Below are 142,581 nucleotides of genomic sequence, written 5' to 3'. Positions count from 1 at the left end.
ATTTCTGCAAAACCTTCTAAACTACTGAAGCAGACTTAAAAGCATCTCTAAGAGATTCTGGGCTGAAGATCCGGAAGGTGCTGTCAAAGGTACAAATAACTGAAAAGGTCAAGTCGACAGATGCTACCTGCACACATGTGATCAGAGACCTGCAGCCATGTAAACACTGCACACGTGGAATTAGTTACGAGCCAACAGGATGGCAAGTGGGAACAGTGACTTAAGCCGTGCTGGCAGCTTATTTTTGCTATCTTTGTCGTATTTCATGGGCTTTAAATATTGACAGTTCTGCTCCTTTCCCCAGCTTAAGCTCATGGACCCGTAAATTGCTGGCTTGGGGAGGGGGGATCCCAGAACTTATCCCATTCAGAGAACAGCTCTTTCTACATGGGACCAAGGACTGGCCCCTGGACCTCTCCACGGTAACAAGCACAGACGACCTGAGCAAGGCTGAAGGGGAAGAGCCTTGATCTTACCAGACATGGGAGGCAGAGCCCACCGCTGCTCACTCATACACACATTTAAGCGAATTTATTGTGATTCCATTTCCAGTTATCCAGCAACAAACATTAAGCCTGAAAATTCATAAAACCAGACACACTATTCTCTTAACACCCTTTTATTTATCTAGCACACCTGTCTGAAGCACCGTACCTACCACAACACCTGTGACTTCACAGTCCCAGGGATCTCAGACCACACCCAAATAAATGGCTGAACGGCTCTCATTTTACGCATGCACAAAACTGAACTCAAAGCCTTATTTCAGACATTATCAGAATAGCTATTTATGGAAATAAAAACTGAAAGGGATGAGGCCGACATCATAAACTCAATTCCAACTCCGTAATTCAATCCAAACAGCACTTAATGCCAAGACGTCTTTAAAAACACAAGGTAAAACACACAACGACTGAAATACTGCAGTGTGGGAAGGGCTAGTATACTTCTAATTTCTCATTTTGAATCCACACGGGTACTGACAGGCGGTAACACAAAATTATCAAAAGTCTCACTCAATGGTTACAACTACTTCGCTGCACCAAAAGCAACTTCCAAAAGTGGACTAAAATGTTTTATATGCCAAAAGCAGCCCACGTGCTGAGTGCAGCAGTACACACCTGTAATCCTAGCACCTAGACAGGAAAGTGATCTCTGTGAGTAAGAGCCAGCCTGGTCTCAACAGTGAATCCCAGCACAGCCTGGAACCACACAGGAGACCCTGTCTCACAAACAAACAAATAGAAAACACAACTCACTTACCTAGTTTTTTCAGAAAACCAGTCTCAAAAATTCAGATGCATTTTCCTAACTTCACTCACTGCAACTACAGACCTGAGCAAGACCTTCCAGAATAGCAGAACACAGGGACAGTGGGTAAACACAGGTGTCCAGGCCAAGGTGACTCTGCCACTTCCTGACCTTGGCACCGCACTCTCTTGGGGGGCGGCGTAAGAGAACACAGGGTTTGGCAGCAAGTTACCCTGTCGTCTCCTGATCAATCTGGTCAGCCAAATCACCTTCAGAAGCCTTTTCCTCCAGAAACCCTTGCCTGGTAAGGTTGAATCCTTCCTTGGCTTCGGCATGAATCTTATATTCTGGTTACTGGAGGCGGGGTCATATTTCTCTCCAGGAGATTTCGCCCGCTTCAGGACAGCCACAGCATCTGTGTATAGCAGGCAACCAACTCTCCTCTCCTCCCCTGCTTCCAAAGCCTGTAAACAGTAATTTCCTCCCGGATCAGCAAAACCTTTACCTGAAGACAGTCCTACGTGAGCAGTGTGTGAAAATACTGCTCACACCTGGAGGCACAAGGTAGAAAGTAGGGGTACAGGTTTGGGTTTTGTTGTTTGTTTTTTAGGCTTTTTTTTTTTTTTAAGTTTGGTTCTGTTTAAATAAAATCCTTCTACCTCAAACCTGTTTTCATCTTCTCACTGAAACTCACTGAAGCCCACGGTGCTCTTCACAAAAATTCAAGGCCAGGCTTTCTGCATATGTCAAATCTAACCCAGTCATAACTTGCCCATCTGTTGATTTGACTGTAATGCTGGCATTCTCAAACAGCAATGCGCTTGCTTAACTGACCCAGCATTCACTTATGTAAAACAAACTCATTTAACGTTGGGGGTGATGTGGGGGGGTATGCAAATCCTCCTGGCTTTTGAGTAGTCTTCACTGTCCAGCTGTCAGAAGGCACTCAGCTAAGGCTGGTTCCCAACCCTAAAACAGGACGCCTCTGGTATCTGAGGGAGCAGAACTTTATTCTAGAGAAAACGGCCAGACTAAGACTAATGCTTTCTCGTTTCCTATAAAATGTGTTCCTCTTGTTCTCAATGTTTCACCTTTTGGAATTAAAATCTAGCAATTAAAAAAAAAAACCTGCAGTTTTTTTGGTTTTGGTTGTTTTTTTGTTTTTGAGAAAGAACTTAAAGTTGGGTGAACAGGGAGGAGGAGGGGAGGATGGGAGGGGCCTGGAAGGGCTTGGGGGGGGGGGAGAATATGGCCAGAATATAGTTAAACTTAAAAAAAAAAAAGATTTTAATAATAAAAAGAAACTGCAGAGGACACTTTATTTGCACAATCATGGTTTCCATTCTTTGACTTATTTTTAAGCAAACTCCAAAAATAAACGCTGGGACTTCCAGTATTGTACTGAATGCGGCTTTTCTGAGTCTAATTTGTTTCATTCCTTAACAGCAAGGCCTTTCTTTCAAAGGAGCGCAAAAACTACAGTCAACGTGCTTCTTCTCAGTCTAAGCACACGGCAACAAACGAGGAACCTAATCCTGCGGCCGAGCAGAGTGAGGTCATTCCACAAACCTTCCACGGCACTTCTGTTGGGATCAGGATATCCCAGATGAAAGTACTTGCATGAACTCATGCGATAAAGGGCACAGTGTTTCATATCTTAAACTAATGTCTCTCCCCAAATAAGACAGGAGCAGCTAACTCAGATGCAATGCCTCTTGGCCACGGGGGAGAGAGTATAATAAACTTAATCGTTTTATATATCCTGGGGCATAAAAGAAAAACGTGTGTGTGTGGGGGGGGGGAGGATAGAGAGCAGAGAGAGAGAACCTGACATGCAAACAGCAAGGCTAAAAAGAACAGCAGATCTTGACTTGAAGGGAGACCTGACCGGCCTAAGCCACCACCTTGCAAGCTCTCCCTCGCCGATCACCACCTTAAAACCACAGGACTTCGTTCGTCCCGCTCCCTGGCAGTCGTGGTGCAAATGGCACCAGGGCCATTTCCATAAGTGGCTTCTAGCAAAGCGCATCCCGAGTCCCGGGGGCCGGCGGCGGCGGCAGCAGCGCCCTTGTGCACCGGCCGCCGCTGCAGCCCCACCTCGCACCTCTGCAAGCTTGGGGGTCCGAAGAGCCGCGCGACCCCGTACCGTAGAGAAGCGCGGTGACCGGCAGGCCAGCGGCTGGGTGCAGACAGCTCGCCGTCGCCGTGCACCGTGCACCGGCAACCCTGAGCATCGGCAGCGGCGCGCGCGGGGCTGGCGGCCCCGGTGACTGACAGGCGCTGGGGGCGCGGCCCCGCCTGCAGCCCGGGGGACGCCGCGCACAGCCGCGCTTCTCCGCTCGGCCGGGGACAGCAGGGCCGGGCGCCCCGGGCAGAGCCGCCCGAGCCGTTCGCGCCTCCCCACCGCGAGCGCAGCCCGCCCCGCGCTCACCTGCCCCGGGCGCCGCCGCTCAGCCTCCTCAGCCGCCGCAGCCCGCGGCGCGCGTCTACCGCGCCGAGCCCCGCCCCGCGCCGAGCCCCGCCCCGCGAGGCGGGGCCAAGGCGGCCGCTCCGGGATCTCGCGAGGCTTCCCTCCTGGGCGTTCCAGGGGTCGGGCCTGACGTCATACGCACCGGGCGGAAGGAGTCTTCTGGCGTCAACGCCAGGCCCGCCCCGCTCACCCTCGCTGGCGGAAGTTGTGGCTGGTGCAGCGGCAGCCGCGGTCCGGCCGGGCCCGCCACTTAGCCCCGGGACGGGCCGGCCTGGTGTGAGCGGACGTTCTCACCGCCACCCGCGCTCCTCAGGCTAAAGTGAGGACGGACGGCGAGGCCGACTTCCGGCCTCCAGCTCCCGACCCCAAGGCTTAGGCGGGAGCACGGGAGGCCTGCGGCGTCGGGCAAATGTTGCTGATTCCGCCGTGAAAATGCTAGAACAACATAAAACGTGAGGCTGGGAAATCGCCGCCATGGTCTCCCTTCCCTCCTCGTCAGAGACCCGCGCACAGCCTGGAAGTGAGCACAGATGCGAACTCCGTGTCCCGCACACCCGTGATTGAATTATCGTGTGCATTTTGCATAGTAAGAGATAACAGTAACCATACGTTTCAGCAACCTCGTCTGGTCCGCCACCTTCTTTAAATCAACAACGTTCAGTTGGGGAAAAAAAAAACATACTCTAAAGCCAGGTACAGAGGCTCATGCGTGATCCCACCGCTTGGGAGCCTGGGGCAGGAGCTGCAGCAAGTTTGAGACCAGGCTGGACTACACAGTGAGTTCGAGCCCAGCTGGGGCTACGGATTGAGACCCACTCTTAGGAACAAAAGCAGGCTACAGCTTGCCTTTCACACCTCCAGACTCTTGCACTTGGGGCTATGGTGAAATAAGAGTTACTGGAACACAGTACGGCTCTGATAGCTGGCAGCACAACCCATACTGTCAGGCTCAAAACTATCCAACACCAGCTCTCAGTGATCCAACGCCATCTTCTGGCCTCCGTGGGCAACTGCACCCACATGCGCGTACCCACACACAAGACACACATAATTAAAAATAAATCTTTTTTTAATCCTTTTAAATAATAGTCCATTTGTAGGACTTCTAAATTCTCTATCATCTATCTTTCTGTCTCTATCTTAGTTAATAACCCCAGGTAAGAGATAGTATGTTATGGCCATTGTTAACCTTATTTTCTGGTGGTTTAATATGGATTGTAGCAATATTCTGCTGACCTGGAACCACAGTGAAAGCAATTAACCCTAACCCCCTGATGGCCCACACCTGGCCTAGCCCCCAGAGAGCTAGCACCTAGCCTAACCCACCTTTTGTTGAGCAGATACCTTTTGTCCCCCTATGTGAACCCTGTTTGGGAGTTTTCCAAGGATGCAAAAGTCTATGCAAAACTAGGTTTGGGGGACCTGGAAAGCTGTGGTGCCTGATGAACTGAGAGAGTTTACGCTTGGCATTGTATTTTTGGAAGTTCTGAGCATATGGTAATCAACTGGCTAAAGTGTAAATATAGAGAAAAATAAAAATGTCCTGGGCATAGGGAAATCACTTCAGTCCATTAAGGCTGGGGATGCCTGTAGCCCTGAAAGGCTAAGTTCATTCTTAAAATTGTCTCTCAGTCTTCTTTCGAGGGACCCACGTGAACCCACACCCAACATCCTCTACAATGGATTTTATGTCCTTCTTCTACTTTTTCCCTCGTCTCCAAGTCTATACTAAATTAATATGGAATGTGTAAAGTAGCTGATTCTCATAAGTGAATATGACTCAGCCTCAGGCTATTCGAAATGTTAAAATTAGCTCTTTAGAGATGAGTCAGCCCTTTTAAAAGTGTGTACACTAAGAAAGTTAATGAGGAACTCTCCTTCAGTGGTGGCTGGAGTTTCTTCCCTTTTCCTAGAGCCACGCTGATTGTTGGCTCTAAGCATGACTTGACCCCTTTGCCCACAAGTTTACTGCTTATCTGGCTGATCAAACTCTTGGGACTGTAGAAAGAAGGGAAATGGAGAATGTCCCGAGGGCCTGGCAAGATGGCTCAGCAAGTAAATGTTTCGGATACCCAGCCTGCTAACCTGAGTCTGATCCCACACATAGGAAGGAGAATGTCTCTGACTTACACCCCAGGTGTAGCCCAGATGCCACCTGGCCCTCGAGACAAAGTCCAATTGCAGAAGTGTCTGCAGCATCTTTGCTTAGTGGAGGCGGAGGGCAGGACAGACCATGAGCCTCAGTCCTAAGCTGGCGGTGCAGTTAGGAAGTCTGAGGGACCTTTGGGACCGGGGCCCCAGGTGGGGACATGAGTCTTTGAGTTTATAACCACCTGTGCTTCTTGTCCAAGCTGTCCACCAAGATCACCCTTCTGCCCATGCATTCTGTTAAGCCTTTCCCACCTTCTCGGACTACACTTCCTCACACCATGACCCCATGAACCTTTCTCCCTCCGACAGATCCTCTACCACAGCAGTAAAAGCCACTAGCAAACACAGGCACTGTTCTGCTTTCTAAGCCATAAGGCACCCGTCCATATGGGGTAATTTAGAAGGTCCTCATTCTGGAAGAAGGATTGTTATGGAGGGCGGGGTTCATTTCAGTATTAGAAGTTGGAACCCTCGACTCACTCCTGTATGATCCAGAAGACCCCTTCCTGCCTCTCCCTCCAACCCCCACCACTCAGAGTCTCCAGCAAAAAAAAAAAAAAAAGACGACAGAATGCACAGTTCCACGTTCTTGGTGTCTACGGCAACTTCCTCGCCTGTTGCCACCAGCAGCCAAGTCCCCAGCTAAAGAAGGCGCTCAGTTGTTGACGGATTTGGCACAAACCCAGCTTGTGGACTGACACATCATTGCCCCTGTGCCTACAACATGTAAAGTCCCCCTGCTTTATTCAGCAGTGTGAATTCTCTGTCTTCAACCCCTGGGACTGGAGAACCTGCCCAGGTGTTGCTTGACTCAAATAAACCTGTTGTTAAACTTTTGTTGTTTTTTTTGTTTGTTTGTTTGTTTGTTTTGTTTTTTGTCAATTCGGCTTGATCTGGCTTGCTGTGTAGATGGAGAAACCAATAAGGAAGGGCAAGTATTTGCATGTGAGCATTAAAGAAAATGTGAGGGTGAGTGGTTTTTGCTTTTTGACGGAAGGATTCTGGATGCAGAAATGGACTCATTTTCTCTGCCAGTTAAAGGGCAGGAAAAATCTGAAGCTCAGCAGGCAGCCACAGAGGAATCTCAAGACAGAAGGGGCAGCTGAAGAAAGGTGTTCATAGAGGGTGCGGAAACAGACACGTGCAGCAGGCAGAGAGAGAGAAAGAGACCCTCTGCATGGCAGGGATGGGCCGGGGAGGGGCAGGGAGAGCTCAGAAAGCTGAAGTCCCAGTCTCTTCTCGGGGGCTGGGGGCTTTAAGCTTCTGAAGCATTTCATTTCCTTCCCTATTTTAGGGTCGGCCTGTGTTAAAGACAGATGGTTGATTGGCCTACAACTGTTGTGTGACATCCTGCTCCGGCCTTGAACTTGTTGATGGATTGAGGGGGCCTGCTGGCGGCAAGTCAGGAGGGCGAGGGAGAAGTGGGCCATTTTGAGAATTCACCACCTCCATTACCTAGACTCGGCCCCTTCTTCCTACTGTCTGCCTACCAGGAAGTCTGTCCAACTTCTAGCCTTTCAATCCCATCTTGAAAAATGAAACTTCAAATAAAATTATTATTTGATTTTAAACTACGCTGGGAGTGTTGATACATCAGCTTTAATCCCAACACTTGGGAGGCAGGCGGATCTCTGTGAGTTCAAGATCATCCTGGTCTACACAGACAGTTCTAGGACAAACCACACACACACACACACACACACACACGCGCGCGCGCGCACGCGCGCGCGCACGCACGCACTCAGGCACACAGAAACAAATCTAGACGTTGTCACAAGCTAGGGACAGACCCTAGAGTGGAACAGAGAGGAAGCCTGAATAGAGATTCATCTTAATTGATCAATTGCTGGTTGTCATCCTCACGTTTTGATGGTTTTTGCTTCTTTGCACAATCGTCTATTTAGGACTAAGCAATAAAGACCCAAGAGAGGCCCATGAAGTAGAAATGACCTCACGTCACAGGCATGAGTCTAAGTCCCTCTATCAGTGCCGGGGCTAAGGCTGGGAAAAGGCTGTAAGGGAAATCACAAAACCTGTGGTTTCTTTAATTATAAAGCCTTCTAGAAGGTTCCGGGGCAGGCAAGATCATTTCTTGGACAGGTGGTTACAGTGTCAATTATTGCTTTTTGCTGAGTGTTTTCCTAAAACTAGACATGGAGAATTTCATAAATGCTTTTGTCCCAAGCTGTTTCTCACCATCGTCTTTCCCATCATGGCTTCAGCTCTCAGTTGTTCCAAACCTGATTGAATTAATCAAACCTTTTCCACAATGTGGTCTGCAAATGAAGGTTAGGGAGCTGAGATGGATGAGGCTGGCTTGCCAGGGGAGGAGAGGGCTCCCACAAGGAGATAGGCGAGCTCAAACAGGCACACTCCCAATCTGGCCAAGAACCCAGCCCTTAAGGTCCCCCCACCCCCACCCCATCTTAGGACTCCTGTGTATTTGCTCACACATTTACACAGGATAGGCAAGAGACGGCTTCACCCTTGGCACAGGCCTGGACTATTTATTACCAGACTTAAAATAACCCATGCTCTTTCTGGGACTGCCATGGACTCACACCCCAGGGACCACATATTTTTGTTCTAGACCTTCTGGCCACACAGTGAACTCGAATCCCAAAGGATGTCTCAGAACCAAGATAGATTTGGGACTTGGGTGGGGCGGTTTGCACAGGCAGGAAATGGCTCACAGAGGGGCAGGGTCAACTGCTTTTGGGGGGGAGTGGTTGCCCCCGGAGACCTGGCATCACCCCACAGGGCCCAGGCTGCCTGGCTTTGCTAGGGCAGCCTCCTGGTTGGGGTGGAAAGAACGTGTGTCCCGGTTCGGACTGGCCCCACTGCAAGAAGGTTTCTGATCCACGGACAGTCTGCCTCGGGTGGGGTGGAATGGGAACTGTCGTCCCTAAGAGGAAGAATCTTCAGGCTCTCAGGTTTTACCTTATAGAGAAAGGGACCTGCCTGCACCACTCGCCATGAGCGTCTGCATGGGAAAGCTGCTGAGCCACTCGGTCTGTAGCTGGTAAAGCCTTCTTTACCAACTGTAAAGGATGAGGGCGTGACTCAGTGATAAAGCTGGATTCATCAGCGCTCCACCCGTCCCAGATAAAAGCCCTCTGTGGTGGTTACCTTTAGGGTGTCAATCTGACAGGGTCTAGAAACAGCTAGGAGTTGTCTTGGTTAAATAAGGGCAGATTCAACCTAAGGATAGACATCAACACTCCCTCGAGCTAGGGTCCTGGGCTGAAGAGAAAGGAGGAGACGACCACAGAATTTATCCCTCTCCTTCCTTTGGAAGCAGTGTGACCAACCATTCCTAATGCACTAGAACTTCCCAGCCATGATGGGCTGTGCCCTAAAACCATGCGCCAAAATTAACCTTCCCGTCACTGCGTTTGTCGGATTATCTTATCATAGCAACAGGAAAAATATGACTATATCCTCCGAAGCAGCCCCTTACTGGCAAGTCATGCTCTGACGACCCCACCGGGATAGCAGCTGCTTCGGCCAGGCTACGCTGTAAGTGTATCTGCCACAAACAAGGAAGGACTAAGATGGGATCCGATGTTGCATACAGAGCTTGCCCACTTTCAGAGGGTTACTCCGCGGTCGTCGCGGCAGGAACCACACTAGCATGGTGGCTGAGCAGTAGCTGACAGATGTCCACCCTGGTCCACAGGCAGCGGGCAGAAAGTGCAGCCCTCGGGAAGGTCCACCGCTGACAAGGCCACGCCTGCTAACCCTTCCAAACAGCGATACGCTGGGAGCTAGCGGAAGTTCTATCCAAAGACATACTCATCCAAACCATCACGTCCTTGGTTATCCTATATTTTTCAGGGACGCCAGGTAGCATACTGCACGCACGGGCAGGCTGATAACTGGAAGTGTTTGTTGTTTTTTTGGCACGCATATTTAATGGAGAGCCCAGCATTTTTGTTTGTTGAGCAAGCAGCTATAACCCCTTCATCTAACCAGATATGATGCCACGGCTAACAACACGGACGTTCTCGAAGTTGAGCAGGGGGGTGAGCGTTCTCTGCTGTCTTTAGGGTTTTTAGATGCCTTGATTCGTTTTGCTTTCGTTTTGTTTTGCTGTTGATTTTGTTTTTATTTACCGTTATTTAGTGTTTTGTTTTTTAATTAGTCTTATTTATGCATATGTGTATGTCTGGTGTGTATGGCATTGTGGGTAAATATCCCCTGGAAGGCCAATAGAAGGCATAGGATGCCATGGAGCTGGAATTACGGGTGACTGTGAGCTGCCTTAAGCGGAAGCTAGGAACCAAATTCTGGTCCCTAGTAGAGTAGGGAGCAGCTTTAACGGCTGAACCACCTCTCCAGACCCTTTTATTGTTGAGTTTCCTATTGTGGTTGTGTTTTGTTTTTGAGACAGGGTTTTGCTGACCTACTCAGACTGGCTTCAGTGTTTATCTCTTTGTATACCACGTTAAAAATGTATTTATTCAGAGCTGGGCAGTGGTGGTACTTGCCTTGAATCCCAGCACTTGGGGAGCAGAGGCAGGCTGCCCTCGGTGAGTGGGAGGCAGCCTGTTCTACAGAGAGAGTTCCAGTACAGCCAGGCCTGTTACACAGAGAAACCCTGTCTTGAAGAGGAGAAACAAAGAAAAAGGAAAAGAACAAGTATATCTATTTCATTTTTTAGTGATTAAAAAGAAAATGTGCATGTGTGTGTGCCTGCTTGTCTGTGTGTCCACTGAGAGAGTCAGAAGGCATCAGGTCCAGATCCCCTGGAGCTGGAGTTACAGGCGGCGATGAGCCACCATGTGGGGTCTTCTGGCAGAATGCTGCAAGGGTTCTTGCCTGCTGAGCCTTCTCTGCAGCCCCTTCTCTGCTTTGTAATATAGGGCTCTTCCCTTTCCCCGATTAGCAAGTCTCTTCTCCTTCCAGGTGGCCTTGTTTATAATGTCACACACTTTCATTTTAACAGCACAACGGGGAGCACTGTGTATCTGAAGTTTCCCTTGAGGGAAACCTTTAGCTCAAAGCAGGTGACGATGACAGCTGGGTCGTAACTACACTTTGCAGGTAACTCTAAATCTCTGGTCTCATCCCCTGGTTTTGGTCTCACCCCCTTGTAGCACTTAGCACTGTGGTTCTATAGTTAATTTTAATTTAATTTTAAGGAAACAAACAAGGAGCTCAAATGGTGATGTCACTGTATGAAAGGGAGGAAACAGGGCGGGGGAAGATGAAGGAAAGCCAGATACTTCATCATCCATTGTAAGGGAGTCAATATATCGCATTTAACACCAACAAATCACCAATCGTTGAACATGAGGTATTAAAAAAAAATTTTTTTAAATACTATGATTCATGCGTCCCACTGAAAATGGAAAGGAGAGACTGCTCACAAGGCGTGGGAATTTCCTTCTTGGAATAATAAGCAGAGTGATTTAGCAAGAAAGTAAAATAATTAGTCACTATGAACAACAGAGTGGGTTGTAATCGCCAATAAAGTAGGTAATGGCTGCACCTGTGGCTCAGACTCTTCACGTCCAGGGCTAGAAGTCCTCTTATTAAGATGTAGGTACCGAAGTGAAGCTGAAATCGATGCTTTTTTTTTTTTCACATGAAAAAGAATCCTTTTTAATTGGAAAAGTGGGAAATTTAAGGTCCCAGTGTCAGCAGCGGAGGGAAGTAGGGTGACCCCACCGTGGCCTGTGGTAACTTGAGGATTTTCAGAGATCTCGCTCGGTGACACCAGGAGTTTTGCTTATCCACGGAGGAGATTTTCCAGATGAGCCGGTGTGAAGCAGGGCTACAGGTGGTTAGGAAGAAGGTGTGTGTGCCCGGGCGTGTGTGCACGCATGTGAGTGAAGGTGCCCACAGAGGTGGAAAGGGTTGCCGTTGATCCCTGGAGCTGGACTTACAGGGGATTGTGAGTCACCCGGCGGCAGCGTGGGTCCTGAAAACCAAGCTCAGGTCCTCTGCAGGAACAGTACAGCCCCAATGAGGAAGAGATTTACACAGATTTCACCACATGGTTAATAGCAAGGCAGAGGGAGAGGATGAGAGACAACCGAGTGTGGGTGTGTGCATTGCATGGGTCTGGCTTCTCAGGGGAGGCCTGGGAGGGGGCACTGTGATGGCTCAGTGGGTAAAATTGCTTGTCTTAGAGTCTGAAGACCCTGAAGTTCAGTCCAAAAACCTACAAGGTAGGAGAGCGCCAGCCCTGCAAGATGTCTTCTGAATTCCACAACCGCACATGTGTGCACTCCCCCATAAATAAAATACATAAATAAATAAGTACATAAATCACCTTTTGTGGGCTGGTGAGATGGCTCAGAAGGTAATGCCGGACTGTCATGGTCAGGAGGTAAAATGTCCCTCACAGGCTTGAGAGTTTGACCGCTTGGTCTCCCAATGATAGTGCTGTGCGTGGAAGCCTTGGGACCCCGCTGACACACAGCCATGCCCACACCACCGTGGGGGACTGCAGCCTCTGAAACTGTGTGCAAAAACGATTTCTCCACAGCCACAGGAGAGTCATGTGCAACCCCAGCGGCTCAAAGCACCGCAGGCCAGCGCCTGTGTTTAAAGGAACACTCTGCCTGCCTGCATGTTTCCTTCAGCCCCAGCCACAGGGGAGCCCAGCCCACCACTGCCTGAGTCCCTTACTTAAGATGTGGCTGCCAGGCTGGAGAGAAGTCCCAGAGGTTAAGAGCATGGGCTGCTCTTCCAGAGGACCTGAGTTCAATTCCCAGCACTGCTCTCAGAAATCCATATCAAACTCATTACACGGCTCTGTCCACTTTTCCCACTCAGCACTTTTCAAAATTCAAATGAAATTTGAAATGTTTACTTGTAGTTTTTCTGTGTACCGGTGTTTGTGGCTGTGTCTGCATGTGCCACCAGCAGAAGCAGGAAGCAGGCACCCGATTCCCTGGAGCGGGAGCTGGAGTGACAGGAGCTGTGAGCCACAGGCATGGGTCCGCTGCATACACTCCTACCTGCTGAGCATCCTGCCAGCTCTCTGTTTTCACCGGAGCAATCGCGCTCGTCTTTTATGTACTGCCTGTGGCTGCCTTTGCTCTGTAAGATCTAGAAAGCTGAAGACACTGTCAGGCCTTTCTGAAAAAGCCTTGCCTATCCTTCTTCACTTTTAGTGGGGACAGAAATTTCTCATGTGGGCTTACCAGTCAAAATATTCACACTGTCTTTCTTTTTAAATTAAAAAAAATCATTTTCTCATTTGTGTGAATGTGCACTGACACTACAGCTGTGCAGGCATCAATTCTCTCCTTCTACCACGAGAGATCTGGGATGGAGCTCAGCTCATCAGGGTTGCAGTGAGCACCCTTGCAGGCTGAGCTGTCTCACAGGTCCCCTTTCCTCCCTCCCTCCCTTCCTGCCTGCCTTCCTTCCTCTCTTCCTTCCTTCCTCTCTTCCTTCCTTCCTTTCTTTCTGTCTTTCTTTTCTTCCTTCCTTCCTTTCTCCTTCCTTCCTCCCTCCCTTCTTCCCTCCTCTCTCTCCCTCTCTCTCTCTCATTTTAAACATGCTCATATATAGCCCAGGCTGCTCTGCTGGCCGGACACTCTCTATGTGAGTGAGGTTGGCTCTGAACCTCTGATATTCTTGCCTCTCTAGTGCTAAGGTTATATATGCATGGGCCACCAAGCCTGCTTTACCACTTTTCTTGTTACGGACTGTCCAGGCGTTATAACTGTATTTGGGGAACTATCCATCATTAATTCATTCCCTAGTTGTCTTAGTCACTGTTTTATTGCTGTGAAGAGATGCCACGACCAAGGCAACGAATACAGGAAAGCATGTAACTGGGGACTTGCTTGCGCTTTAGAGGGTTAGTCCATCGTCATCATGGCAAGTTGACAGCTGTTCACCCTGATCCACAGGCATGCAAAGAGAGAGAGATCAGGCCTCGACTTCGGGTTGTTATTGCTCTGTGACCATGGCAACTCTCATCAAGAAAAACATTTCATTGGGCGGGCTTACCGTTTCAGAGGTTCAGTGCATTATTGTCACGGTAGGGGAATGGAGTTACGCAGGCAGACGTGGTCTGGCTACGTCTTGCCTTGGAAGTCAGCTGGTTCCCTTGGTGGCATCTTGAGAGCAAGGAACATCAAAGCCCAGTCTCACAGTGACACACTTTGTCCAACACAAGGCCACACCCACTTCAACAAAGCCACGCCCCCAACGGTGCCACTCACTCCCTGTGAGACTGTGGGGGCCAATTACATTCAAACAACCGCCCTGGTGGTGTGGGTGTTTTGAAACTTCAAAGAATACTCCCAGTGTCACGTGTCACACCTCCTCCAACAAGGCCTTGCCCCCTAAATCCTTCCCAAACAGCTCCACTAACTAGCGACTACGCATTCAAATATGTGACCCTCTGGAGCACACTTTTATTCAGCCCACCACACCTGTCTTTCGTGGTCATCCTCGGCTACATACCAAGATCAGGGCCAGCCTGGGATACATGAGGCTGTCATCACAAACAAAACCTCAATTTGGAAGGATCAGATGCGGATTCCGTGGCCCTGTGTATTCTCACGGACACACAGAGAACCCCTTGTCAGAAAGCCGTCCTTAGAAAAGGGTGACCTGAGCTTGGTATTGTCACCCCGCCCCATGGACAGCCACCGGCTCCCCCTCAAGAGTTCTTCTCTGCTCCTTCCACACTTCCGGGATACCTCATTCTCTCGGTCGATGAATGTGTCCTAATTGACCTGTATTAATATTTTTGGGGGGTTACATGCCCTTTGTAAGGAACTGTTGTCTAACCGGCCGCTTCCAGAGGGCCTCTCGGTGGGTGTTGTTCAGCGGTGACTGAATGAAGAGATTCCTAAGGACATTGGTCATGGGAAGTGTCGGACAAAGTCTCAGCAGAGAGCCCGGCTCTCTTCACACACCGCTTTCTCCACTGCTGACCTGCCTTCAATCACTGTTTAATTTGCTCATATGTGTGTGCAGAAAGGAAGCTGTCTCAAGAATTCTACACTATACAACGGGACACCGCCGCTCAAAACAAAACAATGCCCTTAAAACAAGAACATTCCTTATCAGGCGTCAAGCAGTTCCCTCAGGAAGTCAGCAATGCTATGAGCTGCACTTGTTTCCTGGTTTCCCTGTACTGTAAACCATTAGCGGGGCCATAAATCCTCCCAACCATGTAAACGACAGACGACTGCACACCTACGTGGAGTGACAATCACAGTCAGCTTCCGTGGTGGAGTCCAGCCAGAAAGGGAAAGCACTCACGCGGAGGTCTCCGCCCACTCAGGCAGAAGAGCTGTTGGTGTTAAAGAAACCAGAGACAGAATTAGGCTAAAAAGCAGAGGGCTGGGGGGTGGGGGTGGGTAGAGGCTACTGGCTCACAAAATCCAAGGAGGAAGTTGTCTGAAATGCCCCCCCCCCTGCAGTCTCCATCTGAAGGTGCTGTTGGGGAGGCTGGCTGGCAGATTAGGGCCAGAGGAAAGGAAGTGGGGGGGGGCTGGCTACGCTCCAAGACCCCAGCTGCCTCCTGATCCTCCAAGTCCCCAGCTGCCTCCTGATCCTCCAAGACCCCAGCTGCCTCCTGATCCTCCAAGATGCAACAAGCACAGCCACTCTCCTGCCGCCCAAATTTGCACCATGCCTCCCTCTCCATAAGAGACTTTCAGGAGTCCATCAGTCCAAATTAGTTCCTTTCCCCTTAATTGTTTTGTCAGGTATTTTGTCTCAACAACGAGAAAAAATGACTAGCACAGAGGTAAATAACTAAGCTGGGGGAATTGGGGTCTGTTGGGGGCACAGAACACAATGGGAACCAGACTCAATGGGAACCAGGGCCGGGCAGTCTGCCAGGCCCCTCTTCGCCCTTGGGAATCTGTTTCTCTCCGGCTGCTGCCTCGCCTTCGCTGTAAACCCACCTTCCGTTCCAGGAAGGAACTCTGACCACAGGCAACTGTTTTCTTTTCTAAAATCTTAAACTCTCTAATTTAGAAAATCCTAGGGGAAAAAACCTGGAGGTCCAGTAAGATCAAATCATAGGAAAGGTAGTCATGCACGAACTCAGTGGCTCCTGATACAGCCGTGGCAGTGAGAGGGTGAAGGGGATGGAATCCTGGGAGAGGGTGGCCGGAAGAGCATGGGTAGACATTGCACACATGTTCCCTGCATGTGTTTGGGATGTGGCTGTCTTACTTAGAAATCCCTAAGCTCCTGGGATGGCAAAAAAGACAGAGAATGCGTCTTAGAGAATAGTCTTCCTAACAGCCTCTTAGCTACAGACAAGAATAAGGCACAGAGACAATGGGCTTCTCTAAGGGACATGGGGAGAAACACTGAACATGCCACACCTGAAATCAGCCCCCTGGGTAAAGAACGCAAGGGCCTGACCTCAGCTGGCTTAACAGTTTCCCTAGATGCCAGGGCCGCTGCCAGCCACAGCAGGGCAGTTGGACACATTGTAGAAATGCACTTGAGGTTGGGGCTGTAGCTCAACTGTCAGAAAGCCTGCCCTGCTTCCGAGAGGCTGGGTGTGGTCAGGTACACCTGGAATCCCAGCAGCTGGAAAGTGGCAGCAGGAGGATCAGAAGTTCAAAGGCATCCCCAGCTACATGGTGAGTTTGAGGCTAGCCTGGGCTGTGTGTGTGTGTGTGTGTGTGTGTGTGTGCGCGTGCGTATGTATATATAATCTCCACTTCCCTCCTGGCTGCTGGCATCCATCCCTTCCCTAGCACCGTGTTGCATCACCTCTTCGCCCCAGCTGCCCCAAGGCAAGTGCTCTGAGCAAAGTCCACATAGCACAAACATCTACACCAACCCAGAGTGGGAGGAGGGACACAGTCCACCTCCTGCCCAGAGCAAGCACCGTGACAGCAGTGAAAACTTACTCTTGGTGATGCAACAGCAAAAAGGAGACCAAAGGTACAGAGGTCTACCCATTGTATGAAAGGAGAGTCCTCCTCTGGAGAAGGGGGACGACAGCGTCTCTCTCACACACACACACAGAGACACACAGAGAGAGACACACACACAGAGACACAGAGAGAGACACACACAGACAGACACACACAGAGACACACACAGTCACACACATACACACACACAGAGACACAGAGAGAGACACACATAGACAGACACACACAGAGACACACACAGTCACACACAGAGACACAGAGAGAGACACACACACACAGACACACACAGAGACATACATACACACAGAGACACATACAGTCACACACATGCACACACACAGAGACACAGAGAGACAGACACATACACAGAGAGACACACACATACAGACACACACACAGAAACATACATACACACAGAGACACACAGACACACATACAGTCACACACACACAGAGACACACAGAGAGAGACACACACACATACACACAGACACACACACAGAGACATACAGAGACACACACAGTCACACACATACACACACAGAGACACACAGAGAGAGAGAGACACACACATATAGACACACACACAGAGACATACATACACACAAACACACAGACACACAGAGAGAGACACACACAGTCACACACATACACACACACATACACACAGAGAGAGACACACACAGACATACACACATACAGAGACACACACAGTCACACACAGAGACACAGAGAGAGAGACACATACAGACACACACGCACAGAGACACACATACAGGCCCACACACATAAGACAAGACAAACTGAGAAAATTAGTCTTTTAAAGATGTATTTACATTTTAAATTATGTGTCTGTGTGTGGGTATATGAGTGTGAGCGCAGGTGCCCTAGATGGCCAGAGGGGGCATCAGATCCCCAGGAGCTACAGGTGTTTGTGAGCTGTAGACATGGGTGCTAAGAACTGGGTGTAGGCTCTTTGCAAGACCAGTACTCATTCTTAACTGCTGGACAATCTCTCCAGTCCCCTGAGTGGAAAAGAAAATTAACAATACTATGCAAGGCAAAGAATTAAAGGCTGCTACAATAAAAGATGTGCCTGGGTGACAGCGTGTGCCCACCTAGTATGCAAGTGCATGGTGCTGGGTTTAGTCTCCAGCACGGCAAAATCATACAACAAGCCAGAGAGCTTATATAAATGACAGGAAAAGTGGTCAAAAGTCACAAGTTGGTAATTGAAAAATAACACCCGGGAGAGGTTTAATCCACTAACACTCAATAAGGCGGTTAAGAAAAAACAAAGAAGTGTTTTCACTGACGGAATTGACCCATTGACCAGGCAGCCAGTGCTTTCTCTCTGTGGCTGAGTGAAATGCCACCTTTCTCTCACAAAAGCCACTTGACAAACATCAAAACATGGCACCTTTGCTCTTCTGAGCAACAGCCCCTCTGCTGGTAGGACTTGACTCCCAAGGAGACAAGGGGAAAGGGTGCTTACACTTTGTAACACCCCAGATGCCCCTCGGCAGAGCTGTCCTGGCCAAGGGTGGGTTCAGAGTCTGTAAGATATGTGCAACCTAAAAAAGGCAGTGACTTCAGGCTGAGCCAGCACACATGGCCACAGTGACTGAGAGGTCGAGTTCCCTTGGCTGTATCTCTGTTTGTCAACAAGGTTGCTGTTACTCTACCTTATTAATGGTAGTCTCTGACGCCTGGCTCATCATCATCCACACTCCCCACCACCATCCAAGGTGACAGATTATGACAAAGCAGTCTATTCCAGCCTCAGGAATTTCCCTTCCTTTTCCATTTTTTCTTCCTTTCCTCCTGCTCTTCTTTCTTCCTTCCTGTCTTAGTCAGGGTTACTGTTTCTACCATAAACACCATAACCAAAACCAACTGTGGAGGAAAAGGTGTGTTTGGCTTCGCTTGCACTTCCTAGTCCATCACTGAAGGAAGTTAGGACAGAAAGTCAAGCAGGGCAGGAACCTGGAGGCAGGAGCTGACTTCACACAGCCTGCTCAGTGGGCTGGGCCCTCCCACATCAATCACTAATTGAGAAAACGCCCTGCAGGCTTGCCTGATCTTATAGAGGCCTTTCCTCAACTGAGTCTCCCTTCTCCAATGGCTCTAGAACCAGCTAGCATGTGCCCTCTGTCTTTCTGTTCTGATATAGGATCTCATGTATTCCAGTGTCCCAAGCTGCTCTTGAACTCATTATGGAGCCAAGACTGGCCTAGTATAGTATTCCATTCTCCTGCCTCTGTCCCCCACAAGCTGGGACTGCAGGTGTGCCGCCACAGCTGGTTGATGTCCTTCAGGGAATTGAACCCAGGGCTTTCTGCACACTGGGCAAGCACTGTGATGAGTAGGCTGTGTTCCCAGCACCCGACGCTGCAGATCTTTAAAATCCCTTACTTTTAGTGAAACACAGTGGAGTGACACAGCCACACTGGGTGCAAAGCCCGTCCCCACACACAGCCACACTGGGTGCAAAGCCAGACTTCACCCACAGCCACACTATGTGCAAAGCCAGACTCCACCCACAGCCACACTGTGTGCAAAGCCAGACTCCACCCATAGCCACACTATGTGCAATGCCCATCTCCATCCACAGCCACACTGTGTGCAAAGCCAGACTCCACCCATAGCCACACTATGTGCAATGCCCATCTCCAACCACAGCCATACTGTGTGCAAAGCCCGTCCCCACCCACAGCCACACTGTGCAAAGCCAGACTTCACCCACAGCCACACTGGGTGCAAAGCCAGACTTCACCCACAGACACATGTGTGCAAAGCCTTTCCCCACCCACAGCCACACTGTGTGCAAAGCCCGTCCTCATCCATAGTCACACTGTGTGCAAAGCCCGTCCCCACAATGGTGGAGTCAGGGTGCGCACTCCACACTCTCTCATGCGCTCATCACCTCCTTTCTCCATCCACCCCTGCTGGTCTTAGACCATCAGAAAACACACCGTGAACACTTGGCCTCCACCGTGAACACTTGGCCCCCACCGTGAACACTTGGCCCCCACCGTGAACACTTGGCCCCCACCGTGAACACTTGGCCCCCACCGTGAACCCTTGGCCCCCACCGTGAACACTTGGCCCCCACCGTGAACACTTGGCCCCCACCGTGAACTCTTGGCCCCCACCGTGAACACTTGGCCCCCACCGTTCTGTTCGCTGTCTCCCAGCAGGGTCAGCAGAGTCCCCTGTGCCAGCCCCCTGCTCCCCTTGCACCTCCAAGTCAACACCTTGGCAGACAGATACACTGTCACTTGATAGTCACCAGATTCGACTCAGATCTTGTCCGGGGGTTCAGTTCCCACAAAGGCAGAGCCTGAGGCAAGAGTTTGGATCCCAAGTACTCAAGTGAACGGAGAGAGACCAGAAAATGATAAAGAGGGAGAGGGGGAGGGCGGGAGGGGCCAGAGGCACCGTCCTCAGCTGAGCTGCTTATTAGGCCTTTGAGAAGCTGAGAAGCTGGCATAGGAGCACAGGGGAGAGACTAACTTAGGGAACTCTATGGCCGCCGCCCTGTCTCCTTCTGCCCTGTCACACTCAATTCTGCCGCGTTGATCAGTTTTATTTTGAAATAACCACTGAGTCCAGAAACTTACAAAGTTAGTACGTAATGGGCCCTGTACTGTTCATCCCTTTTCTCCCAGGTCACATTTTACTGTAACTGCCCTAGCATCAAAACCAGGAAGCTGACGTTGAAACAATGTAATTGTCCTACCTCTAACATTGAAACAATGTAACTGTCCTAGCTGATGTTGAAACAATGTAACTGTCCCAAACTCTAACATTGAAACAATGTAACTGACCCACTGCCAACGTTGAAACAATATAACTGTCCTAGCTGATGTTGAAACAATGTAACTATCCTACCGTCTGACCATGCACACCCACAGGCCTGCACAGCTGTGAAGGCACACAACTGAAGCCTGTGTGGTTGCTTCTGCCTGCAGTCCCAGCACTCAGTAGCTGAGGCAGGAGGATTGCCTCAAGCTCTAGGCCAGCCTGTGTGGGAGAGATAGATGACAGACCGAGGATATTCTGTTATGACCACAATCCCCTCATATCCATAACTTTTTTTAGTTACACTTGTGGCTTTGTGTACATGAGCACATTTACACGTATGTATGTTCTGTGGTGTGCGTGTGGAGGTCAGAGGACAACGGGTAGAAGTCAGTTCTCTCCTCCCACCCCGTGAGTCCTAGGAACCGAGCTTTTGGCAGGCTTGGCAGCAACGCCTTTACCATCTAAGCAATCTTGCTAGCTCCCTTGCTTGCATATGTTTTGAAAGTTTATTTCTATCAGATCCTAAGAGAAGGGAAGTGTTGGCTCTGGCCCATCAGTGTTGAACACAGTGCTCTGCTCTTAGAAGGGACTCTACGGTCTGGAGAAAGCAAGGATGGAAGAGGAAAGTCAGATTTAGTCTGGGACCAGGATAGCTCCTCTGTGGAGCTCCTCCCTGGATTTGTAACTCCTCTGGCGATACCAGACGCAGGCTGGTGGGAGTAGGAGTGTGAGGCTGACCTCACATAGTCACAGGAACCACAACCCTGTCTGCAGCAGGAGGGACCCTTTCCATCTAGCTCCTTTTTTGGGGAAGTGTCCGATCATGCCACATGGCCAGTCATCCACCCCTCCCACCCCCCACCCCCGTCTTATACCAGGCTTAGTCTGTCTTACATCACTGGGACTTTCCTGTGTGCTCCAGGGAACTGTCCTGACCTCAGCCTTTCTGGTCCTTAGCTGACCTGTGGGTTGGTAACCATCTGAAGGACAGAGGACACTGCACACACACACATACACACACGCTCCTCACAGACACACACCTCACAGACACACACCTCACAGACACACACTTCACACACACACCTCACAGACACGCTCCTCACAGACACACACCTCACAGACACACACCTCACAGACACGCTCCTCACAGACACACACCTTACAGACACACACCTCACAGGCACACACCTCACAGACACACACTTCTCACACACACACCTCACAGACACACTCCTCACAGACACACTCCTCACAGACACACTCCTCACAGACATGCACCTCACAGACACACTCCTCACAGACACACTCCTCACAGACACACTCCTCACAGACACGCTCCTCACAGACACACTCCTCACAGACACACACTTCACACACACTCCTCACAGACACGCACCTCACAGACACACACCTCACAGACACACACCTCACAGACACACTCCTCACAGACACACACCTCACAGACACACACCTCACAGACACACTCCTCACAGACACACTCCTCACAGACACACACTTCACACACACACCTCACAGACACGCACCTCACAGACACACTCCTCACAGACACACACCTCACAGACACACACCTCACAGACACACACCTCACAGACACACTCCTCACAGACACACACCTCACAGACACACACCTCACAGGCACACACCTCACAGACACACACCTCACAGACACGCTCCTCACAGACACGCTCCTCACAGACACACTCCTCACAGACACACTCCTCACAGACACACTCCTCACAGACACACACTAGACACACACACACCTCACAGACACGCTCCTCACAGACACACTCCTCACAGACACACACCTCACAGACACACTCCTCACAGACACACTCCTCACAGACACACACTTCACAGACACACACCTCACAGACACGCTCCTCACAGACACACTCCTCACAGACACACACTTCACACACACTCCTCACAGACACGCACCTCACAGACACACACCTCACAGACACACACCTCACAGACACACACCTCACAGACACACTCCTCACAGACACACACCTCACAGACACACACCTCACAGACACACTCCTCACAGACACACTCCTCACAGACACACACTTCACACACACACCTCACAGACACGCACCTCACAGACACACTCCTCACAGACACACTCCTCACAGACACACACTTCACACACACACCTCACAGACACGCACCTCACAGACACACTCCTCACAGACACACACCTCACAGACACACACCTCACAGACACACTCCTCACAGACACACTCCTCACAGACACACACTTCACACACACACCTCACAGACACGCACCTCACAGACACACTCCTCACAGACACGCTCCTCACAGACACACTCCTCACAGACACACACCTCACAGACACACACCTCACAGACACACACCTCACAGACACACTCCTCACAGACACACTCCTCACAGACACACACTTCACACACACACCTCACAGACACGCACCTCACAGACACACTCCTCACAGACACGCTCCTCACAGACACACTCCTCACAGACACACACCTCACAGACATGCACCTCACAGACACACACCTCACAGACACACTCCTCACAGACACACACTTCACACACACACACCTCACAGACACGCTCCTCACAGACACACTCCTCACAGACACACACTTCACACACACTCCTCACAGACACGCACCTCACAGACACACTCCTCACAGACACACACCTCACAGACACACACCTCACAGACACACACCTCACAGACACACTCCTCACAGACACACTCCTCACAGACACACTCCTCACAGACACACACTTCACACACACACCTCACAGACACACACCTCACAGACACGCTCCTCACAGACACACTCCTCACAGACACACTCCTCACAGACACACTCCTCACAGACACACACTTCACAGACACACTCCTCACAGACACACTCCTCACAGACACACACCTCACAGACACACACCTCACAGACACACTCCTCACAGACACACTCCTCACAGACACACACTTCACACACACACCTCACAGACACGCACCTCACAGACACACTCCTCACAGACACACACCTCACAGACACACACCTCACAGACACACACCTCACAGACACACTCCTCACAGACACACACCTCACAGACACACACCTCACAGACACGCTCCTCACAGACACACACCTCACAGACACGCTCCTCACAGACACGCTCCTCACAGACACACTCCTCACAGACACACTCCTCACAGACACACTCCTCACAGACACACACTTCACACACACACACCTCACAGACACGCTCCTCACAGACACACTCCTCACAGACACACACCTCACAGACACACTCCTCACAGACACACTCCTCACAGACACACACTTCACAGACACACACCTCACAGACACGCTCCTCACAGACACACTCCTCACAGACACACACTTCACACACACTCCTCACAGACACGCACCTCACAGACACACACCTCACAGACACACACCTCACAGACACACTCCTCACAGACACACACCTCACAGACACACACCTCACAGACACACTCCTCACAGACACACTCCTCACAGACACACACTTCACACACACACCTCACAGACACGCACCTCACAGACACACTCCTCACAGACACACACCTCACAGACACACACCTCACAGACACACTCCTCACAGACACACTCCTCACAGACACACACTTCACACACACACCTCACAGACACACACCTCACAGACACACACTTCACACACACTCCTCACAGACACGCACCTCACAGACACACTCCTCACAGACACACACCTCACAGACACACACCTCACAGACACACACCTCACAGACACACTCCTCACAGACACACTCCTCACAGACACACACTTCACACACACACCTCACAGACACGCACCTCACAGACACGCTCCTCACAGACACGCTCCTCACAGACACACTCCTCACAGACACACACCTCACAGACATGCACCTCACAGACACACACCTCACAGACACACTCCTCACAGACACACATTTCACACACACACACCTCACAGACACGCTCCTCACAGACACACTCCTCACAGACACACACTTCACACACACTCCTCACAGACACGCACCTCACAGACACACTCCTCACAGACACACACCTCACAGACACACACCTCACAGACACACACCTCACAGACACACACCTCACAGACACACTCCTCACAGACACACTCCTCACAGACACACTCCTCACAGACACACACTTCACACACACACCTCACAGACACACACCTCACAGACACGCTCCTCACAGACACACTCCTCACAGACACACTCCTCACAGACACACTCCTCACAGACACACACTTCACAGACACACACCTCACAGCATGCTCCTCACAGACACGCTCCTCACAGACACACACTTCACAGACACGCACTGTTAACAATTGCTTTTGACAGTGGTTTGCTTCCACTGTCCACAGGGGAACTCTTGAGACAGAATGAGATAGAGGACAACAGCTTTCTCCACAGGTGTGGTGGTGCATGCCTGTAGTCTCAGCACCTGAGAAGCAGATGCAGAAGGATTGCTGCAAATTTCAGGACTACGAGAGAGAGAGAGAGAGAGAGAGAGAGAGAGAGAGAGAGGTGAAAGGAGAAAAAAAGGAAGGAAAGGGTAGTAACAGAAGAATGAAAAACAGCCAAAGACACGCACAGATCACTACACACATGTCAGGGGTGTAGACCCCACAGTGTGGTGTGTGTGTGTGTGTGTGTGTGTGTGTGTGTGTGTGTGTGTGTGTGTGAGAAATGAAGCATAATAAACTGTTGGCAGACGAAATAAAGGAGCATTTGACCAGCAGGGATCAGTGTCGTTATAAGTTGTGATCAGAGCAGAAGCAGTATTTGTGTTTCCTTACAGAGCCTGGTTAAAGTCTTAAAGAGAGGAATGTTGGCTCAGACTCTGTGCAGCATCGAATGCCAGACATCCAAGAGCAACGATCCCATCTCCAGGCTGAAACTCGCTTATCTACTGCGATTTGTAAGCTGAGTACGGCCATTGCGGGGTGACGTCAGACTGTAGTACAGTGCTTGGAAACAGTCCACACATGGATCCCTTTTCACTGGAGGAGGTGAGCAGCATGGTCAGGAGGCAATGCCTAGTGCCTTCACCCTGAAAACGTGGACACTGGCAGCGGTTTTATCCACTGGTGTCCATCGCAGCAGCTTAATGGTGAGGCTCAAGGCTTCAGAGAGCCCACACCCGGGCCTCTTGTTTAGTCATCCAGCGTTTCCTCGACATTCAGAATAGTGTCTGGCACATGCTGGGTTCTTGGGAAACTTCTGTTGCATGAACAGGCAATACTCCGACTGTGAGCAAAGAAGAAAGAACAGAAAAATGTGCGTTCGATTGCCAATGAGCCCGGGGCATTCTGGGTAACAATGGCACAACTCAGTCTCAATCACAAAGGCCATGAGTCCCATGGCAAAATGAAACAGAGAGGGGGGAAAAGCGGAAGTCAGAAGAGCAGGGACCGTGGGCCAACCGGGGAAGGAGAACAAAGGGAGGATTTGATCTCCTGATAAAAGCAACTTGACAAGAATTAAGCAGGACAGGGCGGTTCCAAGGCCAGCCTAGAGCTGCAGTGTGGTCCCATAGAACTCAGACCAAAGCCCAGATTTCCCGGGAACACACGGATAGTAATTGGGGGAAGCTGTGCCCGGTGGGTCTCTGAGGATGCCCAGGGCTTTCTGGATCACTGCCGTCGGGTCTGATTCTAAGGGTCACCATCCGGGGAAGAGCTGATACTGTGTAAAAGGTTTCCCCTCCATATAAGGACTTTCTCATAGCGGTGAGCTCAGAAGCCCCTCACTGTAGCAACTTAGGGAAGGGCTAGTGTACTCTGGCTCACAGCAGCAAGAGTGAGAGCAGCCGTAGCTGGTAGCTTCAGCGTGAACCCCAGTATCAGTCTCTGGGTCCTTCCCTTTCTGTGCTGGTTCACTGCCCACTTTCTGCATTCTATGCAGTCCATGACCCCGGTCCTCATTCAGGGTGGATTGTGTCGGGAAACACCCCCAAGGACACATCCAGAGATGTGTTTCCATGGTGATTCCGAATGCCATTAAGTTGACAGTCACGATTAGCTGTCACACATGGTAGCTTTCAACCCTCTAGGGAGACTTGTGGCTCATCTAGTTATCCCAGTGGCTTTTGTCTCTCGCTGGTATATGATGGCTTTGCTTTTTTTTCTTTTTTAAAATTAAATACATTGACTAACACTATATCTCTCGCACCAAGACCTGGCACATCATCGGGACCTCTGGGTTAGCCCAGAAGGCGCGGAGCGGGCGCTGTTCGAACCCTTCCTTCCCGCTTGCCCAGTGCCCTGCACAGCTGCGCAAAGCCTGAGTGCTCCCCTTTTCTACCGGGTGTGCAGAGCCTGTGAGGTGTGGACTGGGGAGCCTGTGAAGCCCTGTGCAGAGAGGGGTCGGCATCTGCCACAGGCCAGGGGCAGAGGCGTCCACTTTTATTCCATGCGTTTTAATACTTGAAGAAAATAAAAACCGGACTCCAGCCTCCCCGACTCTCCTCTGCCTTCATCTTGTCCTCTCTGTCTCTCCCGCACCGCGCACCGCAGCGCCGCGCCTGGCTCTTTCTGCAGTTCGTGCTCTCGCTAAGGACTGCCTCCCCGTGGACTGTCCCATCTGCCAACTGTCCTCTCTTCTGCTTAACCCTGTCATTTGACTCACAGAGACAGGGTCCCTGCTGGCCCTGACCCCAGCTAAGGCGGACAAGGCATTAGCTCTCTGTGCTCCCTCTAACCCCAAGTCCCTTTGCCTCTCTGCATTTGCCTCCCGCACTGAGATGCTCCTTTTTTAACTCCTTTTTCAAGCCTTCCGATTGTCCTTGTAAATCTACACAGCACCAGCACAAAGGCTAGGAGAGAACAGCACCAACTCCTTCATCTTTACTCACCGTCTGCCTCCACCCCCCCAGGGTGGGGACAGGCTCCTGCCAAATGCTGGTTCATTCTCCTTCCCTCTCCTGTTTCTCCTGACAGGGTGCCACAGAGATGCCCGAGAAACAGGCAAGTGTGTCTAAGGGATATGGTAACAATAACCATAACTGTGGCATATGCTAACAGATACATGTTCTCTTGCAGCTCCGAAGGTCAAAGGTCAAATCAAGGTGCAGGCAGAGCCACGCTCTCTCCAGGGCTCTATAAAGGATTCTTTCTGTGTCTTCAGATCTGCGGGACATTGTCAAAAATCCTTGGTGTTTCTTGGTTTGTGGACACATAACTTAATCTCTTCCCTCCCTCTGTCTCTCCTTCCCTCCCTCCCTCCCAGCCTCCCTAGCTGTGCTGGGATCAACCCAGAGCCTCAGCATGCTGACCAGATGCCATCCCTGTGAGTTAGATCTCCAAACTCTCCCGATTTTAATATGAATACCAGTCACTGGATTTATTAGCCACGCTTTCCCAATATGGCCTGTCTTAGCTTGCTTATATCTACCAAGACCCTACCTTAAACAATGCCATAATCATAGGTTCTGTGTAGACATGAGGTTTGGAGGGCACTATTCAACCCACAATAAATGTGCTTAATTAGAACTCTTTTTAGTAGGGGGAAAAATGCACCTTGGCCACTTAATGTCATCTTGGGGCCAGAGAGAGAGGCAAAGGGGTCACAGGCTGTAGGTTAAAAGAGTCTTGGCATTTGCTTGCACGGCTTTCATTTAGTTTCTGATGTTGCCTTCAGGAGCTGAAGCCTCCTGCCAGAGATGGAGGGAGTTGCTTACTCAGGATTTGGTGAAGCCGGATGAGATGCAGCAGCAGCAGCCCAGGGTGACACTGGCTGCACAGAAAGATTGGTCTGCAGCCTGGTCTGAAGTAGAAAGCTGGACTGCACTATGCGCTGGGAAGTGTGCTCAGAAGGTAGAGCGCTGTGTGCTTCATTCGCTGATCCAACAGCTCTTTATCTAGAACCTTCCGTGGGCCTGCTGCTGGTGTGTTAGCGCTAGGAATCAAGTGCCACTTGTTCTTGAGAAGGTCAAGGTCGATCAAGCGAGGTGAGACTCTGGGCTGCAGCTGATGTTAGTAATGAAGGAAAACCCGACCTGGAGAGTTGAGTGGTGAGTGAGTGAGTGCTGCTAATTTCAGGCTCCACACATGACTTCAGAAGCATCACCCCCAGCCCTCCTCCACCTTCTAAATTAATGTTTCAAGAACGATTTAGAACTGCAGAACGTTAGCAATCTGGTGTTTGTGACCTTTCCAAAACATTTCCTCAGGCTGGGGGGAGGGGTTCACAGGGAAATGGCCCCATGACAGTATCAGACACCATATCCTCACGGCTCCCTATTCCACCCCCAGATACCCCAACTTTGTTCCATCGTTCCTCTCCTCGGCTTCTACTTCAGACCCCACGCCACTGTACAAATCTACGAAGCTGCTGGCAAAGGTCTGAGCACTTACCTCCAGTCACGTCCAACACTTGTCTCTGTCTACTGTTACTTCCATAGATGCTCCTTTTTTAACTCCTTTTTTAAGCCTTCCGATTGTCCTTGTAAATCTACACAGCACCAGCACAAAGGCTGGGAGAGAACAGCACCAACTCCTTCATCTTTACTCACCGTCTGCCCCCCCCCCAGGGTGGGGACAGGTTCCTGCCAAATGCTGGTTCATTTTCCTTCCCAAGAAGTGTCTGAGTGATTCTCGTCATTCTGGGGAGTCTAGGGGTAAAACTCTAAGCCTTCCTATTAAGGTTTAAACAAACAAAGGACCTTCACCATTCAAAGAGTTAAGACCTTACAACTTACAAGAACTGATGTTGTCTTTAGAAACGTGGGCTTTCCCTCCAGGACGAGCTCCTTGGGGGTGGGCTTCCTTTCTTCTGGAATTCTAAGCTCTGTAGTAGAAGTTGAATTCATTCACAGACTAGTTTCATCAACCATGTGTGTTTGCTAACATTTCCCTCCAAATAAACATTAGATGGCTAAGATACAGCCACTAAGCTCTTGGACATTCGATCCCTTCTGGTATCGACACTTTGCCTTTTAAAAGTGTGCTATGAAGCTGGGGGCCATGGTGATGCATGCCTTTAATCTCAGCAGAGGCAGGTGGACCTCTGTGAGTTCAAGGCCAGCCTGGTCTACAGAGCGAGTTCCAGGACAGGCTCCAAAGCAGTACAGAGAAACCCTGTCCCCCCCCCCACTCCCAAAAAATTGTGCTATGAATGTCCTTGGGAATAAGATGCTAGGGTGTTCCAAACACACGGGGAAACAGCCCAATTATGATGATACCCCTGAGCATGAATGTGCTGGGATTCAAACTGTGTGATATCAAATTGACTAACTACCAGGGGCTGTTGGTGAAATCATAGCCTAAAATAACTAGGCAGGATTACACCAGACTAGCATAGACAGACTTCTGAGCTGGCACGCTGCATAGAAGGTGGTTCCCTTCATGTCTAAATATAGATGCTGACTCATGCAGTCTGGGGTCACCATCTGAGGGGCAAAATGATGTCATCGATGGAGGCAGAGTGACATCACTCTGCGGATATTTCTTGTCTGTCTGGTTTGGGGGACTAGACATCTTTCAGTTCCTGTTTCTCAGTCTTTCCATTAGTTTGCCTGAACACCGCTCTCCTGGGGCGGAGGCTACAGTGGCTGCTTCTCCTCAAATTTCAGACATTTTCCCTTGTCTGACATGGGAACCGGTTCCCACCCTGTTTGTCCTCCTGGAGCTGATCCCAGAGGAGCCACTGGAGTAGATTTCTGGCTTGTTTTTCTGGAACTATGGACAGTCCTGGGGCTGTTGAGCAGCTCCCTTCCCGTCTGCCTGTTCTGGTCTCACTAGTCCTTGAATTCTGAAGATCACTTTTTAGGAGGCTTTTCCTTGGTTTTCTTCTAGAAGTGTCCTTCGATGTTCTGTGTAGCTGCATTTCAGCCTTCTGTTCCACCCATAAGCCCAGCTGGGCAGCCACCTCCAGTCTCTCCGCACTGGAGGCTCCAACCAAGTGTGTGTGTGTGTGTGTGTGTGTGTGTGTGTGTGTGTGTGTGTGTGTGCGCGCGCGTGCGCGCGCGCGCGCACGCATTTGAGGAGGGGGGTCACTGTATCTTGGGCCATATTTTGTGTCAAAGCTCTCTTCCATCTCTATACATCATTAAAACTGAAGGCAAGAGGTGGTCCATGCTCTTTTCCTTCCTTCCTTCCTTCCTTCCTTCCTTCCTTCCTTCCTTCCTTTCTTTTCCCCCAAGACAGGGTTTCTCTGTAGCTTTGGAGCCTATCCTGGAACTCAATCTGTATACCAGGCTGGCCTTGAACTCACAGAGATCTGCCTGCCTCTGCCTCCTAAGTGTTGGGACTAAAGGCGTGCATCATCAACATTTGGCTCACAGAGATCCTCGTGCCTCCCAAATGCTGAGATTAAAAGCCTGCACCACCACCACCCAGCCAGATCCAAGCTTTCTTATCCCCAGTTGTCTCCCAAGGCCAGCTGCTTCCATACAGGAGCATCCAGACATCAGAGTCTGACTGCTCCATGGACAAGTGGCTCACTTGGTTAAGTTGAGTCAGTCCTTCTAAGACACAAGGGTGTCATTTAGTAAATTTCTTCTGGATTAAACAGAGCCTGGAAATATGTTATAATAGATGCCTATAAGCTTTAATTTTGTTCAGTGAAGTAAATGGTTACTTGAAAATATGCCTGGCTCAGCTCAGACCTGATGGATGGACAAGGTCTGGGCATGGCAGCCAGATGAGCTCAGCCTTTGTTCTGTCACCTGCCAGGAAGGTTGTCTTCAACAGCGGCCTCTATCAGGACTTTGCAGAGGAGAGCCCACACTCACATCAGGAAGACGAGCTCCTACCTTTCACTGGATAATGTTCTGCACCCTGCTTCTCCCCAAAGCCCCGAAGTCTGTTTTAGCCCTGGGGACCAAACCCAGGCCTCACACACACTCCTAAGCCCCAACTTTTCGTTTCAACTTTTTGTTTGTTTGTTTGCTTCTTTGGGGACAAGACCTTACATTGTAGCCCAGGCTGGCATGGAACTCACTGTGCATCTGAGGCTAGCCTTAACGTCGTGGCAACTCTTCTGCCTCAGCCTCCAACTTGCTAGGATTACAGCTATATGTTGCTGGAGCAGAGAGTGTGGATCAAGTGATATGGAGATTGGTTATGAGGGAGCTGGGCGAAAGGCTCAGTGAGCAAAGCTCCAGCGTGCTAACAGGCAAGCATAAGGACTTGAGTTCAGATCCCCCAGTGCCCATGTAAAGTAGAATGTAGCCATGGGAACCATAATTCTAGCACTCCTACAGTGAGATGAGAGACAGACAGGAGACTCCAGAGACTGCAGCCCAGCTAGTCTGGCCTGTGGAGTGGCCAAGAGGCTCAAACAAGATGCAAGGTAAGGACTGACACCCTCCTCTTACCTCCACCCACAAGCATGGCCATGCACATTTGAACTCTCTCTCTTTCTCTCTCTCTCTCTCTCTCTCTCTCTCTCTCTCTCTCTCTCTCTCTCTCTCACACACACACACACACACAGATAAGTATATTTTTTAAGAAGCAAATACAAAAAGCTCCAATGAAATCTGAAATATCAAATACAAAAGAAGAAAAAGAGGAGAAGATTTAGTTTTATTTTCATGTGTGTTCATGCTTGTGCATTGTGTGTGTGTGTGTGTGTGTGTGTGTGTGTGTGTAAGCTACACGTGTGCAGGGGCCAAAGGAGGGTATCAAACCCCCTGGAGCTGAAGTCACAGGTTTGTGGGACTTGGGTTGTGGGGACTGAATTTGACATATATGCGGGCTAAACATCCATACATACAATAAAAATAAATAAATGTTTTGCAAAATAAAAATTAATAAAACCCTGTTTCCGCTAAGGTGTCCTGTAGGCAGGCAGAGGTGTCTGCTTGCTGTATGTGTGCTAATCTGTTGTGCTTCTGTCTCCCTGGGTCTCCTGCTCCTTGGAGAGAGAGTAAAGCCGGGCACATTCACAGCTTTGTGTGTGTGTGGCTGGAGTGTGTGTTCTCACTCTCCCCGATCACCAGTACAAGGTAGCGTGGAGCCGGGCTTGTCAGGTCCCGAAACCGGAACAGGAAATAAGGACCTTCTCGGAGAGTGAGAAAGGGCAGGGCGTTTGTTCTTCGGAACAACTAATCGCTCTGCTTACACGTGACCCTAGCACCTGTCTTCTTGCTGGCGGGACTCTCCAGCAGGGGTGGGCGGGGCTCTCCAGCAGGGGTGGGCGGGCTCTCCAGCAGGGGTGGGCGGGGCTCTCCAGCAGCGGTGGGCGGGACTCTCCAGCAGCGGTGGGCGGGACTCTCCAGCAGCGGTGGGCGGGACTCTCCAGCAGGGGTGGGCGGGACTCTCCAGCAGGGGTGGGCGGGCTCTCCAGCAGCGGTGGGCGGGCTCTCCTGCAGGGGTGGGCGGGCTCTCCAGCAGCATGGGCGGGCTCTCCAGCAGGGGTGGGCGGGCTCTCCAGCAGGGGTGGGCGGGACTCTCCAGCAGGGGTGGGCGGGGCTCTCCAGCAGGGGTGGGCGGGCTCTCCAGCAGCGTGGGCGGGGCTCTCCAGCAGGGGTGGGCGGGCTCTCCAGCAGCGTGGGCGGGGCTCTCCGCAAGATCAGCAAGTGCTCTTACCTGCTGAGCCCCCTCTCCAGCCCTTTGTTCTCAGTTTCATGTGGCTTGTGAAGAACTAATTTAATGTTGGTCTCTTCTCTCTAACTGTATTACTTGCTTTTCTTGTCACTGTGACAAAGTCCCTGGCAGAAGGGACTTTGGGAGCAAAGGCTCATTTTGGTTCATGGTAGCAGGGGCTGAGAATTGCCCAAACCAGAGCTGGGTACCACCTTCAAAGCCCTCCCCAAAGCAATCTGCTTCTGCTGGCCTGGCCCCAGTCCAAGGTTCCACGGCCTCCAGAATAATGCCTCCAAATAGGGGCCACGTTTTCAAATACATACACCTTCTGGGGACATTTCAAAAACCATTTCCAAACCATATACCCCTCTTTACATTTATGTGTTTTATATGTGTGATGGATGGATATGGGGCGTAGCACACGCATGAAAGTCAGTGCTCACCTTCACGCAATGGCCCCCAGGGATTGTACTCAGGCCACCAGGTTTGGTGTCATCTCCTTTATCCCTGTAGTCATCTAGACACCACCCCCATTTATATATTTTTAAATACTTTATTTAATGTGCATTGGCATAAAGATCCCAGACCCCCTAGAACAGGAGTTACAGACACATGTGAGCTGCCAGCTAGCACGCTTCCGTTGTCCTAAAGCAGAATTCCTCGCAGGGCCATAGACTTCCTGTGATTCCATGGATGTGTTTCTCAGATTTAGGAGGAAAAGGCTTCAAACAAAGATGACCAGACAAGTTTCCAGCATGAGTGAAAATTTTGTCCCACCATAGTGGAAATTTTACAGTATCTTTTTTTCAAAGTTTTAAGACACTGGGAGGGAGGATTTTAAAAAAAGTGTTGAAAATGTGGTGAAAGAAGATTTTACTTAGAAAATCTATAAACCAAGACTCTATAGAGACCCCAGACCACAGAGATTAGAAACAAGCAGTCTCTCTCCTGGTTGTCTACCATCTCTGAGTACTGCAAATTCCAATGTGGCTTTTAAAAATCCTTCCTCCCTCCCTCCCTCCCTTCCTCTCTCTCTCCTTTCCTTACTCCCTCCCTCTCTTCCTTCCTCTTTCCTTCCCTTCCCTTCCTTTCCTTTTCTTTTTTGTTTACTCTTTTTCAAGACAGGGTTTTCCTATGTAGCCCTGGCTGTTCTGGAATTCATTCTGTAGACCAGGCTGGCCTTGAACTCACTGGGAATCAGCTGCCTCTGCCTCCTGATGCTACCATCACCCAGTGGCTTTTTAATCTTTATAATGACATTGAGATAGGTTAAGAAAAGTTGTGCTAAAAAATAAAATAAATAAAAATAAAATAAAATAAAAACAGTACTTTTGCACCGTATGAAATGGCATGATATTTTACAGCTCAAATCGGTGTTTTATTGTGGCAACAGAGAAGAAACCAACACATATGCATGGTCACACCTGCCAGAGCGAGAGCATTCCAGGTAAAGAGCTCACAAAGCCCTCCGGCTAACTTCTCACCTTGGAGCCTCTCTTCAGTTTTGCCGTATTTAAAATGATCTGGCTGGGAATTGCGTCTGGATGGCTGGTGGTGGGGGCGTTACAAATGTGTTATAAATGGGTAGCAGAGGCTGCCAGGCTGTTAGCTCCCCGAGAGTGGACGGAGAGCGATAGGAGCTGGGGCTGAGGTTCTTACTGGAGACACTGGGAATTGGGGCTAATTGGGTCCGCACTTACTCTGGGCATCTCTTCTCGGGTCTAAGCTGTCGGTGGGAGCTAGAGCTCCTGCCTAAGGTCCACAACCCTGGGCCCCGTCTAAAATAAAAAGATAGCAGGAGGCGCATAGTTAAGTCCCGCCCTTCATAATCACAACTTGAACCTACTGGGCACATAGCCAGTGTTATATGGGTTTTCTCTGTGACTGTCTGATTTCCCGGAAAACCATGAGGAAAAAAAAAAAAAAAATCAATGCTGAATCAGTATTAGTCCCGCATTCTATGTAGCATGCACGCCTTGGCAACTCGTCCTTTGTTTTATTCAGCAAACGTGGAAAAAAGCTGACAGTGAACTTCCGTCTTAGGTCTAGAAGCCTCCCTGGATCCCCGTGCATCAGCTGTTGTTAGAAATGAAACGCACAAATCCCCGGAATTAAGTGTAATCCGTGCGCTAAAGAGCGAGCTTGGGGGAGAGGGGAGGGGGTCTGGAAGCAGCACTCTTGGGGGAGGGGCGTTGCTGTGACGCATTTGGAAGGAACATGCACGCACTGCGGAGACCACGGCTGGGTCAGCTGCCTGCAGCAGTTGCAATGCCTACAAACAACTCTTACTGGACTTTGGTTTTGTTTTCTGCTGTTTTGTTTTGTTTGCATTAGGACGGACTTGTTATTCCAATAACAATGCCTTGGCCGCCGGCTAAGCATCCTAACTTAAAGACCACCCATACAACCCTTCACCTAGAGACTTCCTTACATTTTTAGCCCTGCCAGGCAGAAGAAAGCCGTAACTAGGGAAGAATCTTCCAGCTAAGCCAGGTGGTACAGCTGTCCTCCCAGATGTATTCAGGCATCTGTACCGGCCTGCCCTGGGGCGTTCTGACAGGATGCGACCTCAGCCGCAGCCACTAAGAGCACCACCTGTGCACATTCACTATGTTCCCTTTAAAAAGGGCCCCGCCCGCCTCCCATCCCTCTCTTCCTTTCTCTTTATCTGTTTCCTGCCTCCCTCTTTCCTGCCACACTCATCCCCGGAGGCTGGTCTCCCCCCCCCCACCTCTCCCTTTTTATGATCCCTTTCCCTAATTTAAAAAAAAAAAAAAAAAAAAAAAAAAAATCCCTCCGCTTGAACCCTGTCCTGTGGTGTCTTTCTCTCTCTCTCTCACGTTCGCACATTTCAAGGTCACAAGTTCAAAGCTTGACTGGACTACAGGATGAGTTCAAAGCCCAGATGATCACACAGAGAGTTCCTGTCAAAATTAGAAGACAGCCCAGAAGCAGAGTGCTTGTCTGGCACCCACAGGGCTTCACAAAGAGGAATCTGTCCCTTTAGCTCATCCTGTGACAGTCTGGCCGATTCTGATGGTGAAGGCTGTTCCCCTCTTGTAGAGTGTCATGGTCTGTGTGGGTCATTCAGGTCCTCAGGTTTATTCTTCTCACGTTCCAAAGACTCAGAACACCACCACCACCAAGCTTGAACTACAAGAGGGGAGAGTGGAGAGAAAAGAAGCTGGGATGCAGATGGATACTTTCCTCTGTCTTGTCCAGTCCCACTGAACCAGCTTCTCGCCGGCCTGCCCATCCTGACTGCTGGTACCAGCAGCTACTTATGAAATAATCACTCTGAGGCTTACTATTAATTACAAACCATTTGGCCTATTAGCTCAGGCTTATTACTAACTAGCTCTTACAACTTAAATTAACCCATTTCTATTATTTTAATATATTGCCATGTGACCATGGTGTTACCTCACACCTCGCTTCTCTGCATCTGCTGGCATCTCCTAGACTCTGCCTACTTTTCCCCTGTATCTTTGCTTGGATTTCCCACCTGGCTCTATTCTGCCTGGGTATTGGCCAAATCAGCTTTATTTATCGATCAATAAAAACAACACACATTTGCAGCATACAGAGGGACGTCCCACATCAGGACCAGGATATTTACCTGTCAAGACCCCAGGTTCAAGCCCCAACATCCAAAATTTGAAATGCAGATTTAATCAGTGTTAATTTACTTAAAAAACAATAAGCGGTATCCTATGGAAATATAGACACTCCATTTTCTATACACACACATCAATAACTTTTGAGACAGAAAGATTTTGTTAGTGATGGACTGTGGTATCCTTTTTCACTTTGGGTCAGTCATAATATACTGTCTAGTTGAAGCATGTGAAGAAAACCTGAATAACCATTTTAGGGAGAAATATATAATTTTTTGGATATATATATATATATATATATATATATATATATATATATGAATTGTTATATAGCCGTGGCTGGGCAGAAGCTTGCTATGTAGACCAGGCTAGCCTCAGATTTTTTGGCGATTCTCCTAGCTCTGCCTCCTGAGTGCTGGGATTAAAGGTGTTTGCTTGGCCAGGAGACACTTCAGTCATCCTTACCCTTCACTGAGACCTTCTTTTGAGATAGGGTCTCACTCTATTCTCAGCCTATTCTAGGCTGCATAGCACATCCTGCTTTAGCCTACCCAGTGCTGGGACAACAGGCATGCACCACCATGCCCAGAGTTGTAAACAATATTCCCATACACTGTAATTGTTAACATTACTGTCTGCATATCAGAAACATCCCCAGGTATAAGGAAAATGTCACATTCATAGGATACATATCTTCTAAAACTCTAATTTCTCACTTGAAAGCTAAAATTTCATCATTGGCAGCAGTTAATTTTCCTCGAAGGGACAGGGTTAGTTGCATTGCTTGTGTGAAGCTGCCTAACCGAAACTAACAAGCCTGTGTCAGTCACTAACACACAGTGGTACATGAAGGGACCTGTCACTCTTGACATGCAGCAGAGGTGTTTTATGGATCATGCTTCATGACTGGTCCACAGAATTCAAAGGGTGTGTGGTCGTGAGTCCAGATTGCACGAAGTTTTACTGCTTCATCAAATGGGTTCTTAAGCAAAATAAGTCTTTTCTCTTTTCTGAGAGTATATGTCTGTAAAGAATCTATGACAGGGCTGGAAAGATGGCTCAGTGGTTATGACCGCCTAATGCCCTTGCAGGGGAAGCAAGTTCACACTATAACACTCACAATGGCCACTCACAACCATCTATCACTCCAGCTCCAGGGGATCTAATGCCCTCTTCCAGCTTCTAAGGTACAAGCCCCCCATATAATACATACATACACACACACACACACACATACATATATGTAAGTATGTATGCATATGTGTGTGTGTGTGTGTGTGTGTGTGTATTACAAAAGAAAAGAATAAAATGACAAGTTTGGTTTCGGTGTTTAACACTAAGGCCTGGGTAATTTTATCAACCACCGCTCTAAAAAAATACTAAGGCTAGGGGCTGGAGAGACGGCTCAGCAGTTAAGAGCATGTGTTGCTTTCGCAGATCCAGGTTCAATTCCCAAACCCTACACAAATTGGCTCACGATTACTGTGACTCCAGTTCTAGGGGATCTGACGCCCTCTTCTGGCCACCACGGGCACTGCATGCGCATGGCACACATACATGCAGGCAAAACACTCATACACATAAGAGTAAAAGTAGGATTTTCTTTGAGACAGGGTTTCTCTATGTAACCCTTGCTGCCCTGGAGCTTGTTATGTAGACTAGGCTGGCTTTGGATTCATAGAGAACTGCCTGCGTCCACTATCAGTGAAAAAAAAAAATGAGATAGAGACGTGAGGAAGACATCCTGATTTCAATCTCTGCTGTCCAGTGTGCACACACAGTGAGCACATCTGCACGCTTGCACATGCATGCAGACACACACACACACACACACACACACACGTTTGGTTGGAGCCTCCAGCTGGCCCCTGCGTGGTCCAGAAATCCTCATTCCTGTCTCTCTCCAAACCTTGCCTGCTCAGAGTCTCTGAACAAAGGAAACCCACAGGTCCACACTCTTGACTACTACGGCAGCTCCACCCACACACACCACCAACCACCCACATCCCCTCCTAAAATGCGCTTTTGGCCATACTTGGATACAAACTAACTGTGGCAGACCCCTCGCCTACAATCTATAAAAATCTTCCGCCTTGGTTTGGGGGTGCCTCAGTCTCTGGGACCAGTGAACTCACCCAAGAGTTGTTTTGCTCAATAAACCCATTGTTATACTTTTTCAATTTGGTTTGATCTGGCTTACTGTGTAGGCAGAGAAACTTATGGGAAGGGGGGGTGTGGGCAGAAAACCTATTAATATACACCACGCACACACACACACACACTGTTAAACTAAAATTTAAGTAGCAAATTTAAATTTGCTGGATTTCAAAAACAAAGACTTCATACCTTAAATGGAAGGGTTCAAAGCCACCTTCACGAGATCTGAAGTGGATGCGGCAGACGGGTATGGAGCCAAGTGACCACATAGATTTCCTTATTGATGGCAAGGAAAACGTTTCCAAACACATGTTGCCAGAAAGCTTCAGGGAGCCGTTCTGGCAGAGAGGTCTCGGTTCCACGACAGGCGTCCTCTCCCTCGAAGTGACAGATTAAGTGTGTGTGAGGTTTGGGTGTGCGTTGTGTGTCCACGCAGATAACTTCTCGTGCCGAGTGCTCCAAGTGACACTGCATTTGCTCCTCTTGCCTAAGCTTTTGGAGGCAGGCCTTGTTGCTAGCGTTTCTTCCCAGCCAGGTCCCGCAGCCCGCTTCAGCCCCAAATGAACACACAGACGCTATATTAATTACGAAACCGTTGGCCGATGGCTAGGGCTTCTTATCGGCTAGCTCTGCCTTAATTATTAACCCATTTCTTACCGGTGAACGCCTGTCGAGTTTCTCTTCCAGACCTCCCTCTGCCTGCCTTTCCCAGAATTCTCCTCGTCTCCTAGCCCCGCCTATCTTCCTGCCTCTATTGGCCAGACGGTGTTTTATTAATCAACCAATAAGAGAAAATCATATGCAGAAGGACATCCCCCATCGAGGACCAAAATTCTTCACCATGAATATGTGTCTGCACACTTTGGTTTACATGTTTTTTGTTTTTTTTTTTTTTTTTTAAGAGTGTTTCAATGTTGTCCATGATTTTCTGCCTGCAGGATGACACTTGTTCAGACAGAATCATCACAGTAACTTTCAGTGGACTCCAGGAAAATCAGCTTTCTGATTCTGCTACCAACCTAGCTAACTCTCAGCATCAGGAAACGCCACTCCAGTCAGGGCCTGTGTGGGCCCAAACTCAGGTCAAACTGCCCTCTTGTGGTCATCTCAGGTAATTGCCCTTGACAAAGGATGCATTTGGCACAGATGTTCTTTATGAGTGGCGGGTAGATAAATAGGTAAGTAGATAGATAGATAGATGATAGATAGATAGATAGATAGATAGATAGGTAGGTAGGTAGGTAGGTAGGTAGGTAGGTAGGTAGGTAGGTAGGTAGGTAGATAGATGATAGAGCCAGACAGCAGACAGACAGGCAGGCAGGCAGCCAGGTTTCCAATACTGGAGCCCAAGCCCAGGCCTTATACATTCTAAGCAATTACGTAAGTGGCCTACATACATATATATCCTGTCTGAATTTTAAATGCCCTTACATTTGTTTCGCACAATGTAAAATTCACACTTTAAAATGACACAATGTTTTTCTTAGTATAATCATAGGTTGGTGTAGCTGTCATCACTGTTTAACCCCTGGACATTTTAACTTCCCTGATCCCCATAATCATTGAATTTAATGTATGGTGTGTGCGTGTGTGTATAAGATACACACAAGTATACATTCTATACACAATACTACATGTATGCATATCACATATGTATATGTGCTTGTATGTAAGCAGGTGTTTCAGCGTGCAGTGCAACATCTCGTGAGACATGCCAGCTTCAAACACTGTGTAGAGCCTGACCTCTTGCATTGACGACTTGATCTAACCCTGTTTAACTGGGTGGGGGGAGGTGCTGGGGGTTGGACACAGCGCCTTGAATGTGGTCGCCAATCTCCACCACTGAGCTGCACACTGATGATTAAAACAAGCTCCATCACCCTGCTGTCTGGCTGTCTGTCTGTCTGTCCTCGCGCAGCTCCTGAGTGCCACTGGCCCTTCAGATTCCCATGTTCATTTGGGAAATAGCTTTGTAAGTTACACGGAAACCTCTGTTGGAAACGAAAACTTGTTGAAGAAAACTGGCGAACAATAAGACAGCACTAACCCCTGTTCAGGTGTCAGATCTCTTAGTGATTTGTAACTGTTTCATTTTCTCATATTCACCCTGCTCTTACATTTCCACACTTATTCCTTGATTTTTTTTTTCTTTTGTTGTTGTTGTTTTGATTCAGGGTTTCTCTGTGTAGCTTTATTCCTTGAATTCTTGTTGCTAATGCTAATGAAGGTTTTTTTCTACCAATTGTTGCTAGTCTGTTACATTTATGTGTCAGATACCCCCAGACTTACCTATAGACTATTATTTATTTTCTCTAGATAAACATTTTATATTTACTTAATGTTTTGTGTGTTTTCTGAGACTAAAATCTTGCTATATAGTCCTGGCTGCCCAGAATTCTCTGTAACTCAAGTTGGCCTCACGTTTGAAATGCCCCTGCCTCAGCTTCCTAAGTTCACTTCACACCAGGCCCCCTCCATCATGAGTTCTGCTCCACTATCAAAAATATGACAATTTTAACTTGTTTTGTGCTTCAGAGTCTTGGTGACAACCATAGACACAAATGGACCTGGTTGCTAAATTACCTGGATCCCAGGTTGACAGGAAATGTGTCTGACCTTGCAGTGTGATGTTTATTTATTTATATAATTTATGCATGTAGGTGTTTTTCTGCATGTGCATATATATACATACATACATACATACATACATACATATATAAATACAAGAATAAGGCATGGGTCTCAGGGGACTACAGTTATAGATGGTTTATGAGATACCATGTAGGTGCTGGGAATTGAACTGGGATCCTCTGGAAGAGAAGCCAGTGCTCTTAACCACTGAGCCATCTCTCCAGCCCTACACTATATAATTTAAGATACTTTCTGTTTCTTCCTTGTTTTTTTTTTCATACACAGATTTCTAAAAATGCTTGTCATGACTAAGATGGATTTGTATGATTCTCATTTTAATCTATTAGCGTGTTGTTATACTATCATATTTAATGGATCCAAGATTCCATTAGTTTCAAAACATTTCAAGATGATCGCTGAATTTTAGTTTTAGAAAATGAACATCCAGATTGGCAAAAACATGAAGTTATTTTTTTTAAAGGCGAAACTGACATGTATTCATTTCTGACATTAAATGTATATTCAAAATGGTTTATTAAATTCTCTAGTTGGATTTTCAAAACTATGGTTTTTCCTATATTTTGTGCAAAACTAAAATTCAAAGACTAAATATTTTAAAGTACTGTTGATTTATTTATTTATATATTTTGAGTCAGAGTTTCAGTGTGTACCCCTGGCTGGCCTGAACCTCACTATGTGGACCAGGATGGTCTGGTCACAGAGATCTGCCTGCCTCTGCCTCCCAAGTGATAGGATTAGAAGTGTGTGCCACCATGTGCAGCTAGATTTATTTTATATTCAATTATATATGCATGTGTGTGTACCCATGAGCATGTGTCATGTTGGTCCCCAAAGAGTCCAGAAAAGAGGGTTGATCTCTTGGAGCTGGAGGTACAGGTGGCTTTTAGCTGTCAGATGTGGGTGCTGGGAACTGAACTCTCAATTGCTGAGCCATTTCTCTGGCCCCAAAGACCAATTTTGAATGAACAGTAAAATCTATCAAAACTCTGGCTTGGTGCTTTATTTGTGGGGAAGTTTTAACTATTGCCTAAATTTCTTTAAAACAGTATTATACGCACATCTTCTTGTGTCCACTTGCTAAATAATTTTTTCTGTTTTGTTTTTGAGGCCAGTGCTGGGCTTTGGATTTTTGTTTAATGTTACTTATGCGCGGCCCCTCTTTTCCCTTGACCCAGCTTGCTTCTTGCTGATGCCTTCACCTTCTAAGGCTGGAGTGTGCTTGTTTCTGCCACCATGTGTTTGTTTCCAGTCCCGGCCGAAACCTTCCCTGGGAAGCTCACTCAGGGTGAAGCTTCTTTCCTAATGAGAGAGAACAGGATGGCGAATTACCAAAAACTTTCAAGGTTCTTTGCCTCAAAATTTGTCACCCAGGGTTCAACAAGAGGCACCACAGTGAGCCTGGGATCTAAGTCTGAGGGCTGCGGAGAGGAATCTCCTCACACCGGCTCGTTCCATACCCGTGTTCTTTATCGCTCTCTCTTTGCTGTTCTCTGTCCCAATTCTTTTGACCTCGTCGTCTGTAACTTCTTAGCTCTAATCTAATTGTTTCATTCTTCCTTCATTTTCATACTTATTTTCCCTACATTCTTACCCTTTTACATTTCTGCTAACTTCTATCAATTTCTTCCCCCAGCTACTACCTCCCTCATCTCATCTCTCCCAATCTACCCAGCCCTAGCCTGGTGCAAGGCTAGAGCTTTGCAGGGTCACAGAAACAGATAAAAGTTCTACACAAAGGGGTAACTGTCAGCCTTTCTCTATGGCTCAAGATGGGAGTAGTTAAAACCTCCAATAACTTCTTAAAGGGAAAGGACATTGAGAGAGAAAGAGAGAGAGGGAGAGAGAGAGAGTCATTAAGGAAATGGAAGAAGGGAGTATGCGTGTTTTTATTTTCTTAAATGGGACTAGGTAATAGACGGAGGTAAAAAACAAGTTCAGAGAGTTAAGGATTTGCTTGAAGGTCAATGCGAGGTCGGCTTGGGACAGCGCATCCCTATCTGCTGACAGGGAGAATCCAGGACACTCTTGTTCTCTGTCTCTCTGACAGCTATGGCTCGACAACTTAGACATGCCGTAATCCTTGTCCTTGGGCGTCTGTGAATGTCTCGACAGAGGTCTCTGCCTGGACACTCACACTGACACTATCTACTGAGGAAGATAACTGCAGGGGGCAGGCTTCTAAGTTTATGCAAAGACCTGGTTGAGAGAGTTAGGGTATTGATTGTGACTACATTCTTGCTGGAATCACACATGGTGTGGAGAGTCACCCAGATATACCAATGCACCGGTCTTAGCAGCAACAGCAGCAAGCCAGGCTTGACTACCCACACCCAAACAAAGAGACAAACAGCCGTGAAATGCAGAGAAAGTGTGTGTGCAATGTGGTCACATCGGGAAGAACAAAGGAGGACCGGGGGCCCCACACCCCTCAATCCACCTCCTGAGGGCAATAACTACACAGTTCCCATCAGGGTGTGGCCCTGCCCATCACTGACCCATCGGTGTTTAACTCCATTTTCTCTTGCAAGGTTCTGATATGTCGCCAGGACTGTTGGGGTCTCTTCCTGGGACACTAACTATTCTGGCAGGAGAGAAGATATTGTAATTGGGAGCACTGTGTTCCTTCCTCCCTTCAGCTATCAGAGTGTTCAAACAACGGCCTCCAGGGAACTGGAAGCTCTCCGAGGGATCACAGTGGGAAAAGGAAAAGGTTAATGTCTTAGCTCCCCAACCACAAGGCCGTATTTGTTTCCCAAGCTCAGTGACCCGTAAGGGGTCACCCGAGATGCTGTCTCAAAACTTAAACCAAACCAAACCAAAATTTTAAGGAAGGGCTGTTGCCCATTGGGTGTGGGTTCACTCGGGTCCATGGACAAAAAGACTCAGAGGCACCTTAAGAATTAATCTAGCTTCTCCAGGCTGCAGGGTGGAGTCTTCTCTCAGGACTGGGCTTCTTTTTATCTTTGTCCAGTTTACACATTAGCAAGTTGATTTCCATATTCTCAAAACATCCTGCCGAAAGCTTCCAAAGGGACAATGTCAAGTGCACATTCTAGATTAAAGAAGCGCTACAGTTTTCCAGGTTGCCCCCCCCCCCAACCAAGGCTTGCATAGGCTTTGTTCCCTTGGGAAACTCTCAGGCAACATCCACACAGAGGGTATCAAGAGAAACAAAAGGTAGCTGCTAAATGAAGGATGGATTAGGGTCAGGTGTAGCCAGCCCGGGGAGAATTGTCCTCCAAAAGGTTTATTTCGGCTCACAGTTCAAGGGTACAGACCGGACCGTCACAGCAGCGTCATCACGGTGGTAAGGATTTGAGGCACATTGCATCTGGTCAGGAAGCAGAGAGCATCCCCAAAGTTATAACCAGGCATGGCAGCACATCCTTTAACCCTGGCACTTGGGAGGCAGAGTTAGGCAGATCTCTGTGTCAACACGCTGTTCTAGACCAGCCAGAGCTACACAGTGAGTTCCTAACTGAAAGCAAGTTTAACTTTACCCCTGTGTCTATGAGTGTATGCACACATGTGACTTGCAGGCCAGAGCAGGGCATTCAGCCCTCAGAGCTGGAGTTACTATGTTTCCAGGTGCTCAGCCTATTACATGGGGGCTTGAATGAGAACTTTGGGTTCTCATGATTTATCACCAAGGGCTGTTAACCACTGAGCCATCTCTCCAATCCTTGTTTAATAGGACTCATGGTTGGATCTGCTGGCATTTCATTTATGTTCTAGTTAGTATACGTTGGTTAACCTTTGACTTCCTTTTACGGCTTGACTACAGAAACAGGCTTTTGATCGCTGTTTATACCAGGTCCTGTTCTAGTTACTAAGAGCACAGCAGTAGCAGTGTAGGAACCAATCTCATGATTACAAGCAGATGAGGGGGACTTGGGGAATCGGATTCATTGTCTTCTCAGCTAAGGTGGTCCCTGAGGTTTCCTCTGCACAGATACGTGGAGAGCCGACCCCAGATGACCTGTACAGGTGATGCCGTGGGAAGACCATCAGGGACAGAGGCCTTGTGGTGAAGGGTCTGATTAAATGCGAACAAAGTGGCAGTCTATCAGATCAGCATGACATTGTGCTGGCAGTGTAAAGAAATCTGACTTTCTTACTGCCCCCCCCCCCCCGAAAGAGCGGAATGTTTGGGTCATTTGTGTTTTGTTTTGTTTGCTTTTGCGTTGGGGTGTGGGGAGGTCAGGTGAGGTATATTCCTTTTGAGGTGGCTAACGTCCCTACAGCCTTGGCTGTCCTGAACTCACTGTGTAGCCCAAGCTGGCCTTGAACTCATGGCAACTCCTCCTGCCTCTGTGCTCTGAGATCACCATGCTTAGTGTGAGGACCAATTTCCCCTTAAGAGTGATCATGTCACAGCCAAATTCCAAGGCTTTGATTCTGTGATCTCTCCCCCCCCCTCTGTCTGTCTCTCACACACACATAGTATGATACCCCTGCATTCTCTGGAAAGATCCACACGGTACTCTCTTCAAAGGCTTTTAAAGACAAAGAACATTACTGGGACTGGTGGGATTGCCCAGTGTTTGGGAGCGATGGCTGCTCTTGCACAGGACCTGGGTTCAGTTCCCAGTACCTACATGGCGGCTCCCACGGAGCTCTACCTCCAGTTTCTGATCTGACGCCCTCTTCTGGCCTCCGGGGGTGCCAGGCGCACACATGGTATGCATATGTATATGCAGGCAAACATTTACAAAAATGAAGCACCATTTTAAAAGATCCTAACGGCTGTTGTTATGAAAGATGTTCACCGAGGAATTGGCTCCTTAAATTCAGTTCAGTGGTGGAGGAGGCCCAGCTGTGGGAAACAAGGGCCAGACTCCCATAAATAAGGACGGTTTTTAAAGAGTTCGTAATGACCGTCACAACAACAAAGGCTCAAAAATGTCTACGCTTAACCGACAGATGATTGTGACTTTTGTGGCTAGGGCTGGTGCTCCTGAATTGTGAAACCCAGGAGAACTTGAGGGGAAGGAAAATGATGGGTCAGACTGCTCTGGATATTTTTCTAGAAGTTTCTTCAGAAATTTAAGACTTTGGACAACAATGAGAACCAAGAGTTGGATGAGTAATTCCAATCGCAAATACTGACACAAATGTTAGCAATAGCAAATTCAAGTAGAGAAAACATCACTGAGTTACTCATACAGTATTAGCATATTAATTGAAATGCAACAATAAAGGTCTACTATTAGTGAGGTCTGAAGAGATGGCTCAGAGGTCAAGAGCACTGACTGCTCTTCCAAAGGACCTGAATTCATTTCCCAGCAACCACATGGTAGCTCACAACCACCTACAGCAGAACCTGATAGCCTCCATTTGCATATATATACATGCAGACAGATCACTGATACCTAGAAAAAAATACATAAGTTAAAAAACAAAATCACACGTTGTTCTTGCAGAGGACTGGATTTCTATTTCCAACACCCACATTATGGTGAAAATACTTGCAACTCTAGTTCCAGGGGATCTGATATCCTTTTCTGACCTCTGAGGGCACTCAACACATACACTGTGCACATTTACAAATAAATGCAGGTAGAACATCTAAAACAAATAAACCTAATAAAATTAAAGAAAAAAAATCAAAGTACTTCCAGGTAAAGAGAATGAGAAACAATAAACAATTCAAGAAATGTACCTCACTATGAAGACAGGGGTTAAGAATACGGGGAAATTAAAACTATTTGAGCATGGCACAGGATGAAAAATTCTCACAGGGGAACTGGAATTCTATGGACAGTAAATACTTGTGAACAGAGATAATCTATAATGTGGTGATACATTATTTATGATTTACTAAAGCTTGCCTGTGGGTACAGACAGCAAAGTCAGCCACAAATTAGAGTCAGGCGATGGTGATCCACACCTTTAACCCCAGCAACAGTACTAAGTAACCACAGTCAGGCAGTGGCGGCACACACCCTTAATCCCAGGACTCAGGAGACAGAGGTAGATGGATCTGTTTGTTCAAGGCCACCCAGGGCTACATGAAATTGATCCAGTCCTACCTAAAGAGAAACAGCTCACACAAAGGTAATCTCAGCCCTTGGGATCACATGTCTTTAGTCCCAGCACTAAGGAGGTGCAAAAGGAAAAAGCAAAGGGCCTCATATGGAGATTTGTTCTCCAGCCACGGTGAGGAGAGGTAGCAGTCTGAGGCTTGGGGAGAGCCCATGGATCGGCCCTTTCAGCCTGAGGTAGAGGTGAGAGCTAGTGGCCAGCTGCTTTGCTTTTCTGATCCTCAGCTTGAAGCTTGAACCAATCTCTGGGTTTTTATTGATCTTATTACACTAAAATGTGTGACATTCTGGAAAGAGGAAGCTTTTCAGATGACTGTGTACTTCCTATCTGCTCTAATTGTTTCTTTAAAATGTTTTCAGATACTTTTGCTCAATGATATTAACTTGTATAGTGCCATCTTGAAGGAGGCAGGACACCTACCTAAACTGAAACATCCTTTATCGTCCTCTAAGGCTATGTTATCTTCGGAAAGGCTGCAATAATACAATGAAGGTCAGAACTGGGGGTGTGGTCTAGTGACAGAGGCTTACCTAGCACGCACAAGATACACAAGGCCTAGATTCCATTCTGCACTGCACAAAAGCAGGAAAACAACATACACAAAACATCAAAGAGCTTTACTGTATATCTGTTTAATTATGTTGCAAACATCAGCACAGTATCTACCTTGAAAACTCTAGTCAGATAAAAAAAAAAATGACATAATGACTTTTGAAGATGACTCAATTGCAGTTTTAAAGCTTTTTAATATCAAGAGTGAAAACAGACAATGAAAACTAGTTAAAAAGGAGACAGTCTCAGCGCAGATGCCCTTCACACTTTTGTAGTCACCCGCTCTGCTGGTGCAGCGAGTCTGGAGGGCACTGGCTGTGGGTGACACTTCTGGTCTTCAGCTGTGACTGTGCGATGTCGGCAAGTGCGCTTTGGATCTTTTCCAGCAGCATGTCTCCCCGATAAACAACATCCTCCAGACATGTAGCAGCTTCATGATTTTCTTCTTCTAGCTTATATAAGCTAGCAGCCTTTGTAAGACATGAATTTTAATATACTCAGAGATGAAATGCACAGAAACTAAAGTACAAGTGTTTATTTTAAAATCAGAATTGTTTTCTAATCATTATTTTATCTTTAGTAACAGGTATTCTAACTATTTAATTTTTCTCTATGAGTTATTAGGAGACTAATTTTCTTCTTTTTTTTGTAAAGAAGATGTATTTATTTATTATGTATACAGTGTCCTGCCTGCATGTATGCCTGCAGGCCAGAAGAAAGCACCAGATCTCACTTTTCAATCAGAATATTTGGTGGTGTTTGTACTCTGCTTGTAGACATGTTTGTTCCACATTCTGTATGCCATTCTCCACTTTACTGTTCTAACACACTGAGGGGCATTAGGAGACTTATGCCTAAGGTTAAATTGTGCAATATCAATACTGCCTTGAACACACATAATATATTCAGCACAATCTTGCAGAAGCTGTGCTAGCTCACAATTAATAAAGTGTTTGCCTACTACGTAAGACCCTTTATTTGACCACAAAACAAAACAAACCAAAAAACCAACCAACAATCAAACAAAACCCAAAATACCTCCCATTTAAAATTTAGTACTAATCTGAATGTCACAACCTCCTTTAATTCAAAGTTCTCCACCACTAATAATTTTATGAAAAGAAAAAGTTTTCACCTGTAAAGCAGCTGTAGACTCTTCACTGGGTAAGGAATCTATCAAAACATCAATATCTTTTGCTGTCCGTGCAATCAGTGCAGCAAATAGCTGGGCATACTCTGGGGGAGGAAAAAACCCAGTAACTTAAATTATCAAAACCTTATATTTTCATAAGCAGAAATTAATAAGCTGGAAAAACTCAGCTAACTTTCCAATATAATAACTGTAATGGTGAAAGTATAATTTCAGTATATCAGTACTATTTATACACTTAACTTTAATTCAAATTGGGAATTGGCATAACATGTCATTTCATTTACTAGGACAACATTTTGGTACCTTGAGTAAAGGGATCCATAAATGATATTCTTTTCTTACTAAGCTCATACAAGCAAACTGGGCTCAACTCATGCAGCTTATGATTAATATAAGCCTCAGTGTATTTATCTGGGGCTGAAGGGCTATGGGACTAGATGGACAGAAGACTCTGTCTTCAGAAGTCCTCCTCTAAGGGAGTAACAATCTGTCATTAATGTCATAGAATTATGAGGCATATGAATTGAGCTGATAAACTCAATTCCTTAACCAATGAGATAACTTTGCAGATAAGGGCATGTAGTTGGATGTTTTCTGTCTCACCCACCAGTTCCCAAATAACCACTCAGAGGCTTAATATTATTTATAATTGTTTGGCTTATGACTCAGGCTTTTTACTGGCTAGCTCTACATATAAGTGAACCCATTTTTACTAATCTATGCAGCATTTAAGATTTATTTATTTATTTATTATGTAAACAGTGTTCTGGCATGTAGGCATGCCATAAGAGGGCACCAGATCTCATGACAGATGGTTGAGAGCCACCACGTTGTTGCTGGGAACTGAACTCAGGACCTCTGGAAGAGCAGTCGGTGCTCTTAACCTTTGAGCCATCTCTCCAGCCCCTTCTCTCTGCAACTTTGGCTTTCTGCCTGGCCATTGGCTGAAACATCTTTATTCATCAACCAATAAAAGCAACACATGAAGGACATTCCCCATCAAGGGCACTGGACACCAAAGAAATAAATGTTAATTTATGGGGAAACATACAGTAATGCACTCAACCAGTCAGTCACTGTTTTACAAAGAAGCTATAAACTGTAATGTTAGTCAAACTGAGGAGACCTCACCTTCTGTAGGATTGGCGGGTTGGTCTTTATTAATTGCTGTTTGAATGTTACTAAAAGAGGCAGGAGGGCCACACTGTTGTAATACTCCAATGGCATTACAAAACTGGTCTGCAAGCTTGAAAAAAAAAAAAAAAACAAACAAAAGTCAAGGTTACAAAGAGTTGTCAATTTTAAGGATTTTATGAGATGTGGCAACAATTTCTTCATAATAATGATCTCTAAGCAAACTCATACAAAGGAATATTTTTATATAAAACGAGCCAGTTATTATTACTAACAATGATGGAGTTTATACAGCTAACCATATACCCTCACTAGCAATCTATTTACATAGCCTGGTTTCATCATGGCCTGGCCTTGGTGGCGCACGCCTTTAATCCCAGCACTCGGGAGGCAGAGATAGGCGGATCTCTGTGAGTTTGAAGCCAGCCCGGTCTATAGAGCGAGTTCCAGGACAGGCTCCAAAGCAATATAGAGACCCTGTCTTGAAAAACCAAAAAAAGAAAAAAGATGATTTAATCATACAAAGAAACTTAAGTTTGGTATCAGTCTAGGTGAAATTAAATTTGGTATCAATTTAGCCTAAAGAATTGATACACAAGAGAGCTGAAATGATTCATTTCTTCTTTCTGAATGTTTCTAGAGACTGAGCGCTCAAGAGAAGGCTGCTCACAAATAAAACCTGATACCCATCCCAGCAGATGCACAAATTGCAATAGAAAAACAGACACTAACTGGCTGCTTTTGTAGAGAACCTGAGTTCAACTCCTAGAATCCACAGCTCACAATTGTAACTCTAACCCTATGGACTTGATAGCCTCTTCTGGTCTCTATAGGTGCCAGGCACCCACGTAGTACACAGGGATACACGAAGCAAAAACACACATTAAAAAAAAAAAAAAAAAGATTCCTTCAAATCATAACTCAATAAACAAATCCTAAGATACCAAAGTGGTTCTACTTGCAAGAATGATCATCTGTTCTTTCCTTCTACAGTGTGGGTCCTGAGGTTCAAAATTGGGGTTAGACTTAAATGGCAAGTATCTTTACTTACTGAACTACTTTGCCAACCCTAAATCATTTTATATGCCATTTATTTTGTGTATGGCTGTTTTTCGTGTGTCTGTGTGCCATAAGCATTCAGTGCCCACAGAGGTCATCAAATCCTCTGGGACTGGAGTTTTAGATGGTTGTGAACCACTATGTGGGTGCTGGGAGTCAAACCTGGACCCTGAAATAGCAGGCATATTCAATCGCTGAGCCATTTCTGCAGCCTCATGTTAATATATAAAACCAAAACCAAACAAACAAAACACAGGGTAAGTAAATGTTTCACAAGCACGAGCACCTCGATTTGGATCCCTGCACCCACATGAGAGGCCCTGGTCATCCTGTCTGTCTGAAAACATGAGCTCTTGAAAAGTTCAGTGAGAGACCTTGCTCAAAAATAATGAGATAACACAAGATACCCTCAGACAATTCTGGTCTCTACATAAGTAAGCACAGGTAAGTGAACTGCATACACCCACACATGCTTAAACCACACACACACACACACACACACACACACACACACACACACACACACACACACACACACAGGATGAAAATTTCAAGGACAATCTCGGTCATATATAAGTGTGTGAGAACAATCTGAGCTACATTTCTCAGTAAAACAACAAACAAAAAAACCCCAGAAGTCAGGTAGTGGTAGGCATACACCTTTAATCTCAGTACTCCGGAAGCAGGGGGGTAGGGAGAGAGGAGGAATACCTCTGAGTTCGAGGCCAGCCTGGTCTACAGAGCAAGTTACAAGACAGCCAGGGCTGTTTCACAGAGAAACCCTGTCTTTAAAAAAAAAAAAGATAGCAACAAACTAAAAACCAAACTAGAATAATCTCTCTTTTTTATAAGTATTGATACAATATATATTGATATCTGTATCAATACTCCAAGCAAAAATAAGCACTTTTAAAAGGCAGTAGTTGTGAAACTGACTAAATCTAACAAATATCTACTATGTTCCCAAGGTTAACAACAAAAAAGTAATGTACAAAGCACATGATTTCTTGTCTGTGAACAGAGCAGTTACCAAGTATACAGAAATAGTGGGAGTGTTAGAATATAGCTCAGTTGGTAGATTGCTTGCCTAGCAGACATTAAGCCTTGAATCGGATCCCCAGCACCAAAACAGCACATACGTGCAATTCTGGTACTCAGGAGGCAAGGAGAACTTCAGATCAACCTCAACAAAGAAAATTTTTACTGTAAGTTATCAGAAAAGTAATTCTTCAAGACTCAAATTTTAATCTTATTTTGTTTTGTTTTTTTTTTTTTTTTTGAAGTCCCAGCATTCCATTTCACAACACTGTCTTAAGATAGTAGCTATGTGTTCTGTCCTGCAAATGAAACCAACCCCATGACAAGTAAAGTATATAAATATTATAGAGATGAGCATGACAGAGCTTCGGTACTTTGGAGTTTCCAGATGGTAGAACAAGTGTTAATATTGCTCTACGTTCCAGTCTATGTTAGCACTTAAGAGCTGAAAATAATTTACTCTAACTCCCTAGCCATGAATAGGGGGTTTCATCATCTAAAAGTCTCTTGAGTTTATGGCATCTTTCTAAGCTCCTCCAGGGAGTAGCTCTTTGTAAACACATTGCCTATAGACACAGTAGGCATCCAAGTTAGCTAAATTATCAGTATTCCTAAAATGAGTCAAGACTATTTAGCATCCTAACCACCCAACTACAGGACCTCCACAAAAATGCATTTTCTTTTTCTGAGACAAGCTCCAACATTGCATTATTAGGAGTTTTAAAACCTCAAAGGGGTACTTTCTTGGGAGAGGTTGGCTGGCAGCCCAGGGAAATCTTTGCAAAGCAGAATGTAGTTTGGTGACTTCACCTACGTTTAAGGGATAGCCCCTCAACTTAAAAGTATTTTATTTACACAGAGTAGGCAGTCTTCCCATAAGTAGATTCACAATCTCTCAAAGTGATACATCACCAAGAAGCCAAACCATAACCCTCCTGTAAGAAAAACATAGTTCCCCCCAGAAAGACACTCTGCTGGCCTCTTCCCTAAAACAAACAACAACCACAATGACACGGAGATTTTTAACCAACAATAGAAAGTGTTGTACTCTTAATGGAAATAGGCAGAAGCATTTATTTATTTATTTGTAGTCAGGGTCTCTCTCTACACAGCTCTGCCTGTCCTGGAACTCACTTTGGGGCTGGCCTCAAACTCAAGGTTTGCCTGCAGCTGCCTCCAGAGGGCTGGGATTAAAGGGATTAAAAGTTTGGTTCTGAAGTGTCGTCTAGCTCGTGTGTAAATATTTACCATCCCTGTACAGTTAGCAAGAGAAACAGGCAGAAGGGACAAAGTTACCGAAGCCAGCTGTTTTCAGGAGCTTCTGTTGTAGGTTTTATGATTCCCCGGTTATTTTTTTGTTTGCTAGTTTTAACTGACAACCTGGTCTCCACAGCGATTCCCAGGTCAGCCATGGAGGAGGGCGGAACACAGTGAGACTGTCTCTAAACAAACAAAGGTTGCCCTTGTGCACACTGGCTGGACGGGCTTCGCTTTTGGGAGAGACCGTACAGCGGACCGGAGGGGAGACTCCTGGGGATGCCATCTATGTCCTTCTGAGGACTGGTGGCACTGGCTAAGGCGGTGGCCACAGAGGCCGCGGCGAGCGCATCCCAGCTGCTCGGGCACCGACCTGCAAACACCAACCCTGGGCTGCTCCTCGGTGTTGTTTTCTGAGGCGGCAGCTCGCTCACACCGAGCTCGGGCTGGCCCCGACCCCTGCGACCTGAGCACACGCCTTCCTTCCCCGGCAGCGGGCCGCGCTCACCCCCGGGCCCGGGCCGGATCCCCGGGCCCCGCCCGCGGCCTCCCCGCCCCCTGCCCAGGCCCGGCCGCCCCAGCCGCCCTCCCGACCCCTCCTGCGCCCCCCACGGCTGAGCCCGGCCCCTGCTGGCCGTCGCTCGCCCCGGCGCGCGGGGGAGGCGGGGCACGGACGGAAGCCCTCACCGAGTTCACGGCGTCCTGCAGCTGCGTGAGCCGGTCCGCCATGTTCCCGCGGACGCAGAGACGCCAGAGCGCCCCGCTCGCCCGCCATTGGGCGATTTATGGCGCGTCCGGGCCAATCACAGCGCTCCTTTCCGGAGGGGGCGGGGCCGGGGCCAGGGTCGCACGCTCCGGGGAGGGCGGGGCCAGGGCCAGGGCCGCACGCTCCGGGAGGGGCGGGGCTAGGGTCAGGGTCGCACGCTCCTGGGGGGCGGGGCCAGGGTCGCACGCTCCGGGGAGGGGCGGGGCTAGGGCCGCACGCTCCTGGAGGGCGGGGCCAGCCTGCGGCTCGCCCGGCTGGGGAGGCGCCCGGTGCGGGCGGGGCCCGGGCGGAGGATCCCGGTCCACGCCGCGCTGCGATTATCCAGGGGTGGTGGCTTCCTGCCCTCCCGTCCGTCCGTCAGCTTTGTTTGACGCAGTCCTGCGGGGCCTGGGAAGTGTGTTGTTTGTGTGCGGTCGTCGGTTCTGCTTTTTGCGTCGTCTGGAACATTTGTTTTCCTTCACTCTTACATTCCAGGCGGACCACACGGCAAACCATTCACAAATACTCAGGGTCCCAACACTTTTTTTTTCCTGGGGTAGATGTATTTATTTTTGGTAACATACATTAAGTGGCACTAATTACACAGTAACTATAAGGTAACTAACATGAGACCACAGAGCTGTAACTCCGCCACAGCTGCGTGGACTTGGGCCTTTCTGGCTGAGCAAGTTTTCAAAAACCTGGATGCCTTCCCCAGAGCTCTGGCAATGTAACCTGTTAAGGAGTAAAGCTCTGAAGTAGTGACTCACCAGAGTTCCTTGCAGCTGACAGATGAGAGGCAGGATGTGTTAGCTATAAAGTAGTTACAGCCTAATTCTCAAAAGTTACCAACTGTTAAGAAATTCTTGGACTCAGCGCCTGCTGTCAGGTGGAGTGCAGAGAGAGCAGTATCAGAAAGACCCTGGCTGGTCAGACAGGTTGGACATCATTCAATCATGGTTGGCTTCTAAATACTGGTAGCAAGATGACTTCTGATTTGTAATCTTAGGTAAATTACAGACAAATGAAAAGGCCAGTAATTATGCACTAAGATTAATAAACAGCACTTCAAAATTAACCGAATGAGGGCTGTGCTTGCCCAAGGCTTCACAAAATGAGGCACCCAGATTTTTTCTTCCCACATCTGGCTTGCAGAGCAGCTCTCGTGGCCATTTCAAAGACCTCTCTCACTCCATCTTTGGTCTTTGCTGAACACTCCATGTACCCAAAAGCGCCAATCCTGTTTGCCATATCTCTGCCTTCTTCGGGTTTTATCGGCTCCTGCTTCATTTTGGCTAATTCCCGTCTTGTGTGCTCATCATTCCGAAGATCCTTCTGGTTCCCAACCAGGATGATGGGCACATTGGGACAGAAATGCTTGATTTCTGGAGTCCATTTTTCTGGGATGTTTTCTAAACTATCAGGGCTGTCAATGGAGAAACACATCAGTATAACATCAGTGTCTATATAGGAGAGGGGCCTCAGGCGATCATAATCTTCCTGTCCAGCTGTATCCCACAGAGCCAACTCTACCTGCTTTCCATCCACTTCGATATCTGCCACATCGTTTTCAAACACCGTGGGCACATAAACCTCTGGGAATTGATCCTTGCTGAAGACTATGAGCAAGCACGTCTTACCACAAGCTCCATCACCAACAATCACAAGTTTCTTCCTGATAGCAGCCATCGCTTACAAAGGTGCTGAAAAGCTGAAAAACACACAGCTTCTCTGACAGTGGTTGTACAAAGTAACAGGAACGTCTCAGATGCAAGACTCCAGGCGACGACTCTTCGACTCTTCGCGCTGAGGACGCCTGTCCGCGAGTCCCCGAGCAAACTGGGAGACGAGGACCGCAGCTCCGCAGAAGGCGGCGGACTAAGGAGAGAACCGATGGAGGACCACGGACAGTGGGCGGGGAGCGCGAGCGAACCGGGTCCCAACTCTTAAATACAACAGATTATCATTCGCCAGGAAATCAAACTGGCTAAAAGAGTTAGGTGTCTTGTTCCATTGGGCAAGAGTCCCGGAGACTAGATTCATGCTTTAATTCTTGAGTAGGGACGGATGGGTGCCTGGGGAAACTGAGACACAGACATGGGAAGCGTGGGAAACGAAGCGTTAAACAGTGCGGTGGTGAGGGAAGAATGACAGGCAATGGAGAACAGGAGGAGGAAGGGCATTTGGAGATAAGAGGCTTTTTTAGTCAGCATGGGTAACTACACAGCCTTCTGTGTAGCTGTGAGGAAAATGCTTAAGAGGAAAGGAGAGGGAGACAGGGGCCAGAAGAGAGGCTCCAGGAAAACAAGCAAGTTAGGCAGGTTCCGTCTTAAAGGAAGACCAGGCTCAGCTTTTAGATTGCGAATCGAGAGCTTTGATGGTTTTACACGTGAAGAGTGATACTGTGTGATATCTGTGCACTGTGAGGATACATGTATTGATGTGATGGGTTTAATAAAAAACAGTAAAGGTAACCAAGCCACCACGTAAAAGAAGGCAGATTAAAAGACCTGGGTTTCCCAGCATGGTGGTGCACACCTTTGATTTTAATCCCAGCCTCAGGAGGCAAAGGCAGGCAGACCTGTGAGTATGAGGCCAGCCTGGTCTACAGAGAGAGTTCCAGGACAGGCTCCAAAGTTACACAGAGAACCCTGTGTGTGTGTGGGGGGGAGAGAAGACAGGTAATTTAAGTTATAAGAACTTATAGTTAGGGGCTAGAGAGATGCTCAGCAGTGAAGAGTATTAAGTGTTCTTCCAGAGGACCAGGGTTCACTTCCCAGCACCCATTTGGCATTAGACTCACAACTGCCTGTTACTGCCAGTAACTCCAGTTCCGGGGGACCTGACATCCATGGCGAAAACAGCAATGTAAAATAAAAATAAAATAAAATAAAAAACTAGTTAGGAACAAACCTAACTTTCAAAATTAATAATTACAATAATTGATAATGCCTTTGTGTCTTTATTTGTGAGGCCCAAAGAAAAGTCTATCTACAAAGTGGTAGCAGGAAGGTTATTTCTGTAAGTTTGGGGATAATCTGCAAATGCCTGGTTCCTGGATTTCCCACAGACTCTTTATCATAGTTCCCAGACCTACTATTCCTGGCTATCGTCCTGGTGTTGGAGGTGGATGGGTGTTAGCCTTTTGTCTGTTGCTGTAACTGAAGAACACAGACCTATATTACACAGCACAGTTGACTCACTTCAGTGTTCTGAGGCTGGGAAGTCCACTATCAAGGTGAGGCTGCTGTGCTGTATGCACTAGAGAAGACTACTCAGACATGGACTTAAGCCAATAGGAAGTCTTTATTAGCCTGCCAGTGACTACACTGGGTGTTCAGGATCCCACTGCAGTGCCAAGCCCTCCTCAGGGTGAACTTTCAAGCACCAAAAACCATATCCTGGGTTGACAGACTTCAGTGGGTTTTGGTTGGTTTTTGGTTGTTGTTTTTCAAGACAGGGTTTCTCAGCAGCTATGGAACCAGTCCTGGCACTCACTCTGTAGACCAGGCTGGACTCAGACTCACAGAGATCCTCCTGCCTCTGCCCCCCCCCCCCCCCCGAGTGCTGGGATTAAAGGCGTGCGCCACCAAGGCCCGGCCAGACATATTTAAACTTACAAGAACAGTTAGCCAGAAGTGTAACTGCAGAAGTCAAAGAGCAAGTGAGACATTTAGAGACTTTCCCCAAACTCTGGAATTTGATGGGTTAGGTCTTTGTTTTCATTTTGGCAGGTGTGCTGAGTCAGTTGTGTTAAGATCTGCTGGGGGCCTGTTACAAGGCAGAACCAGAGAGCCCAAGAGGACACACTTTAATCACATGATAGCCCATTAATACATTGACTGGACATTAAAGGGCTCTGAAGATCCAAACTACAGAGTCCTCAGGACCCAATCATCTTCCAAAGGTCTCCCCTCTTAAATTCTATTAGCATGTGACTTTGGGGGTTTAAAATCCCAACAATTTGAAGGGCATTTTGAAATCCTGTTGAGGAAATAATTTTTGAGTATCTCAACTTCTGGGATTTTATCCCCACCCATCTCTTCATTTCCAACAACAGTCTTTTTACCTTTCACATTGCTCTTCCTCTTATAAATGAAATCAATGGTCAGGTGTGCTAGGGCTTGCCTTTAAACCCAGTATGGACCTCTGAGTTTGAGACCAGACTGATCTACATACCAAGTTCCAGGCCAGCCAGAGTTGCATAATGAGAGCATGTCTAATAAAACAAAAAGTTAGCTGGGTGGTGATGGCACACGCCTTTAATCCCAGCATTCGGGGGCTGAGGCAGGTGGATGTCTGTGAGTTTGAGGCCAACCCGGTCTACAGAGCGAGTTATAGGACAGCCAAGGCTGCACAGAGAAACCCTGTCTCCAAAAACCAAAACGAAATAAAAAGTTGGGCACGGTAACACACATCGTTAATCCCAGCGCTCACAAGGCAGAGGCAGACAGATCTCTGGGTCTGTGGCCAGACATGCATGCACACAAAACACCCAAACATAGAGGGTAAAATTTAAAAGCTATTTTAAATTATACAAATAAATAAATAAGAGTGGGCAGGGAAATGAAAACATTCTAAAAGTATTTATTGTATGTGTGCCTTATGCGTGTATGACATGCACGTATGCAGAAGCCACGGCATGCATGTGAAATTTAAAGAGCACTATGGAGTCGTTCTTTATTTCAGCTGGGTTCTAGGGACTGAACTCAGGTTGTCCGGCTTGTGCAACAGACACTTTACATGCTGAGCCATCTTGCCAGCTTGGTTAAACATTTCTGAAGGAAAAGTTAAAACAGATGGTGATTGGCTGGTAGGCCGCAGTTTATCGCTGTATTAAGTGGGCTTAATCACTTTGTCAAGTGGGGTTAATAAAGAGTTCTAAGTTTTCCAACCCAATGGAAGAGAATTTGAGTGTCTTCAGTACAGGAGCCATCTCAAGACAACCCATGTTGCAATGGCCGAAGATTCTTGGCCAGAGTTTAGTCATACCTGTGAGACTTCTGCTAGGCCCATCTACTTCAGCCCCTCCCCCCAACCACTATCTTTCTCAACTTTTCTGTGCGCTATTTGAAGAGTCCTGTTAAGGCTGTGGATGTGTGTTAGCTTTTTGATATTACAATGTGGTTTGAGATAATCGACTGGTCAACAAAAGATACCCACTCATGGTTTTAGAGGTCCTGCCTGTTACTGATTGGCCCATTAGTTTGGGCCGAGTGGAAGCAAGATTGGAATGGTAGAACTCATTCTGTGGTCAGAACACAAAAAGGAGAGAGAGCAGAGACCCAGACTCCGGTGTCCCCTAAGGGCCACCACAGCTACCTAAGGGGACCCCTCCTAAAATGTACCTCTTAAAGCTCTTGTCACTTTCTGGTAGTAACATTCTGAGGAAATGTCTGTGGCATGTGGACTGTTGGGAGACTCCTACAATCCAAGCTATAATAAGAGCCTTTCCTCCAGACAAGACTCAAACGTTCACAGACATGTCCGTTTGCTTGTTTTTTGAGACAGAGCTGCTCTGTGTAGTATTGGCTGTGATAGAATTCAGGGGCTCTGTAGCCCATGGCATCTGCTTCCCTCTGCCTCCTGAGTGTTGGGATTAATGTTTGCACACATTTAAAGCTGAAACCATGAGCTCTCTGAGGTTGTGGAGGTCTTTGAGGCTGTCCAGTCTGCTTAGCCAAATGGGTGAGCCCAAGCCAGGCCCATGAGAGACTTCATCTTAAAAAAACTGAGAGCCAGGCCAGGCATTGGTGGCTCACGCCTTTAATTCCTGCACTCAAGAGACAGAGGCAGACGGATCTCAGCGAATTCCAGCCCAGCCTAGTCTATGGAACGAGTTCCAGGACAGCCAGAGCTATGCAGAGAAACCCTGCCTTGAAAAAAAAGAAAGAAAGAAACAAACAAATAAAATAAAAAAGAAAATTAAGAACCAACATGGACTCCCAAGGAACAGAATACATGATTTGTCTCTGGCTCCCACACAAACACATGCCCTCACGAACTTTCAAAACCACCATTATGCAAGGACATAGGCCCAGAAACCCGTCTACCTCAGAACGACACTTCAAACAGTCAACGCTCTTTTTATTAATCGTTGTGGCAAGGGCTCCTGTTTCAAAACATCTGCCGTAACCCTCCTAATTTTGTCTTTAATAACTTCCCCTTCCTCTGCTGTCTTCTACCCTTTAGTCTGCTACCATGACCTGTGTGTGCATCCTGCTACAGCATCTGTCCCCATGGTCATGCTCTGTTCCTCCCAAAGAAGCAGCAGTCTTTGGAGAATCTCTGGGTTTAGCTAAGTTAAGCTGACAATGCTGTTTTATAAGCAAACTTTAACAAATAAACATATCTCTTAAAAAAATCATATTCTTATTCAACAGACACAGATCCTAAATATCACAGTTTAATATAGGCATATGCAGAGAAAACCATTAATTCAACTGCTTGCTATTATTTTAAACATTGATCACACATGATAAATCTGAAACCTGTCTTTCTATGGACTGAACCATAAATGGTTGTTTTAAAGGGAAGAAAACCCCATGTGCGCATCTCTTCATAAATTAATTGCCTTTTCCTAAATACTGCAGATGAGTCAGTTACTTCCTGAAGCACTGCTGTGGGCCACATAGGGTGATAATGCTATGACAGGTCACCTGGTCAGTGCCTAATGTCAAGCTCCTGCCTTTTGCTACAAACAACACTTTGGACATTTCTTGATACTGATTTAAAATCCTATTTTTACATTTTACTCATTTACTTGTTTGGTGTGTTTGTGGGGCAGGGGGTGACTGCATACACGCGCAGTAGAAGTCAGAGGGCAACCCGATTTCTCCTTCACCACCTGGATCCCATCAGGTTTGGCCACAGGCTCCTTGAAGCACGAAGCCATTCCACCCACCCAAGTTTTCAGACTAATTTTTTTAAATCGATCTAGTTAGAAGTGGAATTATTACACTAAAATTGTAAAATATCTTGCTGCTGCTGTTGTTGTTTTCCGATCAGGGTTTCTCTGTGTAGCCCTGGCTGTCCTGAAACTCACTCTGTAGACCAGGCTGGCCTCAAACTCACAGAGATCCGCCTGCCTCTGCCTCCCCAGTGCCAGGATTAAAGATGTGCACCACTGCCCCGGCCCATAACTGCGTCTTAAAATAGTGAACAACCGGCTTGTGGCTGGGGGACACCTTGCCGAGATCCTGCTCGGTTTTATAATTGCACTCTGGGGCGGCTGAGGCAGGACTGTGTGTGGTCAGTTCCAGATCAACCTGGGCTACGTAGCAAGATCGATCCTAAGTCACTAAGATAAAATTCATTAGTGGAGCTGCAAGCTTATCTTCTTGGGAGGAAAGCAGCAAGAGGTCAGAAGTTCAAGGCCACGGGCTACATGAGACCTGGTCTCAAAAAGAAAGAAAGTTAATTTGCACCATTAGGAAGGCACAATAGAGCAGGCGGCGATGGCAGGGTCTTTAAGGAAGCAGAGGCAGGGCGGTTACTGAGTTAGAGAACAGCCTGGTCTACAGTGTGGGCTCCAGGGCAGTCAGGGACACACAGAGAAACCCTGCCTCAAAAGGTAAAAAAAAAAAAGAAAAAGAAAGAAAGGAAGGAAGGAAGGGAAGGGAAGGGAAGGGAAGGGAAGGGAGGAAGAGAGGGAGGGAAGGGAGGGAGGAAGGAAGAAGGGACAGGCAGGCAGACAGATAGGAAGAAGGGGGGGGGAGTAGACAGACAGGGAGAAAGAAGGAAGGAGAGAAAGAAAGAGAGAGAGAGGAGGGAGCGGCAGACAGACAGACAGACGGGCAGGCAGACGGACAGACAGACGGGCAGGCAGGCAGACAGACGGACGGACAGACACGGGCAGGCAGACGGACAGACAGACAGACAGACAGACGGGCAGGCAGGCAGGCAGACAGACAGACAGGCCGACAGACAGACAGACAGACGGGCAGGCAGACAGGCAGACAGACAGACAGGCAGGCAGACGGACAGACAGACAGACGGACAGGCAGACAGACAGACGGACAGACGGGCAGGCAGACAGGCAGACAGACGGGCAGGCAGACAGACGGACAGACAGACAGACAGGCAGGCAGACGGATAGACAGACAGACGGACAGGCAGACAGGCAGGCAGACAGACGGACAGACGGACAGGCAGGCCGACAGGCAGGCAGGGGCGCCCGGTGAGCCGGCCGGGGCTGGAGGCGCGCCCCCGCAGAGCCGGGCGTGCACGCGCGCGGCCGTCCCGCCGGAAGAGCGCGCCTGGCGGCTGGGGCTGCGGAGAGCGGCGCGCGGGCGCTCCGGGGCGGCATGCAGCACCGACCCCGCCCGCGCCAGGGCGCCTGCAGCCTCAGGCCCGCAGCAATGTGGCCGCTGTGGCTGCTTGTCCTGGGGCTGCTGGCGGCGGGCCCCGCCGAGGCCCAGGCGGACTCCAGCGACGGTGAGCGTCCCGGACCGACCCTGTGCTCCGCGCGCGCGAGGCCGCAGGCCGCCCGGGCCGGGCCCCGCTCCGCTCCGCTCCGGGGCGGCGCCTCCTTGGGGCTGGGAGCCGGCAAGAGATAAGTAGGCGCCCCGGGCGCTCCTCCCGGCACGGAGCAGCCATGCTTGTAGCTGCAGGAGGAGGAGGAGGGATTGAAACGGCCCTCACATCTACGCCGGTTAGCGCAGCACGAGCCTGCGGCAGGAGGGTTGGGGGTTCGAGGCCAGCCTCGGGGGAGGGAGAGTCAGGCCCAAGCAAACGAAAGCGAAAACCTGAGGCCTCGGTTATGGGACAGCCGCGTCTGTCGAGGAACTAAGGCATTCCAGGCAGCGGGTGGCTTTGACACTCCAAAATCTAGATGCTTTTCCAAACGGGTGGATTTTGCAGTTTGAGAGGAAAACAAAACAAAACAAAAAACCGAGGCAGCGATGGGGCTTGAAATCCTAGGTCATGTGGCGAGTGAGAAGGGTTTAAGCGGGTGGGATGGGCGTTAATGGGAAATGTGAAAAGCACTAATTGTGGTGGTGGTGGTCACGTGTTTTGTTTTGGGAAGTTAAGTACATGCCTTGTTTTGAGCTCGAGACAAGTACTAGCGACAGCGGTCTTCTCTGGTGAAGGACGGCATAGATGCTTGTATCTGAAAAGCCTTTCACACACGCACACACACACACACACACACACACACACACCCTCTGGCTGATAGCAGGGGGAAGCGTTCACACACACACGCACACGCACAAAACTCTGGCTGATAGCAGGGGGAAGCGTTCGTTCGCCTCTGGCAGTATGCTGGCTGATTGTCATGAGCTGAGTATTGGAACACCCAGGATATAATGATCTCAGCCCTGAAGGCGCAAAGATGCTCACTGCACGAATAGGTAGCAATTTGAGCGAAGCCACTTTCTGAAAGGTTACCTTGCATGGGGAGGACTGGAGATGTTGCTCAGTTGGTAGCGCACTTGCCTAGCATCCCTGCCCGTGTGGGGGTACATGCCTAGAACCACCGCATTCAGAAGGAGAGTTCAAAGTCAGATTCAAACACGAGGAATGCGAGGCCAGCCTCGGCTACATGAGACCCTAAGTTAAAAGGAACTTTCACAGCATGAGGGTTTATATGTAGGCTTTCTGGAATCCTTGTCCTTAAAGCAAGCAGCCTCCTGGAGGAGGTGAGAGAGACATTTTTATTTCTAGTTTGGAGTTGCAGTACTTGGTACCTAGAATTCTTTTATTTTAAGTAGGGAATTAGTTTTGTTTTGTTTTTTAACACTCTGTCACCTCTGCTTGTGGCACAATACTTGGGCCGTTCTTTCTGCCCTCTGCTAGTATGGTTTTGTGCAGGAGAGAGATGGGACTCAGCAACTCAAATAAAACACTCAAATTCCCTACGCCTGGCTGGTACACAGACACAGTAAAAGGCTCGCACGACCCTCCTGTGGCTCGGCTGGGTTGTTAGGATACACCTGGACAACCTCTGTAATTTGAAAGGCTCTGCCAGACCTCGGGAGGATGGGGGGACGGAGGGCCTGGGTAGTGGCTTGATGCTTAGTGAGGGTTGGGAGGGAGATGTAGACCCTGAGATGGCTGAAGAAGCAGCTTCCTCAACAAGCCGGGGGTGGGGGGTTCATCTGCTTGTTCATCTGAACAGCCACCCTTCCTCTGGAGCCCCATTCTCTGCTTGCCCAGGCACCTTCATTTTTGTTTTAGATTCATACCCAGTTGCTCACCCGGAAAGCCACCCTTTAAGACTTGAGTACCTTGGAAAGGGCTTTAGGGGGCTATGGGCCGCCTCTCTGTATAGATGGATGTGGCGACTTTCTTCCACATGAAAGGCCATGTGTTTATTGTTGTGTGTCCTTTTAGTTTACACATCTACTTTGTGGAATTGAGGATTGGACCCTGGTCCTTGCACATACCAGACAAACATGCCACCACTCAGCTAGAGCCCCAATCCTTGCCTTTTAGTTTTTTGAGCTAATGACAGTTCATCTGAAGGTAAAGACAAGTAATCAGAAGCTGAACTGTAAATCCTGAGCACTTTAGAGGCTACAGCAGGAGGATTGCCTCCAGTTCAAGGCCAGTGTAGGCTAGGCAACACGACCTTAAAACAAACCAGCAACCCACAAACTAATGAAAACGGCACGGGGCAGTTGAATGTCTGCCTGCTGAAGCAGCTGGGTCATTTTTGCTCAGAGTGTTTGGGCAGAAGGATTAGAAAAGCTAGGCTTTCCTAAAGTTTGCTGCCGTGTGTCCGATGGATAAGGAGGGATGTCAGCGGTTCATTTAAGCACCAGAGCAAAAGAAGGAGATGGGTGGTTTTAAGACAGGAATCTGATGGGAAAGAGGAAAAAGATTAGGAATGGAAGGTCTTTCTAGAATGGAGTTAGTGGAAGGAAGAACTTGCCTGGTAAAGGATGGAAAGTGCCTTCTATTTGGATTGCAGCTGGGGCTGTTTTTAAGGTGTCGGACAAAAGCAGAGGTACATAGGACAGTGTGAGTAAGCTCGCCGTCCTGGCTGGGGCGTCCGCCCTGAGAGGCCCTTTGATGCCTCCTTCCCACTTTCAACATAAGATGTAATTATGCCTGTCAAACACTTCTGGCGACTCCTTCTCCAGATGGCTTGCGGGTGAAATTTGCCCCTGTTGACGTCTGCAGGATATATTTTGGCGGTGTCTTCTCTTGCCAAGTCTCCTTTGTGAGGAGAAATTAGATGCAGTTTCCAGCCGGGTCTGGCATCTCAAGCTTGTCTTGACCCAGCCAGCTGTTTGGGAAGTTGAAGCAGAAGGGTTGGAATTTCCTGGCCCACTTGGGCAATAGAGCAAGTTCAAGGGCAGTGTGGGCAACTTAGGCTCCACCTTGAAATACACATATTAAAGAGGGGCTAGGGATGTGGTTTGGTGGTAGGCTGTTGCTTAGTGCTTGAGAGGCTCTGGGCTCACTCTGTGGTGCCAGGAAACCAATAACAACAAAGCTAAACAAAAAGAAATTAAGTAATGTTTATTTCACGTATACAGTAGAAGCTGTTTTGACTTTCCTCTTCCTCCTCCTCCTCTCTCTCTCTCTCTCTCTCCTCCCTCCCTCTCTCTCTCCTGCCCAGGGCCTCATGCCATTACATGCCCCCCCCCATTGAACTCAGAGCCCAAGCAAGCATCTGCCACTAAGCCCAGGCCCCCAGGCCCCACTGCGGAGCATCTCTCATTGTCACTGTGGAAGTCCCTTCATGGAAGTCCCCTCATTGCTGCTTACGATAATCCCAGCATCTCTGGGAATGTCGCCCCCCCCCCCTTCTCTGGGTCAGTTGTTTGAGACTGCCTGGGTATTTTTGGCTTCTCTTTTAATTCGAAGCTCTGCATCTCCAAAGCGGTGGCAAGCTAAGGAAGCTCAGGATCCCACCACACAGCCTCTGATGGCTATAAGACTATTTCCCCGTGTGTTTGGTGCTCTTAGCAGCCCAGTGGTTTCTGTAGCACAGTTCCCTCCCTTTTGCTGTGAGAGGACACAGGCCCAGAGGAAATAAATACCTAGCCTCGGGTCTCATAGTTCAGTCTCTGTTGGACAAGCATTTACTGCCAGGTGACTGGTACAGTGCCAGACATTGGATCATCAGCTGTGACAAAGACCTGCTTGACTAGGAGGAAAACCACCCAGGCTTGGGTTAAAATGCAATCTTCTATACAAATTGTGCAATTGGCTCCTGGATGGTCAGTCATGTGCGCGCACACAAGGCAGCTCAGTTAAGAATGGAGAGGTGGCCTGGTGGTGGTGATGAATGCATTTAATCCCGCCAGATAGAGGCAGGTGGATCTCTGTGAGTTTGAGGCCAGCCTGATCTACTGATCCAGTTCCAGGACAGTCTCCAAAGTTGCAGAGAAACCAAAACCGGACAGGGGGTGGTGGGCGTGGGGGTGAAGGGGGTGGGGGTGGGGAAGAATGGAGAGGTGTGTGTGTCTCTCTTATTCACCGAGCATGGATGGTGTTTGCAGTTCTCAGTTACCTGGAGAGCTTTGGTGCAGGGTCTTGCATAGCCCAGGCTAGCCTTGAACTACCCACATAGCTGAGGTTGACTTGATCTTTCTGATCCTCTTGCCTCCACCCACCTCCCCAGTGTTGGGAGTACAGCGCCCGCCCACCACCCGCCTACGCCTACGCCTTGTTGGATGCGCTGGTCAAGCCCTCCATCAGCCAGTTTCAGTGCTGTCCTGCTCCATGTTGTTTGCAGACGTTTGCTTTAAATTCGTATCCGCAGCTACTGCTGGGGGTTTTATTTAAGGGGTAAGGGAGAGCCTGGGCAACAGATCACCCCCACATGAGTGTCACCAACAACCAGGATGCATTCCCGATGATAAGGACACTTCTGATAGCTACAGAAAAGTGATAAAAGGAGCTGTGTTGGAAACCGGAAATAATTTAAGGTATCCGTTCTCAGTGTTACCAGTGTTAAAGCAACAGGACCAGGTTTTAGATGCCATGGACAGCATCTTTCTTCCCCACCAGCTTTCACGGTTAGCCTTCTGCCCGCCTGGTTCCTCGTGTGGGGGCGGGGCCTCCGGGAACCATCATCTCTGAAGATGCTGAATCCTCATGGTTCCTGGAAGGCTGGGTGCAGTTCTGGAAGGCAGAGGCTTCAGCTTAAACTTTTGGTCCTGCTCCCTAGGTAGTCTCTCATGCTGTTTGTTTTCCTTTATGAGTTTTTAGACAAGAATACAGCTTGGATACATAAGGGCAAAGGCCACCTGTTACTATATAGCAGTAAAATTATCTCACATGCAGTAATCCTCCGACCTGTATGCTTCCTAGAACATTCTCCCGAAAACCAGAACTATTTTATCTTATTTTGGGGAACTTTGAGTCTCATGTAGTGCAGGCTGTCTTCAAACTCTGTCCAGCTGAGGATAATCTTGATCCTGCTTCTTCTTGTCTCTACTTCTGAGTGCTGAGATTGAAAGTATGCATGCCATGCATAGCAAGTTTTCTTTTTAAAAAAGTACATTTTTAAAAAGATTAATTTATTTATTATGTATACTGTGTTCTTCCTATCTGTGTGTATGCCTGCAGGCCAGTCCCAGATCTCATTATAGATGGCAGTAAGCCATCATGTGGTTGCTGGGAATTGATCAGGTCCTCTGGAGCCTCAGCCTCTGAGCCTTCTCTCCATCCCACATGGCAATTTTTCTTAACTTATTTTTCATGCTAGAATAGCAGTATGTTCATCAATAGGTGTGTTTAGTAACTATGGTATGCATGCACATGGGGTACTAAATAGCTTTAAAAAGGGCCAAGCTAGAACTACCCTTTCCCCTCAGTACTGCTATGGAACCCAGGGCCTTGCACGTGATGCACAGATGCTCTATCCCTGCGATGCAGCTTCTGCCCCTGGATTATCAATATTGACACAGACCGATGCCTAAGGCCTAGAGAGTGGGCTATTATGCCAAACGTTTACACATCTTTCTTCTTGCACATATATGGAATAAGCATGACACATCTTGATACTGCGCCTTCAATGCAGAGTTGGCCCCCATACCCACGAGCTTTGTGTCCTGCAGATCCAGTCAGCTGCGGAGTGATGATAGCATTTTAAAAGTGCATCTGTACTGAGTGTGGGTGTACGTCTGTCACAATACTGTTTTAAAAATACATGTATTGTGTGTGTGTGTGTGTGACTGTGTGCATGCGTGCAAGCAGGTGTATGTAGGATCTGGAGGAGCATGCCAGGTTCCTGCTTTATTCCTCCCCGCCTTATTCCCTTGAGACAGGATCTCTCTGTGAATGTGGAGCTACAGTGGTGGCTGGAAGCCCACAGGGACCCTCCTACCTCTGCTCTCTGATAGCATAGAAACCACATGTGTGTGGCTGTGCCTGGCTTTTTTATGTGGGTGCTGGGATTTGAACTCAGGTCCCCATGCTTTCTCAACAAGTTCTCTTGTCCACTGAGCCATCTCTTTATCTGCTATGGCGGGTACCGCTTCATGTGAGGCATGGGCAGGGGCTGGTAGTTTGGAGAGTCTGGGACCTGTATCCTGTGGATGCTGAGGGTGGTGGTACCCGTCTGGGGATGGATGTCTGCACTAGGACAAGTGCTGAGAGCATCCCCATATTGTTTGTCTCTCTTCCTCCTAATGCTGAGAATTGAACATAGCTTTTTTTTAATTTATTTTTATTTTTTTATCTTTTTGTGTTTTGTCGTTGCTTTACTGAATTTAAAATGTAGACTCAAGGCAGAGCATGAATCTCGAGGCCATCAAAGCTGGAAGCTTGTCAAACCGGGGCATTCTTTTCTGGCTAAGAACACTTTGAGACTTGAGAAAGTGTGTAAAGAACGCTGCTTGACACGCACGCTCAGTGGCGACCTCACGCCTCGCGTTCTTTATCAGGGTTATCCCGACCACTACAGTGTGAACCAAATTTGAAGCAAGCTTGATTTTTATTGGTGTGCACCTAATACCCGACCCTAACTGACGCCTCCTAAGTTAGGTTAAAGAGAGCAGCCCCGAGCCCCTCTCTTGAGCCCCTTTTAAGGAGTAAAGTCCTGAGTAGCTTTACAGAAAGGACACAATGGGACAATGAGTAAATACAAACCAATCTTTAAAAAAAAAAAAAAAAAATCAGGGACGGGGGGGGGGGGGGGGCAGGGAGGGCTGGGGTGCTCTCCAAAACAAATCCAGGTCAGGTTTTAGGAAACAGAGAACAACTCAACTCTCACAGCAAATAGAATCTTGTTTTTAAAAATGTAGCATGATGGTTCCCGTGTTTAAAATGGAGTCAGGCAGGTCCCTCAGCCAGCCCCCATCATTTAATCATCTTAATTAACGTGCTGCTGTGTTTCTTGTCTGAAGATTTTGTTTTATTGTGTATGGGTGTTTTGCCTGCATGTGCCACCCAGTGCTTTAGGTGGGCCAGAAAAGGGGTCCCCTGGAACTGGATTCAGGCGGTTGAGCTGCCATGTGGGCTCTGGGAACTCAGCCGGGTCCTCTGGAAGAGCAGCCAGTGCTTTTACCTCTGGTCTATGATTCTTCACATCACTGTATGTAGTATGCTGGTATCTTGGAGATTATGGACTGAAGAGCATCGAGATGACCATCAGCGTCTCTCTAGACGTAGCTAAGTTTCCTCCAGGCCTTCTGGGCTTTTCTGGCTCAGAGTCTGTGTCATGGGAGACAACAAGAGCCACCAGAGCATCTTCTGGGGCACATTAGAGGCAAGTCCCAGAGATGGTGGCAGGCGCCTTGGAGAGGTACACTGTAATGAGTTTGTTTGCACAAGTTTTAGGTGCAGAAAGAGTGATTGTATAAGTACTTGCTGATACTTACCAAATGGAGAAAATGAGTGGTGTGTGTGTGTGTGTGTGTGTGTGTGTGTGTGTGTGTGCGCGTGCGCGCATTAGTGGGGAATGAAACCAGAAAATGTAGGACAGAAATGAGCTGAGAGCTCCTTGCACAGTGAAGCATTAGTGATGCCTAAGGGCAGAAAGCACATTTGTGCTCTTAAGACAGGGTCGTTTTAAAAAATGAATTAAATCCTCTGTCATTTTCACACATGGGTTTGGCAGTGCCTGTTGGAGACTGATGGGCTCAACAGTGGGTACACTGCTGAAGACAGTGACACCCTAGAGTGTGTCATTAATCATAGTTCAGCAGGAAGGGTAGGGTAGGCCCCCGAGCCCCTCCCATATCCATGATTGCTGACCTAGTGCAGGTAACTGTGACTGCTGTGAATTCAGCTTGCAATGTCTCCGTCTCCTTGTCTTCACACACACCACCCAAACAACAACAGGTTCTTGATCTTCAGCCCAGGCTGGTCTTGCATTTGCATGGAACCCTCTGCTTTACCCTCCCAAGGGCTGGGATAATAGGCATGAACCACCATACCTGGCTCGCAGGGGGGTTTTCTGAGGGTTAAATGAGCATTGTGCGTTTTTTGTTTGTTTGTTTTTTTTAATGGATGAGATTTACATAAACTGATACTAGAGGTATAATAGTGTAATGAGAAAATTTTCCCATTGTAGGTTTTCTGGAATTTTCTGTGGGAAAATTTACATACTTTCTGCTGAGCAGGCCCTTTCCACAGGAGGGCATTCTGCGCCACATATCAAGCAACGTGACCTTTCTCCTTTTCCAAATACACTCACAGTATCAGAACACCACCGTTTCCTTTACTAAGGTAAGTGCAAAGGGTTATTCCTGTAAGGTCATCTCTATGATGTCGAGGCTTGTGTGTTAGACTCTGATGTCTGTTTGTGTGTGGGCCTGGTCTCCAGCAAGGGCCCAGTCATCTTTAGTCACAGGATCTCACTGCCCAGGCGATGGGTTGTCATGGCAATGGGTCCTTTGAGGCCACTGACTCTACTTTGTGGCCTGCCAGGTTGAAACACTCCTGGTACATTTCCTTTCTTACTCCGCTTAGGAGAACATCTGTCTGAGGGCAGGAGGATTAAAGGGTTTAAGGGCAGCTTCAGCTGCACAGTGAGGCTGAGACCCCCTGGCCTACATGGGCCCTTGTCTTAAAGGAAAAGGTCTACCAGCCAGCAGGCTGGAGACATAGTCAGTGGCTGTTCTTGCAGAGGACCTGACTTTGGTTCCCAATGCCCACATGGTGGCTCCCAACCATCCCTAACTCCTGTTCCAGAGGCTCTGATGCGCCCCCCCACCCCCCACCCCGGCCTCCACAGGCACCAGGCACTATGTGGCATGCAGACATGCATGCCAGCAAAAATATTCATACGTACAAAATAAAAATAACTAACTAAATAAAACCGTAAGACAAAAGCTTTCTTTGTTTTAAAGCTTTTGTGCACATATTATTAATCTTTTAAGATTTATTTATTATGTATACAGTAGGGCACTTGATCTCATTATGGATGGTTGTGAGCCACCATGTGGGTTCTGAGAATTGAACTCAGCACCTCTGGAAGAGCAGCCAAGTGCTCTTAACCACAGAGCCATCTCTCCAGCCCAAGACAAAAGCTTTCTGTAAGCTGAACTCTTTGGGACCAAAGCGCCTGTTTTGTCTTGTTAAGCCCCAGAACTTAACAGGATAAACCTTAATTCAGTTGAACTGTAGTGCTTAAAAAAATTCAATGTACCATTCTAGAGTTTTGCTTATTTTCCCCCCTTAAAGCTGGGAATGAAACCCAGGCCATGACACTTGAGAGACACTTGCTTTCCACCTGGCCTCCGCCCAGACCCCTAGTGTCTTGGCATGAAATGGAAATGGGTGCCACGGAGATGGCTCGGTCTGTGGGGCCTGAGTTTGAGCTCTAGAACATACCAAAACAAAACGAAATCCAGCCAGGCCTGCCTGGTGTGGGTTTGTTCCCCCCATTGGCGGGGTGGGGGTGGAAATAAGTGAGCTGGAGGGGATGGAGAGATGGCTCAGCGGTTCAGAGTACTTGTTCTTGGAGAGAACCTGGGTCAGTTCCCAAGGTTCCCGGGGCAGCTCACATCCATCTCTTAGTCCGGTCTCAGGAGAGCTGACACCCCCTTTTGATTTCTGAGGGCCACACGGTACACATGTATACATGCAGCAAACCACTCATATGTATATGAATCTAAAATATATAAATTAATTAAAATTCTAAACTGGAGAGGGGTGAAGGGTGATGCCCAGTGTCCCCACTGTTGGGCTCACACACTTGGCATGCGCACATGTTCACACTTGCACACACGCGCACACATACACGTAAGGGTACTTAGAGCAGTGACCGCCTTTACCAGTAACATAGAGCCCCTGTGAAACAGGCCCCGCCCCCCCAAGAGCGCCTCCCTCCCTCTGCTTATAAGCCCTAAAGCCTGCCGTAGTGTGTCACAGCAGTTCAGACTGACTGAGGCAACAGTATGTATTGCTAAACTTTTATTTGTTTTATACAAGTATATTGTCAGTATACCTGTTTGTGTACCGCTTATGGGTATCAGATGCCCGGGAACCGGAATTACAGACTGTCGTGAGCCATCATGTGGTCATTGGGAGTGGAGCTCAGGTCTTTTGGAAGAGCAACCAGTGCTCTTAGCTGCGGGGCCGTCTCCAGCCCTCAATGACGGTTTGTTTCAGGGAGCTCTGTATGCGAAGGTGTGCATATATGAATGTAGAGATGGAAACTCTAAGTAGGTTTCTTTTTCACTTTCTTTGTTCTTTCTTCTTTTTCTTCTTTGTTTCTGAGGGGGTTTGGAGAGGGCTGTACACACTGGGTAGCTCTGCAGTGCGTGTGATTTCTCAATTCTCTCTTCATGCAGACTCTCCTTCCTGGCGCCTCGGCGACAGGGAACGACAGAGGGCTGGTTTTCATTCTCAGACCCGAGCAGACTATGTGCACTTGGCATTTGGAGACAGAGTATGCCAGGCCTGTTAAAAATGTGGCCATTCCACTCTCCTACTCAGAAAGAGGTAATTTCCTGCCTAAGTTCATCTGTGGAATATGAGCTCTGTTTGCGGAAACCTAAGGAGAACTAGCCTGGTAAAATTGTTTGTTACGAGAGCCGTTTATTTAGTAGGAGTGTTTCAGTGTAAGAGAGGCAGAGAACACAGCATCAGGACCAGCCCTTTGTAGCGACATGCTGTTCTAGGCAGAGGCGGCGGCAGAAGGCTCATCCTCACGAAGGTGCAGGTTTGGAGAGCAAAGAGCCTTGGGAGTCTGCAGGCAGCGCTAAGGTGGGCTCAGAGGGAGCATAGAGAGTTTGGGCAGAGGGACGCCGTAGTCTGTTTCATCTTTAGAAAGCTGACCGTAGAGGGACGGATGCTGTGGCTTGGTTGGTCAGTGCTTGCCCAGGACACCCTGGGTTCCATGTCCAGGAAACTGGTCCCTGTTGCATGCCTGCAATCCAGCACTGAGGAGATGGAGGCAAGAGGACCCAGAGCTCAGAGTGAGCTCATGCTCATGGCAGGCTGAAGGCCAGCCTGAGCAACATGAAGAAGGACGAGCAGTCAGCCTGGGTACAGCGGTGAGGACGATAGCCTGAGCCAGGGCTGGGGAGGGGGAATGATGCCGGGACTTACAGGCCATCAGAGGGGACATATCGGAGGTCATGCTACACATAGGTTTACACGGGGGGGACATGTGATTGGGAGCTCAGAGTTGGCAAGCAGAACACTGGCCTGGGGTAAAGGAATGAGATCAGATGGACATTAAAGCTGGCATTAAAGCCAAAACCATGCTTGAGATTGTCCAAGCAGGGACTCAGACGCCTGGGGGAGGGGGTTGATTGTTTCCTAGTGTTGAGCACATGTCAGACACTGTACTGGGGTGGTGAGTGTTAGTACTCAGGCATCTGTACAGGCCTGCCCTGGGGGTTCTGACAGGATACGTCCTCAGCCGCAGCCACTAAGAGCACCACCTGTGCACATTCACTACGTTCCCTTTCAAAGGGCCCCGCCCACCTCCCATCCCTCTCTCCCTCTCTGTCTGTTACTCCCTCTTCTCTCCTTTTCTCTCCCCTCTCTCCTCTCTCTCCCCGTCTTTCCTCTCCTGCTGCTCCTGTCTCCAGAGGCCGGTCTCCCCCCTCCCCCCCTTTATGATCCCTTTCCCTGATGTAAAAACCCCTCTTGAACTCTGTCGACTGTCTTTCTCTCGTGCGGCACTTTTCTAAATTACAACCGTGATAACTGCAGAGGTATGCGCAGTGCTGAGGAGATCTCTGGAGGTAGAGGGACACCTGAGCCAGGAGCAATGCACAGTAAGTTCCAGAGGAGTGACCAGCAGTGTCTGAGCAACGGGACGCGAGCCAGATCACAGTGCTGGCTTAATGAAGGCGGCTGAGGAAGTTCAGACTGCTGGGGTGTGGGAGGGAGTAGGGCTGGGAACAGCCCTGGGTTTGAAAAGGACATTCATCAGTCATGATACAGCAGAGATGCTGGGCGCCGACACATTGCTGTGTAGGACGTTCTCGTGAAGGATGTTTTCTATGGCGTGATGAGAATTCTTGGGTTACTAATCTCACCATTTTTCACCCAGATCCCATTCCTGGAGGCTGTAATTTGGAGTTTGACCTAGATATTGATCCCAACATTTACTTGGACTATAATTTTTTTGAAACAACTATCAAGTTTGCACCAGCAAATCTAGGCTATGCGAGGTATGGCTGCTGATCCCCCGTGCCAAAACCCCTCATAGGGTACTCATGACCGTAGAGCAGGTCCAGCCTATTGCCTCAGCCAATCATTCTCTATAGTAAAGTTGAATTGTTTTTTGTTTGGGGGGATGTTGGCATAATTTAAACCTCCGTGCTAATATTTGGGCTATTGTTTATACTGAATCATTTTTAATACTTCTGAGTTCTTTATTTGAAGAGGCAGGTGTTATGTGAGATTGGAAGTACATCTTAGTTTTTTTTTTAAGATTTATTTTTATTATTTCTAAGTGTGTGTATGTATGTGTGTCTGTGTGGATATGTGTGTATGAGTACAGGTGTCTATAAAGGCTAGAGGTTCTGGGTGTCCTGGTGTAGCAGGCTTTCTTTTAGTTAGGCCACCAAGCAGCTCCCAAATCATGACAGAGACTTATTATTAGTTACGAATGTGTGGCCTTATTTAGCTCTTATTTTAATCATTTTCTCGCTATATTTTGCCTTGGGGCTTTTTACATTTACATTTACACTCTGCCTACTGTGTGCCTGCTGCTAGCAGCTACCTGGCTGCCCCCCCCCCAGCCTAGAACCCTCCTCCTACCTATTCTTTCTGCCTGTCAGCTCCTCCTAACCCTCTACCGCCCTGCTATTGGTTGTTCAGATCTTTGTTAGACCGATCAGGTGCTTTCGGCTGGCAAGGTAAAACAGCAACACATCTTTACATAATTAAACAAATGCAGCATGAATAAAAGCAACACACTTTACCTCGTTAACAAAGGCAGCAGAGACAAATGTAACACAGCTTTGCACAGTTAAAGTAATATTCCGCAGCGTAAACGAATGTAATGCCTCTTCACGTAGTTGAAGGGGGTTGTGAGCTGCTGAGTGTGGGTCTGGGGACTGAGCTCGGACCTGTGGGTGTAAGAGCGATGTGTGTACTTAACCCTGAAGCCTCCTTCCAGCCCTGTCTTAGTTTTCTCAAAGCCTTTAAATATAGGAGACATTCCACAGTCCTAAATTCTTATACCTTATGGGGATTTAATTTTTCAAAAGTCTGCGCTTTTGAGGTTAGACTCCTTCTTCTGGACTCCATGGGTACGCACACTCACAAGTACACACACACATACACACACAGACACACTTAACCACATGATCCAGTATCAAACAGCAAAAGTATCATTGCTCTGGGCCAACCCACTTCAGAATCTGCTTCGCATCTCAACCACATCAGGGCGTGTGTGTGTGTGTGTGTGTGTGTGTGTGTGTGTGTGTGTGTGTGTGTGTGTGTGTGTGTATTGGGGCTCCTGCAGGATGCAGACCTCTTACTGAGTCTGCAGGAGAAGAGTGCCTGGAGCTGCCTGGGGCCTTGTCTACAAGGACGCCCGTCCTCACAGGAGGGCCCCTCCTTCACGATCTAATTATCTTCCCGAAGCCAGCTTCTAGTACTGTCACATTGGAGGCAGGGACTTCAGACATGGGTTTTGGGCAACACCAATCCAGCCCATTCCTCCCCCCACCCCCACCCCAGTGCCACTTAGAATCTGCAGGCGTTTGGGACTGGAGCTCTGGCTCCCCCTATAGACAGGACTTGAGCCACACGAGACTGATGTCCATCTTGTTGGTTGGCTTTAGAGGTGCGGACCCTCCACCATGTGATGTGAGCACGGGCCAGGAGTCCCGGTGGAGGCTGCGGTATGATGTGTACCGGTACTTTCTCCCCGAGGGCGACCTCACCGAAGCCTCGCTGCTCCAGCATCTTCAGAGGATGGCCCAGGTGCCCCAGGTGGAGGCCAGTGCAGTCAAGGTGAGGCATGTAGCTGGGTCGGGCACTCTGATGTGATGTTAGCCTTTGAGGAGAAGCAAGTCGGAGCTCTTTTGATGGCAGCCATATCCTGACCTCATCATCCTGGTAAAAGAAGTAGGTGATAATTTTCTGAACACTCCAGTAACTTAGATAAGAGCTTCTGGCAAGTGTAAAGGGAAGAGTCTAAAAACTGAGAAACCACCGAAGGATATACACATCGGTATTAATGTCTTTAACATATTTTACTAACTCTTGGAGAATTTCATGCGTGAATGCGATGCATTCCCAACTCCTCCCTGATCCACCCCCAATTCCCTCCCCACCTTGTGTGTTTTTGTTTGTTTCAAGTAGCCCACCGAGTCCAGTCTGTGCTGCCTGTATACTCCTGGATATGAGCCGTCCGGTGGAGCGTGGCCGACCTGGGCTACACTCTTAAGGAGACTGTCAGTCTGGAGCGGGGTCTCAGCTCTTTAGAGGCCCTTGCCGCTCTTGCAGAGGGCTTGCTTAGATTCAGTTCCCAGCACCCACGTCAGGAGGTGTAGCCAGAATAGCAAATGCTCAGAGACACATACTGCGTTAAAGCCGAAGATCAGATAAACAAAGCGGCCAGCCACTAGCTCTTACCTCTACCTCAGACCATAATGGGTGATCCTGTCTCCACGAATCCTCAGAGTACAATGCGGATTGCGCTGCTCTGCACCAAGCTTCAGACTGCAATCTCTGAGTTTCTGTCCCCCCTTCCCCCCCTCTTCCCATCCCCCCCCACATTCCTGTCTCCATCCAGCCACAGCACACCAGTGTCCACTTTGCTAGCGTGGGGTTTACAGGTGTGTCATCCCAAGGGCTGAGATCACCTTTGTGTGAGCTGTTTCTCTTTTAGACTGGATCAGTTTCTTGTAGCTCAGTGTGGCCTTGAACTAACAGATCCATCTGCCTCTGTCTCCTGAGCCCTGGGATTCAAGGTGTGACCACGGCTGCCTGGCTCTGTGGCTGTGGCTGGTTTTGCATTTTTATCTCCAGTTGCTTTATTCAATCATAAACAATGTATCACCACGAGGCCTCTCAGAAGTGTCTGTAACCCCAGCTCCAAGGGATCTGACTGACATCCTCATCCAGACTCCATGAGTTTCTCACTCACAAGTGCACACTCACACGCGCCAGTGCACACGCTCACACACACCAGTGCACACTCACACTCAGGAGTGCACACACTCACACGCACATGCACTTAAAAACAAAATCTTGTAAAAAGGGAAACCGACTTTCCCTTCCCGGAAGCCATCAGCTGTCAGTAGCTCCTGGGACCCCACAATGGGATGTAGACTGGCTTGGCTTGTGCAGGTCTTGTGCAGCTTACCGCAGCCACCACAGGTTTAAAAGGTCGTGTAAACACTTGCTTGCTGTGTCTGGCTTTAGGTGGTTACCCTGACATCGGACGATAAAACAACCGTGTCCTTCTCCTCCCTCCCGGGGCAAGGAGTCATTTATAATGTCATCGTTTGGGATCCATCCCTAAATACTTCTGCTGCCTATGTTCCCGTGCACACGTATGCTTGCAGCTTTGAGTCGGCGGACGGTAACTGTGTCTCACCTGGTGAGTATTCAGACTTAAACCTGGACGGGTCCTTCCTTGGCTTCGGAGGTTCATGTCCACTAGTGAAGAGTTAAAGATTGTTCACAAACGCTTTGCCTCGATTTCCTTGGCTCACCTACCAGGTACCGTCCGTTTGTAAGACCCCCACATCAGGGCTGAAGGGGTGGCTCACTAGTTAAGAGCACTTGTTCTTGCAAAGGACCCAGGTTCAATTCCCAGCACCCACATGGCAGCTCACGACCATCCATAAGTCCAGTTCCAAGGACCTGATGCCCTCTGCTGAGCTCCGTGAGAACCAGGCACGTACATGGTGCCCAGATACCCACAAAAGCAAGACATTCAACACATGAAGTATGTGCATCTGAAAACACAGGTGCCATATTACTGTACTCCATGCACGGCAGCAGAATAGATCAGAGCAGAGCGAGAGCCAGGGCACAACAGACAAACCCAGAGCATTTACATTTACTGGGGGTCAGTTTCCCCCCATGTACAGTGTGCGTGCGTGTGTGCGCGTGCATGCGCGTGCGTGTGTGCGTGTGTGTGCGTGCGTGTGCGTGTGTGTGTAGTGAGGGAGATAAGACCATTATGCTGTATTTATAGCACACACTGTGAGCAAGCCCCCAGTTAAATGCTTTATTTTATAAGCTGCCTCAGTCATGGTGTGTCTTCACAGCGATAGAGCAGTAACTGAGACAGGTTGGTGTGTGTGTGTGCGTGTGCACATGCGTGTGCACATGCGTGTGCATGTGGAGGCCAGAGGCTGGTGTTGGATGTCTCAATGTCATCCTTAGAGACAGTCCCTCACTGTCCCTGGAGCTCTCCAGTTTGGCAGGCCAGCCAGCCCCAGGGATCCTCTTGTGCACCTCCCTAGCCCTGGGAGTCAGCCACCGCCACACCCAGCTTTCTATGTGGATCTGAGCTCCCATCCGAGGGCTTGGGAGACTTTACCCACTAAGCTGCCTTCCCGGCCCCCAGTTTTTTAATGTGAAGGGAATCAAGGCAGAAAGGACACTCTGCCAGCTCCATGGTTTTGGTGACAGTCACCCATGTCCTGAAGCAGAGTGCGTGTTTTGTCTTTGGCGCAGTTCCTGCGGTCTTGTTCTCAGAGAGGCAGATCTGCCGGTCCACCATGACTCAGACCCTGGTCTTAGCCCGTTCATTCCTTGCTTAAATGCGTGCCCTCATGCTGCTTCCACTGGACACCATTAAGCAGCTGATGCATTTGAATTCGTGGCCATCTTGTAAGCTTTTCAGTGTGTGCACGTGCTTTGCTTCTGTTCCTATTCAAGGATTATTTCCTTACGCTCATTTTGAAGGGTGTCCAAGGAAGGTGAATTTGGTGAGCAGTGCTTCCTTTTGCTAAGGGTTATCTTTCTAAAACAGTAGAGTGATTTACTTTTATTTTATGTATGTGGATGTTTTGCTTGCACGTGGCCTGTGCACTCTGTGAGTATAGTGCCAGGAGAGGGCACGGGATCCTGTGGAGCTGGAGTTGCAGCTGGCTTGAGCCACCATGTGGGGGCTGGAAATTTGATCTGTGCCCTATAAAATCCACAAATGCTCTTACCCATTGAACCATCTCATTGCTCACTTTTTTGAGACAGGCTTGGGCTGACTCTGTAGCACAGTTGCCTTTGAATACGCACTGATGCTCCTGCCTCAGCCCCCCCCCCAGGGCTGGGGTCTCAGCCCCCCAGGGCTGGGGTGACAGCCATGCATACCCCCAGTGGCCTGAGCCAGGTTGTGGATGAGAACTATGTTTAGTTCGTGTGTCTTACGAACTTTCTTTAACTGATTTGCCCTGCTTTTGTCCCTGAGGTTTATTTGTTAAAGATACAGACATGTTTTAGGCACACGTTACGCCATACCCTTCCTAAAGAAACACCACAGGTGTCTGGAGCATGCTGTCTGGCTCTCCTTGTTATAAAAAGCAGCCATTGGGCGTAATCACCTGCATAGGTTAATTCTTTGGGGGAACAAGAGTTTTTCAGAGCAGTGATGTTGTGTAGAGTAAGTGACCCTTGAGCCAGCTCACCTTCCCTGCTTTGCTTACAAATTAACAAAGATGCCCTTGCCCACTAATCTTAATTATTTATCTGTGTGTTTTTAAGGGAGAGTATCTACCAAAGTGTTCTTCACTGTGTTTGCCCTGCTTGGGCTCTTCGTTTGTTTCTTTGGACACAGATTCTGGAAAACAGGTACCGTTTCCCACATAGACTCTCATTCAGTCTGCTAGTCTGAGGCTAGCCTGGGCTACATAAAGGAGACCTTTCCTCAAAGAACCATGAAATTAGCAAGTAACCATTACACTGTGTAATAGGCAAGTGCAGCTAGTATCTGGTATCTGACGCTGCGGCCTACTGCGTCCGGTCTCTGTTCACGCTCCCCGGCCCTTCACAGTGATTCTGGGAATAGCCGTGGTGCATGAGTCTGCGCACTTGGGCACAGACTTGAACATTAGATGCCTCCGTTGCGTAGGTTTTCGTTTGTTTCCCATTTTCTGATGGTTTCCTCCTAGAATTATTCTTCATGGGCTTCATCTTCCTGGGGTTCTTCTTTTACATCCTGATCAGCAGACTGACATCCCTTACCTACGATGGTGAGTATGGAGTTAGGTGAGCGTGCAGAGGGAGCTGTTGGGTTCACACCCACCACGCCTTCTGCTGTTTAATCTGTGCTGGGTGTCACATGCACCAAGTGTGAGATGATGGCGGCCTGTGCCTGGAACCCTGTTTTGCCGCTGCGATTGGGCTTGCTTTCCTGCGCAGCAACAAAGAGGCAAGACCAGGGCACTCAGCTGTAGTCCCAACACTCAGGAAGCTGAGGCAGGAGGATTAAATGTCTGAGAGCCGAGCCATCCGTCGTACATAATGAAACCTTGTGTCAAAAACCAAAAGCAAACCAGGGCGATGGTAGTCCACGCTTTTAATCCCAACACTCGGGAGGCAGAGGCAGGAGTATCTCTGAGTTCAAGGCCAGCCTGGTCCACAGAGCGAGTTCCAGGACAGCCAGGGCTACACAGAGAAACCCTGTCTCAGGAAAAAACAAAAACAAAAAACCCAATAATAACAAAAATCAAATAAAAACAGCAGGAGGCACCAGCCGGGAGTGGCTCAGCAGGAAAGCTTTTGTCTGGCTGGTTAGGTCCCAGTGTCACAGAAACAGACAAACCCACGTGTGGTGGTGTGAGGCAGAGGCCGAAGGGCCAGCCTGGGCTACAGAGTAAGGCAATGCCCCAGAGTTGCTCACACACCCCGGGGCGGGGTATGGCAAACACTCTTCTCCCCAGCTTCATTTATTTCTTGAGACAGTGTCTGATGTAACCCAAGCTGGCCTAGAACTCACTCTGTGGCGGAGGAGGATATGAACCTCTGATCCTTCCAGAGCTTCACGCCAGGGAAACACATCCTCAGCCTCCCCGTCCCCCGGCTGCCCTGCCCCATCACGACCCCCCCCCCCCCATTACATTTAAGGTTGGCTGTCATCTTTGCTGTCTTAGCGACAGCAGACTGGAGTGACAGTACCTTGAAGGACATGTAGGCTGAAGTGGAGGCTGACACCTGCTGATCTGTCTTCCTGTGCCTTCTCCCTTGTGCAGTCCGCCTGGTCCTCACCGCTGTAGCCGGCAGCGTCGGTGGCATCCTCCTGCTGGCCTCCTGGTGGCGATTTGGGACCCTCATGTTCTGTATGCTGTGTGTTGGACTCGTGCTGGGTTTCCTCGTCTCTTCTGGGACTTTCTTCACTCCTCTGGGTAGGACATGCTGTCATGTGTGTGTGTGTGTGCATGTGCGTGTGCATGTGTATGCGTGTAGTACATGTATACCCATGTGAGTTCCAGGACTTGAACTCAGATAATCAGACTTGATGTCAAGTTACCCTACCATTGAACCATCCTGCCAGTCCCAAGTTTTTCTCCTCTCTCTCTTTTAGCTTTTGTAGCCCTGGCTGTTCTAAACCTCGCTCTTGTAGACTAGAATGGCCTCACTTGAACTCAGAGATCCACCCGCCTTTGCCTCCTGAGTACTGGGATTAAAGGTGTGTGCCACCACCTCCTGGCTTCTGTTACACGCAAGGTAGGTGATGGGACTCAGAGCAGAGCAGAGATTATATTTTTAAATTTTACTTTAAATTATGATACAAGGTCTTCCTTTGCAGCCCAGGCTGGCTTCAACTCTTGGTAATCCTTTGTTTCTGTTTCCTGACTCCTGGGATTACAGGTGTGAGCCACCACCATACAGCCGTCAGAGTCTAACTTGAGTCATAAGGAGATGCCCAGGGTGTCACGGGTGGACAGGGTGCTGCTCTGATGGGCACTGAGCTTGGAACCTGGTGCTGTGGCCAGGGTTCCCTTTACTCTCTATCCACTCTTTTCCGTCTCCATCCCCCAAGGGCCCCTCAGACAGGGCTCGGCTCACTGAGGCGGGTTCTCCAGGGTCCCTTCTAGGATGAAGGTCCATCAGCTCAGCAGCTAGTTCATAGCACTGGAAGGAAGCTCTTGCAGAGGATGCACATTTTTAAACTATTTACTACTTTTCCTTTTCCTTTGGGAACAGGATCTCACTGTGTAGTCTGACTAGCTTGGAATTCATTGTGTAGACCACACTGGCACAGTCGACCATTTCGACTTCAGAGATTTTCCAGCCTCTTCCGCCTCCCGAGCACACCGACACACCCACTTCCGCCTCCCGAGCATCTGGGAGTACTGGTTGGTGTCTGTCACCACACGCAGGGTTTAAACCTAGTGTGTGAAAGAGGGCCCCATGTCGCTCTGGGTCCCCCAAGGTGTGCTGCCCGCTGGGCTGGAGCAGCAGAAAGTATGTGAAGCGCCTTAGTGGCTCGTACTGAGTCCAGTGCTGACTGACTGCCATCTGTGTGGGTCCCATTACAGACGATGATGAAAGCTTGGAGCTGGAGGGGAGACCAGGACTCCCGCCGCACAGTCTCCCCCCTTTGTTGGGGGGGGGTAGGAATCAGAGCCATAGGGCTGAGGAATAGGAGGGCAGGACTATGGCAGCCTCTTCAAGTCATCCTCTAGATCCCTCACACCCTTAAAACGACATTATGTCAGCTGGGCGAGGCTGCACACATCTTTAATCCCCGCACTGGGGTGGCAGAAGCAGGAGGCAGAACACTGAGTTCCAGGCCAGCCTGGGCTACACAGAGAGAGAAGCCCTGTCTACAAACATACAAACACAGGTGTGTGTGGATTGTATTGTCCGTGTGCTGCTGACAGCGCATTCCCTGGCTGTCGCTTTAAGCCTTGTGTTTGTGGACACAAGAGACAGTGACATTTAACTTGTGGACATCTTGTTTCTTCTTATTTCTCTGCTTTCCCAGGAAATCTACATTTGTTTCGCGATGACGGAGTGTTCTGGGTGACGTTCTGTTGCGTAGCTCTGCTCATCCCAGTCATCTTCATGGGCTGCCTAAGAATAGTGAGTGTTGGAGTGAACTCACGCCCTGCCAGCCTTCCCTGGATCCTTCACGAGTCTCATTCACCAGCAAACCAGGGAGGGGAGGGCTCTGTGGTTGTCAGGGCTGAGGAAGTTCTGTGATTGTCACCTGTGTTTGTCCTTGTTGTTCTTCAGGGTTGTTACGGGTGTGTGTGTGTGTGTCTCAAGTCAGATTTGCTTTCTCTGCCCATTTAAGAATTAAAAGGCAGGAAAGAGGTCACACTCTTACCAAGTTTTATTGAAAGTGAAAGTGCTTGCACACACCCCATACACACAGACACCACACCAGTGCAGACACACACCCCATACACACAGACACCACACCAGTGTGGAGTAGGCACACACCCCATACACACAGACTCAACCCCTGAGGGCTGGGTCTACAAATTGTTTTTGGTGGCCTGGGGTGGGCTCCTGTCCCCTGATTTTGGACTGATCAGCTTAAACAAAGGAAAGGCTCTGATAGCTGGCATCGTCAGCTAAGCATGCTGTGGACCAGCCTGGACTGGCCAGCCAGAAGGAGCAGTTAGGGATGAAGAAATCAGGAAGTATGCCATCTTCTTCAGTCTGTGGTCCTTTCCTTACTGCTCTGTCTGTGTAGCTTGTAGTCTCTCAGAGTGTCAGACCCTCCCAGCAACCTTCCTCTACTGCAGCAACCCAAGAGCCGTTAGTTTCAGCTGCCTCTGCAGAATGGCTCCTTTGATGAGATTTTGTTGTGCAAGTTCTTTGGGGAAGATTATTTTCTGTGGTCTAGTGGTGCATTGCTTGGTGGCAGGGCTACATCCTAAGGACACTGTTAGGCAATTTTGCCGAGAATCAGACATCAAAGTGTACTACACAGGTCTGGAAGGCCAGTCTCCACATAGTGGAACCTTACAGAACGGTGTCACTGGCTGCATCATCGTACAGTGTGCCTGATGCACATAGACACCAGAAGAGGGTGACAGATGTGAGGTTCCATTGGTTGCCAGGTCCCCTGCAAGGACAGCAAGTGCTCTGAACCACTGAGCCAACCCTGTTTTGAAAGCCCAAACAGTGTGGTCAGAACCCACTCTGGGGTTTGGGAGGACCTAGGAGGAGTTAGGGGACAGGAAGGAGTATGATAAAAATGCACCGTATGGAATCTCAGAGAATAAAACCCACATGGGCATCAAATGTGGTTTCTCACGTGGGCCCCTTACGTCACACCAGGCGGTGGTGAGAGCTGGGGCTGGTCTGGCTGCGGGGTCATGCATGTCCTCTGCTCTCCCACAGTTGAACATCCTGGCGTGTGGAGTTGTAGGCTCCTACTCCATAGTGCTGGCTGTTGACAGTTATACCTTCACCAGCCTCTCCTACATCACTGTGAACATCCTCAGGAGAGCGCTCAACACAGACTTCCGAGGGGCTTTCATCGGAGTGCCTTTCCAGACTAAAGGTAAGACTCTTTGAGTCCAGAAGTCAGAGTGATGTTCAAGTAGGTGTGCCAACTCACCCCCTACCAGGAGCATGTAGGCATTGCCGGGAGCCGAAAGATGAAACACGGTATAGAAGCTGTGTGGGTGCCTGCCAATAAGCAAAGGATTCACGCTTCCTTCTAACCATCTAAGAGAACTCTGTGGGCTTACATTCCAGTCTCCGATCAGGGAGCCGCCCCCAATGAGAGGGCAGAAAAGGGATGAGAATAGAAACCTGGTTTAACTCAAAATGTATTCCTTTGTTTCCTTACTTTAATGAAGACTCTGTTTATTTTCTCTTTTCTTTCTTTTTTTAAATTTTTTGAGACAGTTTCTCTGTATTGTTTTGGAGTCTGTCCTGGAACTAGCCCTGTAGATCAGGCTGGCCTCCAGTTCAGAGAGATCTGCCTGCCTCTGCTTCCCGAATGCTGGGATTAAAGGCGTGTGCTACCAATGCCTGGCTCGGTTTATTTTCAATGGTGATCACATTTTTGCCTTAATGATTTTGTCCATTACTGATTTTCTGTCTTAATTTGTCTATGAGACAGGGTCTTACTCTGTAGCTGAGCCTAGCCTTAAACTCAGTAGTGATTCCCCTGTCTCAAGCCTCCCAGAGATGACAGGGGTGAACCCCACACACAGTGAGTGGTCTTTCAGTGAAACATTTACAGGGTTTCCAAGCTTTGTTGATTTCAGAAAAGTTCAAAGACACAAGTCAGAAAAGCATGTCTTAGAGCTGGGACTTGGCAAGTTTTTAGGGCAACTCTTTGCCTCTACTTAGTGACAACCCAGATCGTCCCTTTGGTGGAGAGGTCAGAAGTGGAGACCTTGTTTCCGGGGCCTTTTCTACCTGGGGTGGCGGTCTCTACCACAAGGTCCATCCCACCAGAGTTCCCCTGCAGAGAACCAGTGAGTTTTTTTGGCTTAATTACAGAGCTTGGGCAAGAGGTTGTCTTCAAGAATGTGGTGATCCCAAGGCAGGCACACTGGGACGTTTGCACCCAGTACAGGCGAGGGACGGCATTCCCATTGCCACGTTCCTGCTGGGCGCTCAGTGGAATCTGAGTTATCATCTCACACCCTCCAGTGTTCCCTGCGCAGTCGTGCCCCGCCCGCCCGCCCGCCCCCGGGAGTGGACTGGTGTGTGTGAAGGTAACTCGGGCAGCTGTGCCTGGGTACTGCACACACATGTAGGGCTGGAGCTTCAGGGAGCGACACAGCTGAGTTTTTACCATCAGCTTTGACTTTCTGGGTGCTGGAGTAGAAGCTCCTACTTAAAACAAGTCTGTGGTGTCTCCTCCTGGCTTATGAGTGTGGAAGTACGTTTGGACACAGGTCCAGCACTGGAAAGGGAGACACGGATTCAGCCTGTGAAGGGCAGTGCTGTTGCACATTGAATGTTGAGCAGTTCAGAGCCAGGAGTGGTGGTACACACCCGAACTCCCAGCATTCAGGAACTGAGGCAGGAGGATTGCTATGAATTTGAGGCTAGCATGGGCTCATATCCCAAATCAGGCTACAGAATTAAGACCCCATCTTAAAAAAGAAAAAGGAATAAAAGGGGTGAGGGAGGGAAACAGGGAAAGGGAACAAGGGGATAAAAACAGAAGAATTTGGGGCTGGGGAGGTGGCCCCGTGGGGCAGCTGAGCTCGGGTCCCTGGAACCCACATAAAAAGCCAAGCACAACAGTGCATGCCTAACTCCAGTGCCCAGTCAGACCAGGGTTAGCAGGAGAGGCTGTGCGCACAATAGAGAAGGACTCAGGCTTGAGCACACATAGATCCTCACATACTGCAGGGTTTCTCTTCAGCCCTGGCTGTCCTGGAACTCTCTGTAGGCCAGGCTGGCCTCAGACTCACAGAGATCCCCCTGCCTCTGCCTCCAGAGTGCTGGGATTAAAAGGTGTACGCCACCACTGCCTGGCTACAATTTTTTCCCCCCAAGTACATTAAAAAAAAAAAAAAATCTGGATTTGGTGGCTCATGTCTATAATCTTGGTATTTAGGGAGACCACCAAAGTTTAAGTATAGTCGGAGAAAAACAAAACAAGCCACAACACAAAACCCCTGAGTACAAAGATGCTTCTTTCCTTTAGACTTCCTTGTCCTGGCTGTATGGGGGATGTTGGCTGTCAGTGGCATTACACTGCAAATTCGGAGAGAAAGGGGACAGCCGCCTTTCCCACCCCATCCCTACAAGCTGTGGAAGCAAGAGAGAGAAAGAAGAGTAACGAACATTCTGGACCCCAGCCACCATGTCCCTCCCCTGAGAGAGAGGCTGCACGGCCGACTGACTCAGATCAGAGAGCTCTTTCAGAAGGAACAGCCGGCTGGAGAGCGGACACCCCTGCTTCTGTAGAAGGCTGAGGGCTTGCCCAGTGTGGCTCACCCTGGAGTTTTCCTCTAGACTGCCCAGCTGTCCCAGGCTCTGTTGATGTACAGGTGTGGAGTTAGGATCTGAGGTGACGGTGAGAAAACCCGCCAGACAGCTGGTTGTAGGCGCTTTGCGTCATTCTTCACAATCTTTGCAAGTTTCCTTTGGTTTATAAATGCGATTAATTGACGTGTTTTACAAAATACCAGATGATAAAAGTGTCGGCTCTCCTCAAAGCCCGGGCATCTCTTACATGTCCTTGGACAGTTCTGACTCAATCTGAACCTGTGGAGGGGGTTGGCTGGCAGTGGGTACTTGCTTTGTATGTGCAGGCTTAGGGATTTGATTCTTTGCCCTTGAATGTTAAGATTACGGGGGAAGTAACTCCTTTTCATTAAAAGCAGTCTGACTACTTGGCTGCATCTCACATTTTAAATCAGGAACCCTTCATTTCTTTCAATATTTAAGCGGTTTATTAAAAAAAAAAAAACTATCCTAAAATAAATTAACATAAATCCCCTGTTGTTTTGCCTCGTAGTAATTTAAATAAATTATCTCTGTAATTGAAAATAGCTCAGTTTATTAAAGACAGGAGAACTTCGATATGGGTAAGGTATAGCCCAAATGGTGACCACTTAAAGCAGTGCGTGTCGCTGCTGACCTTTCTCTTCAGTTGCATTAGACGATGAGAGGATAGGTCACTAATGACAAGAACCCTTTGTGCTGCATGCTGTGTGCGAGGCAGCTGGATCAGCACCCGCGGAGTTGTTCCCGGTGACCTGTCTGTGCTAAGCCCCTGAGCTCTGAAGCTCTGAGGAGGGAATCAACTAGAATAGACAGTGCAGTTGGTTGTGGCTGTGGCTGACGTAACCACTGCTTCCCTGATGATGCTTTTTAGTACAGCAGGCTACAGACATTTCAGGTAATGGGAGAGGTCTTCAGTTTTGAGTGTTAAAAATGTTTAAGATAAAAACAATGAAAAAATTATAAACAAACCCTTTTGTTTCAAAAAATTCTTACTGTTATTACTGTCTAGTCTCAGCAACGAACTTTTTTTCTTTTTTTTTTTTTGTTTTGTTTTGTTTTTTGAGACAGGGTTTTCTCTGTGGTTTTGGAGGCTGTCCTGGAACTAGCTCTTATAGACCAGACTGGTATTGAACTCATAGAAATCCGCCTGCCTCTGTCTCCCTGGTGCTAGGGTTAAAGGCGTGTGCCACCAACGCTCGGCATGAACTTATCTCTTGAAGAGAAAAATTACCATAGGGACTCTGGCTTCTGTCACATGCCGATATTTTAGTTGTGTGGAAACATTGGCGAGCAATTATTTTTCCTGTCAGAACACATTGCCAGTTAGAGCTGTAAAAGGCAGAATATGTTTTCTTGGAGGGAGAATACCAATTGTTTTTAAATTTTCATAGTAACTTCTAATAATTCCATTTGTATAATTTTTGTAATAAATACCTATTTTGAAAAATGCTTAAGGCTTCCTTATTGTGATGTCTCTAGAAGTTTATACTGGTCATGTTTGTGCTTTTACAAAAAAAAAAAAAAAATTACTCAATCTGGAAAATAGTTGTTTAAAAAAATCTCAGCTTAATGCTAATAGGAAGGGAAGGAAATCCGGGGTGATATGTTATAGTTTATGTACATATGTACATTGATGTTTTGCCTGCATGCATGTCTGTGTGAGGGTATTGGAGCCTGTAACTGGAGCTGTAGATAGTTGTAAGCTGTCATGTGGGTGCTCAGAATTGAACCTGGGTCTTCTAGAAGAGCAGCCAGTGCTCTTAACTGCTGAGCTATCTGTCCAGCCCCTAAAGTTATTTAATTTTTGAGAACAGGGTCTTATGTGGCCCGCTCTGGCCTTGAGGTTGCTACACAGCTGACTACACAGCTGAAGATAACGCCAAGTTGTCTGAGCGTTGCCTAAGGCAGGTTAGTCATGTGGTCAGGCTCAGTGCTCACGGCCTGACTGGTGTGGGGATTCACACTTACTCCCTTTCGTCTTGACAGTGGATGTCAACATAAACACCTAGAGCAAGCTGGCATTTAGCTTTGACCACAGATTCATTCCTGCTGGAATTTGAGTGGGAACTAGTTGACAGGAACCTCTGTGTTAAAGTTATCACAAAAGGAGGTGCTAAGTCTGACCATACTCTCGGTAGGGGCTGGGATCCCAAGCAGTGGCTTTCCTGCAGCTGTACTCAGTAGCCCTCAGTCTTCCTGCCCATGCTCGTTGAGAAGAGTGGCCAGTGATTCAGGGTTAGCAATTCTATCCTGGAAGTTGCTCAAGGCTTTGGGTGCTGCTTTATTTTGCTGAAACGGAGAAAGAGGGCAGGGGGTGAGACAGCGTGTCGTCATCCCCTCTACTGTGGCTTGGACTAGGGCTCGCAGGGATGCTCTGAATATACAGCCACCAGGGCCTGCTAACAAAGTCAATGCAAGATAAAGAGACTAGCCTAAGATGTCACCATCTCTGTACCCTGCACTGCCTTTGCAAGGATGGGGAAGATTATAGGTTTGGGGATGAAGTGTTGGCTTTGAGCAGTTTGAGTCTGAAATGTCTCTATGGCAGCAAAGTAAGGCATTCTCTCTCTTCCCCTCCCTCTAATGGTCCTCCACCCCCAACACACAAAGAACGGGCCTAAGGGCTGGGCTGAGCACACAGCTTAGTGTCAGAGCACTTGCATACACAGTACACACAAAGCATAGACACAGTGCACATAAAACGCATACACATACACAGTGCACACAGAGCACATACACAGTACACACACACAATGCACACAGTACACACAGAACATACACAGTACACACAGAGCACATACACCGTACATACACACAGTGCACACAGAACATACACAGTACACACAGAGCACCACCCACCCCTCTTGCAAAAAAAAAAAAAAAAAAAAACTTCAAAAGTAAATTGTTTTTAAGAAATGCAAGCTTTGTTTTGAGATTACCCTGAGGCAACCCAGTTTTAAACACTCATCTTTATTGATAAAATAGGGCTCTCCTCTATAGCACACACTCTGAGATGTAACCTTAAAGTTATTCTTTTGGGGGGGGGGTAGGGGTGGAAAACTTGCCAAAAACAAAGCAAATGTATTTCAATACTCAACAACCTTAAAATATATTCAAGATAAAGGATAAATAATTTTTAATAAAAAAATAATTACTTCTCAAGTAACGTTTTACAATAGAGCTGCTCAATGCACTGCCTCTGACTCAACTGTGAAGCCTTTCTTTTTAAAATTCCGGCCTGGGGTAAAACTGCATCAACAAATGTACCATTAACTTAAGGTTCCAAAAACCAATAGAAAGTCTTAAAACTAAATTCACTTATGTATAAAATGTTAAGGCCTCCGCATGAGAACTGTCTAACCTCTAGGGCACTGGCCCTCTCCTAACAGCTCTGTGACCCCACTCACCTCAAACTCAAGTCTGACAATTATTCAGGTGAAAAGTCCTTTGAATTTTGCCAATACATGAAGTTGCATGTCAAATTACAATGCAAAATAATACTTAACAAATGATATACTCATACTCAAAATTATAACTTTCTATTTATGTTAATTTTAATATGTATTCGACACAAGTATATTTTTAATAATATTTCACAATCTTTTATGTTTTTATTCTGTCACTACACAATAAACAATTTAGGCTTCAACTGGTGTTAAAGCACACTTCTGTATTTTGTGTTCTTCAAAAGCTTTTCGTAATATAAATATGATATTTTTGTTTGTTTGTTTGTTTTTTTTGAGACAGGGTTTGTCTATATCGCCACTTTGGCTGTCCTGGAACTCACTCTGTTGACCAAGCTGGCCTTCAACTCACAGAGATCCTCCTGCCTCTGCCTCCCGAGTGCCACCACTGTTTTTAAGTGCAAAGGAAAATGTCTGTGGTTCCTTCACTGCCCTTTTGTGAGTCTCGGGTTGTAGGGAAAACCTCACATATTATAAGAACCAAATGGAGCTTAGACTCAGACCCAGGCCTTTGTTTTTGGAATATACATCTACTTTTTAAGTATCTGAAGAGTAATTTCCTAAATAAAAACAAAGGAATTCCAAATATACTTAGAGAGGAACATACCCATCTTGTTACATTAAATATGTCAATTGTCCACTAACTAGTGAGCTGTCTCCTCTCCTCAAGCATCAAGTAGAGGACAGTTTCATTGTTAACCGAGAACCAAAACATTTTCTGTCAAAGTAGTTTAACCTACTAAATGTATCTATATATGGCTCTTTCTTAGAAAGTAAAGCTCTGTCTCTTTTCTTCCTGAGATGTTATGGCACACACTCAAGCAGGTCATGGGTATCCGCTAGCTAAAAGTCATGGGAACGGGGTCTACTGTAAGTAGACGTCTTTTGTCTCGGGTGAGTAACACATTCTTAGAGCCTTTAAACTCCGTCTTCCACAGAGACCGAGCAATGGGAAGCCTTGTGCTACATAAGCTTCTGATACTCAGCAGCAAGGATAAGACTTCAACCAAGTCTTCCATTCAGAAAACCACAGCAAAACTTAACATTTAAAGCTAGGATAATTTAGGGTTTCCAAATGTTTATTGGGTATTCAGGGTGACCCGTGTGTCATCCATGAAGCCAACAGCACTTCTGAACCCGCAGTGCTCGGCACTGGGGGGCACTCACCGTTCACTCAGTGGCTCAGTCTCCCTGTCTTTTGTGTTGGGATCTAGTTTATGACCATTATACACTCTTCTGTTCTGTCTCTTTGCCAGTGTACTTGTGCATACTGTAGAGGAAAACGGGCTGACTGAAGTTGGGTTTTATGTCCACTCATCCTTGGGACCACACAGAAGCCCTTTCAGCTCTTCCTCAGACTCAGGTCACTGTTGGTCACTAGTGCAGATAAAGATGTACTCTCTGACGCATCGTCCTTTCGAAGGTTGAGAAAGGACTCTCGTGTTATCTGAAGGATCTCTCTCAGGCCTTTGTTTTCTTGCTGTAAGGAGACAAGTAAAACTGAGGATGGCATACACCCTAGCAAATGGAAGGACACCACCTATGCAGGACGGAAAGCACTTGGCCATCCATAAGATTCGTACAAGCCTCCTCTAAGAAGGAACGTACGCATGAAGGCGTAGCATGAAAAGCAGGCTCTGTAATCACATAAATGGATTAAGTGTACTGTGCACGACAGGCTGTTCGCAACCTGACTCTAAACAGATTTCAAGGCTGGTGTGGTGACCCCCATGTTTACTCTCAGCAGCTGGGAGGCAGAGGCAGAGGCAGGGGGATCTCTATGAGTATGAGGCCAGCCTGGTGTACATAGTAAGTTTTAGGTCAGCCAGGGCTACACAGTGAAATTGTCTCAAAAGCAAAAACTAGATTTCAAATGCTTTTAAGGACACAGGGTCAGTATTCAACCTCCACTGAGCTGGAAGTCTAAATGTGTGCAGACGGGACAGGTACAGGCAGAAATTAGCTTGTTCTCCAAACAGACTGGAGATGAACAACACCCATATAAACTCATGCTAGTTATAAATTTATATGAATAATACCTTGACACAGATTTCATCAGTGTCATCAGTTGTAGTTACTATATTTCTCCCTCAGCAAAATAGCTGAGGCATCATTTCTAAAAAAGAAATGTAAATGATTATCTGATATTGTAAGCAATTTTGTCATCTTATAACCTGCTCTCTACAGCGGTCCGGCCTCACTTTCTAGGTCTCAGTGGCCTGGCCGGGGGTGGTTTTGTTTTCTCAACACAGTCCTGCCTGTCTGCTTTTGTTTGTGGTTGCTTTTGCATAACCACAATGACACCGAGCATCACCTGTTCAGTTTGCAAAATCAAAGGACTTAACTTTCTGGTCCTTTGCTGAAAAAGTTGACTTACCCTTATTATACAAAACCCCTATTATACAAATGGGAGCATACTGGATGCTCAGAGACAGAAATAGGTTCTATGGCCATCAAAAAAAAATTTCCCAATCATGATTTCAAGCAAAGCATTTGTTTTTTACTTTTGGGTGTTGGGTGTTCCGTGTGTACACGCGGAGGCTAACGCTAACTCCAGGAGTCTTCCTCTCTCGCACTCCACTTCATGTTGTGAGAGGTAGGGTCTTACTGAACCTGGAGCTTACTGCCTGTCTTTTACACAGGAGCTGGGGATGCAGAGTCATAACCGGTACCCGGGCCAGCTCTCTAGCCACACTTGTCTTTCTGACCTCATGTAGTCCTGGCTGGCCTAAAACTCACTGGGGGCTGAGGGTGACCTTCAATTTCTGACCCTTCTTTCTCTGCCTCCCAAGAGACAGAATTACAGGAGCACCACACCTGGCATTATTTAAACATTTTCCTACATGATCTCTAGCACAAAGAACTGAATTTTTAAAAATTATGAAATCAAGGAAATTCACACACGCGAGAATGCACACAAAAACAATACAGAATCGAAGCTAAAATTTCTTTTCAAGACAGGTTTCCCTCTGTAACCCTGGCTGTCCTGGAACTCACTGTAGACCAGGCTGGCCTCAAACTCAGAGATCTGTCTGCCTCTGCCTTCCAGGTGCTGGGATTAAAGTGTGCGCCCCCATGCCTGTTTTAAAAATAAACTTTCTCAACTACTGATGCACTCACGTGTCATGGCCCCAGACCCTCGCCTTACCACTACCCAATGGACTACTTCACACTATCTCCAGCATCCAGCCTCAGGGGTTACTCCAAGAGTGTGGGTGTGTTAGGATTGAGACTGCTCTCTGGCCCAGTGGTTGCAGGGATGCACAGACCCACCAGCGTCCCGTATCCGAAGTTTAAAACTCACTTCCAGTTGAGACATTCGCTCCTGTTCCTTGCAGCCCTGCTGCTCATCGATTTCAATGGCTTTTCTCATCACTGCCGCCATCTCGGTGATCTGGTCAACGTGTGCTTGCAGCTCCTGGAAGAAAGGGCAGGCGCGGGATGAGAGAAAGGCTTCACTGGTTTAGTTTTCAATCTCTCTTCTGATAGAGCCACACTGCCACAAAACACAAGTGTGGTGTCCTTATGTTGTCTTGTAACAGGAACCATAACAAAGCTGGGTGGACATTGGGCGTTAAGAATAGAGTTAAAGGAGCAGGAGGATCTCTTTGAGTTTGAGGCCAGCCTGGGCTATACATAGCGAGTTCCAGAACAGCTGGGACTACATTGAGAGACACCCCCCCCAAAATAAAATAAAAAATGACAGAAAATAGTTAAGGGTACAGATCGCAACATAACTCAACCCTATAGCAAAATATTTATTCATTTCACACATCATAATGATTAAGCAGATTTTCTTTTCCAAAGCTGCATGCACTATGGTCAGAGCGATGGGAAAGGTAAAGAACCAGTTGTTTTCTTCCTGGAGTCTGCACAGGTCAGTCTCCTCTATAGTATTAATGCCTATGAACCAAGAGTCCTTCTAGGCAGAATCCTCCTCCAGAACAGGAAGTGAAATAAAAATTATTGAGCAAAATGAACAAATTGTTACGGAATATTAAAACACGAATTTTTTTCTTTTGCTAATTTCCACATGCTATAGACACTCATGTTTATCAGTTTTACAAATTCTATCTCATTCCTTGATGACATGTGTCAGGCACTAAGCCTAACAGAAGCATAATTCCTCTTAAGGTACCTTCCCTGACCTTAACGAGTTCTGTTCAGTAATGGAGACAGACAAAGGGGCTTAAGAACTGACACAGGTTTAAACATAATCATCTTCTCAAAGTTTCTATTAATCATTCTTCACTGGCAACAGAACTTACTATAGTAAGACAAAAATAACATTTGAAATTCAATGAAAAAAAAAAAATCCCCAAATGAATATCAAGTCTTTCAGGTAGCTGAATAGTTGTAAAAATGATCTGACCTTAAAGAATCCACATAACTATTAAACTGGAAGAGATGGGGAAAAACAACGAACATTAGGCAATCACTCCATCACTGAGCTATACCCCAGCCCCATCTAATATTTTTAAAGAGAGATGTAGGCTGGTAAAGTTGAAATTAACACTAAGCATGTTAAAAGTTAGTGACCTGTGTCTTTCACATGCACGAGCAGTTCTTTTTAGTGCTCAAAGGTCAGCACGTCACCATGGGCTGCCTGTCCCACTAACTTTCCATGTCCAAGTCTGTCTTACTTACTTATTATCAATAATAATTAATCATGATTAGTGATGTATTAACAATAGGTAATACTTGGTTTTCCTAATTCTACTCTGCAGCGACAGCCCAGCTCTTCAATACTTAAGACACAACAAGAAAGCATCACTATGCACAGATATATTGCCTATGCAAAGGCATTCCTATCTGTGAACTCAAAGAACTACAGATAATTAAGACTCTAAATTAAAATTTTTAAGTTTGATGGACCAGCCTTTTATAATATCAGGCTAAAGTTACTATCAAGAAAATATGTTTTTCTTTTTTTAGACAGGGTCTCACTGCATAGCTCTGTTTAGCCTGGAACTCATGATGTAGACATATCTGGCTTCAGACTCATAGAGATCTTCCTGCCTCTGCCTCCTGAGTAAGAAATGCACTGTTTTATAACAACAAAAACTGCAGAGACATCTAGTAAGAGTAAACAAAAGAAAAGATGGTTTGGTAAACATCTCTAAATCTGTCACATCATCTATAATGGCTTCCATCCTGTGCATGACACACAGAGCATTAAGGACAAACTTAAGATTTTAGACACACCAGCACCGCCATGAAAAGCACACTGTTCTTTCTTGATTTCATTTATTTGCTGATCTAATCTGGAAGGGCAATTCAAAATAAAACAACTCTTTAAACGGACCCCATCTCATCCCCCCCCCCCCAAAGTTGACTGTGTGATTTAGTGTACATTCTGATTTGCTTCCAAGTGCGGCCTCTCCAGTCCATGCTGAGGTGCTTCAAGGACGTGCCGAGATGCATCAAGGAAGACTCCTTCGCAGTTGCTACGATGCACCATGTCAATCTGTAGTACAGAGCCATTATAATGTTAATACGGAAGTCTTCCGTAATTTAAACACTGAATGAGTGTTAGTTCATGCGTGTTAGCCAACTGTTGGAATGTTTGTCTTTTTAAGATTTCCAAAAAGGCATCTGTTAAAGTAACGATGTAAAAGTAAATATTTAGATGAAACTGAATTACATTTTCTAGTGATTTTCAAATATGGACTCAAAAAGCTCTAGACGAGTGCAAAATTGTGTATTACTGTGGCCTCAAGCAGGACACTGCTGCCAAGAGCAGAGCAGCTACACAGACTGCGTCCCTAGTGGGCTGCAGGGTTATTTCTGTGCTTAGGCTATCAGATCTCTGGTGCCTAACCAAGTCTAGAGCCCTGCAACTTCATAACTTTCTCATTTCTCTGTGTATGCATCCCCACTCCTGTAGTTAATTCAAGACTGGATCAAATAATCTGTCTTCTTTCAGACTTTGCTTATGGAAACTAATACTGCTCTTCCTAGTTCTATAGCAATGACTTGTTTTTAACCTCATCCTACCTTATATTATAGTTATGTTTGTTTCTGTACCTCCCATTACATTGCAAGCTTAACAGCAATGTGACATATTCCTTCATTAATCTTGTTCTTGCCCCTAGCAACTAATCCAATGTAGGATGTTAATAAATGTTTGATTTACTTAGTCAAAGCATCTCCTTTTTGGGAAAAATCAAAACCACAAACATTAATATGTATTAATTAGTTAGAATTAATAGCAAATAACTGAACAGTCACTTTATGGAAGGCAAGGATCAGCACTTGGATGAACTCAATCTACACAACGTTAACAGAAGCTATTTAGGCTATTTAGGAAGTGCTTAACTTTTCAACTGGATAGCAGTGAGGACGGTACACCCAGTGGGTTTGTTTATGGGGGGGGGCTGAGCCCAGAGCCACAGGTACACTCAGCACATGCTCTACCAGGGAGCTCTGCCTCTACCTCCTTGTGTGCTTTAGAGAACATCTGCTCTGCCATGGTCACCGCTACACTATATGAGCTAACAGAGCTCACTCACTGCTACACTATATGAGCTAACAGAGCTCACTCACTGCTACACTATATGAGCTAACAGAGCTCACTCACTGCTACACTATATGAGCTAACAGAGCTCACTCACTGCTACACTATATGAGCTAACAGAGCTCACTCACTGCTACACTATATGGGCTAACAGAGCTCACTCACTGTATGCTATATGGGCTAACAGAGCTCACTCACTGTATGCTATATGGAGCTAACAGATCTCACTGCTATCCTATATGGGGCTAACAGATCTTACTCTACGCACTTTATTTTTGGGTGGTATTCACTTTTTCAAAACTTCAAAATTTTGTTTTTCAAATTGTAAAACAAGAGGACCTTTTGGAATTTCTATTCTTATACTTAAAAAAAAAATAACCCTCTTAGTTACACATTTACTTATTTTTTGGAGAGGGACGGTAGAATTGAAACAGATTTCATGTCACCAGGCTGGCCTAGAACCTGGCTGGATCGTTTTCCTTCTATCTCACAGGTACGGGGATTAGAGAGCTACGTCACGGCACTTGGCTTGATATACACTGAAATATTCTGTAACCAAGTCTTTATTCTCTTACTGACATAAGAGGTAGCTATTATAGTCCCTAATATGTATAACTGTCACTCAAAGAATACCATTAGTTATTTAGTTCTGATGGAATAATTAAAAAATACTATAGACACCAACGTGGGAAAAATATTTTAAAGAATCCAAAATATGTGTCAATAATTGAGAAATATATGTGTCTTATAACTACCACTTTTTCTTAAACAGTGTTAGTTGCAAGTAGTTTATTTCACCATTATTCAAAGCCAGTCATCCAATGTAGTTTAATATTTTTACTTCCCACTGGCAGTTAAAATTCAGTTTAATGTAAATAGCAACAACTATTCCGCTTGTCTTGACAACTGTCCCTAATGGCCCCAATTCAAACTGACTGAAAAACACGCTAACCCTTCATCTTTGCTCCTACACGTGTCAACTGCATGCAATGTCCCCAACCCCAGCACTTTCCATGAAAATGAGTCGTCCCCATCCATACTGGGCTCTTCAGGAAAACATCTACACTCAGCAGCTCACAAGCTCTAAGTTTCCATTTTCTGTTTGTGTAACAGGTAGCATTACACAAATTTACTGGAAAAAATCTATTTAAAAGCAGAGAATCTCACAAAATAATTTTAAACTGAACGTACCTTTATTTTTATAATAGTTTATTACTGAACACACACACACACCATTTTAGAGTTACTAAGGACACCAATAGGGAGGCAGAGACAGGTGGATCTCTGTGAATTTGAGGCTAGCCTGGTCTGCACAGTGAGGCCCTGTTACTAAGGAGTAATGGGAGTTAGAAGCGTAAGCTAAGGGAAAACAGTGTATAACAAGAAATGGGGGACAGGGAGGTGACAACAAGGGAAGTGAGGTGTTTCCGGGTGTGGCGGCACATGCCATTAGTCCCAGCACTCAGGAGGCAGAGGCAGAAAGATCAAGAGCTCAAGGCCAGCCGTGGCTACACAGTGAGTTCCAGGACAGCAGCCTGGGCTACACAGGGAAACACTGTCAAAAAACAGAAAACAAAACACCCCCCCCCAAAAAGGGGGTGGGTTATATTTCATATTACATCAATTTTAGAAGATTATTTTCATTGTTTAAAAACTGAGAACACAGGTTAACCAATGGCCCCCAATTTTCATTTCAAGTCAAATTTGTAGACTGGACTGATTACCTTTGAGTGTTGCTCTTTTAACTTCATTATTATACCTGGGTCGTCTCTTTTGCTCGCCATCAGCAACCTGAACATCTGCTCTCGATACTTGCTCATTATCAGCTCCAAGGCAGACTGGTGTTCTTCCAAGGATGTGCGCAGTTCTACCAACAACAACAACGTGTGTCATTAAAGGAGCCGAGTTCATGCTCTTCCACGTAATATTTGTCAAAATACTGACAAAAGAAACCATGCAGCGAAGAAGCCCCCCACTTTTTACTGAAATAGTTGTGTGTGTGTGTGTCTGTGTGTGTATTTGTGTGTGGCGTATGGGGTGTGTGTGTGTGTGTGTGTGTACACATGCCATGGCACATGCAAAGGTCAGAGGACAATTTGCAATTGACCTTTGCCTTCTACCAGGGGTTCCCAGGATGGAATGCAGGCTGTCAGACTTGGTGGCAAGTGCCCCTGATCTGCCGAGACATCTCTCAATAGCTTTTTAAAGTGTTCATTTAAAACTTACTTTTCAAAGGCATTTCAGAGCTATGAGGCTGGACTGGGAACAGCTCCGTAAGATTCAGCACTGCAATGAACCTGAGCTCTTATGTCAACCCTGAAGGAGACTGATGCCATGGCAGGGCAAACAGTGTGGGGAGCAGGGCTGTGAGAAGAGGAAGGAGGCCAGGAACTGTCTGAAGGGCCTTGTACAAGGAAACGAACACAACATGTTCAGCAAGGGCATCATGATGCTATTTATTCTGGGGAGTTCAGAATAATGACTGTGTTGAAGGATGGAGTCAAAGTGTCTAAGTGCAGCAGAGATTATGAGTAGCCGCACTGGGACACAGGAAGGAGTGGAGTTCAGTTCCTTCACAGGGAACAGGAACAGTGCAAACCAGATGCTGAAGCAGCCAAGAAGATGGCCAGCAGGGCAGACCCCACAGAGAAGGCTGGATAAAGAGCAGTGAGTACTGCCCAGTCACACAGACCAGAAAATGAGAGTAAATATTAAAAAGGAACTTTGGTTGACTATATCCCCATTTTAAAAAGGATACTTTACTTTGTGTGTGTGTGTGTGAGTGAGTACATGCATGTGTGTCTGTACCACATATGTGCCTGGTGCTCCAGCAGAGGGTCAGACCCTGAGGAGATGGAATTACGGGCAGCAGCAGCTGCCTGATGGGTGTTGGGAAGGGAACTGTGCTCTTAACCAAAGCCACGTCCCCAGCCCCTCTCTGATTTGTGACTCATTAGCCCCAAACGGGTGCCACAAAGGAAGACTAAAGGTCTTTGTCCTGACAATGACTCTTGCCTTTGTTCTCTTGTTGCAATTCTCTGATCTGTCTGTTTTCTTGCTGGATTCCCATAACTAGTGTGGACCTTGGCCGATGTCTTGCAACTTCATTAAGTTCTTGGATTTCTTCCTGATACTAACGAAAACATTAAAAGACAATATATAGGAAGTCAACATTTGCCAATTTATACCTGCTATATGAATACGAGCAGACCCTCCAAGAGTAAAACAGAGGCATTACATGACCCAACATTCCTTCCCAAGGAAAAGAAAATGTCCATAGTACCTAACAAGAAAAGAGAAGAGTTCGAGTACCCCTCCCCTACCCACCTAGGAGAAGAGAAACAGGACATGCTGTGTCCCCTTGTAGTACAGTGTTACTGGGCAATGAATAAAAGAAAAAAAAAAAAAGTTTTAAAACATGGGAAGGCCAATCACAAAAGCCACATATCTCATGCCCTACTCACATGAAGTGTCTACAGGGCTACAGCAGGCAAATCCACTGGGAGGGAAGCCCAGTGCTTCCAGGGTTGAGAGGGTGGGAAGCTAGAAACACCCTGAAGGGTGTAGAGTTTGCTTAGCACGAGCAAGGCCCCAGGTTCCATCCCTAGCACCCCAAGGGGCGGCGGGGGCGAGTTTGAGATGAAGTCTGTCTATTATGTAGCTCTGGCTGTCCTGTACCTCATTCTGTAGACCAGGCTGGCCTCAAACTCACAAGAGATCCTCCTTCTTCTGCCTCCAAAATGCTGGGATTAAAGGCGTGCATCACAACAGCTGGATGGATTTTGAATTTTTTAAAAAGGAGGAATCTAACTTTAGAATTATTCATTTTTCTGGAGGCATTCTTACTGGATGCCTATGACTGAAGCATTAACACACACAGGGAAGGTTGTTACATGAAGTGAGCAAGGAAAGGCAAACCTGCTTCATTGCCTCCACTCGCTTGCTGAGGGCAGTGGTCTGCTCGATGAGAGACTCTGCTGCGTCGTCATGGTCCCTCAGCCTCTCCACAAGGGCTTTGGCATCAGCAAGCGCCTTCTCAATCGTGCAGCTCATTTCTAAAGGAGCAAACAAATCAAAACCAGGGCTTAGTCACCTCAGTTCCACATCTTCACAGATATCCTTCTCAAGCTTCACCTAAGACTGGTTCATTATTTAGAGAGAAAGGTGGTTAGCAATATCATGTTCTGGCTGTTGGGATACTCTGAGCTCAAACGCAAATCTGCTGGTAAAAACTCTTCCTGTCCTCCTCGCTCTATCAAAGTCTCAACCTCCTCCTGGCTGAGCTACTGCGTCTTATGTAAAGTGACATTATCATCTCAATTCTGCAGTTTCCACAGAGAACACCACTAGCCGTGGGGGTGATGAGGCAGCTGAACACGAACAGAGGCAGTAGGTTTTCGGCTGCAGCAGCACTAACAGAACAGCTGGACGTCTGCTGCGTGGTGCTCCATGACAAAGAGGGCAAGCCTGCCCGTGCAGGGTGGGGGTGAGCAAGACTCCCAGCAATGTACTGAGAGGCATAACCTGGCACCCACACCGTGTTCTCACAGTGGAGGCTGACTGACGGCTGTGCCCATCTCCAAAGCAAAACAGAAGACTGAAAAAAACAGGGTCCTTCACCATAACAGGTTCAAAAAAAAAAAAAAAAAAAAAAAAAAAAAAGGAGAGAGAAATGTAAGCAATGCTGGATATGGAATTCAGCAAAGCTGGAGGATCTCTGTGAGTTCGAGGCCGGCGTGGTCTACACAATGAGTTACAGGGCAGCCAGACTACACAGTGAGACCCTAAAAAGAGTGAAACAGAAACCTTAAAGAATTCAGTGAAATCGTTAAGATAAATTATAGCATAACATAAAATGTATGTATTAAAGTCTAAGATCTAAAATCAATCATCCAAGTCCCAACCTCGAGAAAGTAGGAGAAGAGCAGAATAAAGCCCAAGTAAATAAAAGGTAGAGAAAGTAAACACAGTAAAACTAAAAGGTGGGTTCTTTAAAGCAAAGAGGGTGTGATGTGGGGGTGGGGGTAGAGAGATACAAGAGAGACTGAACAATCAGAGAACTAATGAAGAGCTGGGGTGGCCCATAACAGCAGTCCCAGGACCCAAGAGCGAGGCAGGGGCGTCAAGGAGGGGTGTCCAACCTGGTCCCAGTCTGTGTCAGCTCCCACCCCCTTAAAGACCAAGAGGAACCACCACACAGCCATACTCCAACCTAAACAAGTGAACACAATGATGCGCCTCAGACACACGGACCAGGTAATTACAGTAAACACAGCTGGGGTAGTTTCAAAGAAAACGGCCCCCAAAGGGAGGGGTACTATTAGGAGGTGTGGCCTTGCTGGAGGAAGTGTGTTGGGGGCGGGCTTTGAGGTCTCCTGCTCAAGTTCCTCTCCGGGTGACAGTCAGTCATCTTACTGTTGCCTCTGAGTCAAAACGTAAGGACTGTCAGCTCAGCACCGCGTCTGCCTGCACGCTGCCATGCTCCCTGACAGGATGATAATGGACTGAGCTTCTGAAACTGTAAGTGAGCCACCCCAATTAAAAGTTTCCTTCGTAAGACAACATTAGTTCCTCAAAACCCACAAATGGCATAAAGTCATGCAAGAAGGAGGAATAACTAGTAATAGACCTATATACCATTATAGCCACCAGTTACATAAACACATTTCCAGAGCTATTTTCTAACAAGTTTAAATAGTAAGGAAATGGGAGTCAAAAATATCCGGCACAAAAGGCTCCACACCGAGAGAGCTTCAGTGGCAAGTCCTAAAATACAAGGGGGCTGAGGCATGTCTCAGCAGTCGGTGCTGCTCCTGGAGTGAGCACCGTGGGTGGCTCACAACCGTTCCCAACTCCAGTTCCAGGGCATGACACCCTTTTATGAACCCATGGCACTAGGCATGGCACTGGAGCAGGCCAAAATAGGCCCTATCTCAGAAAACAAAGCAAAACAGACAGGGTTATACAATCTCCTTAAGGCAATTAGATCCTTGCATGGTGAGGCATGGTGGTCCACACCTGTAATCTCAGCACTTCAGAACAGAAGCAGATGGAGCCCTATGAGCTTCAGGCCAGCCTGGTCTACAGAGAGCCCCATCTATAACAAACAAACCCATACATAATAAAAGGAAAGAGAAGAAAAAAAACTTATAGATTCATAAAGCAATTCAGCACTTATATTTCTGGTTGTGAGCCTAGCCTTTAACGGCTGAGCCATCTCTCCAGCCCCAGCATTGAAAAGATCTTAACATTATACTCTGACACCAAAACCATGTAAAAGGAATATGAGAAAAACAAAATAAACCAGAGTAAAATTTCTCATGACTATAGTATAAAGAGTAAATACTTTCCTCACTAAAGTTATAACAAGGTAAGGATGCTGAATTACTCCAGCAATAAGGACGGGGACATCAACTAGGACACACAAGAAAACTCTAGTCTGTAGTCCATGTTGCTACACTGAAAATCCCAAAGCACAGAACCAACTTCTCTCAAGGAGACAGGAGTCAAGTGAGATACACAGAGAGAACTTGGGCGGCCAGGGAGGTGGGGAAGATCTGGGAGGAGTTGGAGTGAATATAATCAAAACACATCTATGAAATTTTCAAAGGCTAAAAATATAACATGTAAAATTCCTACAACCTATGATTTTAGCATGTCCACATGATATAAGTTCAAGTACTGTTCTTTTGTTAAGATAGAAACGACAATGTGGAAACAGAATTACATATATAAAAATTATAACATATATTAAATTTGTTAATCCATAAAAAATTATATAATACATATTAAATGTATTAATTCCTCAAAACCCACCAGTGACAAAGCATCACAAGAAGAGATGAGTGTCTAATAATGGTCCTAGAACTATTTAAAATAGCTACATTTATAATTATATATATTATAATAGATAAATGAAATTCTCAGGCATAATCAAAATATATATATAGAATCTATATGCTGGGAACTACAAATGCTAACAGAAAAGAAAGCCATATCTAACAAAAGGTTTTCAGTCTACTGCAGCTAGAAATGACAAGCTGATTTTATAATTAACTCCTACAGAAAGCAAGAAAACTAGAACCACTGAAACCATCTCGCAAAGACTCGCTTTACATAGTAAAGCACAGCAACAAGACGGCTCTGATCAGGTGAGACAAAACAGAGACCCAGAAGTAGGCCCCCGGGAAGGTGACCAATTTATCTCTGGATGTGCAAAGGGGGCTGCTGAGTGTGGTGCTCAAACTCCTGCAATCCAAGCATTGAGAAGGCTGAGCCAGGAGGATCACTGCCAGTATGAACACATAGTGAGTTCAAGGCCAGCTTGGGCTACAGTCAGCAGACAAAACAGCAAGGTGCAAAGGCAAGCCAAAGAAGATGGCTGAGTGGGAACGGTGCTGGCTGCTCAGCCATGAGGACAACAGTGCAGACACGGCATCCTTGCCGTTACAAGTGTCACGAACTCCAGCATCAATCTGGGGCTCCTCTGGTTGTCAAGGGCAACCCACACATGTGTACACCTTTTTTTTTTTTTTTGAAAAGGTCAGCATTTTTTTCAACAAATGGTATTGGAAGAACTAAACACCTATAGGACAAAAAGTAATCTTAACACAATTCTCACTTGATTTTTTTATAGAAAGCTTTTCTCAAAATGGAACACAAATTTTAATATAAAATGAAAAATGGTAGTAGTATAAGGGGGAAAAAGGAGCAAAGAAAATCTCTGTAATCTGGAGACAGTTTTTAGGCAAGATACCAAAAGCATCAAACATAAAAAGCTGCTGATAAACCAGGTCTATCAGAAAGCCAAGACAGTTTGGCTAGGCTTGAGGAAGGATGTTCCAAGCTGTACTTCTGATGAAGCACTCACAGCAAGAACAAGTCTAATGTTAAAAATGGCCAAAAGCCTCTAGTACTTACCCTAAAAGATGTACGATGGGGGAAAGGAAGCACATGGAAAGATGTTTACTATCAGTAAAGAAATTTAAATAAAACGGTGATGTCCATCACAGCATACTCAAATTGCTAGGTAGCACAACTTGGAATAGGCTCTCTCCCCCTACCATATGGGCTCAGGGCTCAAACTCAGGTTGTTAGGGTGGGTGGGTTGTCAGGGTTAATTCAATATGGCAGCTCCCTGGACCTGAAGAACAGCACCGTACCTTGCCATTCAGACAACGGGACAAGTGTTAAAGAGACTCGAGGATTGCAAATGCAGGAGCTGAGTGGCAGCCAGGTAGGACCAGGACTGGACTGGGCCTCCACAGCCAAGCTGGACCGAGGGCCCAGTTTGCTTTCTGCTATGTAAAAACTGTCTCAGCACCCTGAGGTGGGAGAACAAATTACCCAACTCCATAAAATGCAGGGTCTAACTTCTCAAGTCAGCCAGGGGAATGCACATAAAGAACAATTAAAAAACAAAATTTTAGATATCTTTTCACATAACTACACAAATCTAGCAATCATTTTATTAAATTAAGCAAATATGGTGTGCTTTAAAAAAGAAATTACTTTAAAAATGTTCCCCAGGCTGCACAAAGACTAAGGAAGTGAATTACACTTTCACATTTTAGAAATTATAAAAAATTATAATTTTTATAATTATAAAAAATTATAAACACACAACACCCAATTTTATTAACATTTCAGAAAAACAGTGACACAGCTTCTGAAAATCTGTGTACTCACTTCCTGTCTGCAAAACCTCAAATTAAAACTATTTTATAATATGAATTTGCTTTGCCCTCCTGTCCTTTTTGGAAGGTACTTTCTCTCCCTTTTTGGCTAGTAAGTAACATGGGATAGTGTTTTTCATTCTGTTACAAATCTTAAAAAATAAAAAAGGAATAGTTTCAAATTTACCTGCCTATTTTCTCAGTGCTTGTCTTAACTAGTCATAATACATTTAAGTTGCTGTGTAGGGGGCGGGGGCACTCCCATTACAGGGGTATGCTTTCAGGAAACAAGGGCTGCTTCCTGTGTTAGCCACATCTTCACCCACTCCACCACTAAGACATTTGCAGTCAGAGTCTGACAGATGGTCTAGAACATCCCGATAGTGACTCAAGAGAAACCACCACCTACCGACAACAGCAATTGCCAGATATTTACTTTCAGCTTTTAGTTAAGCAAAATCTAAAGAAATTCAAGTAACTCTTGCTTCTTTTATAAACAAATCAACTGATTTGTTTATAGAGATACACAAACATGGTATGACATGAGACAGATGTTGGTTTTAAATGTTATTGCTCAGGCAGGTACCTCTTAGGTTAGTAGTTAGATATTACATTAGCTGGCACATGGATAGCAAAGTAAAAATTTGTTTCAAGTCTTTCAGAGAAATATTTTAAGAGCCAGTGTGGTGGTACACACCTTTAATCCCAGCACTAGGGAGGCAGAGGCAGGCAGATATGTGAGTTGGAGGCCATCATCATCTACAGATCGAGTTCCAGGACAAGCTCCAGGACAAGCTCCAAATCAATCAGAGAAACCGTGTGTGTGTGTGTGTGTGTGTGTGTGTGTGTGTGTGTGTGTGTGTGAGAATACTGCAGACTTATACACTGTCTGAATGGACAGATAATGTCTACCCCATGAATATGAATGTATTGGAGGTTTATGAAGACAATCCATTCCTGAAGATGGGAAAAAAAAAGTTTGAAAAGAGCACTGGCGAATCAAAACCAACTCACATGCTCCCTACAACTGTGGCTGCTGTGTGTGTGTGTGTGTTCACAATAACAACCCCCCAAACAAGCAACCTACCTAAACCATTTATTAACTGGGATCTGTGCGAATGCATACATGCTGAGCACTGACAAGAGACATTTGTATCACATAAAGCCCTACTTGTCAAATATAAAATCACCGGAATGTATGAGGTGTCATGAGGTGTGTGAGCATACACATGCATTTGCCGTTATGCACAATCTCCACCGTACATGTTAGGAATACAGGGCTGCTCATATTAGAAACAGGTTAAGGGCATTTACCTAAAATGGAAAAATCCCTTTCGGTTTTAATATCCCGATTTTTTAAGGGCCCGAGGAATTTTATAGCAGATTCTTTGGAACGGCTGCATCCTAAATACGTATATGTGTATGTATAAACAATGCCTGCTATGTGCCAACGCGGAACTAGCTTTTGTTTTAAAGGATGAATAGGACATGATTCCAGACTCAAGTTCAGGCTGGCAGGAGAGACAAGTAATTGGACAAATAATGCATCCTAATAAGCACTGCAGAGCTATTATGCCCAGGGCCCCGGGAGCTCACTGTATTGATTACCAATGTCTCTCGCGGGAGTCTGGAAAGAACCAAGTACGAAGTGAGTTTTGACAGACGGTGAAGCGGCAGGAAGAGCAAAGTATCCCGGCAGATAAGCCGGGCGCGCAGAGGCGGAAATGCGAGGCTCGTCCGGGGAGTCACCCAGCCGCCGGGCACGGGTGGATGGACGGACGGCGGCAGCGGGAAAGCATGCAGTCCCGGAGCGTCAAGGCCGGGCGGCCTGCGGGGCTCTGGAAGCCGGGGCCGCGCGCCCTGGGAGCGGGACAGCAAGCGGCGACGAGCCCCTCCCGCCACCGCCCACGGAGGAAGACGAACCCGGAAGTGGAGTCCGGTGCTCACCGCGGGAGGGCTCGGGGCTTCCCCGGGACTCCCGCACCTCGGTTCCCGGCGGGAGCTCGGGCACGGGGAGGACTCGCCCACGCGCGTGCGGCGGCTCGCTCGGCTTCAGCGCCGAGGGCCCGCGGCACCCGGGCGCCCACGCGCAGGGTCCGCGCCCTCTCAGCGACAGGACGCGCAGCGCGGCACAGACAGCGGCGCCTCGCACCGGCAGCCCGCGCGCCTCGGCCCCATCCCGGCCCGGCCCGGAACCTCCGCTACCGGCAGCCGCGGAGCGACGAGCCTCGCGAGACTGCCGCGGGGACACGCCCCTCCCGCGCAGTTGCTAGCCGCTGATTGGCCGCGGTATGGGACGGGGCGGGTCCGCTCCCTCCTCGCCCCGCCCCCGCCTCGCCTGCTCTCACTCTCGCTTTCTCTCTGCCGCCCGCCAACTCTCGCGTGGTTTGCGACGGGCTGCCGGCCGGGTGAAGGCAGACGCGGGGAGGCGCGGAGGCCGCCTTAGCCCGGGCCGCGGCTGGGGCTCTGCTCTGGGGACTTTCTCGGGTCGGGTCGCCCCGGCCACACTCCTCCCGACGGTGGCTCGGGGACAAGCGTTGAAGGCGGTTTCTTTTTTTGTCTTCTTTTTTTTTCTTCCCCTCCCCACCCTCCCCTTGATTAGCTCCGCCCTCTTCCGGTTCGGGAGGGAAGATGGCGGGGCCGCGCGAGAGCGCCGTGCGCACGCGCGGGCCCGAGTGCGCGCTGGCTGTGGTGCGTGCGCGCGCGCGCGCGCGCCGCAGCGTCTAGGAAGCCGGCGCGTCGGGAGATGAGCCGGGGCCGGTCGTCCGCAGGCGGCACCAGGCTCGGACCGTGCACCGACCCCTTCCCCTCCCGCCCACCCTCGTCTGCCTTCTCCCCCCGCCGCCCTCCGGAGTCCGTTCGCTGCAGGAGCGGGCGCGAAAGTAAGCGGGCCTCGCCGCCCGGGGCTTCCCGGGTCCACGCACGCACCTTGCACGCCGCGCACCCCACCCCCGCCCGGTTGCAGCCAGCTGTGCGCCGTGCAGGCTGCGACCTGCGGGCCGGGGCGCTGCGTTCCCCGGCGGCCGCAGGCACAGCAGCGGGGGCCGGTACGGTGCTGCCTCCCCGCGAGCACTTCTTGCCCTGCTTCCCATGTGCTTTTTAGGATGCGGATGCCTGCTTTTGTTTTTTGGTTTGGTTTTGTCCTGTGTTAAGAGTTTTGTGAGCGAAGCAGGGGAGTGCGCCGCAGTGCTCTGCGATTGTAAGGAAAAGTTTTAGACGTTGTCTCCCCGTGGGCATCTTGTCTGTTCGGAGGTACACGGTGAATGAACTGCGCCGCGTTGCAAGTTGCTTGGGGAGGATGAGGGTTTGTGCTCAACGGAAAGCACCCAGATACGCGTTCACCTTAGGCGATGTGTTGTATGTGTTTTGGGTTGTACTTTTGCTGTCGGGTCTTCTCCTGTGGATTTTCCCTGAGCCCCTAGCGAGGATCATCGTAGATGTATTTGAAGAATTGATCAAATACAAATAATGTGTACAGGTGTTTTCTTCTTCTTCTTCTATTTTAAGTAGTTTGTAAAAGAAAAAGACTTATGGACTCTTTTGTCTGTTATATTGCCTGCATAGTATGATGTAGCTCATCCCTTACCCTTGACCGAACAAAATTCTCGTAACTTAGGCTCACCTGAGGAAAACACAACTAAGTGATAAATGTTAATGTGCCAACATTTGACTAGTATGTGTATTACCCTTCTACAGATTAAAACAAAATGAAGATTTTTTCTGAATCTCATAAAACGGTGTTTGTTGTGGATCACTGCCCATACATGGCGGAGTCCTGCAGACAGCATGTGGAGTTCGATATGCTGGTGAAGAACAGAACGCAAGGAATCATCCCCTTGGCTCCCATCTCTAAGTCCCTGTGGACTTGCTCAGTAGAGTCTTCCATGGAATATTGTAGGATAATGTATGACATATTCCCTTTCAAAAAGCTGGTGAGTGTTATAAGCAAAACTATTTAATTGTGTAAATAGTTATATGGAATTGCTGTGCTTAGAGCTGTATAGTTAAAAATACAGGCAGAACTAACTGCCCCTTTGATTATTATTGTATAGGTATTTAATTATGGCCAGCAGGGTACCGAGCACTTATGAGTTCTAGATGGGTTCCAAAGTGCTTTCCGTTTATACTTATACTTTATACTTACTGGCCTATTGACAGTCCAATGAGGTAGGAACTATGCATACTGGGCCATATACAAAGTATGTAGCAAGTATGGAACAGGCACTAAACAAATGGCTATCTCAAGTGGAAACATTGTTGAGCCATTATTATTTTGTAACCCTGGCCTTTCCTAGGTAGACTGGGCTGGCCTCAGACTCAGAGATCCACCTTCTTCTGCCTCTCAAGTGCTGGGATTAAGGATATAACCCACCTTCCCAGTACAAAAAAGCTAAAAAGTTCTAAAAAGTCTCTGTGTGTGTTTTAATTAGTAAGAAGGGACATTGACATTTGACAGAAATTCCAAATATTAAAGCTACCTCTAAGTTTCAGTATTTTAAATGCTTCAGGACTAGGCTGCAAGTAGATGGCCAGTGCTCATCTTACTTGTAGCAGCCTGAGCTCGCCTTTCACCACCGGATGTGGAGTAGTGGACGAGTTTCTCATAGCGTTTGCTCTCTGAACTTTTCCTGCTCATGCATTTGCTTGGGTTCTTCCTTCCCCGCTTTACCACATTTTCCACGGAGACTTTGTCCTCGCCGTGGCCGTGACAGGCATTCCCCATACTCGGTGCCTGAATGCAGCCGCTTCCCTAGGCGTGTACACTTAGAGAAAGATGATGGGTCCAGGTAGTGGCCAGTGCTAGGAACTGGTGTTATTTACCATGTGAGAGTTGAGTACTGACTGTCTCTTTGATATCTGTTAGGTGAATTTCATTGTGAGTGACTCCGGGGCACATGTTTTAAATTCTTGGACTCAAGAAGACCAGAACTTACAGGAGGTATGCCTGGGTTTTGAAAATTACCTAAATGTGGTAAAACTTTGTAAGAAAGATTAATTTTATTTATTTATTTTTAGAATTTCTATATCTTTGCAAAATTAAAATCCCAAGTTACATGAAAAGAAAAACTGTTCTTTCTATTCCAGTCTCCCAGCCCAAGCAAATCTCAGCTTTAGCTTCTGGTTTTTATTTACATGTTAAAATTCTCTATGTAACATGTTGTACTTATTGAATTCTTAATGTAAACTTTACCCTGACTGTTAGTGATGGTTCACTAAGAAAGAGCCTTCCCCACTCGGGCCTGCCCCTCGTTTTGTTTTTCTAACCATTTTATCAGAGTTTGTTTATAATGTCCACACAATTATTTATTTGTAGAACTTAGCATTTCCTTTTCCTCCTTATATACCTATTGTTGCTCACATCTCTCGAGCGGCTCAGTATTTCTTTTACCACGAATGTACCAGCTAATTCAGCAGATCCCTGAAGCAGCCTCACTAACTGCTGGACAGGGTCCTCTTCTGCTTCCTCATCATGCTTTCCTCCGTGTGATCTTTGTCTGCTAGAGCATGGTCTCCACAGTTCATGTAACATGGTTCTTTGTATCCATATTTTGAATATAGAAGTAATACTTTCTCAAAATTGTGAGGGTCTTATCCACCATATTTGTGGTTCTCTGATGCTGCTGAAGTCCAGTGTCATTTTATTTAAAAGCTTTTATTTAAAGGCTTTAAGAATCTTTTCTTTCCCGTTTATATTCAGAATGTTTTCAGTGATGTGCCTTAGTGGGTCTTTCCTCATTTGCTAGGTTGGAAAGAGAAAATTCTGAGTTGTTTTTTATCTCGATTTTGTGTCTGTGCGCTCTGTCTTTCTAGAATATCTATTAGCGGGATATTGGACTTCCGGGGTTGAAGTGATTTTTCTTATTGAGCACCTGTGTTACTTGTCTATTTGAACCTTTCCACTCTTATTTGGGAGTTTATGACTGTATTTCACTTTCCAAGAGCTTGTTCTTATACTCTAATTATGTCCTTTTTGTCAGTCCTTTCTTGTTTTACGGCTGTGTATGTATTGTAGAACTGGAGGTTATTAGGGCTTATTTGAGGATCAGTTTTGATGTCTGTCTCCAGAGTACTTTCCATGTTGAGATTTTACTTAAGTGCCTGCTGACCTTTGGCTGTGCAGTCTTTTTATCAGCAAGACATTGACCAGTGGGTTAGGAGATCCTCAGTTGTGGGTAGTTAGTTATTCCTGACAGTTAACAGGTGTCTCTTTGGGACCCTGCAAGGTCTCCAGAGAAGGTCCTCCATTGTTTTTCCTGTGTGTAGCGAACTTCTCTGTCAGGTTCTGCCACTCAGAGGGTGGATTTAGCCTTGCTACTTTCAATCGAGAACTTTGTTATCTAAGGATATTTCCAGCTTTGTGTGGTGATGTAAAATTTAAACTATAGTTCATTTGTGGCCTTTGCCCTGTTTATGTGCTTAGTAAGCCACAGGTAGATAGTGGTCCCTGGTATGGGACGGGACAAACAGCATATGCAGCATTTGATGGAGCTCTGTTGGGCAGAGCCCAGGACCTGCCCTTGTTCTCTGCTGTGCGGGCGTGATTGTGTGTGTGCGGTGGTCTGGGAAAGGTCATTGGTTCACAGGTTAGGGTCTGAATCAGAGTGTGCTGTGCACTGAATTGAGGCTGTTTGTACGTTTCTGAGCACCTTCCTCAGCCGTGGTTTGTGTGATGCTTGGTGCCTCTTAACCCTGTACCATGAACTGAATTCCCTTGTAGACTTTTCAGACCTTGAATTTATGCCTCACCTCCATTAGCTAGTATTAGATGCCTACCCCATCAGGAGTAGTAGATTTATGCTTTTTTAAAAGTGACTTTACTGCGGTCTTAGTGGAGGGAGCACAAATAAATTTAGGCTAAATTCATTAAGTTTATCTTTTATTATTTAAGAACATTGTGTTTCTGTTAGCTTTTATGTCCTGCTATTTAGTTTGGGTAGAAGATATCAGGCTACTAAATTTACTAATGCATTTGGACAACATAAGAGAAAGTGATTACTGGAATATTTGAGTACACTATTTGAATTAATTTATTTAAAGTTTTTTTCTGTTCATGGATGTTCTTCAATGGAAATAATCCCAAGGTGAGTATATCACAGTGTTTGGTTTTAAATATTTGTGACGAGTCATTTAAACTGTAAACATCTCTAACTTATTATTTTGAGGTAAGACACTGACGAAATAGGGTTTTTATTGGCTTGGCCTTATACTTTTACCTCTCTAGAATGTTCTTAATATTCACTGTCTTTCAGAAAGTACCATGGGACACAATCTTGGAGTGTTCCTAGCATATGTGAATAAAAGTCAGACACAGCCAGGCCGTGGTGGCTCATGCCTTTAATAGTCAGGAGTTTTGAGTCTACCAGGGAGAAACCCCTCTATGAGGGCCACTCTCACGAGTCACTGGTGTTGAAGATGCTTTGGTTTGGTTTTCCTTATCACAACTGATTGTCAGGAATCCTCATAAGTAGGGAGTGAATCAGCTGGTCGCAAACATTTGAGTCATTTATCACTACCTATTTCTGGACCACTGTTTGATTTCATTCTCGGTCCCTGCTTCTCTAGTCTCGGGTTCTTGATCACACAAATAGTGTCAGATATGGGTTCTAGCTCAACAAATAGGTCTTAAGTCAGATCAGCTGCTGGTTGGTTTCTGCCGCACACCGCATTGCCCTGGCCTATCTACCCTGTAGCAGTACCATTGTAGATAAAGGGTCTGGTTGGTGTGAGAGCACCAGCTTGGCATACCCATGTTCAGAGAGTTGTTGCCAGAATAGTGGGGCCTTGATGTCAGTCTTGGCAACAGCCTGGGTTGTTCCAGGATTCCCATGGGTTCCTTTGGTAAACAACTCAATTAGGTGCAACTCAGTCTGGGTACTGGAAGCTTCATTTGGTGACAAGAGATGCCACTTGGGACTCTTGTGTTCCCCATTATTTGGAGTTTTCACTTAGATCACCTTCGTATATGTCTACATTTTAGCAAGTTTCCTTTTACTGTATTAGGTTTCCATGTTACCCTTCAAATATGGCTTAATTCTAGTCATCTCCCCCACCCATATCCCTCCCACAATCCCTTCTTCCCTCCCTACTTGATACTAAATTAACTTTCATTGTTGACAGAAATCTTCCATGGTCATGGTGTATAATTTTTGTGTGTGTGTGTTGTTAGGTTTGGCTTGCTAGTATTTTGTTAAGAGAGTTTGTGTCCATATGTATATATCTAAATGACTTACTCGTTTTTATTTTGTGTGCATTGGTGTTTTGTCCTGCATTTGTGTGAGGGTGTTGGATCCCTTGGAACTAGAGTTACAGACAGTTGTGAACTGTCGAATGAGCGCTGGAAATTGAACCCGGGTCTGTCGGGAGAGCAGGCTCTGCTCTTAACTGCTGAGCCATGTCTCCAGCCCCTTTCGAGAAGCATTGGCTTTTCGTTTTCTCTGGATTCTTTTGTGTGACGTGACATAATGTTGTCAACACGGTTGTCTCTCCCTCTGCTCAGCTCATGGCGGCACTGGCTACTGTGGGCCCCCCTAACCCTCGGGCAGACCCCGAGTGCTGTAGCATTCTGCATGGCCTTGTTGCTGCAGTGGAGACCCTGTGCAAAATTACCGAATACCAACATGAGGCTCGCACTTTACTCATGGAGAATGCAGAACGAGTGGGGAATAGAGGACGGATAATCTGCATTACAAATGCAAAAAGGTGGGCTGATAATCACAGTGGTCCTTTTCCTGGGAGAACTTTAATTACTATTACGTTTTTATTTTATGAAGTATGGACAGCCTATAAGTTTGTAAGGATATGTAAGTGGTTTTCTCTGATTTATTTTGTTATTATTTGCCTTTAATATTGATACTGGGCTTATTGAGTTCTAGATAAAAATCATCTTGGTGGAAATTGTTTAGAATATTATGTCAATTGATAAGACTTTTTCTTCACTGATTTCCTAAGCTAATAGTTTGATGATTATGAATGAGTATGCATAGACAATCTTTGCTGGGGTGGATTTTGAAGTTATCTGTACACATGTGTCTGTGTGTGGGTCTTGTGCCCATGAGTGCAGGAGCCACAGTGGCTAGAAGGGGAGTTACAGGCAGTCGTGAGCCGCAGACTTGGGCGCTGGGAGCCAGACTGAGGCTCTGTGCAAGAGTGGCCATGCTCCCTGCTCCCTCCCTCCCTCCCTCCCTCCCTCCCTCCCTTCCTCCCTCCCCGCCAACCTGCTGAAGGGGTTGTACATGGTGGCATCAGCACACGACGACTTTTTCCTTACTGTTTGTTCCTTTAAGTTTTCTCTTTTTAAATAACAGTGATAGTCATGTACGGATGCTTGAAGACTGTGTCCAGGAAACAATTCATGAGCACAACAAGCTTGCTGCAAATTCAGATCAGTGAGTATAATTCATAGAGGAAATAACTCATTAACTTCACATGATGTACGTTTCATATTTGTTTGCAGTAATTTTTAATGTACTTGGTAGCATTTCCTTGATTTTTCTTAACAAATTAACCTAAAGCTATAAGTTTGATCAGAATTTTTTATTTTCCTTACATTTTTCAATATTATGTTCTTCTCACAAGAAACGTGGTTAGAATGATAATATACAAATTTATAATGCATATTTGTTTTGATAGCTCATTATACCTTGGTAGGAACTTATAAAATATGTAGATTGTGGGTTTTATTAATCATTATTCACTAGTTCAGAATGTAAATAAGTTCACTCATTGCATTGTGTAAATTTATTTTTAAATAATAGCAGTTGAAAAACTTTTTTTATACTTGCTTTATACTCGGCAGCATCTAGGGATGGTCAAAAGTGTTGGATTTTTTCTTTCTCCTACACCAAACAGTTCTGCCACTATATGGATACCATCTGGGTGTCCTGCAGTTCAATGAAGACATCAGCTCACTGGAGTTATTAGAGCCCCAACAGATTAAGAGCTCAGTTCCTCAGAATTGTATGACCCCTACCCTTTCAGAACCGCTGTCAGTCTGACTTGCTAGCTGTCAGGGTCCCCACATCCCGCCATGTCAGACCGTTCACTGTGAACACTGAGTGTGTTACACGGGACACAGGTGAGCAGGAGAGACTCACTGAACACTGAGTGTGTTACATGGGACACAGGTGAGCAGGAGAAGCTCGCTGTGAACACTGAGTGTGTTACACGGGACACAGGTGAGCAGGAGAGGCTCGCTGTGAACACTGAGTGTGTTACACGGGACACAGGTGAGCAGGAGAGGCTCGCTGTGAACACTGAGTGTGTTACACGGGACACAGGTGAGCAGGAGAGGCTCGCTGTGAACACTGAGTGTGTTACACGGGACACAGGTGAGCAGGAGAGGCAACACAAAGCAGGGGAGGTCCCAAGTGCAGGAGCTTTTACCGTTGGAGATGAATGTGCTGTCTCACAGTGTGGATGTGTTCATGTCACAGAAGACCCTGTGGTATTTGAATGTGCGTGGGCCCCATAATCTCATGAGGTGTGGTTTTAGAGTGGGCGTGGCCTTGTTGAAGGAAGTGTGTCACTGTGGAGGCGGTCTTTGAGGTTTACTATGCTCAGGATACTGCCTAGTCATCAGTCAACTTCTGTTGCTTACAAGCCAAGATATAGCCACCATCACGCTTCCCTGCACACCACGATGTTCCCTGTCATGACGATAATGGACTGAACCTCTGAAATTGTCAGTGAACCACCCCAATTAAATGTTTTCTTTATGAGAGTTGCCATGGTCCTGGTGTCTCTTCACAGCAGTGGAAACCAAACTAAGACAATTCCTGAGCCCTTCATCTCTGGGATTTTTATGGAGATGTCACAACTGATAATTTGTTTTCTGGCCCATCTTTCCTTCCTAAAGGATGTCAGGGTAGGGCGTGAAGGTCCCATGCTTCTAATCATAACATTGTCTTTCTGGTAATATCTTCCCCAACTAGGAGCCACGTGTGTAGAATCCCAAGAGTTAGGTCATTAGGACAGAGGGACTGCCACCTAGGAAATTTCCAGAGATTTAAGAACTGACTGTCAAGAACTTAGATCCAAGATCGAATAGAGAGCAGAAGATACTGTGGGTGCCATAGGACTTAGGATTTCATAAGGGTTTCAGGAACTCTATCCCATCTGCCAGGTCAGTAGTCCAAATGTTACCTGTTACGTCACAGCCAGTAAGGGAACGTTTACAGCAGTTGTACTGGAACAGTTTAGGTTGAGCAGTTACTAATTTTCTTATGTGGAATAGGGTCATTGCTGTTAGAAGTGGAGCTATCCTTAGTAGAAGGGTTCTCAAGTGTTTAGTAATGTCCTTTGCAGCTCACATGAGAATGGCTCAGTGTCTTAGCTAGGGTTTCTGCTACTGTGAAGAGACATCGTGACCATGGTAACTCTCATAAAGGGAAGCATTTCACTGGGGTGGCTTGCAGTTCAGACACTTTGTCCTTTATTATCATGGCAGGACACGGTGGCGTGCAGGCAGACATGGTGCTGGAGAAGGAGCTGAGAGCCCTCAGTCAGGATCCACAGGCAGCAGAAGTGAACTGAAATAGGCATAGCTTAAGCATAGGAGACCTCAGAGCACACCCCACAGTGACACACTCCCTCCAGAGAGGTCATACCTGCTTCAGCAAGGCCACGCCTCCAAATAATACCACTCAGAGCTTATGGGGGGGCATTTACATTCAAACCAGCACACTTAGTAAGTTCATCTATTCAGAGTCAGAAAGAACAGAAATGTAGCTAGTGAATGTACAGTGTAGGATATATGGAGTCTCATTCACTAGAATACAAGGCTAGGGAAGGCTGGTGAGATGGTTCCGAGCCTGGCAACGTGAGTTCAGGGCCTCTGGTGGAAGGAGAGACTGAGTTCAGGGACTCTGTGGAAGGAGAGACTGAGTTCAGGGACTCTGTGGAAGGAGAGACTGAGTTCAGGGACTCTGTGGAAGGAGAGACTGAGTTCAGGGACTCTGGTGAAGGAGAGACTGAGTTCAGGGCCTCTGTGGAAGGAGAGACTGAGTTCAGGGACTCTGGTGAAGGAGAGACTGAGTTCAGGGACTCTGTGGAAGGAGAGACTGAGTTCAGGGACTCTGTGGAAGGAGAGACTGAGTTCAGGGACTCTGGAGGAAGGAGAGACTGAGTTCAGGGCCCTGGAGGAAGGAGAGACTGAGTTCAGGGCTCTGGTGAAGGAGAGACTGAGTTCAGGGACTCTGTGGAAGGAGAGACTGAGTTCAGGGCTCTGGTGAAGGAGAGACTGAGTTCAGGGCCTCTGTGGAAGGAGAGACTGAGTTCAGGGACTCTGGTGAAGGAGAGACTGAGTTCAGGGACTCTGGTGAAGGAGAGACTGAGTTCAGGGACTCTGTGGAAGGAGAGACTGAGTTCAGGACTCTGGAGGAAGGAGAGACTGAGTTCAGGGACTCTGTGGAAGGAGAGACTGAGTTCAGGGCTCTGGTGAAGGAGAGACTGAGTTCAGGGACTGGTGAAGGAGAGACTGAGTTCAGGGCTCTGGTGAAGGAGAGACTGAGTTCAGGGACTCTGGAGGAAGGAGAGACTGAGTTCAGGGACTCTGGAGGAAGGAGAGACTGAGTTCAGGGCCTCTGTGGAAGGAGAGACTGAGTTCAGGGACTCTGTGGAAGGAGAGACTGAGTTCAGGGCTCTGGTGAAGGAGAGACTGAGTTCAGGGCTCTGGTGAAGGAGAGACTGAGTTCAGGGACTCTGGAGGAAGGAGAGACTGAGTTCAGGGCCCTGGAGGAAGGAGAGACTGAGTTCAGGGCCCTGGAGGAAGGAGAGACTGAGTTCAGGGACTCTGTGGAAGGAGAGACTGAGTTCAGGGCTCTGGTGAAGGAGAGACTGAGTTCAGGGACTCTGTGGAAGGAGGGACTGAGTTCAGGGACTCTGGAGGAAGGAGAGACTGAGTTCAGGGACTCTGGTGAAGGAGAGACTGAGTTCAGGGACTCTGGTGAAGGAGAGACTGAGTTCAGGGACTCTGGAGGAAGGAGAGACTGAGTTCAGGGCCCTGGAGGAAGGAGGGACTGAGTTCAGGACTCTGGAGGAAGGAGAGACTGAGTTCAGGGACTCTGGAGGAAGGAGAGACTGAGTTCAGGGCCTCTGTGGAAGGAGAGACTGAGTTCAGGGACTCTGTGGAAGGAGAGACTGAGTTCAGGGCTCTGGTGAAGGAGAGACTGAGTTCAGGGCTCTGGTGAAGGAGAGACTGAGTTCAGGGACTCTGGAGGAAGGAGAGACTGAGTTCAGGGCCCTGGAGGAAGGAGAGACTGAGTTCAGGGACTCTGTGGAAGGAGAGACTGAGTTCAGGGCTCTGGTGAAGGAGAGACTGAGTTCAGGGACTCTGTGGAAGGAGGGACTGAGTTCAGGGACTCTGGAGGAAGGAGAGACTGAGTTCAGGGACTCTGGTGAAGGAGAGACTGAGTTCAGGGACTCTGGTGAAGGAGAGACTGAGTTCAGGGACTCTGGAGGAAGGAGAGACTGAGTTCAGGGCCCTGGAGGAAGGAGGGACTGAGTTCAGGACTCTGGAGGAAGGAGAGACTGAGTTCAGGGACTCTGGAGGAAGGAGAGACTGAGTTCAGGGACTCTGGTGAAGGAGAGACTGAGTTCAGGGCTCTGGAGGAAGGAGAGACTGAGTTCAGGGCTCTGGAGGAAGGAGAGACTCCCACAAGTGAATCTCACCTCCACGTGTGCACCGTAATCTTCCTCCCATAAATAAGGAAAACACAGTTTTAAAACATTGAGAAAAATTTAGTCTCATATTTTTAGAAGTAATCATTTATAGGTAGTGATTAGTATTGCCTGATTTTTGTCCTTTAAAAAAAGTAAAGAAGAAATTCAATATACAGGTACTCATTTTCTTTGTGCTAATTACAGAAAATTATACGCCCTTTCTCTTTATTGTTAGTTTTTAACTTGAAACTGGCTTTGACTATGCAAAGCCTGTCAGGTAATTGGCCACTCCACTCTCCGCTTTGTACAGTTTTTTCTCCACAGAGAGCCTTTTCTGACCTCTCACTGGTGATGGCAGCAACAGCAGAAATTACCTCAGTGACTTCAGTTGAAAGCAGGGCCCTGGAATATGACCCTGGCACCTACCATCAGGGTTAGGGCTACTTAGATTCACAGAAAAGTTTTGCATTTCATTTAAATGTGTGTAATTACTCATTAACTATTTATACAAATACAGCAGTTGTGTACTGTGTAACTGCTTAGCTCAGAGTGTTGGCAGCTGCACCAGATCAAGGTCATACACTATCTGTTAGGGTCAGACATTGTTTGAGTGTAGTCACGTTCTGTTACTATGGTAAGGATGAAGTAGTTTGCTTGCTGGATTCTTTACTATATCTAACATTGTAAGTAATAGTTTTTTTTTTTTCTCTTAAGTCTCATGCAGATTCAAAAATGTGAGTTGGTGTTGATTCATACCTACCCAGTTGGTGAAGATAGCCTTGTGTCTGATCGTCCTAAAAAAGAAGTAAGTGTAGACACAGTCGCTGCAAGAAGACATGGTTGTCTTTGTGAGCGAGAGTTAAGCAGGGCTGAGGGCGGCAGCACTGGCCTGAGTGTGTTGCTGCTTTTTTCTGCCAAAGCGGTCAGAATAGACCGTCGTAATTACAAACTTTCCATGTTTCCTGTTGTGTTTCATCATTGACTTGTATTTTAATAAAATGTGTTGCAAGTCTATAAACTTTATTCTAGTCTGTGAGGTTAGTTACTTCAGTAACTTTAATTTTTACACATTTTGAGAAAACTACATTCTAATAAAATAGCCTCTTGATAACAAAGAAACCAACTTACACATTCAGGGAAAACCTACTTTCCAACTTTTACTTTAAAAAAGAAATAAAGATATTTTAAATGAAAAGGTAGTTTTATTGGTTAGTAAGTATATTCACATCACATCTTCATTGGTAGTCTGTATTTAGAAATGCAAATGTATAATAATAGCATGTCCTGATGTTTTATTTTGTATTTTTAATTTAACCATGTCTGATATTACTTTAGTCTATGAATTATTTAAGTGATACTTTCAAGTTGTTGTCTCTACCATATCCTAGGTGTTTTCCTGGTTATTTTATGCCTCTTTTAGTGACACGTTAGTTTTCTTTTCTGGTAAATAAAAGTTAATTTATGTTGTTATTGCTCTGAGGTGAATGAAGTTTTGTGAGTTTACTGTGCTTTTCTGTGTTTTTGAGGCGGGTTTCCCTCTGGTCCATCTGTCTGTCTCTGCCTATTGGGTATGGGGACTAAAGGACTGCGCCACCACACCCAGCTTCGCTTCACTACGTCTGTGCCGCCTTACCGCACACCGCTAGTGAAGCCACACGTTTGTGGTTTCCATGTTCCTTCTGTAGGGTGAATTATTTTTCTTACAGTATCTCTTTGTGATTAAAAGTCTGTTTCATATCAGTAAGTTAGAAAATATAAATAGATATTTAGTGAATGCTATTTAGTCTAGGTTTTAAGGGGACAGTGACTGTACTGTGGCTGTACTAATAGCTCATATAGGTCCTGGCTTATAGGATAGTAAACATTGTATATGTTACAAATAAAACTTCATTGATGAAATAATTATCCTGGCTAGCTTTTACACACACACACACACACACCACACACACACACACACACACACACACACACAACACACACACACTGTGAAAAGCCACTCGAGATTCAATGGTCTGTAGTGAAGTACTCAGCGTGGGCTGCTGTGGGGGTAATGAGTGCTCTGTGGTTTCTTTCCTGGGTGCTCCGGCAGCTGTCCCCAGTTTTGACCAGTGAAGTCCACAGTGTCCGAGCTGGGCGGCATCTGGCTACCAAGTTGAATGTTCTGGTACAACAGCATTTTGACTTGGCTTCAACGACTATCACCAACATTCCCATGAAGGTAGGCGGCCCAACGGCTTTTCTGTGCTTTTCATGATTTGCTTGACATTTCCTCATTGGCTTTAATTGAAACTTTACCTTTTCTCCTTGTATTGTATTTTGTTTTGCTAGCCCACATTCAGTGTCTTTGAACAGGTCAGTAAATACTGAGACTCAAAAAGAAAGGATCACAGAACAAATGTTGTATTGTCACTGTTTCTAATAAGAACATGTTGTAAGATTTTTAAGAACTATGTTCTTACTATTTTTATCAAAATCTATATTTTAAATTATTTCTCTGTGATTCTTTTCCTGAGAGCTGTGTTATTAGATTTTACTTTGTATATTTGAGTGCATTTTTTATTTTCTGTACTTCCTTACCCGTCCAAATGTGAAGATGTGGGTAAGTAATAGGTCTGACTGGTGAAAAATTCCTCATGGCTTCCATTGATTTAATACTCCTCAGGTAAAGAGCCATGGATGTGAATATGTAGTTTCTGCAGTAGATTTTCTGGGAATCTGTCACGATCTATTCATATTATCACTTAAGTTGTCAGGACCAGCAAAATGCCTAGCCCATAGTTAGCTTTAAATGAGTCAGTCATTGCTAAAATTGAGTCCGTGCAGTAACTCTCTTACCAAAAACTCACGGTGACTTTCTTGGAGTCCAGTTTCAATTTTTTTTCTTCTTTTTTGCTTCTTATTTTTGAGACAGGGCTTCACTTTGTGGTCTGTACTGGCTTGAAACGAGTGGTCTTCCTGCCTCAGCCTCCCTAGCGCTGGGTCAGGGATGGAATCACAGGGCCAAGCCTTCTCAGTTCTTGCCGTTGTCGCATGGAGACTGAATGGCGTGAGAAATCTTAGCTTTTCTCTCTTCACGCCCTCCCACCTTCATCGGCTGGCCCTGTAGCAGGAGTTCTAGGAGACCTTTAGGCTGGCTTTGATGAGAGGCGGTGAGCAAGGGCAGTCGTGGAACAAGCCCTAGCTTACATCTGAGTGGAAAGAGACACGCTGGGACCTGACACTTGCCTCTGTGCTGTGCTCTCTGTTAGTAGCTAATGCAAAAACAAGCTACTGAGCTTGCTTGTTAGTGTTTGCTCCTTTAAAGAATTGCTGTTCATTACCTCACTGCAAGTATTTAAAGATGCTGTTGCCTGCTTTTAAAAACTATTTTAAGTTTGACTTACATATATTTCAATGATATTATGTTTGGGTTCGTTATACTGTTGGAAAGTATTGCATCTTTAAATAAATGACTGGGCAAACCATCCTCTTACTTAGCTAACTATGGCAGAATGTATTTGACCTCACTTTAAGCAAAACACAAAGTGAGTAATTTATGTCACTATTTTGAAAGCAAACCCAGTTTATTAAAATGTCCTACACTTTGCTTCAAGGAAGAGCAGCACGCCAACACATCGGCCAACTATGACGTGGAGCTGCTTCACCACAAAGACGCACACGCGGATTTCCTCAGAAGCGGTGAGAGCCCAGCACACACACTGAGCTCGGCCTTGTCCCAACTCCTCTGCAGTGCCGACATCATGCTTTGTCAACTTGACACACACTAGATCCAGCTGGGAAGAGGGACGCTCAGTTGGAAAATTGCTTAATCAGATTGGTCTGTGAGCATGTGTCTTAGTGAAGGTTTCTGCTACTGTGAAGAGACATCATGGCCGTGGTAACTCTCATAAAGGGAAGCATTTCACTGGGGTGGCTTGCGGTTCAGATACTTTGTCCTGTATTATGGCAGGACACGGTGGCGTGCAGGCAGACATGGTGCTGGAGAAGGAGCTGAGAGCCCTCAGTCAGGATCCACAGGCAGCAGAAGTGAACTGAAATAGGCATAGCTTAAGCATAGGAGACCTCAGAGCACACCCCACAGTGACACACTCCCTCCAGAGAGGTCATACCTGCTTCAGCAAGGCCACGCCTCCAAATAATACCACTCAGAGCTTATGGGGCCGTTTACATCCAAACTACCACAGCATGTCTGTGGGGCATTTTCTTACCTGCTAATTGATACAGGAGGGCCCGGCCCACTCTGGGCACCTGTGTAGGTGGGTCTGGGCATCTGAGGAAGGTAGCTGAGCAGACCAGAGAAAACAGTTTCCCTTGGTCTCTTCTGAGTTCCCCCCTTCAGATTCTTGATGAGCTCCTGTTTGGCTTCCCGTGATGATGGACCCTGACATACAACCCTGAAATGAGACCCTCCCCCCCCCCCCCCCCCCAGGCTGCTATTGGTCACAGAGTTTATCACAGCGACAGAGAGCCAGCCAGGACAGCGTCCATGAACTAATGTTCTGTAAATGAAAGGTGAACGTTAACTTCATCTCTAAGCTGCGGTTTCCATCGCTATACCCACATGCTCTAGGATGGGAGGGAGGAGCTTCAGCAAACTTGTCACCACAGCAGCTCTGTTTAAATGCTTCACTTTCTTTGTTTAAAAATTGCAGATGCTGTAGCAGCATGAGTCGTAATATTCCTCTCACTCATTTTAAGGTGTGAAGACATTTAAATTCCTGAGGTTCTTCCTTGTAGATTGATGCCAATAGAATTCTGTGATTGGTGTTGAACATGTTGTGTGCATTCATTCTGAAACATAGTGTGAGCTGGCTGGGGTGGTGGTCGAGTGTCATAAGGAATCTTCAGATTCATTGACTGAACTGCATACTAGCCAGGGAGAAACCGCTATGATAAACCTACCTACTGATGTTTAGTCAGGGAATGCAGAGAGCTTGTTTTTGAATATATAACTCAAGGAGATTGCTAGGAAGCCATGAGATGATGTCAGCTTTTAAGGTTTTTACTTTAACTCTGAAGATTGTATGGTTTGCCTTGGCTATGAAAGTAGTTCTTGTCTGTGGGGATGGCTTGGGTGAGGGCTCTTGCTGTGGAAGCAGAAGGACCCAGCTCAATCCCCAGCACCTGTGGGAAGTCTTTAAAGCCACAGCAGGGAGCAGAGACGGGTGGGGCCCGTGAGCATGAGTAAACACAGACTTCGCTCCTGTAGCTCGGAGGCTGCGTGTGGCTATCTCCCGGAAGCTGGGTGAGCCTCACTGAGGAGGGCTGCTCCATGCCTGTACACTGTGCAGCGTCATGTCAGCACCCACACCAGGTGGGGAGCTCCCTGACTGGCTCTTAGCACTCTCTGTGGATGCACAGTCCGGTTGTTTTTGCATTTCCATTAGACAGAACCTCAGGGTCATCTTTGAGTCGCTTTCTGACCATCTCGTTTGTTTATTACAGCCCCACAGCAGTTTCCCTCCCCCCCTTCTCTCTTCCTTCCCTGCCTCCCCTTAGCCCCCCACCCCCTTCTCTGTTCCTGTTCAGAAAAGGGCAGGCCTCCCATGGGTATGGGCAAAACATGGCATGTCAGATTGTAGTCAGACTAAGCACCTCCCCTTGTGCTAAGGCTGGACAAGACAACTTAGTGTGAGGAATAGGATCCCAAAGGCCAGCAAAAGAGTCAGAGACAGCCCCTGTCCCCACTGTTAGGAGTCCCACAAGAGGACCAAGCTACACAGCTGTCACACACAGGCAGAGGGCCCAGGTGGGTCCCAGGCAGGCTCCCTGGCTGTCAGTGCAGTCTCTGCGAGCCCAGGTGAGTTGGTTGTGTGGGTTTTCTCTTAATGCATTGACCCCTCTGGCTCCTACAACCCTTCCTCCCCTCTTCTGCAGGATCCCCGCCTGTTTCCGCCTGTGGCTGGGTGAAGTCTCTCTGATGACTGTTGGGCTAGCCATCGGTCTATGAGTATAGTAGAGTGTCATTAGGCATCGTTTTATTGACATTTTGTTTTTACTCCAGTCCTGTTTTGTTCTATCCTGCGTCTGTGGGCCATCCAGCCTCTGGGTCTGAGTTCCAGGCAGTGTCAAGAGTGACCCACTCGTGTGGGTGGGATGGTCTCAGGCTAGACCATCCAGTCCTTAGTCGTCCACTCCCACAGTTTCTATGTCTGTGACTTTTTTTTCCATCTTGTGTCTCAAATACAACCATATCTGTATCTTGGCTACCGTTAACCACTTCTGAACGCAGCCTATCATTTCCTCAGCTAGCACCCCAAGGAAGAAGGTGAACCAAGAGTAATCCGCCATGTTCTCGTGGCTCTGGTATCTAACAGACCACATGGCTTGATCTTCTCTGTGGCATGGCTGCCATCTGGTCTTGACCTCTGCTGTTCTCTACCTGAATGAGCTTCTCCCCATACACTGTCCTCTGAGAACGTCAGCCCGGCTCGTGCTAAAGGAGGCTTTCCCACAGCTCTCCCTGGAGACCCTGATGGCATTGTGTAGTGTCTTCTTTAACACATTGTGACCTCAGACGTGCCCACTGTTTGACAAGTCTGCTCCCGCACTGCAGGCTCCATGAAGGCACAGGTGCCCTCTGCCTCCTTACGAATTCACCCCCACAGCCGAGTGTGTCTCCTGAGAAGCACACGGGTTTGCTTGTGATGTTACACTTTTAAACCTGCTAAGTATTGGCTATACTTACCATTTATTGGCATGGGCAGGGAGAGGCAGTTGCGATGTGTGAGGTCTGTAAAGCTTTTATTATTTGCCGTAAAGCAACAACCTAAATTAATTGAATTAGTGAATGAAAAATTTGAAGGGAAATTATTGATGTTAATCATAGTTTATATCTATCTTCTACGTGGTCTTTTTTTGTAAAAAGAATGTTCTCACAGAGCTCCTCTGTCTTCCAGAGCCTACTTTGAAAACTAAAATAACCATAACTTTGGCATAGGTGACCTCTTTAGTAAAGTCAGTGTTTCTGTGAACTCTCTGAAGGTGACACCCACTCAGGCGGCAGCAGTAGAGAAGGCCCATTTAAAGAGACAGTGACCCTGAAGTGGTGTACACCCAGGACCAACAGCATCGGTAAGTAGGCAGGGCCGGAGACCCGGCGAGAGCTCAGAGCAAGAGCGCGCCAGCCTCCTAAGTGTGCTGCGGGACCCCAGGCTTCTTCAATTTTTGTTTTCCATTGCCTTAGGGATTCAGTAAGTAAGCAAGTTCTATTTCGTCCTTCCTTCCTTCCTCCCTCCCTCCCTCCTTCCCTCCCTCTCTCTCTTTCTGTTTTTAATGTGGGGAGTTTTATTGGGGACAGGGAAGGGAGAGAGGCAAGAAAAACAGAGCAAAGCTTCCTTTTTGAACTGTAGGGTATTTCATTACATTCCTTCAAATTAGTGTTTTCTTCTGTTTCAGAGTTACACTATTGCACTGGAGCGTATCGAATTTCACCAGTAGATGTAAATAGCAGACCTTCTTCCTGCCTCACTAATTTTCTCCTCAATGGTAATTTTCAGTATTTAATGTGTTAATTTCAGTTAGTATTAAGTGGAGTCATACTGTATGTGGATTGAGTTTTCTTTGAATGCTTCACCTTTATTGTATCTGAATATTATATTTTCAGAATCTCACCATATGATTCTTACCCGGACCTAAAATTTAAGGTTCATTTTATTTATTTTACATCTCAATTATAAACTTCCATCCTCTAAATTTAAATTTTCATAGCTCTTCTGATAGCAGGATAATCTTACGTTTTGGAACTATTGAGTTTTAAAAATCTGTCTTTTTGTTCTTTTCATTGTTATATTAAGTATAGTTTGATTATCAGAATATATGAAGTCCAAATTCTATAACATTTGCCGTGTGAAATAGAAACGTAACTGTGCTAACAGGGTGCTGTGGAGGGACTGAGTTGTGCCTTTTCCTCAGACACTTGTAGCGTCAATAACCTGAGCATTTCTTGCTGTATTTTATGTGAACTTGGAATTGGGAAAGCATACAAACATGCCATTATAATAGTTTTTGGGAAACGAGAGAAGCTAAGTGTTAGGAACGGGTAGATGTGCTAGCTTAGCTGTGCTGGTTAAAGTATGAGCTGTTTGAATTTTGTTACTGACATCTTGATCTTGCCTCCGTCAGGTCGCTCTGTGTTGTTGGAACAGCCGAGAAAGTCAGGTTCCAAAGTCATCAGTCACATGCTTAGCAGCCATGGAGGAGAGATCTTTTTGCATGTCCTTAGCAGTTCTCGATCCATTCTAGAAGATCCACCTTCCATCAGTGAAGGCTGTGGAGGAAGAGTTACAGACTACCGGATTACAGTGAGATTGAAAAAATGTTTATTTTATGTGTGTGTTTTGCCTGTGTGTATGTTTGTACGCTGTGTGCATGCCTGGTACCTTTGAGGGCCAGAAGAGGGTGTTAGACACTCTGGAGCTGGAGTTAAAGACAGTTGTGAGTCACTGCGTGGGAGCTGAGAGTGTAGCCCGGGCCTCTGCCAGGGCTGCCAGTGCTTGTAAGCGCTGAGCATCTCCAGCCCTGGCATACAGCTTTCTTATCTGTAGACTTTGTTTTGAGTCAGTTAGCGTATGTTAATGTTATGGGGATAAGCGGTCTCAAAGAAGCAGGTTATTGTTTCCAGAACCAATGTCACTGTGTGTCATCTCTGCCATGTGACATATTCAGTGCCTGGGAAGTGTCTGAGGTCCGAAACACTGGCGTTGCAGAGAAGAGGGAAGGTTAAACTAGTGCGTTCCTGTGTATATAGTGACGTTTCTGGGCTGTTTGTGGGGATGGTTGTGGAACTGAAATGTTGATTTATGTATGTATGTAACTGCACATGACAAACTACCAGTATTATATAATTTAATTATTAGGCTTTTTGGGGTAATTATTTTTAAGGGGCTAAAAGCCAAGTTTATGGAAAACTGAGAACATATAAACATCTAAAAACCAAACAAAAAGCCCTAATTTACCTATATTTATATTATTCAAAGATTAACACTCATCATTTCGATGTTCTGTCAAAGCAGCTTTTTCATAAGCAAGCTGTTGTTGCAATGTGATTGACTCACACACGTCCTAGGAATGACTGGGGACAGGCTTCATTTCCATTGTGTAACTGGTGACAGGGTTCTACCTGGAAGGGGCGGGGCCACAGTTAGAGAAAGGGCTGTGCCGACTCTGACAGGACAGAGGCCATGAGGGAAATGATGTCACATGTAACCCATGCTGCAACACTAGACTAGTTTCTAATTGTGTCTTATCTGGTTATCATTAGGATTTTGGTGAATTTATGAGGGAAAACAGGTTAACTCCTTTTCTAGACCCCAGATATAAAATGGATGCGAGTCTAGAGATCCCGCTGGAGCGTGCAAAGGATCAGTTAGAAAAGCACACGCGCTACTGGCCCATGATTATTTCACAAACCACCATTTTCAACATGCAAGCGGTGAGTCTGGTTTTACTTCTGTCTGGATTAGTGTGTATTTATGAATACATTCGTAGAAAATTTTAGATGTTTGTAGTTGGTGCCATTTCTCCGGCAAGAAAGGAAGGGTGAGTTTGTTGTGGCTGAAGGGTAGGGACTGAGGACAGAAGCGCGGCCGTGGGCCCCTCCCTGTGGCCATCGTGCAGTCAGCAGATGTCCTTGCTCTGAGGCTTGATTTCAAAACAGACTTTCTTTTTCTTTCTTTCTTTTGTTTTTTTACCTAACAGGTAGTTCCATTAGCCAGTGTTATTGTGAAAGAGTCTTTGACAGAAGAAGACGTGTTAAATTGTCAAAAAACAATATATAACTTGGTTGATATGGAAAGGAAAAATGACCCTCTTCCTATTTCTACAGTTGGTACCAGAGGAAAGGGCCCTAAAAGGTAGTGACTTTTCTTCACGCGTCATGTTTACTTAATGGATGCTATTTTGTAAGATGATTCTCCGTGTGCAGATCATCTGAGGGGATGGTTGAGTATGTACATGTGTTGAAATAATGGAGACATAGGATAACAGGCACTGCTACCATGTAACTTGGAGCTCTGCCATTAACTATGGAGTAAGAGGAAATAAACATATCTCTACTTCTGTTCACTTTACCATAGCGAGCAGGGTCAGAAGCACTTAGCGTTTAGATGGTTTAAATGTGTAAACATAAGGGGCATTTCTGAGAATGCATTTGACCTTTCCTCCAGAGATGAACAGTACCGAATCATGTGGAATGAGTTAGAGACACTTGTCAGAGCCCATGTCAGCAACTCAGAGAAGCATCAGAGAGTCCTGGAGTGTCTGATGGCGTGTCGGAGCAAGCCCCCGGAAGAAGAAGAGCGGAAGAAACGAGGGAGGAAGAGGGAGGACAGGGAGGACAAGTCAGAGCAGGCGGTGAAGGAGCACGGGCCAGAGAAGCCCCGGCCAGACTCAGACAGGTGACTGGTTCTGCTCGTGGTGCCTGTACTTTGCCCAGAGCACACTCAGGCCATCCAATACGAGCTTGTTCATTCTATACCTGCACTTTTAGTTACAACATCTTTGTCTTAGAAAGGTACACGCTGTTACTTTAAGGTAAAACGTGTTAATTTTTCCTAACTAGTTTCTGGTTATTATTAGGACTTTTGTTGCTAGTATACACTTTGAATATTGTAAAATTCAAAAACATAATTTTATGTTGTGAGTGATTTGCTAGCTCGGCATTTGTCAGAAGACCCCATCCTAAAAGAATGTTCTGCCTTATGTTAGAGACAGGCCACACTTGCGAGATCACAGCGGAGTGCGGAAGGCACTGTCTCACAGGGATTAGGTGCAGGCTGCCCTTTGGAGCACACGGCTGCCCTTAGGGACATCAAGGTCAAAGTTACAAAACCCCAGAGAGTCATAAAAGGGTACGGTGAGGCCGCAGAGGGCTCACGCAGTGAGAGTGCTGGAGGCTGATTGGACCCTGGGGACAATATGGTGAAGGTGAAAACTGACCTGCGGTGTCCTCTGACCTCTGACTTCTGACCTGTGCAAGTCACCCCCACCCCCACTTAAAATGTTTTAAAGGTTAACAAATATCATAATTGTAGCACTTCCCTCCTTGCTAGGAATCAGGCAAGATAACTAGGTGAGTGTTGTAGTGGCATTATAGGAAATTCTGAGCACACACAACTGTGTAACAAATGGCCTCCGCCGTCCCAGTTACTAATTCATGGCAGATCTCTGCTCACACAGTTCCCACAAGCACTGCCTTCACCGCTTCTCTGTGGAAGCGCACTCAGGGTAGCTCTGAGACCCTGTTCATTCCCAGCTAGGCAGCACACTTCCCTTGCCAGCAGTTTCAAAAGAGCGCTGCTTCCTGCCACTGTGGCAGAGGAAAGGCTGCTGCATCCCCAGCTGGCCTTCAGCGCATGAACTTGTGCATATACAAGAGGCATTCCTCTTACTGAAGAAGCCTAACAGCAGCTTAGAGTAACCTTTGGTCCATCGCTTGTGAAGAAGCGGCAGGTGGAGCTCTGTGAGTTTGAAGTCATCCTGGTCTATGTCATGAGTTCCGGGCAGCCAGGGCTATATAGTGAGACCTTGTCTCAAGAAAGTGAGGCTCCCAAGTAATGAAGCCTAAATACATTCCCCATTACATAGGCCATACCACATATCATCTTATTTGTAATTTGGATAGTTTTTTTTTCCTTTGATTTTAAAATGTGGAACGTCTTTGGGGTAATTCATTGTTTTTAACTTTTCAATGGTGACTTCCCCTCTGGTGTAGTTTTCCTTTTTATCTGAGTAAACCCTGAAGTATGACTGCCATAAAGGGAAGTATAGTTGTTTTGAACTCACTAAATTCTTAAGGTGATGTATACAGAAAGTGTGCTTACTGGGCAATTTATAGACTTGAAATTAAACTCGTCTTCATAATCTGTTTTCCTGCAAGGTTGAAAGGCATTCTAGAACGAGGGAAAGAAGAGCTGGCTGAGGCAGAGGTTATAAAGGACTCCCCTGACTCCCCAGAGCCTCCAAACAAAAAGCCCCTTGTTGAAATGGAGGAGACGCCACACATGGAAAAGTCTAAAGGTGAGGACAGCCCTGGGAGCCAGGGCTGTGCAACTTCACACTGTGTGTGTGTGTGTTTGTGTGTGTGAGAGAGAGGGAGAGAGAGAGAGAGATGTTCACACACCACACAGGAGACTCCGTTCACAGTCTTGAAAGGAAAGACTTTTGACATTAAAAAGGAAGGAGGAGGAAAAGAAGATTGGTAGCAGTGTTCTCTATAATGAAGGCTTTGAAACCAGTGCTTTATGTGAAGTCTGCACAAAAGAAACAGTAAACTGGAAAGAAGCTGGAATCTCTGAGTGCCTCAAGTGCCAGGTGCTGCTTACGGAGCCAGACTGTCTAAGCCCTCTATCCTGCATTTCCTCAGTCCGTGGGCAGAGTCCGTGGTTTGATTGTGACACTTCCACAACTGTACATCCTGGTGTGTGCCCATCATTCCCCTCCATATGCAGCCCTGTCCCTGCTCTCCCCTCCACACTGCGTGTGAGAAAAAGGTGTGTGCCGACCCCCCTCCCCTGAGCTTGTACCCAGGAGGAATGTAGTGATGCTCATTTAGTGGTGAACTAAGAAGTGACCTGGCCAAGCTTAGGTGAAGGTATGGTTATAAACCATAGTTTTGCCATAAAACCCTTAATCCTATTTATAGGCTGAGAAGCTTAATTTCTTCTTGAAGTAATTCTGGGTCTAAAAGGATGGGGCTTGGACTCAAGTTCCCAGTGTCATTGTGGGCCTTAGTGTCCTCGTAGGTCACCCGGGTACATGGGAAATCATCAGACTGGCTGGTACCTTAGGCGTCTGTGTCTCCTGGACGAGAGCAGGGTGGCCTGGCTTGCTGTTGGCAGGGTTTGCTAGGAGCAGGCAGGCTGGTTTGCTTCATAGAGCTCTGTCAGTGCATTGGGGCGCGCTGATGCAGTGGGGGATCCGAGGTCACCCTGAGGGTTCTTCTGGTGTCTGCTGCTGTGGAGCTGCCCTTTTGTACACCGTGAAGGTGTGTTATCCTCACTCTCTCACTGCTTCAGGAAAGAACTGGCTGGCCAATACCTAGGCAGGAAGGAGTTTAGGCAGGAGAGCCAGTCTGAGAGAGCTGGGAGGAAGGGCGGGGTCTGCAGCCAGATGCAGAGGAAGCAGGACATGTCGAAGATGAGGTGATGAGCCATGAGGCAGCACGCAAATTAAGAAATATGGGCTAATTTAAAATGTAAGAATTACCTAGTAACAAGCCTGAGCTATTGGCTGAACATTTATAATTAATAAGTGTCTGAGAGCTGGTAAAGAAAAGTCCACCTACATATGGTACCAGCAACATTCAGTGTGTTTCTTATAACTTTATAGGCATGTGTGTGTGTATATGTATGTACGTATATTGAGGCTGCTGTTAACAAAATTTAGACTAGAATAAGTTTTGATACATAAGGAGAAGAAACAAACCACGGAAAACAGAGGAGATGCAGAGTTCCATACTATAGAGCCATCCTTGCTTTGTGCTGGAATCATCACAGGAACCACTCCCATTGGACTTAGATTAGTCTCAGAGGTCACGAGGAGACGGGGAGAGGAGGAGATGAACTTGCAGTACTGAGAAAAAGTACCGAGCTACATGGCAGAGTGTAGACAAGAAATGTGGGTTAATTTAAAATGATAAGAATTAGCTAGTAATAAGCCTGAGCTATTGGCAGAGCATTTGTAGTTAATAATAAGCTTCTGTGTGGTTATTTGGGAACTGGCTGGTGGGAGAGAAAATTCTGCCTACATCTGCCCCTCAGGCTGTTGCCAGAGTTAAAAATATTAGGATTTAAGTCAGTGTCCACTGATAAATTATAGGCCTCACATGATGATAGACCACTGGACTAGAATGAGAAACTTTTTTATTGTTTGCAATTTCACACATGTATGAAGTGTGTCTGATGGGAGGTGCCATGTAAGGAGTACGGTGTGTCTGAATCATACCCCCAGTTCCTGCTTCTCTGTCCCCCATGTCCCCTCCCAGCTTCGTGTCCTTGTATCTGCTGTGATCGCAGTGGCCCTTACACCCGTGTGGTGTGCTCTGGGGAAGACTTGTCCCCTCCACCCTCCCAAGCCAGCTGTGTGCCTGGTGGATACACAGCCCTGCGTCCCTGGCGTGGTGCAGTGCCTGAGTAGTGTGAACCTAGCAACTCAAGTGAGGGTTAAGTGTTACATTTGATTTTTCTCTGCTTTCTGCTTTAACACCAGGGCCAATGTCCTTATTGTCCTTGTGGAGTAACAGAATCAACACTGCCAATTCCAGAAAGCACCAGGAGTTTGCTGGACGCCTGAACTCTGTCAATAACAGAGCTGAGTTATACCAACACCTTAAGGAGGAAAATGGGTTTGTGTAATTTCCTGTGCAAACTGCTTTGTGGATTGTTAGTCCCGGAATGGAAACTGCTTGCTGTGGTCAGCGTTTTTCTGTAGTCTGCTATTATGAGCTAACCTCTTTCTCCTTAACCCGGGAGGCCCCGTTTATTGATGATAATTATGAAACTGTCTGCTACTTACAGCACTGTTTTCAGGGGGGGTCACACACTGGACCTATTCATGTCAAAGTGCTCAAATAGAATAAGTTCCAAACGCTGTTGTTTTTTAAGGAGAAATCCCCCCGCAGCATATTGTTACAGGAATCTCTTTTGTAGACTCTTAGACTAAATGGAGGAGAAGGGAGGGTGCAGGGAGGGACCTTCGGGAGGCTCCCTCGTCTTCACAGGCTCTGCTTTCTCTCATGTGTACAGTGAGGAGGTTGGACTGACTGGAGGAGCCCGAACTTCAATCCCTTTCTTAAAGTGCTCACACTCTGCTGTTGTGACTAGGTTAGACTTTAGTTCCAATGGGTAAAGTAGGTGCAGATGTGGATCTCTAGTAAACGTTTTAACTTACCTTCACATTTTCCCTTCTAAACTTTGCAGGGTGGAGACAACAGAAAGTGGAAAAGCCAGCCGTCAGTGAAGAGCGACTGGAGAAACTAAGTTTAGTATATTGCAAAAATATTTTGGGCAGAATTTGATACAAGTACTTTTACAGCAAGATTGTATAGCTATGTTGCCTGGACTTGTTTTTACATTTTTAAAGAATTTCAACAAATTATCTTTTTTGTACTAATTCTAAGATTGGCAGAGTCAAAATATATACATTTGAGATTTGTTTGTCCTCCCAAATCACAGCTTATTTTATGGTAAAAGGTGTTCCCTCTGGAAATGTTTTTTAAGAAAATTCTTAGGCTCCTCTTTGCCAAATAAAACTATTAAAATGTATGAAATGCAAAGAATTGGAGTGTTGCTTTAGAAAAAAGATATTACTCTCAGTTCTAACAAGAATTTATAAATCTTGATCAGAATTCAGGTGAGATCTGTCGTATTTAATTTTGGGTCTTATCTGTGTGCGTGATGTGTAGTGAGCACTGAGCACTTTTCCAAGGCAGACTGCTGGCTTGGTCTCCTTTAGTGCTTTGCCGTTGTGTGCATGAGTTTGTCTGCTATTCATTTAAGCCAGAATTTTCACGTTGTCAGTGTGGCTTCACACGTATCAGTTTGATATCCCAATACATTTTTTGCTGTTAATGTTTTGGTTTTTGAGACTGGGTTACCCAAGTGACAGATCTCGATTTCAGCAGCAGGGAGGCACAATCCAAAATCACATTTTAGTTGAAACAATTTGTATTTGTTGACAAAGTGTACCTTGCCTAAGTCATATCTCTGAAAATTCCGCAATGCATCCAGATATAACACTCAGTTTAGATGTTTATTGCAGACAGACCCTCCTCCCCAAATTCAAAATGAGTGTCAGTTTCCATTCAGGTTGTCTTCAGTTTGGAAGTAGTTCTGGGGAATTGCCACAGAAAGAGCCACATGCCAGGTGTTGTGCAAGCTACATATTTCATTTTGTCTTTACAATCAATGCATTCAGATAATCTATAAAGGGCAAGGTAATAGAGCTAGGTTTTAAGCCCCAGGCTTTCACTATGACTATGATAGTGAATTTTTTAAAAAGAGGATCTAATTTTAGCGTATACACACATGAGGCTAACGCTCATGTATGTATGTGTGCTGTGTGCATGCTTGGTGCCACTAGAGGCCAGAAGGGACATCAGGTGCCCTGGAACTAGAATTACCCATGGACTTAGGCAGCTCCAGGGACCAGACCCGAGTCCTCTGCAAGAGCAGCCGATGCTCTTCGCTTTGTTTTCTAAAGACTAAGTAGTATCAGCTCACTCATGTGCAGTGTCTTTTGATCATATGTTTTTCCTTCCCCTTTCTAACTTCATACTCTCCCCCACTGGTCTTTTTCCTTGTAACCGGTTGAGTCCAGTTAGTGTTCCCTGCAGGAAGGAACATAGGGTGTTCAGTCGGAGGTGGGGACCTAAAGAAAAGCGACTCCTCCCCCAGCAGATGTCAAGCAGGAGTACCACCTCAAGCCCCATCTCATCCATGCTGGGATGTTCCCTGGCCTGTGTCCCCCCCCCCCCCCCCCCCCGTGTGTGTGTGTGTGTGTGTGTGTGTGTGTGTGTGTGTGTGTGTGTGTAGGCAGGGGTGGTGCCATGGCTGCTGGGAGCTGTTGAGTGTAGTTAACAGAAGACGTGTTTCACCACACTCCTGCCCTGTAGCTCTACACCCCTCTCTGATGATGTCCGAGTATTGGCGGTGGTTGATGCAGCCGCCCACTTAGGGCTGCGCACCCCGCAGCCACTTATTACGTACTCTGACGGTTGTGAGTCTCTGCACTGACTGCTGCCCATGTAGAAGCTCCACCCTGGGAGACCCGGGCACGGGTGAATGAAGCAGTGCGAACGCCATGAGAATGAACACGGAACCTGAGTGGCTGCAGGTTGTCAGGCCCTCCCCGCTGCTTACTTGATGGCCTTGCAGGGCTGAAGTGACTTCACTGCTGAGGAGGCATGACTGGGCGTTGGCAGTGCTCTTTTGGCGTCTGGCAAGCTGTTGGGGTGAGTAAGGAAAACAAAGGTTTGACTGCTTTGTGCTCATTTTGCTTGGCCCTTGGCTCCCTTGGGGCATCTTTGAGAATTTTGAAGTGGTCTCCAGCAGCTTTCCATCTCACATCCCATAATTCAGGTGAGATATACACAGGCAGCTTGCTGCTGCAAGTCTTGCAGTAGTGCAGAAACATTATTGCCAAGGCAGCGGGAAGGACAGGCACTCAGCCTCACTAAAGAAAGATCCAGGTGGAAGTGGCCCGCCAGCCTTTGCACCAAAGACACTGAAACCCCAGGAGCCTTGGCAACTGCTCTGAGGGTTCAGGTCGTCTTCAAACTCCAGTCCTAACCTGAAGACACCACCAGCAGAACCGGGTGCGGGGTGACGCCTTTAATCCCAGCGCCTGGACGCAGAGACCGGTGGATCTCTGAGTTCGAGACCAGCCTGGTCTACAGAGTGAGTTCCAGGACAGCCAGGGCTGCATAGTAAGACCCTGTCTACAAAAACAACCACCAGAATAAACTAGCACACGGGCTTCTGCTCGATCAGCAACCGTTTATCTGAGGTCCTGCACATGCGCTGTGTTCCAGGCTTTTTGCACCCCGGAAGAGAGAGGGAGAATACCAGTGTCCGTAGTTTGTAGTGGGGTCTGAGGTTCAGACTAGGTGACCAAGATACCCAGACACAAAAGAGCACTTGGTTAAATCCAGGTGTTTATGACGTCAAACGGAAGGGTGGGACACTACGCTGGGAAAGTGGCAGATTTTGCAGTAAAAGATACAAAACCAATCTGCTAGACTGGTTAAATTTTACATTAACTATGACAGCCTCGGTTTCTTCAAATATTAAATGATGCACTCATGAGTTTCTTGGCAAGAGATCATTCACTCCCCCAAGCTTTTCTGTCCCTCTCTGCCCTCTTCCTTCCCTGCTTGCTCCCTCATCCTCTTTCACATCTTCTCTTCACCTACCGGTGGCATTGCTTGTATCCGTCTTTACATGATTGTAGGCCCTCCCTTCCGCTCCTTCCTTTACTTGTCCTTTAGTGACCATCTCACACCAGACCCTCACGTGGAAACTGCTCAGGGCCCACAGTGACTTCCTGCGCTTTGGCAGTGTCCTGGTCCGTGCTTGGACCGTGCGTGTCTCAGCTAGAGTCACTGGAGAAACAGCTAGAATGCCAGGGCCTTAGTTACTGTGGAGATGCGCTCTAATGCCAAGCCTCAAACCCCAGGGAAGATAAAAAAAAAAACTGTCCTAGGGTTTCCTACTAAAGGAAAGCAGTGAAAGCCACATTCAGTTTTTATGAGTTCCTCCAGGATTGCTATTCAGCCACATTCAGTTTTTATGAGTTCTCCCAGGATTGCTATCCCCTTTTTTCCCCCTCAAGACAGGGTCTCTATAGTGTAGTCTCACCTCAAATTCATGGCAGCCTGAGCGTGGGGATTTCACTTGCAAGATTTTCAAGTCTAGTCATTTTGAAAAATACTATGAGGATTCTTAAAACCCAGATCCGCTCACCTCTCCAACCGTTTCCTGTCTCCTCAACGGACCCTGTGCGTCAGCAGTAGGAGGCTATCCCCAGCCCTGCTTGTCCCACCTTTAGGCTTAGTGGTTTCATGCTTGTAGAACAATCCAGCATTGACATCAACCCAGCTTTGGCCTACATCTTCCCAAATAGTGTTCAAGTTGAATTTGGCCCCCAGAGCATTCGAGTGTCCCCTCTGAGTCCATTGCACTGTGTCACACCTTTTACTTTGTATTTCTGTGTACCCTGCTGGTGAGCTAACTGTGAACCCTGTCAGAGGCTCCTTCATACTAACTCCCAGACCAGGAACCTGGTAAGCCGAGGACACGTTCTCATGACAGACACTAGCGAGAAATTCTGCAGTGCAAACACCATAAACCCTGGTTGCTGTGTGGGGCAACAGGCTGGCTCTGCAGTTTCACAAATACATTGACGTTGTTAGAGAAGTTAAAGGCAGTGTTCTGGATTTTAGGTTGAGAAAAAAAGCAAATGACAGTTATCTGTGTTTTAAAGTCACTTGAAGAGGGGCAGGGCAAATGGCCGCAGTGTCACGAGAGCCTGGGTATAAGCCCAGCACCCACATAAAAGCTGGGTGTGCAGTGAGTACCTGCAGCCCCCACACAGGAGGCAGACATGAGAGGCACTCAAGGACTGGCTGGCCAGCCCATCCAGTGACCTCCAGCTTCAGTAAGAAATGTCTCAAAAAATAACACGGGAGCCAGGCATGGAGGCGCCTGTCTTAAATCCTGGCACTGGGCAGGTACAAGGGCAGCCAAAACAACATAGAGAACACTGTCTCAGAAACTTGGAAATATAAAGAGGGGCATGCTGGAAGACAGCAGTCAACTTCAGTCACGGTAGAAGACGGCAGTCAACTGGCTGCCTGTTAACATACATGCAGCTGAGCACACATGAAAGTAGGAAGGACTTGTGGAGAGGAAGCAGTTCAGTGGGAGGAGAGGATTGGGAGGGATTATGGTCATAGCACGCTACATATGCATGAAATAGTGAACAAATAATTTGAAAACTGCAAAACACAAGGCTGTAAAAGAAGAAAAATCCGTATGACCGTGGCTCGTGCAAACAACTCTTAGAATGTAAGAGTTGCATAATGACTGGAATGGTTACTTCCAGCTGGCATTATCGAGTGCTGGCAGGAAAATTGGGACTTCCATGCACAGTTAATGAGGTTGCCAAATGCCTCAGCTACTATGAAAAAGAGGAGAGAGTCAAATTCATCATCAATGGAATGGAGCGTTGATTGGATTTCTCCTGAATTTCTGGTGGTCCTGTCATTGTCCACGGTTGTTGGGAGCACTTTGTATGCACTATAAAAATTGCTCAAGCACAGTAACCGTCCTGTTTCTATAGTCAGGGTGGACAGAGAAGCAGGAACAAAGCAACCTTAGCAATACAGGGAGCCAGGAATGTGGGACAGGCTTGTAACCTAGCATTTGGGAGTCTAAGGTAGGAAGATGGTGAGTTGGAAGCCAGCCTGGACTAAAGTATTGAGCAAGTTGCTTCTGCTTTCCCTATTTTGAGAGTAATGTTTTAATTTTTGAAGTATCCACTTTAACATTTGCTGTTTTTTTTTTTTTTTTCATTTAAGTTGTGGTGCTGGAAAGAAAGCCTAGGACCTCCTGTTTGGTAAGCAGGCCCTCCCTCTGTGGTTACTCACCCCCTCCCCCCAATCTGTTTCCTTTGTTGTTTGGTTTGGTTTGGTTTTTGGTTTTCAAGACACAGTTTCTCCGTAGGTTTGGAGAATGTTCTGGAACTCTCTTCGAAGACCAGACTGGCCTAGGAACTTTGTTTTGCTTTTGAGACGTGATTAAGTTCGGGCTCCTGACCCTCGCTGCCACCCTGCAAGTACTAAAATTGCATGGTGTGCCCGTGGCACCGCACTGGAACTCTAACACCGCGCCCGGCTTCTTTAACACCGTGCCCGGCTTCTTGCCTTCTCCTAACAGGAACCAGTGGCACCGCACTGGGACTTTAACACCGTGCCCGGCTTCTTGCCTTCTCCTAACAGGAAACTCCACCTTTTAAGTTGCCTTTTTCAGGTATTTTATTCCAGTGACAGAAACATGACTACACACAGCTGTTGTCTCGATAGGTACTATGTCTTCCTTATTCCTTTACGTCATTACCTTGTTCTGGAATGATAATTAGACTCACTGTTGGGCGTTTGTGTGCTCACATGTGGAGGTCAGAGGACAACTTGCAGGGGTCAGTTCTCTCCTCCCACAGTGCGGGTTCCAGGACTGAACCCAGGTCGGCAGACCTGGCCCTGAGCCAGCTTGCTGATGCTAGGTCTCTTTCAAGGTGGGATATGATCAGAATCCCTCCGTGTCTGTCTTCCCATTTGCAAATTCCTTCTCCGGGTGTAGACATTTCTTCCTTCTGTGATCACTCTTCTCTACTCATACTTTTATTTTTGACTTCTAAACATTCGTTTTGTTTACTTTAAAAAATGTTGTGGGTTGGTGGTGGCATACACCTTAAATTCCAGCGCCAGGGAGGCAGAGGCAGTTGGATCCTATGAGTTCAAGGACAGCCTGGTCTACAGCGTGGGTTCCAGTACTGCCAAGGCTACACAGAGAAACCCTGTCTTGAACAAAGAAATGTTTTAATATTTAAGATGCATTGTTCTTTGCCCGTGTCTTACTTTTAAAGATGTTCTAGTTATTTGTGTCATGTGTGTCTTTTCTTGTTTCTTCTCTGAGAGTATTCAGGGTACATTGTTTGTTTCTCTGTATATTTTGTGATATTCAATTTATTCTCCTTTTGGGGACATTGTTACTGGCTAGTCTCAAACTTACCACTAAAACAAGCTTGGGAATTTTTTTTCAGGTTTGTTTTTATATGTGTCTCTGTGTGAGTACGTGCATGTTGGTACTTGCCAATTCCAGAAGAAATGGTGGGATTCTCTAGAGCCGGAGTTCCAGATGGTTGTGAACTTAGTTCAAACTTGGGTCCTTTGCAAGAGCTGCACCTGCTTTTAACAGCTGAGCCATCTCTCCAGTCCCAAGGTTTGGGATTCTTGCAATCCTAATTTATGACTTACCTCTCACCAAACATTTGTGAAACATGTTACCACTTTGAACAAAGTTTTCAGCTTAAGTATTAATAGAGGAGTAGGGATTTCCTGCCTTTGTTATTGTATATGATATTGTCATGCCTGAGAACTCTGCAATTGATCACCAAAAAAAAAAAAAAAAAAAAAAAACTCAGTGTTTTAATTTTAAATAAGTTAACAATTTTGTGTTGGGCATTTTTGCTATTGGGGTACATGTGGTTGGTGGGCCATGTATTAGAGATGTCTTCTAGAGAGTTATGCAATAGTCTGATTTCTTTCCTTCCTCCCCTTTCCTCCCTCCCTCTCTCCCTCCCTCCCTCCCTATGCACTGAGGGCTGACCTCAGAGTCTCATGAATACTAAGCAATCAGTTGACCACTGAGCTGCCCCACAATTTAGATCCAGTTTAATGGAAGGAGATGATTGTTTACAAGCCAAATGGGACTGTGGCTCTAAATAGTCCTAAGTAAAGCGTGTGCATTGCCCACGGAACTTGACTCTTACTGGGTCTACATAGCAAAGTCCAGGTCAGCCAGAAACCAAAACAAGAGCAGCAGCAGCAGCACAGACTTCTTCCTGCTGCCACACAGCCTCACCGGCTCTTCTAGACCCTCGTGTGGGTGCGGCCCAGCACCACACAAACACAAAACAAAGGCAGTCAGCACTTCTCACTGCAGACTGCAGCTGCTCAGCCCTGCAGTATGGGGGAGGCAGTGAGCTGCATGTGGGAAGTGCTCTGTGTGCAAGGTGGAGGCAGACCGGTGTGGAGATGGATTGTTTATGATCCAATAAAGGCACTGGAGATCAGAATGCAAAGCCAGCCACTGCCATAGAAGCTGGCAGTGGTGGCCACATTTAATCCCAGGACTCAGGAGGAAGAGGCAGAGTTCAAGGCCACCC

General features: G+C 47.1%; 5 protein-coding genes across 6 annotated transcripts; 2 read left to right on the top strand and 3 right to left on the bottom strand.

The window, feature by feature from the left end:
- Window positions 1-48,492: 48,492 nt before the first annotated feature.
- On the bottom strand, window positions 48,493-54,671 carry Med21 (mediator complex subunit 21). Its single transcript, XM_051173371.1, has 4 exons — window positions 54,547-54,671; window positions 50,503-50,617; window positions 49,354-49,454; window positions 48,493-48,688 (listed from the first exon to the last, which is right to left on the bottom strand). Exons 1-4 carry the CDS (start codon window positions 54,586-54,588, stop codon window positions 48,494-48,496), a joined length of 453 nt encoding a protein of 150 aa, XP_051029328.1. The 5' UTR covers window positions 54,589-54,671; the 3' UTR covers window position 48,493.
- A 476-nt stretch (window positions 54,672-55,147) lies between these two features.
- On the bottom strand, window positions 55,148-56,372 carry LOC127213106 (transforming protein RhoA-like). The gene has a single exon (XM_051173353.1). The coding sequence runs from the start codon at window positions 56,291-56,293 to the stop codon at window positions 55,712-55,714; it is 582 nt and encodes a 193-aa protein (XP_051029310.1). The 5' UTR covers window positions 56,294-56,372; the 3' UTR covers window positions 55,148-55,711.
- Window positions 56,373-62,964: 6,592 nt separating this feature from the next.
- Window positions 62,965-89,272, top strand: Tm7sf3 (transmembrane 7 superfamily member 3). The gene is made up of 12 exons (XM_051173317.1): window positions 62,965-63,040; window positions 71,082-71,236; window positions 73,306-73,456; window positions 75,021-75,141; window positions 76,765-76,936; window positions 78,353-78,530; window positions 80,645-80,731; window positions 81,052-81,132; window positions 82,132-82,284; window positions 83,871-83,968; window positions 85,241-85,403; window positions 87,519-89,272. Exons 1-12 carry the CDS (start codon window positions 62,965-62,967, stop codon window positions 87,779-87,781), a joined length of 1,698 nt encoding a protein of 565 aa, XP_051029274.1. The 3' UTR covers window positions 87,782-89,272.
- A 1,502-nt stretch (window positions 89,273-90,774) lies between these two features.
- Window positions 90,775-108,586, bottom strand: Fgfr1op2 (FGFR1 oncogene partner 2). Its single transcript, XM_051173319.1, has 7 exons — window positions 108,403-108,586; window positions 101,723-101,859; window positions 100,820-100,937; window positions 99,529-99,671; window positions 96,641-96,754; window positions 94,592-94,705; window positions 90,775-92,767 (listed from the first exon to the last, which is right to left on the bottom strand). The coding sequence occupies exons 2-7, from the start codon at window positions 101,855-101,857 to the stop codon at window positions 92,630-92,632; spliced, it is 762 nt and encodes a 253-aa protein (XP_051029276.1). The 5' UTR covers window positions 101,858-101,859; window positions 108,403-108,586; the 3' UTR covers window positions 90,775-92,629.
- A 757-nt stretch (window positions 108,587-109,343) lies between these two features.
- Window positions 109,344-135,406, top strand: Ints13 (integrator complex subunit 13). Of its 2 annotated transcripts, XM_051173308.1 has the most exons (17): window positions 109,345-109,361; window positions 110,176-110,411; window positions 111,344-111,418; window positions 114,977-115,179; window positions 115,785-115,865; window positions 120,853-120,943; window positions 122,228-122,356; window positions 123,732-123,816; window positions 127,123-127,212; window positions 127,537-127,626; window positions 128,263-128,441; window positions 129,401-129,571; window positions 129,838-129,992; window positions 130,305-130,535; window positions 132,017-132,156; window positions 134,347-134,482; window positions 135,057-135,406. In XM_051173308.1, exons 2-17 carry the CDS (start codon window positions 110,187-110,189, stop codon window positions 135,094-135,096), a joined length of 2,121 nt encoding a protein of 706 aa, XP_051029265.1. In that variant the 5' UTR covers window positions 109,345-109,361; window positions 110,176-110,186; the 3' UTR covers window positions 135,097-135,406. The 2 variants fall into 2 exon arrangements, with proteins under 2 accessions (XP_051029266.1, XP_051029265.1); XM_051173309.1 differs by lacking the exon at window positions 128,263-128,441 and having other exon boundaries at window positions 109,344-109,361; window positions 129,447-129,571.
- The last annotated feature ends 7,175 nt before the right edge of the window (window positions 135,407-142,581 follow it).

The sequence above is a fragment of the Phodopus roborovskii genome, unplaced genomic scaffold, assembly GCF_943737965.1.
Source record: "Phodopus roborovskii unplaced genomic scaffold, PHOROB, whole genome shotgun sequence".
NCBI lineage: Eukaryota > Metazoa > Chordata > Mammalia > Rodentia > Cricetidae > Phodopus > Phodopus roborovskii.
Note: the sequence above shows the minus strand (reverse complement) of the source record. Positions and strands in the feature narration are given on the sequence as shown.

What these genes read in the sequence shown, in the direction of transcription:
- Med21 (XM_051173371.1), bottom strand. Translation starts at nt 54,588, where the DNA reads ATGGCGGACCGGCTCACGCAGCTGCAGGACGCCGTGAACTCG. An exon ending in ACCCGCCAATCCTACAGAAG is followed by an intron (nt 49,455 to 50,502) that starts GTGAGGTCTCCT and finishes TTCCTCCCCCAG; the next exon opens with AGTATGCCCAGCTATTTGCT. An exon ending in AGTCTACAGCTGCTTTACAG is followed by an intron (nt 48,689 to 49,353) that starts GTGAAAACTTTT and finishes TGTCTTACAAAG; the next exon opens with GCTGCTAGCTTATATAAGCT.
- LOC127213106 (XM_051173353.1), bottom strand. Translation starts at nt 56,293, where the DNA reads ATGGCTGCTATCAGGAAGAAACTTGTGATTGTTGGTGATGGAGCTTGT.
- Tm7sf3 (XM_051173317.1), top strand. Translation starts at nt 62,965, where the DNA reads ATGTGGCCGCTGTGGCTGCTTGTCCTGGGGCTGCTGGCGGCGGGCCCC. An exon ending in CCACCGTTTCCTTTACTAAG is followed by an intron (nt 71,237 to 73,305) that starts GTAAGTGCAAAG and finishes CTCTTCATGCAG; the next exon opens with ACTCTCCTTCCTGGCGCCTC. An exon ending in CGGTAACTGTGTCTCACCTG is followed by an intron (nt 78,531 to 80,644) that starts GTGAGTATTCAG and finishes TGTGTTTTTAAG; the next exon opens with GGAGAGTATCTACCAAAGTG.
- Fgfr1op2 (XM_051173319.1), bottom strand. Translation starts at nt 101,857, where the DNA reads ATGAGCTGCACGATTGAGAAGGCGCTTGCTGATGCCAAAGCCCTTGTG. An exon ending in GAGTGGAGGCAATGAAGCAG is followed by an intron (nt 100,938 to 101,722) that starts GTTTGCCTTTCC and finishes TGTTTTCGTTAG; the next exon opens with TATCAGGAAGAAATCCAAGA. An exon ending in ATTGCAACAAGAGAACAAAG is followed by an intron (nt 99,672 to 100,819) that starts GCAAGAGTCATT and finishes TGTTGTTGGTAG; the next exon opens with AACTGCGCACATCCTTGGAA.
- Ints13 (XM_051173308.1), top strand. Translation starts at nt 110,187, where the DNA reads ATGAAGATTTTTTCTGAATCTCATAAAACGGTGTTTGTTGTGGATCAC. An exon ending in CTGATCGTCCTAAAAAAGAA is followed by an intron (nt 120,944 to 122,227) that starts GTAAGTGTAGAC and finishes GTGCTCCGGCAG; the next exon opens with CTGTCCCCAGTTTTGACCAG. An exon ending in AGAGGAAAGGGCCCTAAAAG is followed by an intron (nt 129,993 to 130,304) that starts GTAGTGACTTTT and finishes CCTTTCCTCCAG; the next exon opens with AGATGAACAGTACCGAATCA.